The 144,179-nt window shown below is 39.5% G+C and overlaps 1 long non-coding RNA gene across 2 annotated transcripts; it reads left to right on the top strand.

Moving 5' to 3' along the window:
• The first annotated feature begins 47,402 nt into the window (after positions 1–47,402).
• Positions 47,403–118,148, top strand: LOC144365609 (uncharacterized). 2 transcript variants are annotated; one of them, XR_013424267.1, is made up of 3 exons: positions 47,403–47,577; positions 94,356–94,424; positions 117,572–118,148. It is a non-coding gene; the product is annotated as an uncharacterized LOC144365609 (long non-coding RNA). The 2 variants fall into 2 exon arrangements; XR_013424268.1 differs by lacking the exon at positions 47,403–47,577 and adding an exon at positions 91,624–93,147.
• The last annotated feature ends 26,031 nt before the right edge of the window (positions 118,149–144,179 follow it).

Here is a 144,179-nt window from a genome sequence, read left to right as displayed (position 1 = left end):
GCCTGGGCAGAGGCTATGTTGTTTGTTCACCAGGTGTCAGACAGATCACAGAGCGGGGCTGCTCACAGCCTGCCCTCTCTGGTTTGAATAGCAAGCTTATTTACTTCTTTGACTTTTTTTAAAGGGTGCCCAGTCCCTCTTTTTAATTTATGCCTTTACCCGGTGAAAACCAAATCCAACCCCAAATTGTCACATTGGAGGAAGTTGCTTTTGTCTGAGGAGCTGATAGAGCACTAGGCCGTGATTTTATTATTTCCCCAGAAAGCAAGAGCCTGTTCTGCGGTTCGAATGAAAAGCTCTGTGACTAACAGGATTCTTTATTCTTTCCTTTCTTTTTTGGGTTACATTTCTCTCCTCCGCTGCCAGGTCACTTCATGACGGCTCTCGGGCTGAAGTGATTTATCACGTAGAGTGAAGAAGTGGGAACCGTCTGGTTTCCTTTTACCCGCTCGCTAACGGCGGCGGGGCTTCTATTCCTGCCATCAGGGCAGGCGGACAGCCCATTGCTTCGGTTGTGTGAGCTGAGGGAAGGAAACTTGACTCATAACTACTGTGGTTCTGAAGAAGTCCCCCGGCATGTCGGGCAGCGAGCCAGTGGGTACAGTCTGCCTTCTGGTACTCCCGCCTCAAGCAAGGGCTTTGGAAGGCAGGGCTTAGTTTTGCAGCCAAACTAGAGATGGAGGTCCTTCTGCAGTAGTCATGGGGATCTACTCAATATGGATTTTATAGTTAGCCGAAAAGTAAACTGGAACTTGAGCAGACCGGGCATTTTGCCTCTTTCAAGACTCTGCCTGTGTTTCCTCCTCCTCCTCCCAGCTGGTTGGCAGGATCCCTGGGGATACCTACAGGCTGTTGAGAACTTCTCAGGATTGGACCCTCCTTAGTCATAGATGAGCACGTTTTTGAAAAGATGTGGCAGTTTGACAAATCCAATTAGTAGCTTACTGTCAAAACAATAGCTGAAAGAGCAGGTGATAAAGCATCTCTAGACTTGACAGCTTTAGAGGTCCATCTGCAGAATAGGTGAGCCATAGACAATGAATGAGGAGAGTGCAAATTTGCTAATACATCAACAAGCAGGGAACAAATGTCAGTGCAATTCCTGGTATCCTCTTGGAGAAAACTCTGCTTAGGAGTTCTCTGACTTCCAGGCTCTGTGCATCGGCTCCATTTATATGCTTAGAAGAGCCCCAGTTTCTAAGCTGGTCGTAGCAAGTAGGAGTCTGTCAGCATACTAGTAAAGTATGAACAGGAAGAAAGAAGCCATGCTGGGGATTTGAAACAAGAGGGTAGTGAATGCAGAGAACTGGTTATATAGGAGCTAGAAGAACTGAGAAACCAAACAATGGCTGGTGAAATCACCCAAAGCATAACAACAGCAGGAAGCTACAGCTTCTAAACTGGAGGCCAATGGAGGGAGGCACTCTTACTAAAGAGGAGGAGGCACTAGGGTCAGCTGGAGGAAAACTACTGTCTTTGGGTAGCTAAAGCTGGGGAGATACTGAGATAGTATCTTGGAGAGGAAGAGGGCTCTCAAGGTTCTGTTTCTGGGATCCAGAACAGAGCAGGAGCATGCAAGGACAGGCTCCTGTGGGGAGCATCATGCAGTGTGTGTATATGGAAGGGAGCTCAGGATCAAGTCTTACTGGATGTGGACTTAGTGTCTACTGTTGTGGGGGTGACTCCTGGCTAGCATGAAATCTACAGTGACAGCACCTCCAGCCATCACATGATCTGGTACATGTAATACCACATTCTTATAGGAACATGGGTCACATGGGTGTATATGCCTTTATTGAAAACTTGTTGAACCATAATATTTAAATTATACCTTAATAAAATGTATGTTAGCATAAACATACGAGAGTGTTATGCTCCAGCGCCATACTGTGTTTGTTACTTATAAACTATTATGAACTGAACTGTCTCCTTCAAATTCATTTGTGAACCCCCAGCCCCCAGCATGACTGTATTTGGAAATAGTGCCTTTAAGAAGGTAATAATGGTAAACTGAGGTAATAAGGGTAGGGTCCTGTGTTAGTAAGCTTTTTGCTGCTATGAGAGAGTAGCTGAGAAAAACAGTTTAAATGAGAAAAAAATTTGTTTTAGTTTATGGTTTCCGTCCATGGTTGGCTGGCTCCATTGGTATGGGTCTGTGGTGAGACAGAACATCATGATAGAGAGGGTTTGGTAGAGCGGATCTGCTTACCTCATGGTGGCAGAGATGGAATGAGGGGGGAGGGGACAAAATACAGTCCCGAAGAGTATATCCCTAAGGACCCACTCTCTTCAACTAGGTCTCATCTCCTACAGTTTCCATCAATTCCCAATAATGCCATCAAATGGATTAATAAGGTCAGAGCCCTCATGATCCAATCACTCCCCAAACCCTACCTCTGAATACTGTTGTCATTGGGGACCAAGCCTTGAACACATGAGACTTTGAAGTGCATTCCAGATCCAAAATATATTGGGTGCTAATCTGATAGGACAGGGTGTCCTTATAAAAAGAGGAAGAGAAACCAGAAATGTCTCTTTCTTCACAAGCACATAGTGAATAGGTCATGTAAGGACTCAGCAAGATGGTGGCCATCTGCAAGCGAGAGAGACTTCATCAGAGACTAACCATGTTGGCACCTTGATCTTAAATTTGAGCTTCCAAAACTGAAGAAAATAAATTTTTGTTGTTTAAGCCACCCAGTTTGTGGCATTTGAGTTATGGCAGCTGGAACAGACTAATCCACAAGCTATATGACCAAAAAAATCATGTATTTTTTGTCACCTTCATTTATCAATCTCAAGAACAGAAATAATGAAAGTTCCCTTCCTGCAGGATTTTTGGAAAAATTAAATGTAATATGAATTTAAAGTCCATAACATATAGTATGACATGTAGCCTTTACTATTTATAACCTTCAATTTTTGCTTTAGTATCCCTGCTCAGAATTCAGGGTCTTACTTTCAGTTAGATTACTATCTCCTAAGTTCCCAGCCTTGCACAGGATCTCCCTAGACCTCTCCCTTGTTTTCTGCTTTTGACAACCTCTGACCATCATTTAAGGCCCTCCTGGTGCCACTCAGAATTGTTATTTGCTTTACTTTTAGTTGTCTCTACTCCATTTGGTAATGTCATCTCCACCCTGAGAATATCATGTTATTATAAGTAGGTGCTTTGGTCCATCCACCTAGTGGGCCATGTCTGAGCCAACATTTGAATCCATTTCCCATAATCCCATCCCTTCTAGACCTGGCTCCATCCCACAGCATGTGTGCTGAGGTTGGTTGGTCCAGCACATGTCCCTCCTTCTGTAGCACTTAGGCTTCTTACACAGGATCATTGACTTATGGCAGCTCCCAATTTTCTGTCCATAAATGCATTGGGCTAGAAAGAGATACAGATGAGCTTGCTTTGAAGCTGCATTTTGTAGGGCAAGCATTCCCTTTTAGGATGTGTTATTGAAACTTAGGTTGTGAGCTTATTTGGGTTGGATTTTGGGGAAAATTATATGTGCTCATGGGAGGGGCCATGGTCACAGGCCAATCAGATACCGTCTCCTGACATCAGTCTTTCTCTTGACACATTGCTACTGATTTCATGCAGGCATTGGGATCTATGGTTGTCTATCTGAATTTTGTTAGGCCGGTTGCAAACAGTGGTCATCAGGTTTATAGTGACTCCTTTTGCGTACTAGTTTTCTATTGTTGTAATTACAGAATGATGCTACCTGGTTATAACAAGTTAAATACTGAGAAGTTTATAAAGTACAAGGGATACATATGTCTTTCTTACTCTCCTTTGTTCTGACTCTTCACCAGAAATTACTATTGGTGATTGTGTTCAGTTCATCCGTTCAGATTTTTTCCTATGCTTAAATGAATAGACACTTTCACACATGAACCTACTTTTTTCTCTCCACTATTATTAAAAAGAGAGTGAGTGAGGGAGAGAGAATGGCTCATATTTCAATTAGGACTGTTGTTTGCAAGTAATAGAAACCCTATGAGAAATATCTAAAGCAAATAGAGGAATTCCCTGTTAAGAGAATTTAAACCACAGGCTTCAATCTTTTCTCTTGTTTCTGCCTCTCTCGAATCAGCATATTCCACAAGCAGGAACTATGGTCACCAGAAGCTGTCTGGCTCATAGCTTTGGGTTTCCCCATGTAGAGGGCTGGTCCTTCTGTCTCTAGTTCTAAATGAATTGTTTCCAAGAAGGATTTTGATTGGCCTGTTGTATTGTTTACGCTACTTTTGATTAGAAGCAACTGAAAACCCAATTCAGAGTGGCTTAAACAATAGGAACTCATTCTTTTCACAGATCAAGGTGTCTAGAGTTAAGTGGTTGCTTGTGATCCAATGCTGCCATTATGGATCAACTTTTCTGTAGTTCTCTAAGTCATGCCCCCATGTTTGCAGTGGATAAGGTAGCTCTAAACATCACGTCTTCACTTGAACAATGGCTTCTTTAAGTTCTCTCAAAAGCAAAGCCTGAGGCAAAAGCTTGTATATAGTGAGGTGGGTAGGTGATTGCAGGGTGCAGGATCAGGGACCAGGGGAAAGAAACAGGGAAAGAGGACCAGTTAATGAGAGGAGTGACTGTGCTAGGGATGACTGGCACTCATTCCTGCTAGGACCTCCAAAGAGACTCTATGAAATGTATTTTAGAATCATTATCCTGGGGAATCCAAGATTCTCCATCCCTTCTGTCCCCAGTTAGACAATATGACAATGAACACAGCTTCCTGTCAGTAATTACATGTGTACAGCACATACAGTTCAGAGCTACATCATATTTCACTATACAGATGAGTTACCCTTTGGCCACTCTCCTATTAATGGACATTTAAGTCACAGTCCAAGTTTTATCTCAAGTTGCCATAAGCATTGAAAGGGGCATGGCTTTGGTTAGGGTTTTTATTCTAAGACCAAGGGACCCCTCTTTTATCCTATTTCAAAAATTTGGCACATTTAAAAATATAGAAAATTTTATCTTGCCAAAATACAATTATCTCATACTAACCTATTCAGAACGAAAATAGAAAAGAGGTAAAAATAGCTTCTAAGTAGCCAAATAGATGACAGACAGCCAGGAATTCCAGATGGAGTTGGCAGCTCTGTGTGCAATGTCACTCTGGCTTTGTCTTAAACCTCATACTCTTCACTTGTGAAAGGGAGCTTTATTAGGATCCCATTTAACCTCATTTTATTTAAAATTCTAACTGGATTGGTATCCTAGTAACTATTTCCACAGCAAAGAAGAAGAGAAGGAAGCCACATTGGAAAAACCAAAATAAAAAAGTGACCACAGAAAGAAAAAAGAGGAGGCAAAAGACAAACAAACAATACAACATCAAAAACCTTTTTAAAAACGTCATGCACATGCAAAAGAAGATTGGTGTTCTATCTACTCCATGGGAACAGTAAAAAACTAGGGTTCACAGTCAGAAAGAATCGTTAAAATTGCTTCCACAGTGCTCTTTTAGGCAAGGAAATGAATAATTTATTTTAGGCTATTATATCTTTTCATGCCATATTGACTCAGTATAGTTATTCTTTTTGTGTAATATATTTTAGGGAGATTTTTCAGAAGTTTGGTTTAAAAAGTTGAAAAAAAAAGTTGATTCTCGAAGCTCTGGGGAACTTTACTCTCCAAATAACCCTTTTTTTTTTTTTAAATTTTAGTATTTATTTTTTAGTTTACGGCGGACATAACATCTTTGTTTGTATGTGGTGCTGAGGATCAAACCCGGGCCGCATGCATGCCAGGCAAGCGTGCTACTGCTTGAGCCACATCCCCAGCCCTCCAAATAACCCTTTTCTACAGAGTTTTAGCAAGAAATTTCCTCCAGTGAGAGGGATCTAAAGCCACTGATCTTGGGCATTATTAAAGCTTCTTTGAGTCTCAGTTTCCTTTTTCGTAAAATGGGAGTAACAATAGTGACCATCTCATGGGGTCATAGTGGGGATTCAAGTGTCAATCTATATAAATTGGTCAATAAATATGGTTGTGACTATTGGTGGTGATGATGCTTATGATGTTTTAAGACTGAAGATATTTTGGAGTCTAGAGCTGGCACCAAGGAGCAGTTTGGCCTCTTCCTGTGTGTCTTTGAGCAACTCATCTTCTCTTATCTTCAGATTTCTTGTGTACAAATGAGAATGATTATAGTTAACTGGTAGGTTTGTCAGGAGGATTGAACCAGATAGTTTTACAAGTAGTTTGTCAGGAGAATTGAACCAGATAGTTTTACAAGTATAGAGATGGCACACAGAGCATAATAGCTATTATTATGAAAAGCAAAAATTGGAAAACCACTCTTTAGTTTACTTACATGCCACAAATATAATACCAAATAATATTGTCCATTACCATGTTCTTTTTCTCACTTCTGTGCCTTAAGCATTGTTAATATTATTTTTTGAATTATAGGCAAATTCTGAAACCAAGAATTCCAATAAGATAGCCAATATTTTTGTATCCCTATTTTTTAATGCCTAGATTTCAGGGGGGTTCAGATCTGGAAACTTGAAAATCATTTTGTTGCTGTTATACAGATTCTTTTTGCCCATATTAAATTTTAATTCAGAGTCTCTGTTTTTGCTTTTCCTTTTTTTCTTCCTTTTTTCCTCCCCTCACACCTTCCTTCTGATACTCCTGTCTTTGCTTTCTTCCTCTTAATAATCAGGTTGCCTTCAAACTGTTTCAGAAAACTCCATGGCATGATGGACTAGATCTATTTTGTGGAACAGCAATTCTGAGAATGCCATATCAAAGCTAGCACCGACCTCTTGGCTTCCATGAACCCGTGTAAGTGATGATCTGCTCCACGAAGGCTGCCATTGCTCCAGTTATTGCTTTCACTTTCATTTCTGCCTAAATGTTCCATTCTCCAAATGCAATGAATATTAATTACTTTCAGGTTGCAATCATTTTATCCTTTTAAACTCACATTTCTTTCTTAAATGCAACTGTAAACTTGTAGTTTAGATTTTGTTTTGCTTGTTAAGTCCTTAAAGATGATGCTGAACAATTAAAATCCAATTTAGACTGACAAAATACTTCAATAATATAAAGTGGTATTGTTTTATGGTCAAGTCCTGACCATATAGAGAAGTTGTTTCAAACAATTTTTGCTTGGATTCCAAGACTATATCTATTTGGTATTGAGGGAGATTAAATTATCTAGATTGTCTCCAATAAAGAGGATTCTCACTTTCTGAAAATATTAAAGCACATGAACTCTTGAATATATTATTAACAATTTATTTGTAGAGAATAAAGATACAAATGCATATTACCAGTTAGTGCATGGTGCTTATTATTTCTTCTCTGAAGAATGGGGAAGGTCATTGTGAGGTTTGGGGAGGTTGGGGAGAGAATCACTTGTTCAGGCATGTTTAATAAGGCTCTGGGAAGGGCAAGAATGGGAGAAGGGAGTCCCATGAACTTGCAGCTGGGAGAGATTTGTGGTCCACCCCTTGTCTTTTCTAGGGAGCAGGGGCACAGTTTTGCATATCCATTTTCAGGGAATGAGATGGCATAATGGCTAAGAGCACAGGGTCTTCAGGCAGACAAAGCTGGCTTCAAGAGCCAGCTCTATCATTTGCCAGTTGTACGAACTTTCATAAATAATTTCACTGAGCATTGGTTTCTTCATCTGTTAGATAGGGACAATAATGATACCTTTCTTTCAGGGTTCCACTGAAGATCAAGGGAGAGAATATTTGGCACAAGGCCAGGCACAAGTTACACTAAATAAATGTTTAGTATTGTTATGATTCTTTTAGTATTATATTGCTTTATTATTATTATCATCAAATTTTATAATTTAATAATGTAGTTTAGTTGAAGAATAAGAGTTTTATTTCCTCCTCCAAGTAGTCATGTGATCCTTGACTTTACCCTCCACCTTAAGATGGGATGGGCTTAGTTTCTCTTATGCATTTTTTCCACCCTATTTGCTGGAATTTAAGGAGGATAAACCTTTCTGTTCATTCCTTCTCAATCTTTTTTCTCATCCACTTAAATGCAATAAAACTCTGCTTGAGGTAGATTTCATAAGCCATACGACAGCAGAGGAAAGTGGTTGCTTGCTCTTTCCATTTGAAATGTGGATGTGGGCACAGTGGAATCCTGTTGGAAGAGATAGTGTTCTAGAAATCTCAGGAGCCTGACTTCTTAGGATTGAAGGACTCGGTTCTCTGAGTCTTTGCAGGGGTGATTTTTATTTTGAAACCTCGGGTGTTTGATAGGCTGATTTGGTCTGGTGATTGGGGACTCCCAGATGTCTGTGTGACTTGCTGGGTGCTTTTTACTCCGTGGTTACCCAGACTGCTAGAAGGTGAAAGGAACACTATGTCAGTCCTTTCTCGCCTTTGTCAGCTGCAAGGAAGCAGAGAGAAGTGAATGTCAGCTTCTGGCTGACACTGAGAGGTAAGGAGGAAACAGAAGCTTGCCAACAAACCCGGGCAAGGTCAGTACTGGAGCTGCAGGGTTGAAATCAGAGTGTGTCTGTGATCTTTCTGGCTCAAATGATCTGTTATTGTGCCTGCACTTCAATAATCCAAGTTTGTGAATGTATCTTTAATTTACAGAGTTCTTTCTTATATACCAACTAGTGTGGTCCTCATAGCAGCCTCATCTGGGAGGCCAGGGGCGGTCTCAGCCTATTTTACAGAGAAGAAAATGGAAGCTTTCTTTCATAGATTTTCCTAGGCTTTGGGGATGTGTGAACTAGGACGTATTTCCTGACTCCAGGTTCCACCGTTCAGAGTGTTTTGGGCTGTGCTGAACTTTCCTAGGTAAAGACGGTGGTATGGCTTGTGGCCTAGTGAGAGAATCCCTAGGCGCTGAATTACTTCTGCTATTCTGCATGCATTTCTAAAATTCCTTTAGTTTGGATTAATCAACCAGAGGTTGGTACCTCCCTAAGCCCTCTCTTACAAATGCAAAGAAACCTTAGAAGAGGTGGGTCAATTGTAAATGGTAACTCAATTAACATCCCTCTTGGAAACCAGATAAGATCAAGGTAGTTAGGGATGAAGTGTTTGTGGCAGATTGGGAGAGGAAACCTCTGGAATTTAATGGGCTGTCTGAGAAGGTAGGGCCTGGGAGGGTATATTGTTTTTTTCTTGCTGTGTTAAAAATTTCCATGGAGTCAGTTGCTAAAAAAAAACAACACATTATCTCTGTTTCCATGGATCAGGAGTCTGGGTACATGTTATCTGGTTTCTCTGCTCAGGGTCTCATAAAACTGCAGTCTGAATGCTGGCTCTACTCTGTTCCTTTCTGGAACTGGAAATCCTTTTCCAAGCTCACATGGTTATTAGCAGAATTCAGTTCCTTGTGGTTGATGGACTGAGTTCCTCAGCAACTAGATGCCAATTGCAGCTCCCCACCACGTTGTCCTATGGCCATAGGCAGATCACAGCAAAGCAACCAGCTTTTTCAAGGCCAGGTGCCCCTTCTCTCTAGTTCCTGAGATGGATTTGTGTCTTGTGTAATATAATTGTGGAGGTGATATTTTGAGACTTCATCTGGAAATCCAGACCATTAGGAAAAGCTGGGCTTTCATTCTAATTGGAAAGCAGCCAATGGGAACTGAGTAGTAGCTGCCCCCTTGGACCAGGAAGTTTTCTTTAGTTTTTAAAAATCCTTGTCTTCCACTGATGCCATATATGCATTCCTACCTGACTTGCTTTAATTGTTACTGTGCCCATTTGTCTACAGCGGGCATTTGAGTTTGGGACCCAAGATTACATTTTGGAGGAAATGTATGACCCTAGAAAATAGAATAAAAATGCTCTGATTGAGGAAACATGATGAGCTAAGGCAATTATGGCCCATATCCTCCCATATATGTAATTATAACATACGAGAAGGTAGGATTGAAGAGAACTGAGTTCTAATACTCTCTCTGCACTCAAATGCAAGTGATTGGCCCTGGAATTTATTTTCTCTGATCCTCAGTTTCTCAATTGGGATGCTTCCCCTCCCTGACGTTCTGATTCAAATATGTTTGGGTTGGGGGCCTTGGAATCTGTAATTTTGACAAATTCCCAAGGTGATTCTTAGTGACCAGCAAACCTGGACGTTAACCAGCAGCTACGGATATAGACATAAGAACCAGCTCTTGCAAAAGGACAATAACAATTGGAGCTCATCTAAACAATCAAGAATTCAAGGGAATATTTCAGTTTCAGCAGGAATATTCTCAGGGAGTAAATATTATGAAGTTGAGAATCTGAAAACCTGAGTTGGAAACCAAACCATCTAGATTGGATTGTCACAGCAGGGTAGGGGAAGTGTGTATGTAGTACACTGACCCCCTTACCACCACCATCACCTCCTTCCCAGTCACTAGCTCTTGGCTTCCTACAATTCATAAACAGGATGGTTAGGGTCATTCAGGTTCTGAGCAGGCCGTAGCTGCAGGTAGGCTCACTGAAGGGGCTGACAACTTGTGTCTTATATCTCAAAGCAGTTTGTAAGTTGCTGATGGAGTAGGACTATCCTTATACTCGAGTATAATGCAGTTAGTGCTGATTGACTAGGTGAATCAGAAAGAAGTGAGCATGCACTGTCATTATGAACACTTGCCCAAGTTTGGTGCTTGGTGCCACTTGCATGTACTCTCTCACTCTCAGCCTCTCCAGGAACATGGCCAGAAGTCTTCCTGACTCCCCGCAAGCTCTACTGAGCTGAGAGCCATCTTTGGAGAACTGATAGTTAATGAGGGGCCTGATGTGTAGAAAATATTTTATTTCCATGCAAAAGCAAATTAAATGCTTCCAATGTCTTGTTTTAAAATTAAAACTATCATTTTTTTTAATATTTATTTTTTTGTAGTTTTCATTGGGCACAACGTCTTTGTTTGTATGTGGTGCTGAGGAGTATGTGGTGCTGAGGAAGGAACCCAGACCGCACGCATGCCAGGCGAGCGCGCTACCGCTTGAGCCACATCCCCAGACCAAACTATCATTTTTCTTTGAGAAAAAGATCCTTTGGATTTCTGAATTTCGAATTCTGGAGCACATTTTTCTAATCAAGGGGAATTTCTAGTGACTTAGAAGTGCAGAAATCCTCACTGTAGGCAAACTTGAATTTTAACAGTACATTATCCTGTTTGAAAGTTTAAAAAAAATGGTAAGTGGTCTAATAATATATGATGATTTTTCATGATGGTTAAAAAAACAAAATTTATCAAGTGGGTCACATTAATATTGCACAGTCTACTCTTGGTCAATCAGGCCTCAAGAAATCTCTAAAAATAAAAGGACATATCAGACAAAGAAGGACACACAAGTTTTAGAAAGTAGGGCTTAGGATAAGATGTTTCTTTCCCTATAAGGACACTTGCTGAAATATAGTTTGGCAATTAACTCACATATTTTTCGTCCTATATCTTTGTAATACACAACATTGGTTTGGTTTAATGACACAAGAAAGCATTGAAATATTTCAAAGCTGATAGTCCTGGTAAAAACTTAACTTGTACCAAAGTAATTTTTTTAAATTTATGGGCTTCGGGGGCATTTATGGTGCTCTACAAAGCACAGAAAAGACAAATTTATGCTCTGGGCCTTCTGAGAGTGCTTAGCATTTAGATAGCAGTGACAGGTACCAGCTGAGTGACTTTGTGAGTTATTAGGAAAGATGGCCTCCTGGTAGGGATGATGGGCTGCACTGCTTGGGGGAAGAAGATTATACAAGATGTGGTCACCAGTCACTGCATTTGAAGCCACTTTTCTAGAAGTGGTGATGGACCTTTAAGGGACAGAAGGATTGCAGAAGATACAAAAGAGCAAAAAATGGGCTGGGGATGTGGCTCAAGTGGTAGCGCGCTTGCCTGGCATGTGTGCGGCCCCGGGTTCGATCCTCAGCACCACATACAAACAAAGATGTTGTGTCCCTTGAAAACTAAAAATAAATGTCAAAAAAAAAAAAAGAGCAAAAAAGCCATTTGAAATAAGGGAAACAGTAAGACCAAGGCACAGTGGTGCTCTTATCTATTGTGTTCAAGGGACATATTTTGGGGGGCTAGAGGCTGAGTGTTAGGGGGGATCTGGAAGATGAAGAATCTGGGCAGGTAGCCTGGGAATAAAGCAGATAAAAATATAGAGTTTTCTTTTTTTTTTTTATTGGTTGTTCACAACATTACAAAGCTCTTGACATATCATATTTCATACATTAGATTCAAGTGGGTTATGAATTCCCAATTTTTACCCCAAATGCAGATTGCAGAATCACGTCGGTTACACATCCACAATTTTACATAATGCCCTATTAGTAACTGTTGTATTCTGCTACCTTTCCTATCCTCTACTATCCTTCCTCCCCTTCCCTCCCATCTTCTCTCTCTACCCCATCTACTGTAATTCATTTCTCTCCTTGTTTATTTTCCCATTCCCCCCACAACCTCTTATATGTAATTTTGTATAGCAATGAGGGTCTCCCTTCATTTCCATGCAATTTCCCTTTCTCTCCCTTTCCTTCCCATCTCATGTCTCTGTTTAATGTTAATCTTTTCTTCCTGCTCTTCTTCCCTGCTCTGTTTATAGTTGCTCTCATTATAACAAAGAAGACATTTGGTATTTGTTTTTTAGGTATTGGCTAGCTTCACTAAGCATAATCTGCTCTAGTGCCATCCATTTCCCTGCAAATTCCATGATTTTGTCATTTTTTAGTGCTGAGTAATACTCCATGGTGTATAAATGCCACATTTTTTTTATCCATTCATCTATTGAAGGACATCTGGGTTGTTTCCACAGTCTAGCTATTGTGAATTGTGTTGCTATGAACATCAATGTGGCAGTATCCCTGTTTTACGCTCTTTTAAGGTCTTCAGGGAAAATATAGAGTTTTCTATGGAAGTTTCTGAATGAAAGAATGGTGTAGTAGTAATAATTTTTTTGAATAATTACTGTACCAGCTTCTTTATCTCTTGACTCACACCAACTCTGTTTTTATTTTATTTTACTTTTTTAGAGAGAGAAATTTTTTTTAATATTTATTTTTTATTTTTATATTTTATATTATATTTTAAATTTATATTAATTTTTTAAAATATTTATTATTTATTTTTTGGCGGACACAACATCTGTGTTTATGTGTGGTGCTGAGGATCAAACCTGGGCCGCACGCATGCCAGGCGAGTGTGCTACCGCTTGAGCCACATCCCCAGCCCCCAACTCTGTTTTAGTATCTTTTTTTATGAATGTAAAATGATCAAGGTAGGATTTGAACACAGTCTTTTCACCTCTACAGCAAATGCACTTACTCACTAGGTGGGCCAGTACTCCTTAGCATGGTAGATGGTTTTTTAAGGGAGATTAGTCTGGTGATGATACTCTGGGAAGGAAGAAAAGCCTGCTGTTGGGAAATCCAGTTAGGAGGTGATGGCATAATTCTAGACTCCTAGACCCCGTGCTTAGTGTTGCTTCCTGCCTCTCTATCACTGGATTTCATCCATTCTCACAGAGGATGCTAAATCCAGTCTCCATCAACTTTTGCCCCTTACTCTGCTTTCCTCCAGTGCAGCCAGAAAGTCTTTGTAAAGAACAAATCTGATCATGTTACTCTTTTAATTAAACCCTCTGCGTAAAATCCACACCCCTGGGTTACAGAGTTTTTCATGAGCTAGCTCTTGTTTTCATTTCTGGTCTCATGTCCAGATACCTCTTTCCTTCCTTCCTTTCTTCCTCCCAGAGTTGCAAGGCAAAGGCTTTATTTATTTATTTGTTTGTTTGATAAGCCATGCACATGCCACTCTTTCTGCAGGGAGCACCTTTCTTGTGTCCTGTTTTACTTGGTTGACTCCTATGATCTTTGGATTCTGCTTATCACTTTCTTGCTAGTGTCTAGATGGGTGCACATATAGACTCCCAATAGATATTTGTTGGATCATTGAAAAATCTTGGTTAGATGATTAAATAATGCCCTCTCCATCAAGAATACTGATGTCCTAGAATGGAAAGTTATACTTCACATATATATGATATGTCAGGATACATTCTACTGTCATATATAACTAAAAAAGAACAAATTAAAAAAGTAATTTAAAAAACCAACCAAATGTGGCCTTCAACAACAACAACAAAAAAGTCCTAATGTTCTGATCCCCAGAACATGTGAATATGTGGGTTAATGTGGCAAAGGGATATTGCAGATATGTTCAGTTTAAGGATCTAGAGTGGGGACACTATCTTGGATTGTCCAAGCAGTCCCAAAGTAATCACCAGTCTCCCTTTTCATAAAAAAGAGGCAATAGCATTAGAATGAGGAAAATGATGTTAGGACAAAAGCAGTGGTCAGAGAGGTAGTGCTGCACTGCTGGCTTTGAAGCTAAGAGGAGGGAGCCATGAGACAAGGGATGCAGGCAGTCCCCTGGAGCCAGGAAAGGAGAGGAGGACACTGTCCTTTAGAATCTCTGAAGGTATCATTGCCCTGGCAACAATCTTGACTTTGACCCAGTTAACCCTGCTTCAGACTTCTGACCTATATACAGAAAGGTAAGAAAATAAATCTGTAATAAATGAGATTGATTTAAATGATTAAATTTGTGATAATTTCTTAGAGCACAAGAGGAAACTAACACAGATGTCCTGCCTGAGCAACTTTTCCTGATCACTTCTTCTCTGAGGGGCAGGGTCAATTCTTCTCCTGTTGGCATCCATACACTTCAGTGTCACTTTTCTGTGCCTTGGTTCCCCTGTGTGTAAGTACTTCCCTCAATGGGTTTATATAAGGATTAAATTACTTAATGAGTTAATATAAAAAAAGCCTTTAAAACAGTGTCTTTTATTTAGTAAGTGCTTGATAAATGTTAGCTGTTTTTATTACTAAAACACAACTCACTTATCACAACATTATAATTTTTTTCCCCTCTTTTTGTACTGAGATCGAACCCAGGGCCTCATGCTACATCCCAGCCCTTTTAATTTTAATTTTATTTTGAAACAAGTTCTTCCTAATTTGCACAGGCTGACTTTGAACTTGCTATCATCCTGCCTCAGCCTCCCAAGTAGCTGGGAGTATAGGCAAGTGCTACCAGTCCTCCCCCTACCTTTGTATTTGCTGAATGAAGAAAGTGAGTGGGGCTGGGTGAGGTGGCTTTGGAGGCTAAGCCCAGAGGATTTTGAATTGAAAACGAGCCTTAGCAACTTACTGAAGCCCTAAGCCACTTAATGAGAACTTGTCTCAAAATAAAAATATAAAAAGGGGCTGGAGATGTGGCTCAGTGGTTAGGTGCCCCTGGGTTCAAAAGAAAAGTGGAAATAGAGGGAATAGAGATTAAGAGATAGATGTGATTAAGAGATGTTTGATTTTAATACTTCTTCCACACCTATGGGCCTGATCCCAGGACTTCAGCCATCATCCTTTCTGGAGTTGATCTAGTAAACATTTTTCCTCTTAATGCTGTCCTATTTGAAAAAAAAAAAAAAAGGTTTGTTTCCTGGCTTCCATCCTGCAAATTCCCTTGGTTCTCAGCTCTTCTGGGACTTGGTCATGCTTACTGGTAGCTCTCATTTCCAAGAACTCAGTCTCAGAGCCCTGAGCTCCTCTGCTGCCTTGGGAAGGGAATTCAGATCATTTTAAGGAAAAAGGAGAAAGATGATTCAGAGTGTGGTTTCAAGGCCACTGACTCAGTGACTGGCTAAGAGGAACAAACTGGAGAAGGTTCAGAGCCCCTACTGTGGTGGCTTCCCCTTCCCTGGCTGGCCTTACAACCCTAGTGCTCTCCTCAACTGCCCCAAGTCTCAGTGTACCCTCCTGCCAAAGGGGCCATCATAGCACCTGCTTTACAAGAGTATCATGAAGGTAAAAGAAAAAGTGGCCCTCTGGAATCCAGCACAATGCCCCATCCATGGGCAGGACCCTCTAACTGTCTCTGGCATTATTTTGAGCAGGAATGGCAGTGTAAGGGTCTGGCGGAGCGTTGGAGAAAGAGACCACACAAGAGACTGGCTCCATGCAATTGGCAAAAGGGGATTTATTGGGATCCATTCCAGCGCGCTGGGGCCCCATGCTCACTCAAGAAGGGAGAGCAGCCTGGAGCCCAGAGCTGAGGTCAAGCAGAGCTTAAGTACACTTTTTGGAGAGGGCGGTGGGCTTTGCATACATCAGAACAAATCATCATGAGGCGTGGGAAAATTGAACAACAACTCTGAGACGTGATTGGCACATTCATTGGCGAGAACAGGTCGGGCGGGGGTGATTGGTCATTCCTAAGCGGTTGCACATTCAAACTGACTGGTTCAGGCCCTGCACAGGGCCCTAGGCTAAATGGCCAGTAGGGCATTGTTTTAACTATCTCAGGAATCTGAGTGTAACAGAGGAACTTAATAATACCTAATCTTTTACATTCAAGCTTTCCAGCTTAGAAACTTTACCCTTTCAGCAGTAAACAGACATTATATTATATTTACTATAACAGTGACTTTCAAACTTTTGGGTCTCTGCTTATACTCTTAATATTACTGAAGACCTCAGTAAACTTTTATTTATATGTCTATCTAGTGATATTTGCTACATTAGAAATTAAATCTGATAATCATAATGCACCGATGAAAAATGAAAACAAAAACAAAAGCAATAAACACCCACCAACTGGTTTAAAAAAAAAAGAAATTAAAACTCAAATATTTAAAAATATTTATTAAATCGTGCAAATGAAAGACCTAAGCAACCTTATTCTACTTGGGACCTTATTTTGCTCTGAAACTTAACCCCTGACCTACTGCAGTCCTAAAGTCAGGAAAATACCACAGAAAGCTCTGTGGAAACAGTTCTCAAAAGCTGCAGATGGTGATAGCCTAAGATAGGCCAAGATATCAAAATGTCTGAGATTCCAGATGGCCCCCACCTAGGTGTGGTGACCAATATCTAAACTAGAAGCCCCTTGCAACACCCTCTCGGTTTAAACCAATCATTTTAAGTGCATCAACCCCTTGAACTAACCAGTAATCTTTTCCAGATTCTTTCCCGCCACTTGATGCGCTAATCATGTTTTAGAGTTGTTTTATGATTTTCCCGCGGTGTGTGATGATTTGCTAAGACATGCTATGAAGTCCCTGCTTTCCCCAAAGAGTGTATGAAACTGCTGCAAACCGAGCCAGCTCACAATAAACACCTCTTTGCTGCTTACATCGATCTGGGTCTCTGGTGGTCTTTTGGGAATCCCGAATTTGAGCATAACACAAAGAATAAAACTATTATATGTTAATATATCTTTTTTTTTGAGAGAGAGAGAGAGAGAATTTTTTAATATTTTTTAGTTTTCGGTGGACACAACATCTTTTATTTATTTATTTATTTTTGAGAGAGAGGATTTTTTTAATATTTATTTTTCAGTTTTTGGTGGACATAACATCTTTATTTTTTATTTTTATGTGGTACTGAGGATAGAACCCAGCACCCCCTCCCCTCCCCACATGCCAGGTGAGCACACTACCGCTTGAGCCACATCCCTAGCCCCGTTAATATGTCTTTTTAAAAATAAAAAATAGCCTATTTTTTTCCAAAACAAGAATAATTAAAATGGCATTACTTTACACTTTTGCAAATTTATTTTTTTATATATTTAAAAAATTTGTTCTTTTTAGATGCACATGACAGTAGAGTGTATTTTGACTTTAATGTCTGGCTTAATAGAAGGTAACCAGGTGCCTGTCTGCTTCTATGTTAGTCTGATGTGGTACCACATGTCAGGGAGTCTCTGTGAAACTTCACCATACACTGGTGAGAGAATGAAGGTAATAAGACAAATAACATCTTAGTTTCATTACAAAATAGTTGGACCTCAATGACTGCCTGAAGGATACTCAGAGTTCCTAAAAGCCTACACTGGGCTAATCTGCCCCTACTAGAGAAACCTATTGACCTCACAACCAGCCTAACCAAAAGCAAGAGAGCAGCAAGTTTGATAAGTGACTCTTTGGGAAAGTTCCTTCTGGCTTGGAGAGCCAGGGACATACCCATTCCATGGCAACCTATTCCTAATACTCCCTTTGTGTTAGTCAGCTGCTCATCGCTGCTGTGACAAATGCCCAAGAAAACCAACTTAGAGGAGGAAAAGTTTATTTTGGTTCATGCTTTTAGAAGTGTTAGTTCAAGGTCAGTGCCATTGCTTTGGGCCTGAAGTGAGGCAGAACATCATGGCCTGTTGTGTTGTGAAGCTGTAATGCCAGACTCATGGGACCCCACTAGACCTCCAGGAGCTGAATCCGATGCAATCACACAAGAGTCTTTATTGCAAGCTCTAGCCTGGACTCACAACCTTTTTGACTCAGCGGTCCTGAGGAGTGAGTCCTGGTCCTTCGTTCAGTGAGAATTTATAGTTTTTTTTTTTGCAGGATACTCTGTGTATCAAAACATCACACAGCAAATCATTTCATACCACCAGAAAATCAAACAACGACTCTTAACATTGATTAACACATTCACTGGCGGGAACAAGTTGGGTAAGGGTGATTGGACAGTACAAGACGGGGATTTGTTTGAACTGTTTATGGTAGATGATAACAAGTTGGGAAACTTGTTATCAACTACCATAAACTACTGTGGGGTCATCTGACATTCCAGGTATTTTCCCTGTCTCATGCTGATTGGTGGTTGCTAGGGGGTTGCTATGGGTCCTCACCTAGCCTAACTGAGTCAGGGACACCTGGCGCTGCAGATGTCTCAGCAGGGTGCTTATCTGCCTACGGTTTTTCCTGTGGGTTTTTCCAAGGACAGGGGTCACACCGCCTTCCTTCAGACAGGCCTTGCTCTGAGGTAGAGGCTGGTTTCTCAAAAATGGAGTCACATCAGTTTCTCAAAGCAAAGCTGCTCACTTTATAGAAATAGAGAAAAAGAAAGAGGCTGGGAGATCAAACATGGTCCTCAAGTGCATGCTTCCTGAAAGGAAAGCGAGGAAACAGGGGACAGGCGATGGGCAAGAGACCAGGCAGAGATACACAAGAGAATTTATTTATCAGAGATGACAAATAAAATCCATCTCTACATAGACAACACAGGATTGGAGTTTGAGACTTTTATGGAGAAGGCTCAGGGATTAGAGCAGGGTGGGCCCTAACGTGGAGGGTGGGGTTGGTATGAAGGAGTGGTGAGCCTTTCTCTGAAAGGCCCTTGGGCCTTCAGATGGCCATTCATATGCTAAGCAAGTACCTTACACTTCCAATTACCTACTCCCTTATCTAGGCCCTATCTCCTACAGTGCCTGCCACCTCCCAGTAGTCCATTCAGCTGTCAATGAACTAATTCTTTGATAAAGTAAGAGCTGCCCAGAGCCATCCTTGGGCTGTGAGTGTGCTACTGCTCATCAGAGCCTAATGGATAGGAGGATCTGGTGTCTGGAAACTTCCAGTGGATATTTCCTCTGTGTAAGACTGCCCAGACACATTGTAAGCCCTATTCAGCTCTGCCTGGACCCACACAGCACCAGAGATGGGGTGACCAGCTGCATTCACACAGCCCCTCTGAGATGGGTATGACCTGCTAAGATGCCAATCAACCTACTGACTGGAAGACATCAGGAAGCAGCAAGACTCCATCCCTGAAATCTTATCCCTGCCTTTGATGTGTCCAGCTCCAGCTCCTGTGTGGGCTGGATCTATTAGGTGCTCCATCCTTTAAACCTAATTCTGACTTTGTCTTTTGTTTTTCACGAATTATTCTAGATTTTAATTTCTTAGGTGGCTTACACCCTCCTGAGCAGGAAGAAAAACCTCCCTAATCAGGCGCTGGCCACCTCCCCATAATAAAGAGCCTTCCTGATTCAATTACTTCTCAAAATTCCTACCTCTGAACATTGCTACATTGGGGACCAAGCCTTCAACACATGAGTCTTCGGGAACACTTCATATCCAAAGCATAGTATACCTCTTGCTTCCTTTCCAATCAGTTTGTTAAATGGTTTGAATGTGTCCCCCCAAACACATGAGTGTTGAGGTGATCTCCAGTACAACAGTGTTGAGAGGCAGAACTTTTAAGGTGGTTAGGTCATAAATGGATTAATGCTCTTATCATCATGGGAGTGGGTTAATTAGCATAAGAGTGTATAGGATTCTTATAAACTTCTCTCTCTCTATGACGTGTTATGATGCAGCAAGAAGACGCCCATTCTGAGACTTCCCAGCCTCCAGAGGCATGAGACAAACAAACTTCTATATTTTATAAATTCCCAAATCTTAAATATTCTGTTATGGCAACACAAAACAGACCAAGGCAGGGACTGTTACATTTCTGAGCCATTCAAGGTTGGTTAGGGGTAGAATACCTATCTGGTAAGGACAGTCTGGATTTGTGTTTCTGTGGATAGATGGTCTGGGAATTTGGGACCAGGAGATATGGGGCATTAAAACTGCCAGCCCAAATCTCTGAATTGGAACAACTTTTGATACTGAGCTTTAGAGTCATCCCTCACTGATTTTTTGCTAGGCCTACTTTTACTTCTTATTATACAGCTCTACTGTTTCTGACCTGAGTGAGAAAGGCCACTGTCTGGCCAAGCTTCTCAGAGGCTGCTATAGGTACGCAGCTTCTGGTAGCTCTAGCATTTCCTGATAGGCAGGGCTCAGGGGTGCTGATTTATTGGGACAGAAGGATGGCATTTAACTGACACTATACATTTGACATACATTTCTGTAGAACAGGGTGGGACTGAATGAGTGATGGAGGTTAGGGCTATGACTCACCCACCCCCAGTTCCCCTGCCCAACTCACAAGAGTGAATTCCCCTTCTTCCCCTCTCAGTAACTTAGATGAGCACTTAGATGAGATTAACAATTTAGAACAAAAGGAAAGGTAAGAATTTCAAGTATTCTCTAGGAGTCTTTTAAGTATTCACTGAAGTATGTGTTGGTTCTTATACTCATTGGAACATAAGTCCAGAACATTTTAAATTATATTACAAGTTTTTAACAATAATTTATAACATAAAGAAAAAAAACTGCTTATTTAACCCAAGTGCTCTCATTTTTAGACATTTCAGTCCTTATTACATTGATATATAGCTGTAGATTATGGATTATTTTACTATTCTTGCTAATTATATTCACATTTTTTTAGGATCCTACCCAGTAGTCACCCCTCCCCGCCACTTTTTAAAAACTTTATTGGAGAGAGGCTCTTGCTCTATTGTTGAGGCTGACCTTGAACTTTTGGTCTTCCTGCCTCAGCCTCCTGAATGATCAGAATTACATGTATGTGCCACTGTGCTCTGCTGCTCACTTATTTTTAATGCCTTATTATATTCTGTTGAGTGAATGTTAATGGAGAACAGAAAGTGTGTTCTGAGTTCTGATTCGAGGAGAACTTAAAGACATCAGAGGTTTGATTAAAAAAATGAAAGGTGACAGCTGGGGATGGTGATGCTCTCCCATAATCCCAGTGGCTCTTCGAGTTGAGGCAGGAGGACCTCAAGTTCAAAGCCAGCCTCAGCAATTTAGCATGGCCCCAAGCAACATAGTGAGACTGTTTCAAAATAAAAATAAAAAGGGCTGGGGATGTGGCTCAGTGGTTAAGCACCTCTGGGTTCAATCCTTGGTATATTGACAGTAGAATCTAGACAGAATAAAGAGTAACTAAATGATGGTTGTTATTATCTATAACCTTTTCTTCATCTTTCTTCTTCTAAAAGGCCCACCCATTTAATGAAAATCTGGGCTTCTCTAGTGACCCCTGTCATCTGTTTTGCATTTAGAGACAAAGTTGACAGCTGGATCTCAGGCTGACAGAGCTAAGCAGCTTCATTTTCACATTGGGAGAGCAGCTCAGTGAACTTCCTCTGCCTACTTTATCATGTGAGTAACTTCTGGAGTAAGAAAAGTGGGGTGTGGGCCAGAGAAGGGTCTCTGAAATAAGTCACTTGGAGACGTTGCTGGGGCCATTCACTAATGTTACAGCAGGTGATTTTAGAGCACCATTTTTTTCCCCCCTATCAATTCAGCACCAGACACTTAGGGCTGATAGGCCTTAAAGATGCAGATGAATTGATATTTTCTGCTCTGAAGTTCCTGAATGTGCAGAGAAGAAGATGTTAGATTGAGAAAGAGTAAATGGGGAGAATGCTCAATGTTCACTCTGGGAGGTCAGGAAGGAGCCAAACCCACCTTGGACTGATGTTGGAGATAACATAGAGTTTCTTCCAGGAATCACTCAGTGTTTTAGGTAATAACATCAGAAAAGATACCCAGGAACCAGTGAAAAACCAGCCTCTATCTCAGAGCAAAGCCTGTCCAAGGAAGGGACATGCCTTTGTCCTTGGAAAAACCCACAGAGCATTCCTAGGCACATTCCCACCCTGCTAAGTTGTTTATCTACAAATAACAGGAGAGATCTGCTGCGCCAGGTGTCCCTGACTCAGTCAGGCTAGGTGGGGATCCATAGCAGCCCCCTAGCAGCCACCAATCAGCATGAGACAGGGAAATACCTGGGATGCCAGATGACCCTCCCAGTATTTTATAGTGGTTGATAACAAGTTGGGAAACCATGTAGTTCAGCACGTACACCCCTCTTGGCTTAAACCAATCAGTTCAAATGAATACCCCTTTTGTACTGACCAATCATCCCTGATTTGTATAAAACTGCTGCAAACCCTGGGCTTGAGGCCTCTCAAGGCGTCACCAGTTGCTGTGTGCGCGAGCAGGACCGAGCTAGCTCGCAATAAACACCTCTTTGCTGCTTGGGTCTCTGGTGGTATTTGGGGGTCTCGAATTCGAGCATAACACCAGGTCATGGAGGGCATTGTGTGCTGTAGTAAGGTGGATCTCCCTATCCATTGACTCTAACAGGCAGTGCAAGAAGTTGAAGGTTCAAAGGGACAGAAGCAATGGGCAATGAAGGGTCATGCCCTTCCTCCCTCACATTGCCCTTTGTTTCTTTTTTTCCTGCCCCCTAAGATTTTTATCCCTCAACAGCATAAGGTTCTAGTTAGGGAAGAGAAGGAGAAAGAGGCAGGAGAAAGAAATTCCAAATAATGACAGTGGAAAGGAAAATGGTGTTTGGGGAGCCAACTGGCTGATTTGTATTTAAGAGATGGATGCAATTTAGGCATCTGAAAGCCAGAGGTTGTCATAGAAAATAAATTTCCCATGCCACACAGCAATTCATCAGCCCTGAACTTCACCTGCTAGTTATTTATGAGTTTGTAGAACTTGAATAAATGCCAGGCAAGTTTTTTTTAAATGTTTGTTTTTTCAGTTGTAAGTTTATTTTATAATATTTTTTCCTAAGACCAAATTATAAGTTAGATCCTCACAATAAAAGGTGAAGAGTACTGATGTTTTGGGGTAAGTAAGACAGTTGTTCTGATAACCCCCAATCATCAGCCAATTCTTCTTGCAACTATGAGGCAATTAAACAAAGCAGGGTAGTGTTTTTTACTTGTGAAATATCAATGTGTGTAGATTTAACAGATGGCATCTTGACATATCAACTTTGTGAGGCAGTTCAGTGAAGTTAAAAAATATGTAAAGGGGCTGGGGATGTGGCTCAGCGGTAGCGCGCTCGCCCTGGCATGCGTGCGGCCCGGGTTCGATCCTCAGCACCACATACCAACAAAGATGTTGTGTCTGCCGAGAACTAAAAAATAAATATTAAAAATTCTCTCTCTCTCTCTCCCTCCTCTCTCACTCTCTTTAAAAAAAAAAAAATATGTAAAGTTCCAAAAAAAAATTGAGCTTGATTTAAATACTTTTAATTACAGAATATTAGCCAAGGATAAGTACTTTACTCTGTGTATCTGATGACGGTGATTTTGGAACATCTGATAGAACAAATTTATTTCTTTAGCATTTTTTTGATAAGTCATTTGGATATGCCTCTTAAAAGTTATATGAAGACTTCTTAGTGGAACAACTATGATTTAAGAGTGATAAAGATTTCAACTCTAAGAATAAACCACATGGTGTTTCAAATCCAACACTGTATAAAGGATCCTAGATGTCATGGTAGAATTTAGTTTTGGAACAGGAAATGGAAATTAAAATCGACTGGAAAAGTCTAGTGAGAGATCATTCAAAAGCCACGTATTAGAAACTCTTTAAAAAGGAAAATAACATGAACAGTGATTTCATCAAAATGAGGTGTAAAAAATAAACAGATGGGGACCTTGCAGGAAAAAAAAAATTGTTGTAGCGAATCTGTTTCCCTTCCAAATAATTTCCCAAAATAGTCAAACCTGTAAAAATTATGTAATGTGCAATTAGTAATGTTTAATTGAATCTCCTTTAGCCTTTCTTTTTCTTCTTTTTGGATCTGTACCTGTGGCCATTCATTTGGAATTAGACATGTGTTTCTCAAAGCCATAGGGAGAAAGCAGGGATACTCGGGCAACAGCCACTAGCAACTGGGCTTGCGTTCAGATATGTGGAAGGGATACTTGGCTTCTTAGGCTCTGACAGGAAGATGATGTGCTCTTTGGGTGACATGGAGTGGGATGATCCAGAGCAGTTGCTGGTACCAGAGGAAGTCACAGAGGACCTCCTTCCTGCTTCTCCACAGTGGGCTCAGCTGGACAACCAGGCATTATGTTTATGCTCCAGACAAGAAAACATGGGAGATGAGGAGCAAAAGTGAAGGTCAGAGTCCTGCAGACCTGATACCCTTTAAAATGCTTTCCTGGAGGCCGGGTGTAGTGGCACATACCTGTAATCCCAGTGGCTCTGGAGGCTGAGACAGGAGGATCGTGGGTTCAAAGCCAGCCTTAGCAATAGTGAGGCGCTAAGCAACTCAGTGAGACCCTGTCTTTAAATAAAATACAAAATAGGGCTGGGGATGTGGCTTAGTGGTTGAGTGCCCCTGACTTCAATCCTTGGTACACCGCTCTCCCAAACAAACAAACAAACAAACAAACAAACAAACAAATAAATAAATAAAATGCTTTCCTGGAAGAGCCACCTGTGACTTGTGCCTATGTTTTATCAGCCAGCATGAATTTCATGGCTGCCTCTAACCATTGGGAATCCAAGGGAGGGGAGGGGTTGAACTGAAAGCTTTATAATTGCAAATGGAATAGAATTTTCTTGATAAGGAAGAAGGGGAGGATGCTTCTGTTCTTGATTGAAAATATTTTCTTTATCCTGTTTGCCATTAAGTGAAAGTTAGATGTTCATTGCAAGATGATTGTGAGATGCTTACACAGGCCTTCTGCTTCTCATTTTTGTTCTGTAAAGCATGAACCACAGCCATGACATCCAGCATAGGCACTGGGTGGACAAGAGGCTACACAAGACAATGAGGCGCAGAGTGGGTTCCCAAATCACATTGCCTGAGTCCTCTTCCTGGCTGCCATTTATTAGCTATGTAACCAAGGGTATGTGTTCAACTTGTTCTGTCTGTTAAGGGGGTGATTGTACAAACTACAGGCACTGATGTGAAGAGTAATTGAGTTAATATATAAAAAGAGATTAGAAAGAGCTGGGTACATAATAAACACTCCACGGAAGTTAGCTATGATTATATAGTATTTTCCAATTATTTATTTAAAAACAAATGGGATTAGTCCAAAAGTATAGGCTTGCCTTCTACCACACCTAAGTTCATGAGGGTTTTCTTCACTGCCATCTTCTTTTCTTTCTGCTCACTCTCTTCTTTAAAAAACATATTTTGGCTGGGCACTGTGGAACATGCCTGTAATATCCCAGTGGCTCAGAGGCTGAGATAGGATTGCAAGTTCAAACCTAAATAACTTACTGAGAACTTGTTTCTAAATTAAATATAAAGCGTAGTGGCACATGCCTGTGGTTAAACACCCTTGGATTTAATCCCCAGTAGCAAAAACAAACAAATAAACAAATAATACCATATTTCTCCTGAGTCTGCTTTGACATTATTCTCTGGTTCAGAAAAGAACTCCTAAGGGACCAAGGGAACAGCTTAGTGGCTTTGGTGCCTGGGAAAAGGAGCCTAGCAGCTGAATGCCATGAGCCACTGGGATGAGATAGGCTCTTGATGTGGGTGCCAATCACAGCAAAGTGATTGGCAGGATAGATGTTAATTTCAGTGGTCACACATTTCTAATCCTGGACTCTCCCCAAGACTCTTGACTCAACCCTGCAGTGGTTTGAAGTGGATTTTATTAGGCTTTTATTACATCTTTATATCTATTTTTTCTTCTTGGGATCTAAAGTACACAAGACAGTACCACATGCTTGGACAATATTCTGTTCAACACTTCTTCTAATGTTCAGCTCTGTCTCTTGCTCTCTATTGCAGTAAACCCAAGAGTGAGGTCAGGGTTTCAGAGGCCCAACTAGCTTGCTGAGTGATGAAGCATTGAGGCTATTTTGTGTTGTTTCCCTTCTTATATTTCTTCCTGAAGTAGAATTATAAATAGGATCCTCTATAATCTATGGTCAAAAAATAGAATAATCAGGCAAATGATTCTATGATAATGTCAATTATAAACATAAGATATTAATAATACATAGAGCCAAGAATTCAGCTGAAAGATAACAAAAGACAAAGGCACCGTGTGTCTTGTCTCCTCATTTTTCAGTTCTTTTTTCCTGAAGGTCTCTCACTAGAGTGGTAACAGGATTTTAAAAGTGAGTAAAACTTTTGCCCAAAAAATGACTTGCTAATTGTTATTTTGAATAATTTTGTGACTTCCAAAACCCCGTTTTCTCTTATACTTTTTGAAAACATAAAAGAAACAAAAATCCACACTAATAAACACATCAGAATTCTTTAAAGCCTTTTCTTTTCCTAACTGGAGAAATTTCTGGAGTGATAAAGGAAAATAGCTACTGCATTTGTATCTAAATATACTTTCCTGCTTTTGTTCTACTTCAATGAAAGTGTTTCTAAGATTCTTGTGTAGAGTTGATCTTCCTTTGTTAAGGATGCTGTTTTTCAGGATAAGTTTTAAGAAATATTCTTTTTTAAAAAAATCTGTTTTTTCTTTTTAGTTATAAAGAAAAATGCTTTGTAAAATGTTTACTACCTTGAGCTTCCACACTCCTGTTGAGGGTTCCATTCCCTCTGAACTTCCGGTGGGTGATGTGTTGGCAGCCTGTCTGGTGCTGAGGACGTGCGTTTTATTTATTCCAGAAAAGCATTTAGGTCATTCTCTCTCTCCTCTTCCTGCATAGAGAGAAATGTAAACAGTGACAGACTAAGCTCTTCACAAGTCTTTCCCTGATTTTTTTTAACTTTCCACAGAGTTCAAATACATGCAAGAAGAAATGATCTTATTTAATAATAAGCAATAACTATTACGACAAGAACTAGATTTGTGAGATACTAAAATCACCAGGTAAGTGATTTGAACTTTTAAATCTGTTAAAACTTCCCACCCTGTTGGACAGTAGATGAACCTTCATCTCTGTGACTACAGAAAGTCCCTTGTCACCCTTACGATATGTGAACTTAGAGAGCATTTTTCATTTAAGCAAGACTCCTCAACCCAGCACTACCAATTCTTTATGGCAAGGGGCTGTCGTGTGCATTATAGGATGTTCAGTGTCATCCCTAGCCTCTACCTGACAGGTGCCAGTAGCACCCTGCCTCAGTGTGACAACAGAAAACATCCAGAGATGGCCAAATGTCCCTTGGGCAATATGGTCCCCAGCTGGGAACCACAGGCTCACCGTCATGTTCAGTCCAGAAGTATAGCGACAGGTTCTCTACAAAGCACAAAGTGGCTGGAGGACGTCAGGGATTAGAAACCCTAACTGCTGATGTGGCAGTTCAGGGACACTTTATACACACCCAGTCTGTCATAAAGTGGGATCAGGGGTCAGCTTCCCAGAACTGGCCTCAGTCTGCCTAATCGACTGGTCCAGCAAATCCTGGGAAAGGGAAGGAACAAAACCGAACATCTCCCTGACCAGTCCCGGATGCTTGTGATACATTGTGGGCTGTTTCCTGGGGATATTCTAATTGTGTAGGAGAGGGAAAAAATACCTCTTGCTCTACTCATTTGAGGTTCATAGCTGAGGCCCTCATGATTTACAAAAGCAGAGCATACATATTCATCTAATATAAGTTTTAATGTGAAACAAGAGCCTTCGTAAGGAAATTAAGACCTCTAAGTAATGAACAAATCTGAGTGTTTTTATTCTAGGTTTGATGAAGAGTAAAAGGCCATGGGAAAACATCCAAGGGCCCAAAGGCCTGGTGGTGAGAGTCTGGGAAATTAGGTCTGATGGTTCAGACCCTCTTCTGTGGTTCAGGAAGAATGGTGTCCCCTTCCCTCTGGTATAGGGAGGGCTCTTTCCCATGAGGCTCTTGTAATCTACTTCAGAGCAAGGTCAGAGGACCCTTCATGACCTGTTCCGGGGGAAAAAAGGTTGGGGAATGGTGAGAGTGACCTACTTGTTTCTGCCATCTTCCCAAATTCTTTCAATTAAAAACACCTTGGCATAGCCTGTCCTGAACCCCAACATAATACATACATATTCTTAGTATACAAGAAAGAAATTTTAGAAAGGATTTCAGTAGCAATTAGTGATTATTCAAGTGTATTAAAAATGTAAGAGGGTTTATTTCCTTCCTCCAAAATCTTTGTCGTTTCAAAAATTATTATTTGTGATAATTTTTAATCACACAGCTAACACATGTTCACAAATGAGAAAGCGAAAAATAGGTAGAAGCCACTGAGAGGTGGGAAATCACCCTAAAGTGTATTATCTAACAGTAACATTTTGATATGTATTTTCTGAACATGTGATCATATTACAATTCTTTAGCAGGTCCACTTTGAATAGCACTTTAAATAATATGTATTTTATATCTAACAAATGTCCTCTGCCTTATGGTTACTTTTCAAAATCCTGGTGAAGTATGAGGAACAAGTATCATCACATCTTGTTGATGGAGTAGTGAAAGATTTGGAGGGTTTTGAAGGATTACTTAATGTCACTAAGTTTATCAAAGGGAAAGATTTGAATAAGGCCATGGGTTTTTGGCTCCCTAATTCAGTGTGCTTTCCATCAGCCTACTTTAATGATTTAAAATGTAGATTTATGTGAAAACCTTTTTTTTCCCCTGAAACTTTTGGTACTTTAGAGATAACTTATTATTTAAATAATGCCTAAAACCTTTAATGGGAAGTTGTAATGGTGAAGGGAGAAGATGGAGGAAAAGCTTCACTTGAATCTAATGTATGAAATATGATATGTCAAGAGCTTTGTAATGTTTTGAACAACCAATAAAAAAAAAAAGATGGAGGAAAAGGGCAAGAAAAGTGGGAAGGGATAAATGAGAATTCCTGTATGCAAATTTTGCCCCCTGCCCTTTTGCATTTAAATTTGCTGAGTTCTATGGCTGCTAAAGAATAAATATATGCATCACAATTCTCAGACATAGAGCAAAAAGGATTTAACCTAAAGACACTGGGCACAGATAATAGGGAAAATCAGTGAAATGAGCTGGGTGTATGTAAGGGAGTGGTGGGGATTGTGGCAATTGATAGAGGTCATGCTGCATCTCAGGAGGTGGTCACTCCTCAGCTCTGGTGAAAAAATGAGCCCAGTCCTGCCAAATCTTCTGATTTTACTAAGAAATCCAAAATTGGATTTTTATGTAAACGTTTTGTAAAGAAACTCACTGCAGTTCATTTTAGTATGTTTGCAAGTGAAGTGTGCCCTCTAGGCCTCTGCCTATTCTTGGCATATTCGATTTTTGCTTTCCACATATTTTCAGAGTTGGAGTGCCACCAAGGATTGATCTGGTGAGTATAGTTTTTCCTTTCACTTGTACGTATTCCTCATGAGGAGTCTTTCTTACTCGCTAGATACCCCTAACCTTGTTTCTGTAAAAGTCATTTCCTCTTCTCGGGGCTGTTGTCTACACACTGTCCACATCTAGTTCCTGTGCAGGTTGCCCTCTCATGGACAGGGACTTATGAACAGGCAGGGAGGTGTAGACCTCCGAAGTCAGGTGTAAGCAAATTGCCACACAGTGTCTCATGTCTCACGGTCTCCTTTTGGTTGTGATTTCTTTGTCATTTTATGTGATCTGTTCCTGAAGAAAACCAGAAGGCGATTTTACATTCATAACCATAAGCCATTATTTTTTTTTAACCTAAAAAGATATTAATGAACTTGTTTTCTTCAAATAGAACAAACTCTTCCCCCTGGAGGAAGAGGATAGTAGTCTCTCAGATGGTGTTCAGATTAGAAAAACTTCAAAATTTTCTGTTCTAGAGTTCTTCTAAGTTTGCTTTCATGAGAAAAACATTTCTTCCCCAAGGAATTGAATTCTGAAAGTTCAAGGGAACAGTAGCACCATATTATTTTTTATTCATTTCTTCCAGTGCCCTGTAAAACACATGTAAAAAAACTGTACAAACCCAATCCCAAATTAGATATTAATGTGAAAAGGGTGATGTGCTATGAATGTAATATATTTATTTTATGCACACATGCAACGCTAAGTGGATGCACTGTTCTATAAAGCACTTTGGGAGTACAAGGCACATAAAAGAGACCTGATCTTAAACAGAGTCATGCTATTAAGAAATTGACCATGAGAGGGCAGCATTGTCTACACAAATCACAGAATTGCAACTAAATTTGAACCTCAGATATTTTTGTGAGGCCCATCCACCATATTTGGTTTCAGACACAAGGAATAATAATAGAAGCAGTATTATTCATGCTTAAATTCACATTTTTTTCAGTAAAACATTTTTAATCTCTCGGTCTGGGTAGTCATTAGGAATAAGCTAATTATTGTCTAACCATGGCACATATCTTTTATCCTCCTTTTATTTTATTCTTTTTTCCAGTGTATTGTCTTCATATTCTGTACCCAATTTTTGTAGTTTGATTATTTGTTTTAAAAATCAGCCTGTTCTTTAAAGATCCTGGCCATGCGAGTTGATCCCAGTCAGTTGCTCAGTTTCAGTACTATTTATAAAGCTCTTAGGCGATCTAGTGTCGTGGGTAAAAATGGGCCTCAGCTGTGGGCAGGTGTTGGTTCTGCCACTTAGAGATTTGCTCTTCCCCCTCAGTGAATTGAAGGTAATAATAGCCTCTACCTCACAGGGCTTCATAATGGATATATAAAGTGCTGGGTGCACAGAAAGCGCTCAGTAAACATTGCAGGAACAGCAGTGTTTTTTTCTTCTTCTTTTTCTTCCTTTCCTTTTTTAAAAATCGAATGAATTGTGAATATTCAAAAATATGGGAGAGTTTATATAAAAACCACTACTTGATCCAGTTTTATCACACAAGTTACTTGCCTGGCTTCTGGTCCTACAGGTGACTTGCCTGGTGTTTTGTGGCTGCTCAGTTCTTCCATTTCTCATTGTCTCTTCTTGATCTTCATATGATGATAAAAATGGTACCACAGCCAACAGGAATGGCTGTAGGAAAGAAGACGAAAGATATCAGGTTTTTTTTTTCTTTTTTCCTCCAAGTTGTAGATGATTGCTCTGAGTCCTAACAACTCTCTCTAGATTCTTTTATCTGAGCAATCCAAGACCTTTAGCTCTGCGGTGTAATCTAATTTGTTTCTTTTGTCAGATTTCATTGTGAGGTTGAAGGCTTTGGGAGGCTAGGAGAGAGCATATCCTGTGGGAGATTCTGCTTCATTCATCCCTAGGTGGCAGGCTGTAAGGTCAGGATGGTCAAACTGGGGAGGACAGCTGTGGCCTGATGGGAAAACAAAAAGCCACTAAGGGACAGTTCCATGGTGACATATTTTATCCTTTTCCCCATTCATTGCTCAGCCTTCCCACCCTTATGTGTGAAGGATTCCTGATTTTTATTTTTCATCTTGAAAAAAAAAATACATGAACTATTATTTAGAAGGTTATTTCTTCCTCACTGCAGGAATACAGGGAGAAAGCTTTGTGTCCTGAGAGTTCAGGGAGAAATTCAGATCCTCTCCTCTGTCTTGCGGAAGTGTGCTAAATTGCCAAAGGAAACCACTGCTGTGTCCCCTGACTGCCTCGCAGTTCAGTACTGGAGGCAGATGTGCTTGTTGCAATGCTCTCTCTCGGGGTGGCAGCAGACACTCAGAATGGTGTTTCATCTAACTGAGGGCATCGCAACTCATTGAAAAGCAGAGCACATCGAAGGGCCTCTGCGAGAACACTTTGCAGACTATAAATCGGGGCTGGAGGAGATGCTTAATTAAATCAGTCCTGAGGTCACAGGAAGGAAGAGCACACCTCTCCCTCCCAGACTTGACCTGGTTCACGTAACGTGGCAGCTAGAGAACTTGGAAATGTGTTAGTAGGGCTAATGTAAATATACCAGAAGAGGCCACTTCCCTGCCAGACGATGAAGCAAGAAATCCTATCTAGGCAGGCTCTGACCTTCCAGTTTAATTCTTCGAGCCAGAGACACACAGATGAAGATGGCCAGAGAGGCTGAATTGCTGGGTGTCAGATTATAGTACCAAGGACAGAGTTTCTTGAACTCATTTCTAAAGAGTCTTGTTATTTGCCATTGGGGATTTGGGAAGCCCAGATTAGCCTTCTATCAGAACTGAGTGTGCGAATGGGCCGATCACTAACACCTCCCGGTTCATCAATGAGGACACCTAGGGTTAGCATCTGGGATCCTAAAAAAGATGCAGAAGAAGGTAAAAAGGGCAGGCCATCAGTAAGGCATGCCCCATGCAGGAAGGCCCAGCACAACCCCGGGTGTCTCTTTTCTCTCTTAGGCTCATGAGCTTACATGGTCACTGTGTGCGCCATCTCTCCCCACTTTCTTTCCCCACCCCTCCCCAAATTTAAAGGAAGGATCACATGACAGGGATAAAGAGAATAGAACAGCACTCAAAGGTGTGATCTTGGTTAAACTAGAAGAAAAGAGAGCTGAAGAAGTAACTTCTATCCAGTTCAGCCAGTGAGCACAGGGCGCTGAATGCTGGTCATAACTGTATGGTCCAGCCTCGAGCTCTCAGGGTCCAGGGTCATGATATGAAACAAAGGAGTCTGTGGCTCAGGATCATTACTCCATCCCTTGCATCTATAATCATATATTGATCCCACTTATTTTTCATTCATAATTTTCCATGATGCCTTATTTCCCATGATACATCCATATCAACCCCATTAGCCCCTTCGGATCTATTTGTGAGCTGGATCAATTCTTGTTAGGACTTTAGGTTAAGTCAACAGTCCAGGGAGGAGAGAGGGGAGCTCTGGGGTAGGCACAAGCCTCCCCGCTTGCCTGTTATTATTATTTTTAAAGCGCATCCCTCACTCTCTGGCACTTTCTGGTTTTCTACCCTTCCCTTCTTGCTTTCCTGCCCCTTATAAATCCCAAAGAGGGTCTGAAGGACAAGACTAGGGTTTATGGTAGTGGTCAAGTATTTTCTTCCCCCTTGGCGGTTGTCCCTCATCACTGTGCCCTCTCTAATGAACAAAAGAGATGAGAAGTTGAGGTGGGATCAGAAGTGGGGACATCAGGACCACAAAATAAAAAGGTGTGTGGGTGTCAGGCATGGTGGCGCACACCTGCAGTCTCTGCTACTTGGGGGATTGAGGCAGGAGGATCCTAAGTTTGAGGTCAGCCTGGACAACTTAGTGAGACCCTGTCTTAAGACAGAGCACTTGCCTACCATGAGCAAGGCCCTGGTATTGATCACCAGCATCGAAAACAAAGCAAACACCACCACCAAAAAGATTTATGGGAGGCCTGCTGGGCAGGGGGTCTGGAGGCAGGGACTTAGGATCCAGCACTGAGATGAAGGAGGGATTTGACCTGAGCAGTCGTCATCTCTCTGGGCCTCAGTTGTCTCAGCTGTAAAAATCAAGCAACCAGACTGGATGTGCTCTAAGTAAGGCTGGCTCTGGGGTTCTCTGAGTTCATGAACTAGGAAATGGCAGTTGGCAATTTGAAAATCCGGCAGCACGCTTTGAGAGTTAATTTCTGTAAATAAAAACCCCTCCTCTTCCTGTGATCTGTATATTTATATCCCATTACCAATGCCATTATATATGAATAACTTATTAGAGCCAATCACAAAAAGAAAAAAAAAAAGCAGTAAACGGCTGAATGATGAAGAAGGCAATGGTCCTACCCGGCTCATTCTGGTGAGTAATTTGTTTATTTCCTCTGTACTTGGGGTTGCCACTCAAGCTGGGCTGGAGAATCCAGTAAACATTTTTTAATATGACAAGAAATTTCAAAGTTTTCTGTGCATTGCGCACTGTTGTGACTAAGAGATTTATTTCTTTTATTATTATTAATATTATTAGCTATAACCTTTGGGCCTGATCTTGTACAAGAGCCCTGTGCCACCAGGAGATGGGTGAGAGGCCAGGTGGAGCCTCTTCCAGGTGCCAGACCATTTGCTAGTAATTCCCCAGATAGTGGCCAGGGCCTTTCTGGTAGGAAGCACGGAGCTGATTCATCACCCATTTCAAGAATATTTATCTTTATTATGGCATTGTCTTATGTATTTTAGGTTAATCATGTAGGCAGTTTCAAAACCTCTTTGGACCCACACACGTTTTGCAGGATCTGATACCATTGTGCATCTTGTTCTACCCACTAGCAAGTTTATTCTCTTCTCTCAAGTGCATTAAGAAAACCACACACACACACACACACACACACACACACACACACACACACACACACACATCTGTCCATCCTTATGAAAACCTAATAAAAGTAATAGCAAAGAGAGGCAGGGTTTATTCAATTTGCTTTAGATCTGGGCAACATTAATTTCCTTGTCTCAAGACAGCCCATATCATAGAAGGATTTGATAAAACTCAGCAAAGGCAGATGCAGGGCTGGTAAGGGTCACTTAGTGACTCCTACTGGCACAGAGAGAGTTAAACTTAAAAAAAAAAAGTTGAAAGGCAATCTTGGCTCATGTTACCCATTAGCCTGGATATACTATTGACCAAACTTATAGTCAGATAATGCAAACAATAACAAAGTTATTGATTGAGGAGCTGTCAGGCAAATAGGTACTTATCATGATGCTGCTGATAAGCTTGGAATCTCCCTCCTGTGGCAGCGACAGAGGCCTATTGATTTTGCACTTGGTCATCTGTGGCTTCCAGCCGACATGAGATCTGCAGGCTGATTTGATATGCAGGAGCAGAATTTATGGCAGGGGAACACTGCGATCACATAACAGAAGGCCACCAAACTCTGGCTGTGGGGAAGGGAAGGGTTGATGGTACATCCAAAAGAGAAGCTGACAGTGCTGCTGGGTCACAGAACGCTTTGGGGCTGTCTCCTCCTTAGGGTACGTTTCTCTCCCCCATGCCTGGATGCCTCCCACAAGAGCAAGCCCTTAAGCAGCTGGCATTAGTGCTGAGCTTGGCGCTGACCAGTAGGGGTGCGGAAGACAGATGAGACCTGCAGACCCTCCCCACTGAAAACCAAATGCATCACCTCCACGGCACATCTGCTCCCAAACCTGGGCCTTCCAGTTGGCAGGGAAATCTGGCCAGACGTATTATTATTGCTTCTCCCAGCATGTGATCAGCCTGAGGCATTCATGGTTGATTGTCTAAATTTTAGATGTGAACCAGCAAAACGCCATCTCTCTTAGCACTTTTAGTATTAGCCAATTACATGGCTGTGAAGGAAATATAATAATACTCATTATATTTTGGATAGCCTTGCAGGAAAAAGATGCTTGATGTCTGCCAAAGGGACCCGGGTGATTGTTTGACCTTGGAATGTGATAGAGAGTGGGAGAATCGGGTGTGGATGAGAGCAGTGGGGGGTGGGGGCGTTTATTTTCCTACTTTCTCATAGACAATTCTTTAGCTGATTTGCTGGTTTTATACATGAGGGAACAAAACACTTTGCTCATTATTGCCAGTTCTCCTTTATGCAAAATAATATTAAAAGGCATGTGATATTTATGTAAGATCATGTCTAAGAAGGAAGAATTCTCTCCATTCATTCATTCCAGTCACCATTCATTCAGTGGGTAGCTACTGAGGCTTCACCATGGGCCAGACATGGGATGCAGGGTACAGAACGACATGAGGCGGCCAGTTCCTGCCCCAATGCTGGTTTCCATATGGTGAGGGTTGAGTGGGAGCAGGGGATGGTAGTACACAAACATGTGAATCTACTCATTTTCCTATTTTTGGAGATTTAGATTGTTTCCAATTGTCATGCTCTTGTAAATAAGGTCTGGGCCTCTGAGAGGCCCAGGGATTATTCTGTGGGAAAACCACGGTCAGTTTTAAAGGCATTGCTTTCTGAGCCAGGGTGGGTGTCCGCATTACAGATGTTGTTTTTGAGACTTCTTTTTTGGAGTTACCTTTCAAAAACTTATTTTTAATATTCTCAGTTCTTGGAGGGTGAATTGGATTTGACTTTTAGAAATATTCAAACATCATCTGGCCTTACATCTGGTGAATGTGGTGGAGTGAATCATCATCCTCTTTTTTTTTTGTTTGTTTTTGGTAATAATGTGTGACTACAAAGTAATGCCATTGATTTTTTTTCTTTAGAGGGGTGGAAGAATAAGACTCCTAAAGACACTCTGAAAGTGATCAAGACTTCTAAGCATTTGGAACAATGGCAGTGCCTTTGTTCTAGAAAAGCAGGACAGAGGAGGGAACACAGGCTGTGAGGTCAGAGGTTTTTGCCTTGCCTCCTTCACGTCCTCTCTGGGTGAACTTCAGCCAGTTCCTGAGTTCACACTAAGCTTCCAGTTGATCATTTGCACAATGAAGCTAATTTGGCTTCACAGCACAGTTATTGTGAAAACTTAACAGCATAAAATAAGTAACGATAAAGCAACTGCTACAGTGTCTGACACGTGGCCATTGTTATGGATTATATGTGAAGAGTTTCTAAAAAGGAATAATTCAAAGTGAGTCACAGTTCTTTTTTTTTTTTGTTGTTGTTGTTGTTTGTTTGTTTTTAGAACTATAACTGCCAAACCTGTCCACAAAATATCTCCATGCCAACCTTTTTTTCAATGCCATGCTTTGTTGGAGATGATGTTTATTGTTTCAGATCTTCTTTCTACACTTCTCTACCCTACTCTGCACCTGTGAGGATGTATTGGTCAGATCTTGGTTCCCTGGCTTCTGAATGGGTCCAGACAAAGGTGGCACAGACAGGCCATCAGAATATTACTCGCCCCACTTGCTTTACCAAAGGGTGCAGTTCTTCCCTGGGGACCACAGCTCTCAAGTCTCAGCCCTTCCCTGTCAGACTTCCCCTCCCTTTCTGACTTCTCACCTAGGCCAGGTAACTGCTGTGCTGTCATAATCCCTGGGGCACTTTCCCAGCCTAACCCACACCCACAAATGAAGTCTCCACTGAGGTCTGGATCCCCGACTCATTCAGTTACCATATACTTAGTTTTCTAGAATTGATTGAATTCCCTAACGTTAAGATAAAATGATTTCATTGTGTTGATCATGTCTGGAAAGAGAATGGGATCCTAGAAATTGGGGAGCTATGCAAAAAACAGAATTTAACTGAGAAACTGAGAGCAGGCTTCAGACATGCACATGCTGACGTTCAGAGTTTGCTTTCTAGGCAGATTGTCAGAGTTTGCTCTTTCTTTTTCCTCCTGTAGCATTCCGTGTGTCTTCATGTTAAGTGCCTGCATTGTCAGAGGAGCACTTAGAGTAAGTAATGTTGCTCAGTGAGTCACAAATGGAATCCATGTCAGCCAGTGTCGTGAAATGGATCTATAACTGGCTTTTTGTCCCTCAATTTGAGATGATCTAATTCAATTTCTATGATTTATGGCTCGAGAGAAGACACTTTCTATCCCCCTTTCCCACTTTCCTTCTTTTTCTCTCTTATTCCCCAATTTCTCAGGATCTTTTCTGAAGTCTAACTGAAGCCTGTGATCACACCTACTGATAATTGTGATTACATTGTTTTACTATTGCTGTGAATGCAGGAGACATACATCACTGAGATCAACCTGTGTCTTTGGAATTGATGAGATTTCTTTTTTTGTTTTTGCAGTACTGGGGATTGAACTCAGGGCTTGGTGTATGCTGGACAAACCCTCTGCTGCTGATCTATATCCGTAGTCAAGATGCGATTTCTGTTGTTGGAAAGATAAATGAGATATATATGAAGGTTGGCTGTGCAAAATCATGAGGAATGTGTTAAGGCAAATGCCTTGTCTGATGGCCTTCATGAGCTGCTCAATTAAAGATGGAAAAGGCTATAGTGATGGACACTGCCCAGCTTAGATCCCTTTCCCAGGCTAAGGCCCCATCCCAGTTATTGGTAGTGTTGACTGATAACATTACCCAGCTTTTCTTTCTCCAAAGAATTACTCAAGGAAGGCAGAAGCCTCCCTAAAGGAGGTCCTTTTCCTGCTGCTGCCACCAAGCCTGTAAGTGGCTGATATGGAGGTTCACCTCAGCCAAGGCCTCCTATCGTCTACTCAGGACCCCTAAACTTCCCCAGTCAGCTTCCCTCATCTCTTTTTAGCCTCTCCACTTTTTTCTGATGAATGTGTCCTCCATAAATCATATATTCCTGAATCCTCATCTCCAGCTCTTCTTCTAGGGAACCCAGGCCTTCTCTCTGTCGGATTGTGGAAGGAATTTTAGGTGAAAGGTAGACGGAGACAGGTGCAGTTGCCGTATTTGCATTCAGTTCATTTGCCCAAGGCTGCTTCTCAGAATGCTCTTGGAATAGGAACCATTTTGATGGCTGCATCTGAGGAATCTGTGGACATAAATAGTTGAGTTCTGACTTTCACCTGTTGTGAGAAGACTTTGAACATTCTGACCTGAAACCGTCTCAGGATAGACAATATGTACACCATTTTTTTTTTTTTGGTATCAGAAAAAGTCCACCATTTGTTCTGATGAGAGCATTTGTGCCAGCTCTTTTGTCCTTGAGGCTTTTGTTGTAGTTCATGCTATCTTTTTGATGACTTTAAAATAGTATGTAACTATCTGGGAACCTCTTGCTGTTCCTCTGTAGAGAATATCTTCTCTCTTCCAAATTTGCTGCACTCTTCATCATATTGAAACCACACTCCTGGAGCATTCTCTGAGGGACCCTGTCCCTTTCTAGCCACTCCAGTCATTCCCGCATCTCTCTGACCTTCATTCATTATATTTCACACAGCTGTGTTCAATCTGTCAGGGCTCAATACACAATAACCCAAACTATCTCACTTTGTGAGCTGAAAGAGATTGGAAGGCCTCAGAAGAAGCCTCAGAAGCCAGGCACGGTGGCACAATGCTTGTAATCCCAGCTACTCAGGACGCCGAGGCTGACCAGTGCCGGGTCAGCCTGGGCAACATAAAAAGGAAGTCTTGGAAGCAAAGTCCTCAAGACCTGACTTTTGCCTGCCCTCCTGTCTCCTTCTTTCTTTCTTGTCTGAAGTGAGTTATAGAAGTCAGAATTTCTTTTCCTCAAGGCAATTCATAGACACTAGAACTTCTCTTCCCCAAAGCAAGCCATCAAACCTAGAGAGGTCACTGTCTCCCTTCTCTTTTCTCCCTTGAAGACTCTCATTCTAGGGTGGGAGATGTTGCTCTATGGTATAGTGTTTGCTTAGCATGTGCAAGGCCCTGGGTTCGATCCCTAGCAACATACACACACACACACACACACACACACACACACACACACACACACACACACACTGACCAGTCCTGCCCCATATGCAGGAGGAAGTAGGGCGGCACAGAGTTCAAGAAGGACAGACAGACCCCTCAGTCTTTGATTATTAGATTATTATACCTTTTTGTCCCATTACATTTAGTCTCTAAGTATAAAAATATAAAAAAAAAATTTTCCCATGTGTCTGGCTATTTATATATTTATTTGGTACTGGGGATTGAACCAGGGGTTCTTAACTACTGAGCCACATCCCCAGTCCTTTTTGTTTTTTGAGACAGGGTCTTGCTAAGTTGCTTAGCACCTCGCTAAATTGCTGAGGCTGGCCTTGAATTTACCATTCTCCTGTCTCAGCCTCCTGGGATGCTGGGATTATAGGCATGTGCCATGAATCATGCTTGGCTCTGGGTCTTTATTTCTGAAGGTTCCCATGTTATGTAAAAAATTGGATGAAGTGAATGTGTCATGCTTTTCTCTTGTTATCCTATCTTATTATAGGAGTGATGGCTGTGCCCCTGATGATGGGTGAGGAAAGGTATTATACTTTCCTGCCCCTATCACACTTAAGGTATCTATAACCTTTCTTTATTAATTTATAAGTTTTTTTGTGGTACAATATGCACAAATGATATACTTAAGTGAGCATATTGAGGAATTTTTACATATGCATTTGCCCAGGAAACCACCACTTAGATCAAGATCTAGAATATTTCCAGTGCCCTGTGCACTTTATGAGTACATTATCATTTGCCCACCTGTTAGAGGTAAACACTGTCATGGCTTCTAGTAACACAGTTTCATGTGCTTTTGAACTTCATATAAGTGAATCATACAATCTGTATTCCTTTGTATTTGCCTTCCTTCACTCATTGTTATGTGAGATTCACCCACAGTTTTGTTTCTTTTAAATTTATAACATCACTTTTATTTTTTGGTGTTAGGAATACAGCTTTTCTTATCATGTATTTTTGTTTTATTATTATATTTTGCCTTGTCTTCCCTTTTACCTTGAATCCTTGTCAAAGTTCAGGTTATCTTTGAATATTTCACATATTATTATATTCTGCAGGTGACTGCTGACTAAAATCTAGTTCATATTATTACTTAATGAAATGAATTTTTATTTTCTCCCCTGGTTGTATTGCACGCATAGTTGAAATAGTTGAATCTGGGGCTATAGCATGTTTTATTGCAATGATAACAATAGTAATAGATATTAATAGGAACTTTATCCGATGGATTCAGACTGGCTTTCTGTTTCTAGTTCATCTTTTTATTTTCTCTTAGAGCTTGGCAGTAAGGTCTCAAAAGCTTACCCTTTTGCTCATGGGTAAGCTAAGATGCTCTGAGAAGACACTGATCCCAAGTCCTAGAAAACAGAGTGGCAAAACAGAGGAACTGTTTACTTTTATCTTATTCTTTTTCTTGGATCCAATCCCAGGGTGTTCTCATCCCTGGGAAGTGCTTTAGTATTATACCCATGGAAGCAGGTACAATAGTACAACCACAAGTATTAGAAGTTGAAAGTTTTGGAATACTATTATTCTATGAGTTCTTATTATGCCATTCTTTCATTGTGTGTGTGTGTGTGTGTGTGTATGTGTGTGTGTGTGTGTGAGGGTTGATGGCTTGTCTTTACATTTATTTTTTCCTCCAACTTTTGTGATGCTTTTTATAGATATTAATTTTAAACAAATCAAATGGAGGAAGGTTGTAAATGTACAAACATGATAAAGGAGGTGTTAACTGATGCCTTTCCATAGTAAAAGCAGATGATATTTGAAGTTTCTGGGGAGTTCACTATACTGGGGACCATAAGTCTGGAAAGGCCACATTACTGCCTATCTTCTCATCATTTTTATTTTGGGGTACCAAAAGTTCTCTTTCCTATGGGATTATGTTTCTGATTTTTAAATGAAATGAGTTGAAAAACAGGATTCATTTGATAAAAAAGAGTTGAAGCAAACCTGACCACATAATATTTGAAGTCTTCAATAACACACAAATACTTATTATTTGATTCACAAATACATGCACGTGGAAATATTCCATGAAAATATACAATAGGCAAATGGAGAGTTTTAAGACATGACTGCTAGTGAAGAGAATGAATAAGTTTTGAGAGAATTTATAGAACAGTTTAAAATTGAATGCATCTTCTTGCTTGCTCAAAATTTGAATTTTGTTTTGGTTTTTGTTTGATTTGTGGTTTGTTTATTTAATAAAAGCTCTTGACTTTATCAAAATCTAATTGCTTCTTTTTTGGGATGGGTACCAGGGACTGAATTCAGGGCCACTCGGCCACTAAACCACATCCCAGCCCTATTTCATGTTTTATTTAGAGACAGGGTCTCATTGAGTTGCTTAGCACCTCACATAGCTAGCTTTGAACTCATGATCCTCCTGTTTCAGTCTCCTAAGCTGCTGAAATTATAGGTGTGTGCCACTATACCCGGAAAATTCCTTCTTTATAAATAGACTGAAATGAGAATTTCTCCTAATTTCTAGCTTTTAATTTTTTTCTTTGAAATATAATTCAGTTATCATACAATTTATTCATTCAAAGTGTACAATCCATTGGTTCTTTAGTTTGTTCACAAAGTTGTGCAGGCATTGCCACAGTCAATGTTAGAACATTTTCAGTACCTCAGAAAGAAACTCTATAAACATTCATAGTCACTTCCCATTTCTCTTCCCTGATCACCTACCTCTTCCTCTCAACTGTACTCCACATAACAGGCAATCACTTATCTTTCTATCTGTGAAAATAGCGTATTCTAAATATTCTAACAGTATTTCTCCTAATTATAATTTTATATCCTTTGATCAACATCTCCCTATCTTTTCCTCCCTCTTATCCACTAAAGTCTCTGGTAATTATGATTGTACTCTGTGCTTCTATGAGATCTCTCTCTCTTTTTTTTTTTTTTTTGCAGTCTAGGGATTTAACCCAAGGCCTCGCAGGTACATGAGCTACATCTCCAGCCCATGAGATCAGCTTTTATAGATTACATATATATGAAATGATGTGGTACTTGTTTTTCTGAGGCTGACTGAAATGTTTATGCTGAGAAGTCTGTTGCTAGGCATAGTGCAATTCCTTTGTAAGTGATTTGCTTCTTTTCCTTTTCTGCTTTCTGGACCCTATCTTTGATCTTTTTCTTATAATATGCATAAGATAGTCTTATTTGAATACATTCTTATAGGTATTCTTTGTCCTGTATCTGGATATTTATATTTTTCTCCAACTTTGGAAAGTTTTTTTTCTATTATTTCTTTAAACTTCCTACCCACTTTTCTATCACTACTCACTATTGTATGCCAATGACTCATACATCTTCTCCTCCTTTGACATTATCCCAAAAATCCTGCAAGCTTTCTTCATTCCCTTTTATTCTTTTTAATATTTTGACTATGTATTTTCAAATAACCTGTTGTTGAGTTCACAGATTCTTTCTTCTCCTTGATCAATTCTATTATTGATGTGTTTTATAAGCATTTTTTATATTGTTCATTATAATTTTCAGCTCCAGGATTTCTATTTGATTTTTAAAAATTATTTCAATCTCTGTTAAATTTCTCTAATTTTCTGAATTGTTTCTCCGTATTTTATTTTAGTTTGTTGAACTTCCTGAAAACAGCTTTTCTGAATTCTTTGTCTGCAGGTTCATGCATCTTCATCTCTTTAGATTCAGTAATTGGTACCTTGTTTTGTCCATATGATGATATTTTTGACTATTCTTGTCCCTTATGGGCATGTATCAATGTCTGTACATTGAAGATGTAGGTGTTCACTTCAGACTTTTCGGTATGGCTTTATTTGGGGCATTGCTTATCAGTAAGTCTGTCTAGCAGTTTTAGGTAGGTCTTCTGTTGTAGTCCAACTTCTTGTCCTAAGTCCAAGACTGCTAGACTGGTTCTGTGCCAGGCTGGAATCCCAGTCCTGGTTGTTGAAGTCTTCCTGTCACTGTGAGTTATTCTGAGCCCAGTTCCACTGTAGTTGGGCAGCAGTGAGGTGGGTTGTTTTGCTGTGTCTACAGTTTTCCATCTTGTGCCCAAATAGGTGTAGAGATTCAATCCATGGATATTGACCTGGATTCAGGAGATCTGTCTGGTGCTGGGTTTTTAAGTCAAAGTTCTGTGCTCACGTTCCTGTCTTTCCCCAGGCGTGTGGTATTTCTCTTCACACTGTGCTGCCTGGGGTTTGGAGATGGGTGATGTGAGTGTGTCAAACTGTTCTTACACTCTTCAATGCAGCTTTTTTATTATGATAGTATACCAGGTCATGTGATCTCTCACTTAATTTGCTCCACTCAAGCAGAAGTTTTTTTTATGCATGGATACTTGTTCAAATTAATGTTTTTGAGGGAAAATGATTGCTGGAGAGTCCTATTCGACCATGTTTCTCTGCCCTTTCTCCAAAACTCTGTTTTTCTTAACACAAACTCATGGCTTGCATAATTGTAAGATTCTTCTTAACTTCTAGAGTGGTTTAACAAAGTATGTATTAATGGCAATTAGTTACTTAGTTTTGAGATCTAAGTTTATTTTGTTTTTTAGGCTCAAGTCATGAATATGCCGTATTAATGAATAAATAATTATTCTCAGATAAATCCACTCTATAATTAATATTAATAAGGGATCTGGTATTGGTAGGGTTTAGAAACTACTCCTCCCAAATATGATGCCTTGACATATTAAATATTTTAAGCTGAAGGAATTTGAGAAATAGTAGGTGCAAGAAAGTTTTCCCTTTCTCTCCTGAGGCAAGTCACAGTATCTTCATGTGCTGTTCCTTTACCTGGAGGAAAGGAAAACCCTTACTTTCAAAAATGGAGAGATGCTAAGAAGAATCTGAGCACTTTTCTCAGCAGGTTGTGAGATTACCAGTTTATTATTCTTTGTTCACACCCTTAGTGTTATCACATTTTCCCATGACTTTGCATTCTTCTTTGAACTTAGTATAAAAACACACAGGCTTCATCATTTCTTTGGGAATTCATTTTATTATGAAGGGACCTGTGTCACATAAATCTTGTTAAATAAATTTGTCTGTTTTTCTCTTGTTAATCTGCCTCTTATTAGCAAACTAGCAGGGAGTCACCTGGAGAAGATGGGTAGAGAGTGTAGCTTTTTCATTCCCTAAAGCGTGTATTAAAATTTAGTTAATTATGTTATTTTCTGTTTTTAAAAAAGCTCAAAACTTAATAAAACAGGAAGGAAAAGACTTTATAATCTGCTTTTTCTGTGTGAAATGTAAACACACAGAAACAGAACCTCTATTCTGGAAGCATCTGTTAGATCAACTACATGGTAAATTTTCAAGTTGTAGAATGGGTGGATTTGTAATTTGTGAAAATTTTGGTCTTCAAGAGAATATGAGATCTAGAAAGGAGAGCAGTAGTAAGCTGAGAATGTGAGCATGATTTAATAGTGTCTATGTTTTATTGCAAACCTGGAAATTAGACATTTTCACATGTAATTTTTTTTTTTTTACATAACAGTTCCCAAATAAACAGTTAAAGTGGTTTAGGTGATTAAAGCAATATAGAAGATTAGTTTTGTTATGTATAATCACCTTTGCTTCGCCTTTATTGATGAAAAGAGCTTTTCTCAGCAGGTTGTGTTATCTATTTTAGATATTGCCTGATCTTGTTTTTTAAATGTAAATCAGCTTTTTAATCTTTTTTTATGTAAATTTGATAGCCCCGACCAGCAATTATTCTGCTTTGTTGCAGCTCCCTCTTTAGAACTGTCTCTGTTTTATGTTTAATTGTCCTAATTGTCCAAATTTGAATAAACCTGGAGAACAGCAACGGAGATCATTACTTGTTTTTAAATTTACAAAAAGGTTTAAACACTCCTTCCTGAACTTCTCTTTAATTCCTTACACTGTTAATTATGATCTTGGAGATTGGAAAACCTTGTTATTGTCCCTGGAGCTGCTACTCCAAATTATAGGTTTGTTTGTTTTTGTTTTACTACTTTATATCAGATGTCTCTTTGTGAACATGATAAAAAGCTCATCAGAGAAAATTTGTTAAGTTCACTTTTTAATCAGTGCAGGATTTGAGCAAAGGGATAGTTAGGTGAAGAGGTACATTAGGTAGCCTTGGAGGCTGGAACCAACAGATCTAGTCTGGGGAAAAGAGATACACCCATCTTCCCTCCTTCCCTTCCCATTTCTCCTTCCCCTCATCCCCCAACTCCTCCCCATTAACACATTCGCCTCTCTGTTCACCTACTGATCAGATTTTGTAGGGCTTGAACCAGATGACATATCAATTCAATAAGATTTTGTTTTGATTTAATGATGCTTAGAAAATGAGTATATTTTTATCTTAAAACTGAATTTAAAAATTGATCTGGTTCGTAATTTACTTGGAGGTAGACAAACAACAACAACAATAACAACTACAACAACAACAACCAAACAAACAAAAAGAAAACCAAGTAGGTCTGATCTCAGTTTATTGGGATTCTTTGCAGTTTGGGGTTCTATGTTTTGATTAAGATCAGGGTCTTGGTCAAAAAACACCTGATTCAGCAGTTAAGCACAAGGTTTATCTGTATCTGGTACACTATGACCAGTACATCTGTGTCTGGCAACACATCATTGCTGGAACATTTTCTCCTCTATAATCATGCTGAGAATCTACTTTTCATTAATTTGCAGGTTCACTCAGCAGCGAGGGACACTTGGCATAATGAAGGATGTAGGTTAATTTTTGGTCATTCTGCCCTGCTAGGTTGAGTGTGCTCAGATATCCATGAGAAAAATCCTTCATATAATATGGGAAGTCACCTATAGTCAGAGTAGATAATAAGCTTGACAGGTTTGCATGTCCAGACCTCTTCAGGGGTGCCTAAAGACAGAGCCTTGCAGCAACCTTGGCAAGTCACTGAGACCCTCAGAGGTTAATTTCCCCACCTTTGAGGTCAGGGATAGAAATAATTCTCAGAGGTACAATCTAAAGTGAACAGACAAGCGTCAGTGTTTTCAAGAGGCTCCATTATCATACACAAGGTCAGATCAAATGAAAATGAAATGTTCTCTTGGAGCATCTCTGAGTTTCAGCAGGTGAACTCTAATCATGCTTTGTATTCACAGACAGGAAATGTCTATTCAGAAAGAATGAATAATAGATAACTACTTTCTTTGTTTTATACCTAGTTATAATTCTACAACTAACATAATATTAAATGAGTTCCCTTCCTCCTTCCTGGTGATGTTTCATATTCTGGTTACATTCTGTAACCTTAAAACTCAACAGCATGAAAAACCAAACAGCTGGGGAAAAAATGTATCTTAAATTTTTCCACCAATTTACCACCCCCTGCCCTCTTGTTCCAGATTATCTACCCTGTTCCTTGATAAATGATATATTTTAAATCCCTCTACTCTCGTAAAGATGATGGACCTCCGCCAATCTTAGCTGGTTTCTCAGATCCAGCTTTTATTTGCTAGATTTTAAAACCAAGCTTTGCTCTCACAGTGGTGTGTTAAATACTTCATTTGCTGAATCATACCTGAAATAATAAGTTTAACAAACTTGTTTTTGAAATTGCATATATTGTTTATTTTTGGTGTTATATAGCTCATGAGTAGTAATTTATGTTTAGTAAGAAGTAGTCAAAAACTTAGTTGTAAACTATGTTGTTATACATGGTATATTTCTAGTAAGAAGAAAGGCGTCTAGTGTCAAAGGATGACATAATTGTGATCTGGAAGAAATTACAGACATAATTTTATTAACTATTCAATAAAAACATGAAGGGATGACAGTTTCGAGAAACACAGTGACTTGTTCAAGGTCACACAGCTGGTTCGCTCCAGAGTTGGCCCTGAATTTTATGGTTTTTGGCATCTGGTCCAGGACACTTTCCATCACAACGTGCAGCCTCTTAGTTTGTTGGTTTTGGGTCAGAAACATAATCAACACAGGGCAGGAAGCCTAGATTATGAAAAAGTTGGAGGGGAATCTAATGAAAACCAAGCTTTTATGAAAGTTCCGGGCAGTTGACCTGTTCTATGATGTATTCATGGTGTCCAGCTGAAATTGGAATTTGGTGAGTGGCTCTTCATTGCTCATTGACCTTCTGGTTCTCTTCCTAAATTGGTGAATTTAGAGCATACAGAGAGTGTATGAATTCTAGCCCAGTATTAAAAGTAATACGGTAACAAAGAAGAATAAACAAATTAAGAAAAAGTAGAAATAATACAGAATAAAGTAATAAAGTAATAAAAGTAAAATTTTAAGAAGTCTATTGTGAGATGATGGAGCAGCAGATGCAGAGCACCTGTTACAGGAATTTAGCTGTGATGAAGTATTTGAAAGAAAAGTATTTGGTGTCAAATAATAATATAATGGCAGCTCGAAAACCAAGGTGGCAGAATGTCAAAAGGGCAGGGTTTAGAACTTTGGGGTACACCCCCACTGGGCATACAGCTGGCATGTATGCCCAGTGGGTGTACCCCAGAACCTATTTAAATATACACACATATAACATGTGCATATGTGTATATACCTGTGTGTGTGTGTGTGTGTGTGTGTGTGTGTGTGTGTGTGTATGTATAGTTTTCATTCCATAGTGTGGGATCCTTTAGTTGTCTGTGTGATATCCATTCATAAAGAGTGTCTCCAGGAATTATTTGAGATGGCAAATAAATCTTATAAGCAATTATGAGCGAGGCAGGTCAGGTAAATAGAACCTCTTATAGAGTAGCTCAATACCCCTCTCTTCACCCCTACCTACTAGTGTCCTCACACAAGTTCCTGTCCTTCTAATTCTTCTGTCTTGAGTTTTGGAGAAAAGCTCATGTACTTGTATAAAACTATTTTCCAGTATCCACTTTCAATGTTGATCTTGTGGGAAGAGGGACCAGGATGAGAATGCAGTATGCATCTGTTGACTCAAACTTCCAGGGAAATCACCTTTGTTAAAACTACCATATAAATGTCAGGAAGCAAGACATTCAAAGTATTCTTAGTTAAGATCATTGTTTTGGTTATTGAGTCGTATAACTAAATTCAGTTGGTATCAATGTATCAATCAGAATGTGGTCATTTTTATATATTTATCTTAACATATACTCATAATTTGTATTTATATGCTAATTTCATTTTAATTTGTAAGTTAATTGTTACTATTTGAATGTTTATGTTCCTCCAAAATTCACATTGAAATTTAAGCCCCAATACAACAATATTGAGAGGTACGGACTTTGGGAGGTAGTTAGTTAGGTCATGAAAATTCTACTCTCATGAATGGATTAGTGCCTTATAAAAGAACTGGAGGGACTTAGCTAGTCTCTTCTGCCTGTCTGCCTTCTGCCATGTAAGGTCGCATCAAGAAGGCCCTTACTGGATGGCAAATGCCAAAGCCTTGATCTGGGACTTCCCAGGCTCCATAGAACTATGAGAAGAAAATTTATAAACAAACCAATAAAACAACTGAGCTAAGACACTAATCTATACCTATATTTAATATAGTTTAAAATTTCTATTGACCCCTATCCTGGGAAGTTGCTTTCTGATATCGAGTTACCTGGGAGTTGAATTTTAATTGGAGTGTTGATTGTTGAGCTGAGAGTTAAAAATTGCTTTGGAAGGATGTTTTATGGAAACTCTAGGAAAGCCCAGTGAAATATTCTTACTTCACAACTGAATATATTGCTCTAATGACCAGATAAAGGAGTCCCCAAATTTAGTCTCTTTTACTTTCAAAAAACATGAGTTCCTCTGGATGCAAAAATGATAAGTTCTGTGTAATAGAGTGGCCCCCAAAGAAGTCTAAGCCCTTATGTCTGGAACTGGTATGTTACTCTGCATGTTGAAATGGACTTTGTAGATGTAATTAGTGTTATGGAACTGGATTATCCAGGTGAGTCCAACCTAATCATACAAACCCTTTAAAGCGGAGACTCTTCTCTGGTTGGAGGCTGAGAGATAAAATAGAATAGGAGAAATTCCAAGAGTAAGAAGAGTTTGAAGTACTGTTGATTGTTCTGAGCTGTAGGGTCACTTGCAAGTTCTAGAGAGAGGTCTTGGGAAGTTAAGAGCATCCTTCTACTGAAAGCCAGCAAAATCGGAGACCTCAATCCTACAACTGCAAGAAGGAAATCCTGCCAATGACCTGAATGAACTTCCCAGAAAATTGTTTCTTAAAGCCTCCCAAAATAGAAAATAGCTTGCCAAAACCTTGTCTGGGTCTTATAGCCCCTGGAACAGAGAAACTAATTGAGCCACATTCTGCCAAGACTATTGACCCATGAATGTTGTGAGACAATAAATTATCATTATTTTAATCCTTTGAAATTTGTGGTGCCCTGTTATGGATTAGATATAGTGTCCCCCAAAAGCTCATTTGTGAGACAATGCAAGAAGGTTTGGAGGAGAAATGATTGGGTTATAGCCTTAGCCTAAACAGTGAACTAATCTCAGACGGGATTAACTGAGTGGTAACTGGAGGCAAGTGGGTGGGGTGTGGCTGGAGAAAGTGGTTCATTGGGGCCGTGGCTATGGGGTATATATTTTGTATCTGGACAGTGGATTTTCTCTCTATGCTTTCTGATCATTACTTGAGCCACTCCCCTCTGCCACACTCTTCTGCCATGTTGTTCTGCCTCACCCGGAGCCCAAGGAATGGAGCACGCTGTCTATGGATTGAGACCTCTGAAACTGTGAGCTCGCTAATAATTCTTTCCTCCTCTACAATTGTATTGGTTGGGTCTTTTAGTCACAGCAGCAAAAAAGCTGACTAAAACATGCCCTTTTACAGTAGAAATGGAAAATCAAAGCAATATTAGTGTATTTAAGATCAGTCTAAGAACACAATCTAACAAAAATCAAGAAACAAAAGCACGTGCACAGCCTCCCCACCAAACAATTTAAAGGACAAGGACAATGAAATACCAGAAAGGTCATTCAAACACCAACTGTTTTCTGTAAGATATAATGAAAAGTAAACATCTGTTTCTTTGCATAATTTTGATCAAAGGAGCATAATGTGTTTTGCACACATTTGGAGGAAAATCAACTGCATTAGGGTTTTCATCAGGGAAGAAATATACAGGTGTCAAACAGGGAGCCAGGACTCTCTGTGAAGGAGAGGGTGAGCAGTCACAGAGTCATACATTGGGTAGAAACTATGGTGCACTCAAAAGTGGACGGGAAGAAAGAGGGCTTTTCTCTGGGTTGATGTCTTATGCTAATCACTCACCTGTACTTGACAGAATTCTGTTGGCTGCTGCTCAGGTCAATGTTCCTGTAGTGCTTGTCTCTTACTGTGTGTTAATTTTATTTGCACTTCTAAAGAGTTCCTTTCAAAGTTCTAGGAAATCAGTACATATATCTAAAATAAATGTTCAATGTTAAAGGAAGAAGAATATTTTTTTGGAGACACGGGGTCCCAGTATGGTATTCCAGGCTGTCCTTGAACTGGAGCCATCTTCTTGCCTCAGCTTCCCAAGTAGCTGGGATCATGCCATTGAGGCGTGGGAAGATTTCTTTTCTCATCCTTTGTTAGGTTCCTGGTTAACACCCCAATAACAAAAGACAGATTTTTCAGAGAAAGGCATACATATTTAATTAGTATAAGTTTTATGTGACATGGGAGGCTTCAGAGATGAAGACCCAAAGAAAGAGGGACATCTCTGCATTTTTATGCTGTTTGGTGAAAGAGTGACTGTCGTGGGGAGTTATGATTGGATATAGGGGTATAATCTAATGGAAAATAAATGGGGGGAACAGCAAAGCCAGTCGGCTCAACTTCTCTGTGTTCCTGTGTCTTTAGAGATTAGATCATTTTTTTCAATGTAGGGTGGTCCATCTGTAGTGAGGCTTTATGGCCCATTTCAGGGGATAGTCAGCTGGGTTTCATGGCCTACTTCAGGGGAGATGGGGTAAAGGAAGGTGAATGTCATCCTTCTGTTATTTTCTCAAATGCTAAGGTACCATATTTTGGCTATATGTGGCCTGAACTCCATTGCAAGTATTCAACAGAAAATGCAATTTACTGCTTCTAATGGATAAGATTAGGTCCACCTGGATAATCCAGGCCCATAAACTTAATTACATCTCCAAGGTGAATTTTGACATGCAAAGAAGCACACTCATGTTCTAGAGATGAGGGCTTGGACCTCTTAAAGAGACATCTGCCTATCACAAAGAGCTTTTCAATTTTCCTTCTTATCACTCTCTCTGCTCAAGGGAACTGATAGTTGTTAATTTGGGGAACTCATACCTTTGATGGTAAAAAGGCACTGAGTTTAGGGCCCTCCACTACCTGATAATTAGGGCAGTATACTCAATTGTGGGGTGCTTTGCTGGACTTTCCTGGATTTTCTATAAGTCATCTTTTCAAAGCAATTTTCTGCTCAACAAGCAGCATGCTGTTAAAATTCACCTTCCAGGTAACTTGATATCAGGAAGGAACTTCTCAGGATAGGGAATGCAAATAACTGGGTCCATAGAAATTTTAAAATATATTCAATATAATCTACAAATTAAGGTATATACAATGGAAATTATAAATATAAACTTATTATCTATAATTTATAATTATAATATGCATAATGACAATCTATAATTAACAATTGGCCTAATTTGCTGACATTTTGGTTTATTTCACTTAAGTTAGCTTATGTATGTATTCATTTGTTTATTCAATTTTATTTCAATTTATTCTTCTCTGATACAATCAGATCTGGTGGTTGGCTACTTCATTAAAATATTCAGTCAGAAAAAATATTGAAAAAGAATAAATGCATTCTGTCATTCGTTATAGCCTTTCACCTATCTTTGGATATAGCATTGAGGCTTCTTTATGTATGGGTCTATTGCCTGAAGTCTTCATTGTCTCACTTATATTAAATACATCGGTAACAGTCTACAGTATTCCGTTTTAGTCTGCTTAAAGTGGATGAGAACTTGGGGACCTTTGCAAAGCAATTTGAGTGAAGAGTTCTAGAATTTTGTTTATTTCACCTATTCTGTAAGCTATCTTTCCCACATATAAATGATAGTATTTCCCCCATTAACCCACCATTACTAAGTCTTTCTAAGAGTTCGACCAAGTTTTTATAAAAAGACAACTTTCTCCACACTCACATTTCATTAGTTTCTATAACTGATTAAATTATGGGATTACAAAAACAAAGACAAATGTCATTAGCAGGTGTGGGAGAGTAATGGACTTTAGGTAATCTTAAAAGAGTTCAATTTACTGGAGTGAAATCACAGAATCCCACAGGGCAGTCTATAGACACAGGCTAGTCATTCAGTCCTGTATTTATTTAGTGTCTACTATAGGCCAGGCACTGTTTGGGGCCTGAGTATGTGGAAATGAACATGATTGACAGAAACCTTTGTCCTTCTGGAGCTTCCATCTGGTACTGGCAGGCAGTGTGCTGGGACATCAGTCAGCACATATTGCAGAGGGAGTAATACCATCAGTTAATGAAATGAGTTGGTCACTTCAAAGAATCCTTACTGTATTTTCCCTTTTTCTAATCTTCCTGCTTAAACTTAAGTTTATTTGAAACCTTTTTTCCTCCTTTATGTCTTATGTCTTATCTATTGTCAACTTCCCCCAGATTTTTCTCTGTAGAGTCTTCTGGCAAATGACAATCAAGAGTTATCTCATGGCGCTCTCTCTCTCTCTCTCTCTCTCTCTCTCTCTCTCTCTCTCTCTCTTTCTCAAATAGTCTGCTTTTCCAGTGCATCTCATGAGCAGATGCTGTTATCATTGGCCTCTGGAACCATCTTCCTCATCACTTTCTGACAACGAGTTTCACGAGCGCATGACCTGTGCATTTCCACAGGGCCCTGTGCTCAGGGGAGTCACATGCTTGGTTTAATACCCTTCCTGTCATTGTCTTGAAATTCTTCATAATTTTTTTTTAAAAAAACATTTTGTTCTGTAGTTGTAGATGGACAGCATGCCTTTATTTTATTTGTCTATTTATTTTTTATGTGGCACTGAGGATAAAACCCAGTGCCTCACTGCTAGGCAAGTGCTCTGCCACTAAGCTACAGCCTCAGCCCTCTTCATAATTTTTTGAACAAAAGCTCCTTTTTGTTCATTTTCCCCTGGTACCTGCAAATTATGTAGCTGTCCTTCCTAAAGAACCTAGTACTTCCTTATTTTCTGACTCTATCAAATCTGACCTCTGAGGCCTAGCCACCAAGGTGAATGCCCACATTCCCATCTTGATAACCTTTTATTTTAACCTGTCTTTAGATGGAGTCTTTGTTCAAGGCTGGTCAGACCTGCTGCCCTTGCATGAAATTGACCTACTTCTGCCCTGCATCGTGGCTTTAGGCTTCTCCTGATATCAATGGTCCTGTCTTCTCTCTGCTCCAATCTGACCCTCCAAATCTTTATAATCTGACTCAGAACTCATCTCCTTCTAACTTGAGTTTGTTCTTAGTATTTATGTAATTGTGAATTTAAGCTTTTTAATAAATTTGTAAATAGCTACTTCTCACTTAGTGTTTACCTGGGGCCTCTTTGGTATGGAACAATCCGCTTTATAGTCATAAGCTCATCTTATATATAGAATTTTGCATTTTCTTTTCAGTATTGGGCATGCATAATTGGTACAGCCTGACTCTCTGTAGACTTCAGATTGTCTGAACCCATGGGTCATGTCTTCCTTATTCATTTGTATTCTCTCAGCACTATACACATGGTATTTGGTGTAGTGCCAAGGCTCTGTGCCTGTTGCCAAATTGACTGACAAAATATTAATAAAAGCTGAAAGTATAAAGTATTGCACTTCTTTCATCTACTGAATTTTGTAGTTAGCAGCATCCCAGGAAGACTTTGCTGGCCTGAGGACTTTCAAAACTGGTCTGCACCATAACTTGAAGTAATTGTTCTTGTGATTGAAACTAACAACTATATAATGCCTGCTAGGCATAATGCCAAGACATGATTTGATTTCTGGTTAAATTTGCAGCTAAGTTGATTTTTGCAAAATGTGCCCACATGTGCTCAGGCAGTAGGAATGCCCTCCCTACTTCTGTTCACTCTCAAAAGGGCACTCATCCGCAGAGTTGGATATCCTTCACTTGTTGGAATATTTGACCCTATGCATTTAAGGCTGAAGCTTCTAAGGCTAATTAGAAAAAAATTGTTGTTGATAAGCTTCTGCCAAATGTAAAATGCCATTTTCAGATGCCTTTAGGACATCCATTAAAACAGCCAGAAAAAGGGCCATGGTATTTATCAAGTCAAGGGAGACTCATGCCTAATAACAGTGAGTTGTTTTATGCCATTAAGGAATGAGCAGACCTGTCAGGAGAATGTTCAACATAAGGTAACGTCAAACTTGCTGGAATAACTTACTCACTGCGGGGCTCCCATCTGTGAAGTCGCTGGGGAAGTGGCTGCCTCCGTGTGATTCCTCAGATTTGTCAGTTAAATTAGATGCCCAAAGGCAAATCCAGCTGACAGGGGCATTATGGGACACTCCTGGAGGATTCAGAATCCATAATCCCATGAGTGGGTACCATTCACAATTTTGTGCCTGCTAATACTAGGGATCATATCTGATTTGGAAGAAAGTAAGTCATAAGAAAGAAAGCCAGAAGGTCAGTGCCTTTAAAACTGTCAGTATCAATATGCCTAATGTGTATTTTGATGACCGGGGAGAGGGCAGTGGCTTTATTTTTGTTTTCTAGTAGGAAAGTTCTAGAATATTATTTTGAGAAAAGCGGTTGTGGGTTTTTAGGAATCAGACATCTTGGTTCACACCAAGGCAGGCGACTTACTATCCACGAAGTCGTGTTTGTGGGATGCTGGCTGAAGTTTTACTGATATTTCCCCCATGACATAACAACCTGAGGGTGAAAGTAGTTTTTAATAGCAGAAAGACAGGTCTCTGCTCTGACCTCCTTCAGCAGCTATAGAAAGGCAACCATTAATTTATTCTTATTTACTTTGCTCACTCTCTCTTTTTAAAGGCCCTCCTTCCCCTCGCCCCCACCATTCTAACTAGAAGACCTTCAGAATGCTTGGGGGGCTTGGGGATACCTTGAGTAACAGAATGTAGGAGAAGCACCAAGGCATTCATCAGAATTCTCCTTATTACTTCCTTTCCTTTCACCCACACTGATCTAAAGTCCTTGGACAAAGCTGGTAGGTATCAATTCTTTCTTCTCTTAGGGTAAGTGATTTTCCAGAAAATTCTTTGAAACTCATTGAAATACATTATTTTTAAATTTTTTTAAAAGATATACATCATAGTAGAGTGTATTTTGACATATTATACATACATGGAGTGTAATGTGTTCTAATTAGGATTCCATTCTTGTGGTTGAATGTGATGTGGCATTTCACTGGTGCTATAGTCATATATGAACATAGGAAAGTTTTATCTGATTCATTCTACTATTTTTCCTATTCCCATCCTTGCTCCCTTCCCTTCATTCTCTTTTGTCTGAACTATTGAACTTCTATTCTCCTCCCATCTTATTGTATGTTAGCATCTTGATATCAGAGAGAATATTCAGCCTTTTTGGGGATTGGCTTATTTCACTTAGCAGATTCTCCAGATCCATGATTTATGGGCAAATGCCATAATTTAATTCTTTTTTATGACTGAGCAATATTCCATAGTGTATAAATACCACATTTTAAAAGTCCATTCATTTGTTGAAGGGCACTCAGGTTGTTCCATAGCTTAGCTATTGTGAATTGAGCTGCTATAAACATTGATGTGGCTTCTTCACTCTAGTGTGCTGATTTTTAAGTCCTTTTAGTATATACTGAGGAGTGGGATAACTGGGTGTGAACCTTGGTGAAATAGACTTATGGTAAGTCTACTTCATTAAGCCCCAGATCCAACCAGATGTGTTTAGCTCATAAGGTGAATGAACACAGAGTCAGCTGAAAAAATCCCACCCCTCTCCATGTCAGAATAGCTGTTAAATGACCCCAAGACTTGAATGTCAGGTGGTGAAAGATTAATATTGACTGGACTATGGTGAGTATTTCACTTTAGGTTCCTTAGAATAGATCCTGGAACAAGGAATCAAATCCTAGTGGATATTTGGGAGGTGGAATGAAGGACAAGAGAATAAAGACAGGAGGCCAGTGGAGGTTGCATTATCAAACTCTCATCACTTATTCTGCATAATAACTCTGGGAAAGTGTAAAACATACCTCAGAGTTGTCCCATCTGAGAGGTAAGGAAACTTGGGTACTTGGCTACCCAATCACCTCTGGAGACTGCTTCCAAGGACATCAGCATTCCAGCTTCTTTAACTTGCCCTATTACAGAGCTGACATACCATTTTTCAACTGGAAAACATAACAAAGATTGTGGGTATTCACATTTAGCATGCTTTAATGTTTAGATGGAAGTAGTTACGGATGGATCTCTGACTGAGCCTGTTATAGTGAAAGTGGGAAAAGAAGGTAATTAATGATCAGAATTAGTAGAAAAGCCATCTTTGGGTGGTTTACCTATGAATACCTTAACAAAGTACATCTCCTACAAAGAAAACCAGGAGACTGGCAAGTGAAAACTGTGAAACACCTAGAGTTTTATAATTTCTGCAAGGTAACTAGGAAGTCACTTGCTATTGGGTCAGCATGCAAGAAATTTCAGCAAGAGAAAAGAAATTTGATAGACAGATAGGCTCAAAGAAATCTGATTGTACAATACACTTTAAAATTATCCATTGTGGACTTAATCTCCGCGTAAACCCAAGAGTTCTTTAGCTAATTCTTTTCCCAGTGAAGGAGCCAATCAATGTTCTTTCAGGGGAGAAAATTACTGGAGAGTCTAGTATGTGTTTTGATGCCCTAATGAGGCACTATGAATTACCCAACCCAAACCAATTAAGTCTCAGCCTGGATAGAGGGCTACTGAGGAGATGAGGACACAGTATGCATTTAGGGCAGAATTAACTGCTTCCACAGCTTGGAAACATGCTTGGGGGAAAGCCAAACCTTGTAGGAGTGCTGCTGTCCTTAAAGCTGGCAGCCAAAATGTGATCTAGCCCAATGTTAGCTTTTGATGCTTCTGCTTCTTTGGCCTTAAATTTTAAAAATGTCTGTAAAACATAAAATATGTTCGAACATTACATAAGGCTATTAAGAGGGGGTGAATCACAAAAACACGGTATGTCAGAGACAATAAAGTAAGTGAAATGAACTGCTGCTGACTAGCTGCTTGACCTTGGGCCAGTTGCTCAGTCCTTTCTTGTCAATCAAATAGGAAATTATAGCCCAATAATGTGGTTTTGGATTGCAGCTCAATAAGCAAGCTCTAATCTCTTGGTTACGCCTTACTGTACCATGGGAAACCAAGCACTTATTTTCATTTTAATGTGATCTCTTCCAGTGGACTGTGACTTTTTTAAGCACCCAGCACAATGCCTGGTTTGGCTTAGGAACTCAGAAGCTATGTGTTGAATAAATGTGGGATGAATAGTGGAGGAAGTGATTTCACATTCTATGGTGCAACTAGACATATGTGAATAAGCACCCCATCAACACAAATAACTGTGGAAAGAGAATGAAAAAATGTTGAATTTTTATATAGCACAGGTGCATTAGGGGGATAGAGGAAGCATGGCAGGAGAGCTGTCCCTAATGAGAGGGTATGTTGGGTTGGGTGGTGACTAAGACACAGGCTTTGGAATCAGGCAACCCTGGCTAGATAGAATCTTGGCTCTGCTTCATGCTATCTCTGTGTTCTTATGCAAGTTACTTAATCTCTCAGGGCTTCTGTTTCTTATTTTGGACCTTGAAGGCTACAATAAGGATTTTATAACCCTGAAACATCTAAAAAGTCTTGAGAAACATTCTGTAATTTAGAAGAGCTCCGTTTAAGGTAGTCGTCAATATCTTCAATGTGTACAAAGTTCAGAGTAAAATTCGAAACTTCCTCCTAAGTTGCCTTTCAGGTCTGTGTCCGTCTTTGATAAGTATCCGAGACATTTTTTTTTTCTTTTCTACTTCTGATTCCCCCTGTGTCCTAGCTCCATTTTTCTAGAATTAGGATTGCCAAAGTCTGGTGCAACTCTTGCTTATGTGTCTATCTTTAGCAGGCCATCATGGTGGATCTGGGGAACAGAAGGTGAATCATGGGAACAGAGGGTAGATCCTGAAGTTCTCCATAGTATAGGCATGGTTATTCTAGATTCTTCAGAGTACAGCATCCATAGGACAAACTTTTGTTTTTGTTGACTGCTATATTGAAGTTATTTCCTTGGAGGGTAGGTGGGTGGGGAGGAACAAGAGGAGTGGAGAGAACAGATCCATTTTTTTTTCCATACTGAAATAAGACAGTGCAGATCATATATCTTTTTAGCACTAGTCACTCAGTAGGTGCACAAGACAGAGTGGTGTGTAAGTTTTTATGACATTAGTGTTCAAGGGACACTCCTTAGCTCCACTTGCTTCACCTCTTTAAATTTAAATATATGTTTAGATAGCAAAGAAGATGGCTGAAATCCTGTTATTTGGGTCACCCTTGAGTAAGGATTCAATGGACTGAATCCACCTCCAACAATCTCCAAGTGGGGTCCTTTCTGAAGAGAACTTTTATGTGACTATTGGGGTGTGAATGTCTTCTCCTGGGGGATGTCCCCCTGTTTTCCCCTCAATGACCACGGAAATGATCAATATAACGCCTTATCCCAGAAATTCTAGAAATCTGCTCTTAGGTCACTTTGAATAAGGGCTGTCCATGGGAAACATTTTGAAAAAAATGCATTCCATCTTCCATAATGAAATAATTAACTGCTCTGTGTGTGTGTGTGTGTGTGTGTGTGTGTGTGTGTGTGTGTGTGTGATATTTCAAGTATCCTAAAGCACATCTATCTAGTCTAAGTCCACTTTAAAGAAGTGAAAATGTAAACTTTGGTTTGCTATGAATCTTCCCTATCTTTTATTCTTCTTCTTCCAGTATTTCTGGATGCCAAGAGCTTTGTCTAGGGAAGAATAAAAAAAAAATTACATGCTTGTAGACTATTTTGAACAGACTGATGTTTCAAAAGATTCCTTAAGATAAAACAAAATTCACAGCTGAAGTTATGTAGCTGCTTGGTGAGGTGGTGACATGGCATAATGCTTAATACAGCTTATTTTTATTTATTTTTTTACACCCATGTAATAACAAAAAGACACAATGACATGGAGAGTCATAAAGCCAAACAACTCTCCCATTTCATTTTACAGCGGGGAAAGGCACAATTTGGTATCCTGACCATTTTTATAGGGGTTCGGAGACAGGTTAGACACGTCTGAAATATGTCCTTCAATTCTTAGACCTCTTTCAGGCATTCCTGCTGAAGGATGTTCCTTGGAGAAATACTGCTATAAATACAGGATATTTTCATTACTGCATGTGGTTGATTCAGCCTGTTGGCTACATGACATTGAGAAGAAGTGCCTGAGAAACGACTTCATATAGACCGCGTTCAAACAGTCCCTGGAGCTCCCCAGATCAGAATGACTCTAGTGGGAGTGCTTGGAAATGAATGTTCATATATCACCGAGGTCTTTAAAAACAGGTTTAAGGTTCTGTAGGCTGTCTCCCTCAGTGCAGCGAAATGATGGAATGATAGCATGTATGGAGATTAATTTCTGCCTATGAAACTTTTCACTTCTCCTTATTGAGGAAAGCTACAAGATCAATAACTCAGACAGTAGAAACAAAAACAGACCACCACCACAAAAACCCACAGAGACAGAGAAGGAGGATTTACCTGGGGACAAATAGGAAATACGGGGGCCCACAGGGTGGCTTCATCTTGTATGTTTCCATTGGTAGTGTGTTGCCACATGCCCATGGAATAGCAGCTGGGTGTTCTAAAATTTATATGTTTTTAAAATAACAACATCTGGTATTTATGTAGTTCTTTACAATTTACAAATGCTTTACTTCTTTTATTTGAGCCTTAAAATAACCCGAGGATGGGGGGGTGATATTTAATAAATGGTGAACACGGAGCTCAGAAAGATGCAGGGACCTGCCCAAGGTCACACAGCCAACAGGTTTCTAGATCTTCTGACTCCCAACCTAATACTTTTTCCAATGTCCCACACTGACAAATAAAATATTGCTTCTCTGTTCCTGTAATATTGCCAGTGTTGTAAAAACATTACAACTCCCACTTCCCTGATCAAAAATTAACTACTCTTTATTGAATAGAGATTTTATGGCGTGGAAGACAGAGGGATATAGCACTTTTGATGCAGGGCGGGTAAAGAATTGACTGAGAGATGCATCATTTAGGGAGATATTGAATTGGTGATGAAACATGCAATTTTGTGGTGCTTATTGCAAAAATATAGAAAATAATGAGCAGGTTGGAGAAAAGCAGAATACGAATTGAGAAAATTATTTACTATAGTTAGATTAGTCTGTGGGTAGGATAAAAATTTATGAACAAGGGCAACCTTTGCCTGTCAAGGCAAGGATAATGCAATATTGTGTGCAGAATGAAGCTAATTACTACCAGGAAAAACTCTCTCTCTCTGCTTAATATTGCCCTGAATATTTAGAGATTTGAATCAATCATCTTTCTTTCTTTCTTTCTTTTTGCAACACACCAATCAATTTAGGAACAATGGTCACAGAACTTTAAGAAAATACAGATATTAATAAGACTGTGGAAGAACTGGGTTCCAGCTTGATGCAGATAGTTCATCATCCATGAACCATCAAGAGAATGTAGAGTAGACCGGAGAGTGATTTCTTGGGTATGTTACAGCATAAAAACCAACCAACTATTAAAAGAACAATAGCAACGGAACAACCACCCCAACCCTTGATCCCCAACTGATTGTGAACTAGATAACAGATGAGTACAATGCTGGCGTGTCAGGTGATAGGGCTCTAGTCCATGTTTTTTCACTGACTTCCTTTCTCTACTTTAGACCTATATTTTAGCAATGGCTTTTCTTCCTCCAGCCCCACCATCCTAACTGTGGGGTCCAGAACGCCTTTTCACTCAAGTTGGCATCCTAATGTTTCTTCCTCCTATTTTTAATTTAAAAAAAATTAATTTTAATGTTTTGAAGTTTGAAGATTTTTAGATTTGAAAGTTTTTACTTTCACAAGGCTCTGGGTTTGATCCCCATCACTACAAACAAACAGGAGTGGATTTATTGGGTATGAAAGTCTGAGGCGAAGAAAATGCATATAAATCTCAAACTGAAAACCCAAACTGGTTTAACACAGTGAAGTTTCACTAATTCAGATTAGTTCATGGAAAAGACTAAATTAGTGAAAAATCTGAATTATACAACATTTTGTTAAGCAGTACAGATGGAAGTTTAACAACTTACAGAAATAGAATAAGGTCAGCATAATTTTTTTAATAAAGTTGTTTAAAAAGGAAAATGAAAAAAAATTTTTTTGTACAAGGGATTGAACCCAGGGGTGTTAACCACTGAGCTGCACCCCTAGCCCTTTTTATTTTTTATTTAGAGACAGGGTCTCAATGAGTTGCTTAGGGCCTCACTACATTGCTGAGGCTGACTTTGAACTCAGGATCCTCCTGCCTCAGCCTCCTAAGCCACTGGCATTACAGGCAGGGACCACCAAATAAACATTTTTTGATATACACACTAGCTGCTTTTAAGTAAAAGGAATCAGATGTATTCGGAGCATAGCTCTTTGAAATGGCAAGACTGCAGTAAATATTTATTGAATGAACTCTGGGCCCTGCACTAGGCATCTCAGAAATATAAAAATAAGTAAGTTCTGAGCTCTTTATGGACAGGGGCCCTGTCTAGGAGAGGAGATGCATAGATAGGCAGTTACAATGTAACTTTGTAACTGGAGCTATAAAGATAGAGACAAGTTACATTTTCAAAATGTATGATGAGTTTTCATAAACATTTTTCATAAAATTATGTTTACATTATTCATTTACATGATAAATATTTTAGCTCAGATAATGTCTTGCCACAATTATGAATTTCAGATGAATAGAATGTGACTTAAAGATGGTTTGCTATAATACAATAAAGAAGGATGTGAAGGATATATTTGTACATCTTTCTGCATTAAAGTTGTGGAGGGAATCGCATACCCATACAACCAGCAATTAATAAATATTAGACAATACTAAAAGGTAGTAAAAGGCATAAAGTGTTTGGTTTTTAGTAATACAAATATTAGAAACTGATTTTTTTTCTGTGAAATACACTTTAGATCAGAAAATTATATTTCCTCCCTGTTGCCTGCAACCCATGTCACACCCCCTTGCCAAGTTGAGCATTACATACCTTTTTATTTTCCTCCTGATGGTGGTGAAATTGGCTGTTTTAAGTTGAGGGGATATTGGCATCATGTTGCCAGATCAGTGTTTCAAAGTAGTAGTAAATCCTATTTTTATTTTTACCATAACTTTACTGGTTTTAGTGCTGGTAGTAATAATAACTTCTTTCTATCATAAGTCAAGAACTATGCAGGATTGAAAGACATGATCTTTACAACAGCCACCAAACTTAGCTATTATCATCCCGATTTTATCCATGAGGAAAATAAGGTTCAGAGATAAGTAAGTTACCCAAAAGTCACTGAGACAGTAAGAAAGTGGCAGAACTAGGAGTAAAATCCCAGTCTCCTCAATATCAAAATGCTCTTTATTACTTACAAAATAAATTCATATGGCAAGCACTTTGATGTAATTTTCTTACTTCATTTTGATTCTTTATTATTTATTTTTTTTAAGTTGTAGATGGACGCAGTATCTTTATTTATTGTTATGTGATGCTGAGGATTGAACCCAGTGCTTCACATATGCTAGGTGGCACTCTACCACTGAGCCACAACCTCAGCCTCTTAATTCTTTATTCTTTATTTTAAAAATAGAGGTTCAAACAAATTAAGTGACATGCTCAAAGCACCCAGCTATTAAATATCAAAGCCTGCAAGTCCAGGTTCTTTTATTTATTTATTTATTTATTTATTTATTTATTTATTTATTTATTTATTCTCGGCGGACACAACATCTTTGTTTGTATGTGGTGCTGAGGATTGAACCCGGGCCGCTCACATGCCAGACAAGCGTGCTACCACTTGAGCCACATCCCCAGCCCTCCAGGTTCTTTCTATTATACCACAGGCTTTTCTTATGGTACCATCAATATTATCTGCAATGAATCAAATGCCCAGAGTAACACCCTCAGCATTTCCCAAATTTGGAAAATGCTTTCTGATTTATCAAAAGATACTAACACAGCAAGGGGAGAATATTGCTAATGAACAGTGAGGAACTACATTTAGTTTAAAAAACAGATTTTTTTTAACATAACACCTTTACTTAGATATAATTTATATACTACATAGTTCACTTATCTAATGTACAATTCAATGGATTTTAGTGTATTTACAAAGTTGTCCAATCATCACCATCATCAATTTTTGAATATTTTGCATGATAACAAGAAACCTTATATTCAGTAGCAATCACTGCCTGTTTCCCTCTACAAACTCTTCAAGCTTAGGCAACCACTGATCTACTTTGTGTCTATGAATTTGTCTATTCTGAACATTTTGTGTACATGGAATCATATTACCTGTAGTCTTTTGTGACTGGCTTCTTTTACTTAGCATAATGTGTTTAAGGTTCATCTACACCATATAATTTACCAGTATTTAATTCCTTTTTGTGGGGAAGTAATATTCCATGTTATAGATATACCATATTTTTTAAATCTACTCATCAGTTGATGGATATTTGAGTTGTTCCATTTTTGGCTAGGATAAATATGTCACTCTGAGCATTCACATGCCAATTTTCTGTGGACATGTTTCCTTTCTTTTTTTTCTTTTTTTTAAAAGAGAGAATGAGAGAGGAGAGAGGGAGAGAGAGAGAGAATTTTTAATATTTATTTTTTAGTTCTCGGCGGACACAACATCTTTGTTGGTATGTGGTGCTGAGGATCGAACCCGGGCCGCACACATGCCAGGCAAGCGCGCTACCGCTTGAGCCACATCTCCAGCCCCATGTTTCCTTTCTTTGGGTATATAGTTAGAAGTGAAATGGCTAGGATGTATGGTAACTGTATGTTTTTCTTTTGAAGTAACTGCTGGGCTCTTTTTCAAAGCAGCTGTACTACCCTCTCAATGTGTGAATGTTGCAATTTCTCCATATACTCCTCAACATTTGTTATTTTTTTTCATCCCTAGTTGGTGTCAAGTGGTAGCTCATTATAATTTTAATTTGCACTTCCCTGGTGGTGTTGAGTACATTTTAATGTGTTTATTGGGCATTTGTATATGTTCTTTGGAGAAATGCCTATTCAAATCCTTTGTCTATTTAAAAATAAGGTCAATTTTTCTTTTTATTATTGAGTTGCAAGTGTTTTTTCTATATTCTAGATACAAATCCCTTATGAGATATGTGTTTGCAAATATTTTCTCCTATTCTTTGGGCTATCTTTTACCTTACTTGATGGGGTACAAATTGTTAAAATTTTGATGCAGTTCACTTGATCCATTTTTTTTCTTTGCTTTTGCTTGTAGGGTCATATATAAGAGACCTTTCCCTACTTAAATCATGAAGATTTATACATATGTTTTCCTCCAAGAGTTTTATAGTTTTAGATTTTACATTTAGCACTTTCATCCACACTGAGTCAACTTTTGTATATGGTGTGAGGTAAGGGTATGATATTTTTTCTTCTGCATGTTGCTCTCCAGTTGTTGCAGGACTATTTGTTGAAAATGCTGCTCTTTTCCCATTGAATGGTTTTGGCACCCTTGTTGAAATTTATCCATCAAGCTTATGTAGTTTCTTTTCTGAATTCCAACTTTTATTTCATTGATCTGTCCTTATTCCTGTTTTATACTGTCTTGTTGACTGTAGCTTTGTGGTAAGTTTTGAACTTGGCAAGTGTGAAATTGGATTTCTTCTTCAAAATTGTTTCCTGGTCTTTCAAATTTGCCTATGATTTTTAAGATCAGATTGTCAATTTTTTTTTTTTGCAAATAAACCAGCTGGAATTTTGAGAAATAAAAATTTAAATATCAATTTAATTAAAAAATTATTATTTTAATGTATTTTTTAAAAAATAATTCCAAATTCTAAAGGAAACATTTAGAAATATCCTGTGATTTTTTTTTATAGCACTAGAGAACCCATTTATCCACTAATAAACTTTGGTAACATGGACACAAGGTTAAGAAGTACTCCCTAATTAGATATGTATCTAGGAAAGTCATTGGGCTTCTCTGAGTTTATTTATTAATCTATTGAAAAGTAAGATAAATTGGACTACATAAAGAACTAGGCACAATTATAAGAGTGGAAAGTCAAATCATCAAGGGAAAGAAGAATCTGCAAGACATATATCTGACAAGGAATTTGTATTCAGAAAATAATAAAGAAGCCCTAGCAAATCAATAAGACAGATACAGATTACCCAACAGAAAAATGTTTGAAAAACTTGAACATGCCCTTGGTAAGAGGACACACAAATTGTGCTTATTTGTAGCCTGAAAAATTACTATAAAAATATATTCATTTCCTAATTCCTGTGTCTTTTACATTATATGTTAAAAAACTGAACATTACCTTATATGATAAGAGATATGATTAAGTCAAGGAACTTGATAGGAAAAACATCCTGGATTCCCTGCATGATTCCTATATGTGTTAGTCTGCTTCATTTTACTATAATGAAATACCCGAGAAAATGGTTATAAGGAAAAAAAGTTTATTTTGGGTCACATTTCTAGAGGTTCCATGATGGAGTGGCTCCATGGCTTTAGGTCTCTGGAGAGGTACACATCATGGCAGGAGGGCATGACAGAACAAATTGCTTACATCATGAGACAGGAAGCAAAAGAGAGATAGGAAGAGACTGGGGTCCCACAGTCCCCTTTGAGAGCATACTCTCAGTGACCTAAAGACTTTCCACTAGGTCCTACCTCCTAAGTGTTCTACCACTTCCCAAGAAGTGTCATTCTGAGGACCAATCCTTTAACACATTGACCAAACCATATCATGCAATTATATATGCTCGTATAAGGGAGAAATAGAGGAAATTTTGGTAGGGACAGACACAGAAAAGGGGACCAGAAGGCAGATAGAAATTACCAGGGCTGGGGATGTGGCTCAAGCGGTAGCGCGCTCACCTGGCATGCGTGCGGCCCGGGTTCGATCCTCAGCACCACATACAAAGATGTTGTGTCCGCCAATAACTAAAAAATAAATAAAAATACTAAAAAAAAAAAAAAAGAAATTACCATAAGTCAAGGAATGCCAACAGCCACCAGAAGGCTGAAAGAGCTGAGAACTGATTCTCCACAGCACCTCCAGAAGGAGTATAGCCTTGCTGATACCTTGATGTCAGATTGCTGGTCTCCAGAATTGTGGGAGAATAAATTTATGCTGTTTTAAGACACCAACAGTGTGGTAATTTATCATAACAGTCATAGAAAAACTAATAAATCACCTTTGTTAATTACCAGGGACAAGTAAATTAGAAGCACAATGTGATTTCTCTATCTATCATCAGAAACTAAAAAGAAAGATAATTTTTAAAAGAAAAAGGTAATTATAGGCTGTGAAGTCTCTTTTTTTTTTTTTACTTAGTAGAATTTTATTTTATTTTATTTTATTTTTTTTAATTTTTTTATTTTTTTTTATTTTTTTTATTGTTGGTCGTTCAAAACATTACACAGTTCTTAATACATCATCTTTCACAGTTTGATTCAAGTGGGTTATGAACTCCCAACTTTACCCCGTATACAGATTGCTGTTTCACATCAGTTACCCTTCCATTGATTGACATATTGCCTTTCTAGTGTCTGATGTATTCTGCTGTCTGTCCTATTCTCTACTATCCCCCCTCCCCTCCCCTCCCCTCCCCTCCCCTTTTCTCATCCCTGTTTAATGTAAATCTTCTTCTCAAGCTCTTCGTCCTTACCCTGTCCTTGTTTACTCCCCTTATATCAAAGGGGTCATTTGGTATTTGTTTTTTAACGATTGACTAGCTTCACTTAGCATAATCTGCTCTAATGCCATCCATTCTGTGAAGTCTCTTGAAACCTAAATGTTTCTGGTGGGTATACGTTACAACCATCTTGCTAAAACCACTTGGGGATATTTTTTAGAGTTGAGTGTATGCTTTTCCTGATTTTTCATTCATAGGTGACATGCCAAAGAGAAATGCATACTTTCACCCAAAATCATGAACATTAAATGCTTATATGATTATGTTTATATTAGTTCAGCTGAAACTTAGAAACAATTCAAATATTCATCAATAATAGGATGGATTAATAATTGTTCATAATGAAATACTATAATATAAATGAAAAACTGCACTTTTCTATAGCAACATGGGTTCATTTTACATACACAATAGTAACAAAAGTCAGACACAAGAGTATATATTATATGATTCATTTATGTAGAATTTCAGTAACAAAACTGATTTATAGTATTACAAGTCAGCATAGTAATTAATCTTTAATTAATTAACTTTTGCCTTACTGAGAACTGAACCCAGCACCTCCCACATGATAGGTAAGCACTCTCTATCACTGAGCTTCTCCACCAGCCCTTTGTATTACCTTTTAAAAGAGACAATGATGAGGGGTTGTGCATAAGAGGTTAGACTCTAATAAAAGATTTTTTAAAATAAAAGGCAATGAGGTTAATAAAATTTGAATTCATTAGATTATGTTTAGTTCATTTATACATTTATTTAACAAATAAATGTACTGAGCTTCTACTATTTGCCAGAAATTCTTTTAATGCCAAGACAGTACACAAGACAAAATTTCTACTCTCATAGAGGTGACATTGTCATGGTTCTCACTCTAACTACTCGAATACACTGCCACAATGTTCACTCCTAGTGGTTCATGTACAGGATTTTTCAGAATTTTGGGTCCCCTCCCACACTTAGTCTGAGTTTGGCCATGTGACCTTCTTTAGCCAATGAGACATTAGCAGGGGAATGATGTAAGATGTAAGCAGAAGCTAGAACAGTCCTTGCACTTTGGGGCTTTAGTTTTTCTAAGGCTCCCATTTGGAAACCAGCTGCTGTATTGTAAGAAACTTGAACTTGGTGACGGAAGTTAAAAGTCTACGTGGACATAATACCTGGAGAATGAGAGTCCATCTTGGATGTTTCAGCCCCAGCCAAATTCCTAGTTCAGTACGACCAAATGAGTGACTTCAGCTATACTATATACACTTAAATTAGCCCAGTCAACCCACAGACTTACAAGAAATTATCAATTGTCATTTTTTAAACCACAAAGTTTTGGGGTGGTTTGTTGTATCTGTGAGTAAATAAGGAATATAATTTTGGAGCGTGATTTGGGCTATGAAAAAAGTAAACAGAGTAATGGTGTAAAAATGATTTCGAGGGGGCTGGGGTTGTAACTCAGAGATAGAGCACCTTGCCTAGCATGGGTGAGGCACTGGGTTCGATTCTTAGCACCGCATATAAATAATTAAAATAATGTCCATTGACAACTAAAAAAAAACTTTAAAAATGATTTAGAGGAAATTTCAAAGTCTGATGGAAACATATTTTGAAATCTTTAAAGTCACATGTATTTATATTACTAGGGTGTTCAATGCAGAAATTGAGGAATTAACTTTCAGTTTCTATGAGGGATCAACAACAAAAGCAAAAATATCAGAACTGGAGTTAGAAGAGCTGGATTGAAGTTAATATTCTGCTTTTAACCTTTGGGCAAAGCACTGGCCCATTGCAAACCTCAGTTTCCTTGTCTCTAATAGGGGGATAATCATGCTCATCTTACTTACTCTCCAGGATTGCTGGCGAAGTAATACTTGGTAACATAGGATAGAACACTGCAAAGTTTTGAAATGTTATTTAAATGAAAATTGTTTCTATGAAAACAGATATTTTGATCACCCATTTGCTTCCTGAAGTTTCTGCTCTGTTCACAAGATGATACATTTAAAACCAATGAAGTAAATATTATCTGCCATAACCACAGTCTGCCTGCACATCCTACTGATAAGGTCTGTGTTACACATTAGCCTTTTTTTACTTATTTAGCATACACTGGAACTATGATTCTGCAGTTTTAAATAATCCACCAACTTGTCACTGAAAGCTGATATTCTCTATTTCGATAATGAAGAAAAATACCAATGAACAGCTTTATTAGTGTAAAAAGTCACACAATTCAAAGCCTCTATCCCATTAGGAAAAAGCTCAACATATGTCATGTCACATTAATAAATACTGCATGTTCAAAGTATACCTTACATTAACTGTAAATTCCCCTGTGGAAAAATTGATTTTCTTTTAAATTTTAATCTACTTCATTTATTTATTTATTTTTTTGCCTATAGATCCTGATTAGTTTTTCCCTTTCCTTTCTCTTTTACCAAGAATGTTAGTTTGTACAAGAAATGAGTCATTCTCTAAACCAAATAGAAAAAAAAAAAAAAAGAGAGAAACAAAATGCAGGGGAGAAAAAAAAGAGAAGTAAGGAGAAATAAAAGGGGAAAAAAATAACAAATTGGTCATTAAATGGCCAAAGATGCACAAGATAAAAGAGAGGGAGGCAAGACACGCATCTACTATATTAGGCTTCGGTGCAGATGTAAGTATAAAATGCTCCACAAGTCCTGTAATTGAGAAAATCTATCAAATGTCCTGACAGCTGCTCCGGCATTTCCAGAAGCGATAAAATGTGAATTTATTTCACTCCTAGAAAAAGGGGCAGTATCACCTTCTGGCGGCTTTAATGAAATGCCATAAAATTCGAGGAAAAACTGTGTTGTAAAGTCATAAAAAGGTAGTCGGAAGTGGATTGTTGGAAATGCTGCAGGAGGGGTGGATGCATCTGAGGAGTGACCAGCAGAGCAGAGGCTGCTGGGCGTGGTCCCAGCGCCGGGGGCAGGTTTGTGGGGTTCTGACCCAGCATCCTTGGCTCTGGGTGGGTGGAGTGTCCGATGAAACGAGAAAGCGCAGCCTAGGCCACCCGCCCGCCCACCCACTTTCACAAGGTAGCAAATGGCTTCACGGCTCTCTGACTTTTCACGGACCAGACCGGGACTAATAAGTGCTTTTCAGGGCTCACCAACCCTTTTTGTAGTTTGCAGAGGTGGCCTGCGTTTCTTCGTATAGAAGTAATGTAGTAAATTGTGATGGATGGTCCCTGACCATAAGGTCACCTTTCCTAGCTGCAGACCTGAGTAGGAGACTCCCCTAGCTGTGGGTTCTGGGGGTGAGATTTGGAGCAATTGCAACTGGACACCCTCTTCTGCTTTAGATTCCGATTATTCAGAGCAGGGCACACTCTTAGCCTCCCAATCCCTTCTGGCCTGAGTCCTCTCTCTTACTCCATATCTGTGGGTCTGCCTCTTCTCCTGGGTGGTGAGTGACTGTGAGTGCAGGGATTGCTTCCAAGTCCCTTGTTTAGGCCTTTGGGACCTTGCTTCTTGCTTTGCACATAGTAGGAACTCACTAGGTGTTTCCAAGGGGCAATTCAATGCCTTAGGAGGCTCAGGTTGTCAGATAATGCTTTTTCTTTTTCTGCCACTTTTGTGGTCAAATAATTGCCCTTAGCATCATCCTCGGAAGCCTGAGGTGTCCACTTATTTAAAGTTATTTTACAGGGAGCAGTTCCTACATTTACCTTGTTTTCCAAAGTTTGATAATTTAATAGATTCATACAAAGAATTCTATTTCAAAGATAAATGAAGAGAAGCTTTGAACCTAACTGTCAATTTCTTTGGTCAAACTTTTTGTAAATATTATTAACCTGAGTTGTAAGCCCTGAGGACAAGGTGCCTAAAATGAGGGGCTTGTATGTGAAAATAATAAAGACCTGCTAATAGGTAATGATATTCAAAATAGACACTTGAAATAATGTTTTAAATGGAAGCCACTGTAAGAAAAATGGACCCCTTTAGGATGTCTTAATCAAGAATGACTTTTTAAAACAAATGAAATAAAATCTAAGTGATTTTTAAGATGGTGTAAAGATGTGAAAGAATCAATAACATTAATGAAGACAAAGGAAATAAAAATGGATTGGGAACTTTGACAATGGCAATGAGTATTTTTTCCCCCTCAGTGAATTGATAACCTTGAACTGATGGCATAAAGGGAGAATTTCCACAGTACTGGTTTGACCCACACCATAGGTTAAAGGAATATCAGTAAGAATGTCAATCTCTGGAAAATCTTGTGAGCACTCTTATTGAGTTATGACTGTCACTCGAGCAGTGTCTTCAATGGAATAGGATATAAATTTCCCCCAGGCAAGAGGGAGTGCTTGGAAGCCAACAAAGTTTTGTGATCATTCTTTCATTTTTCTACTCTCAAGTCCTTTGTCAGCTTCAGAACTGGGAAGTCAGTTATTAAATTAGAGATGAAATAACACCAGACTCCAGATGTGGCTGCCTCACACTCCTGACTTTATCCAGATGTGCCCAAACCGTTGCATTCATCATGATTACAGTGAAGTGGTGGGAAAGTGTCATTAGACACCCCCCCCCCACTACAGGAATCCTTAGTCCTGGCTCCTTCACACAGGGAAGCTTCCCCTCCCAAGTGGAGAGTCACTGTGCAAGGGGCAGGGAGTGATGGCGAAGGCTCTTCAAAAGTCATGTAAAGGGAGGTACAAATTTTTTTTTTATAGCTAATTGATCCTACTCTTGCTTCCAGTGATCTCCATCACTGCACAGCCCCATATTTAAATAGCCACCCCTCATCTTGCAGCCATCCTGTGCCTTGGGGAAGAATTTATCCCTTGCTTTCTGTTTGGGGTAAAGCATTTCACTTTTCTCCCACCTGCCTCCACCCACTTTGGGTCAGTGGAAAATTAGAATGGGCATCAGTTGGATTGGGAACTCTACTGAACAGCGGGAGGACTCTTGGATTTCAACTAGTGTTTGGAGGCCATTGAGAGGCCAATTAATTGAAGCTCATGGTGACAGTGGTGGAGCCTAGGCAGGCTGAACTAAAGTCTGATCGTAGTTTAAGAGCACTTAGTCACAGTTGTCCTGGTCCAGGCTTGAGCTGGTCTCCAGGGTGATACTGAGAGGGATGATCACTATCCCACTGATTCAAATCTTTAAATCATCTGTTTTGCACAATTGGAGATTAGACTGCAGATAACTGAAGGGTGTGAGCCTGGCAGCTTGTGTGTGGACCTGTATAGTCTGTGTGCTTTCCATCATTTCCGTAGCAGTTTGCAGTCTACATCATTGTAACTGGTTCTGTCAGGTGTGAGTGGAGCCATTGTTAGAATATGATGGGGAAGGAGTATGCCATATCCTGTGTGTAGTTTAAGGATCATATTTATCAGGAATGATTTTATTTCGAGCCACAACATATCCTCTGAGATTTTTTGGCTCTGAGTGTGACATCTTTGCTGAATGAAATGATAACTCCCTGGATTGAATGGTCCCATGTCACATTAGTTAAAATAAAATGAACAATGACAATGGAAAAGGTCACATGTAGGTTCTAGGTGTTTTATGCTCACCAAACATGGTAGGTCATCCAGACAACATGACATTTTTTATTAGGCACAGGTATTAGGATTATTTGAAAAGAATCTTAGAATATTCTAACATTTTAATTGATATTCCATAACTAATACAGAGGACAGATTGTTCCTGAAATGTTTTCCACTTGTGTTTTTCACCTTGATGTGTGGAGAAACTTCCATCTATGGCTCCTTCTAAAAGACAGAGAGAGAGAGAGAGAAGTGGGGGAGGGTGGGGCGCATGCCAGGGAGGGGGATGGCAGTGAGAATCAGGCCCAATTTTAGTTCATTCGGAAGTTGAGGAGACTTATTTTTCAAATGTATTCTCTCAAATCCAGATTCGTCTAACAGATGCTCTCAGCTCCCAAGCTCCTTCCATCTGTAATTCAATTTCCCTCTAAACGTGATGCTGACATCTGTTGCAATGCAGATACATACTCAAGTACCTGCAATTTCTCTGTCAAGCTCAGTGTCATGTTGAAGACTGTGAACTTTGCAGGGGTGAGGACCAGACACTACTGCCACAGGGCTGCAGGCAGAAAGAAATTTAATGTCTCTTTCATGGTTCTGATGCCTCAGCATCTTTTTCTCTGACACGGAGGCTCTTGTTAAAGGTTTTCAAGGGAATGTAAAGTGTTTATTTAATAGTGCAATTAATTGTTTAGCTCCACTTCTAGAGCCACCTCAAATCAGCACACGCTAAGACATAGTAGCGAGGCAGGGATTTGTGTCTTCAGATTCTTTCTGACAGGGTAGATTAGATAAATTACCATGCAATTCTCTAAAGTATCTTAAAAAAAAAAAAAGAAGAAAGAAAGAAAAGCACTGCTTGTTGCATTTAAAGATGTTGATCTTTGTCCTCCCTTCTTTTTGATACCCTTCCCCCAGTATTAGCATAAAGTAAAACCATTTAAGGTGTAGCTTGAGTTCAATCATTCCATCTTAATGAATTCATTAAACAAATATTTGTTGAGTCTCTATTCTATGATGGTATTGTACCAGGTGCTGGGAATAGAAAGGTTGATAGGACATAGGCTCTGTCTTCAGGGAATTTTAGTAGGATTTTGTTTTAGAAAATGTACTGAGACTTAACCAGGCTTTAAGGGGGTGAAGGAAAACAGTTTTATGCCAAAGAAAAATTTACAAGCACTGATAAGAATGCAAATCTATTATTGGGTTAAAGAGTCTCTGCTTTACCAGGGCATGTTTTAATGCTTCATAAGGAAGTGAGAATCTTCACCATGTACCAATTAATTTCGAGCTGATGGGCATGGGGAAAATAGATATTCCTTCTGACCCTTCTTGACTCTCCCATGGCAGACATTCAGCTGACATCTGAAGCATGACACTTGATTATCCATGTTATTTCTTTAGTTAGCTTTGCTGAGGCTACAAGAGAATCATGAAATCATCTGGACCTTTAAAAATAGGTTTGTCACAACATTTAACCTGGACAGTGTTTCTACCAATTACCGTCATTTCAGTTCTGTACTAAAAGGGCTTAGTGGGTTGTGTGACTCTGGTGTGTGCCATTTAACTCTCACAGAGACCCAGGATGAGTATCCCTATGAAAGTCAGCCTAACTGTGACTGTTAATAGACAACAGGATTGCTGGCTAATGTTACAGATCTATGTGAAAGTGGTTGCGATGTTTTGAATATATGTCTCCTCCCAAACTTAGGTTGGAAATTTAAATGCCATTGTGATAGTACTGGGAAGTGGGACCTTTAAGAGATGTTTAGGTCATAGAGCTCTACTCTCATGAATGGACTAATGCTATTATCTCAGGAGCTGCTTTTCCCTCTTGCTTTCTCTTGCTCTTTCGCCCCTTCTGAATTATGATCCCTTCTGAATTATGATGCCTTCTGCATGTTCTCATGCAGATGTTGGCACCTTGATACTGGACTTCCCAGCTTCTGGCACTGTGAGCCAACAAATATCTTTTTTTTTCACTTTTTATTATTATTTTTAAATTGGTGCATTGTTGTTATACATAAAAGTGGAACCCATTGTGATATATTCATACATGCACAAAGCATAATTTGTTCAATTTCATCCCACTCTCCCATCTCTCCTCCCTCTTCATTATAAATTGCCCAGTGTCAGACATTCTGTTATAACAGCACAAAATAAATTGAGACCATGGGTCTGGTATAAAAGACAGATAAAAGAGAGTTTGAATTACTCATCTAATTTGTTCAGGAAGTTTCTTCTAAGATATTGTGAGCTGTTGGTCGTGGGCTGAACCTGATATATTATATTAGGTCTGCATTGACTTAAAACTTAAAAGCTGAAATATTTCACAATAAAACAAATCTATATTCTATTTAAAAATTGAAATTTCTAACAACACAGAGCTTACATGGTCTCATAGCAAGAGTGAGTTGGAGCCAAGTTCCAGTTACCTCTTTAGATGGGCCATGCATCTTTCATATAACAGCAGTTCCTGCTACTCCATAATGTCTGATACTCTGCTCCCTTCATTATTTAGTTACTGCCTGGTCCCCTGATCAATTAATGGATCAATTAATCAAAAAGTATTTTTAGTCAATCAGTTAACCAAAAAGATTTTACTGGGTCATTGCTCTATTTCTGTGAGCTTGATATGTACTGGGGGAGAAGCCAAACTGTTCCTGCCTGCAAGAGGAGGAGACAGTAACTTGAGATGGCTAGAGATGTGGTCTAGAAGAGAACACAAACTATCCTGAGAATTCAGAGAAAGGAATGTCCTTGAAGTTCTTAGTCACCAGCCTTCTGAATTTTACTAATTTTTATTGCTCAGGAAAAAAGGAAAAAAAAAACATTTCTTTTAGGAAAGGAAAGTTCTTAGGAAACTAAGGGTACAGGTTTTTAATACATCTAAATGCATAAGTCACTTGTACTCTAATCAGATTTTCAAGAAAATTTTTGTTATGCAGAAGAAGAACCCAATTCCAGGCAACAAGAATTGCCTACACCTGGGAGAATATAAAAAGCAATGATGCTGAATAGGCCACAGAGATTTGAAAGGAGGATAAACAACATTGCTTCTATTCTGCAAATTGTTGGGAGCCCGCACAAAGTCTATGCGTAAAGATGATTGTAATTGTTGAGAAAGACCTGGGCAATGTTTTAAAATTCTAGGTTTAATTTAATATTGACTCTCTGGCTAGACTTGTGCACTGGGTTTGCTTTATGAGGGAAAGGCTGACATAGAAAGTAGGAAAAGTCAGTCTTATTGGTATTAAATAAGAAAGAGTTGGCTACTGTCCCTAGAAGCAAACTCATAGTCCATTACACCACCATTTTGAAAATAAGAACTAGTCTCTAATAGCTAGACAATTTAAAGCCACTGCTATGGCTGGGGGACTCTAGTCTTTGACATGATTTGGCACATACAGGTATATGCATGAGATACCACGTTTCTCATAGTGAATGCTCATCACTGAAGACATTGAGCAACTGGAAGCATCTGTGAAGTCCTTGCTTGACCAGTTATTATGTCTCAGACGCTGTGATAACTGCTCTATATATTTTATTTACTTCATACAGCATCCTTACGATTTAAGTCCAAGTAATACATTCTTACAGATTAAAAACAAACAAACAAAAAACCCGAACAGAGAGGTTAAGTAACTTGTCAAAGTCCCCAGGTAGCAAGAAGCACCAATGGGAGCTGAACCCAAGCAGCTTGGTGTCAGTGTTCATGCCGTTAACCACCAGGTTACACACATGTTCAGTGTGCCTTGGTCTTTCACTGTGTGGATTACCAGCCTCCAAACTTTTTCATTTAAGAAGCAGTTGGATAATATAAACACTCTGGGATATCCATGAGTTTACAGGTAGTCTCCAGCACTGAGCAAAGGACTCCAGTCATTTTCTTTGTTCCTATCACGTACTTGTAGCCATTGCTGAAGAAATCGCAAAATCAGGGTTCGTGGGTTTACTACAACAATGACATATGCTTAGAAAGGGTCTCAAGAGCTGCTGAGCAATGCTTGCATTCACTTAGAGAAGAGTCCAGGACCACAGCTATTTTAGACATGCCAAGGTCTTAAGCTTGAAGTCCAACCAACTTGCTCCAGGATTAGAGAGACCTTAGCAGATGACTTGTGCTCTGATGACCTGAGAAAGGAGGCCTATTTAGCAGAAGCTAAATTCTTTCTTGCTAGGACAACGTTCTGTGTACGTGCCATCTTTTATTTTTCCCTCTGATTTCAGGGGAAGAAAAACTCCAGTCTTTCTTTTTGAAACCGACTCTACACTTAGGTCCACCAATCTCTTCCTTTTTGCTCCCAAGCCCCAGTTACTTTTGGTGCTTCCTGGTCCTGGAATCTCTTTTCTCTCTGCCAATTCTTGCATGGAGGCATGAAAGTAGCGTTGTCCAGACGAGGAGCTCAGCCTCTGGATCAGGCTACCTGTCACGTGCCCACGTATTAAGGGCTGCCGCTTACCCATTGTGTGACCTTGGTCAATTTACTTAACTTTCCCAAGATTCCATTGAAAATGAATGTGAAGCCTAATGTGGTCAGGAGGATTAAGTGAGATACTCTTGGTTGTGGGACACTAAAGCCCTTGATCGCTCTACTTTGTTTTGATGCCAACTTTCCTCACCTCCTCCCCCTTCCAGCTTACATCAATCATTACTTCAACCACTGATGTGACTCCCTGCCTAGTGTCCTATGGTCTTAACCAGCTGTCTTCCCCCACATTGTGAAGTGGGCTGCTAGATTAGAGCTAGTAAATATTTATGGTCTCTACCCCACTGAATCATCCTAACTGTCTCCTGTTCCTTCCAGGTCTCCAGGAAGAGTCAATGGCTTTTGTTCCCATTTCACAGATTGTTATCTACCATGGTCCTTAAAAAAAACAAAACAAAACATTTCTTAGTAAACTCTGGCTATACTTTCAATTTTCTTTAAGAAGAGGAAACCTCAGTAATTCCAAAGACTAGCAGAGCGGCTCCAGAGTCAGAATACTTGGGTTTAAATCCCAGTTTGCCTTTCACTGTCTGTGTGACCTTCTGCACAACCCTTGCCGGGTTGTCCTGAAATTTACGATGAGTTACTATGAGAAAAATGCTTAAGAGAATGCCTCGGGTAGCTTACTGATTTAAGAAGTGGCACTGGGTTCTTCTCTCTTGTTCTGTATCACTAGATCAAGTAAATATGTGGAATTATATGGATCTTTAAATCTCGATCAGAGTCAGAGGAGGCAGAGATAATTACCAACAGGCCCTAGTTAATAGATAAGGAAACATGGGGTGGGTTATGGTAGTGTTAAATTCAGAATAATAAAGGGCTGGGACATTGTGTTATTGCTAGCAGCGATGACCTGGGAATCTTGATAAAGTCTAAGAATACTTCCTTGTTTGATTCACAGTCCTCCTGCCCTCCCGGCTTGATTGGTTCTGATATAACTCTGATTAGGGCAATCTGCCTCTAATGGAAATTGGGAGCGCAAGCACACAGAGCATACTAAAGCTGAAAGGGCCCTTGGGGATCCCTCATCTCGCTCCTTCGTTTCCACAGGCGAGAAAGGCACGCTGTAATGCCTGAGAGCTGGCCTCCTCCGTTCAGGAAACAGCAGAGTTCTAGACCCACTGGGGAGTCCCACTTCCGGGAGTTCAGAGGCGAGGTGCAGAGACCCATGTGCTGTGTGTTGACTCATTTTGTGTGTTTCCTGTGTGGTTCTTGTGCCTTTCATCTGAGTTACTGACTCAGCTTAACCCTGCTTAGCTTGCAAGACCTTTCAGGGAAATCAGAGCACGAGATGCAGTCACTGCAAGTTGTCACACATGATTAAGTAGCTGGAGGGAGTGATTTATGTGGAAAGATTAAAATCCCTAAATATGTATGACCATGTGCTGCTCTGATTGAGTGGGGCTTCAGGTATTTGAAAACTGCCCTGTGGGATATCTGCAGACTTCCACAGGGGTAAGATGACTTTCCAGGGGCTGAAGGGCCAGGTAGGTGGCAGAAATGTGATGATATTATAACAGGGTACTACTTCCTGCTGGAGCTGAAAAAGATTCCATTCAGACAGGAAATTCTTCTGCAGCACATTTATTTTGTCAGGGCACTGATTATCTTGGGAATTTTCTACATGCGGAACTGGATGTCATGTGCGATCAGATACCATGGTTCTTGGTAGCTTTTATCCCCTTGCTTTGCAGGGTCTCCCATTCCTAGGGCTCTTTTTGCTTCCTCCTGCTGTCCCTCCAACAAAGTCCCCCCTTTTCTCCTGCTACCCCGTTATCTCCTCCACTCCCTCTTTGACCCTCTTCCACAGCTCCCTGTCAAACAGAACCTCTGGAAGCCTTGATTTTAAGTTAGGACTGTGAAGCTAGAGTTAATTGGACAAACCATTTCCTATTAAACTATCTGACAGATAATTAACTGAATCTCCAAGATAACATTGAGCAAGCCTTTAGTAGGCGCTGAGACTTTTCCTCTCTCTGTTTACATTTGATGTTATAGAATAGAGGAAAGGTGAGTGTGCCTTTCAGAAGCCTCAGATGACCCCATTGCAGGCCACGGCCAGCTGTCAACATGGCTAAGCATGGATATGGGATCAGAAACTAACTGGCGTGGTCCAGGAAGGCTTCATATTCAACAAATTCAAATATTGAATGAGTGAACGAATGGTGGTATTCCTGTGCACATTCTAAAATTACAGCGGCTATGCATAAACATTCATGGATAAATGATAAACCAGAGCTTAGATAGTAGAACATTCTGAAATAGCTGCTTTATTCAGCAATTGAAAAACATGCAGCCATTTAATCACTCAGCCCAAGTAGCACAACTGCTTTTTTTTTTTTTTAAATGGGTAAATTGCAGGTGTCTCTCTTTAAAAATAATTTCCTTAAATGTGATAAGATTTATTTTTTGGTTCATATTTGTTAGGTTATTATAGTGTTTTAAAATATCTGGCTCAGATCGCTTAAAATTCTTAAATTATACTTTAAGCAGCTATTAGCATAATGATATTATCTATTAATAGAGATTCCTACAGGAGTAAAGGTACCTGCAATTTACATGAGTCAGAAAACTTGGTCTGATTAGTAGCATCACAACAAACCCAGCATGACTATTGTAACGACTCCACTTCCCGTCACTGCAATTATCTCCTAAAACTTTTATTGGAGCATTGATTGCCATTTGCTCACTCATTCCCTTTGAGAAAGTGGAAAGATGAACGAGTGCCAGGAGTGAAATGGTGTCTCTGCAGGTCCTGTGCATGGCTTCAAAAGGAGCCCTTTGCATTGGCCGGGAGAACTGTGTGATCTTTCTGTTGTGGGTTCAACAGAAACGTTAGATTCCAGCTTTCCTCCACTTACTAAGAATTTCAGTGAAGATGAAAGAGACGTGGCGAAATTTAAGGGAGAAAATATGGAACGAGATTGTTTACATGAAGAACATTAGGCTGAACGTCTCGCTCTTCCCCTCCCTCCCCAGTGCCTCATTCATATCACACAATTGAAGGGAGGTGGGGAGGGAGGGATTTTGCTTCCTCTTATCTCTTGAATCCATCCACCTCTCTCCATTACCACTGCCAAGTCTGTAAGCCAGGCCAGGCTACTAACTGGACTTCTCTCTCGTTCATTCTGTCTCCTGTAGCCAAAGGGTCATTGTGCACATCTGCTGTGTCACTCCCCAGCTAAAAGAAAGGACTCCCCAAATCTTTATTGTTGCTAAGCATGGGTGGCTGGATAACAAAGGCCTTATATAACTCATAATCATGCCATCCTGAAATTGATTTTTTTTTTTGGTACCAGGGATTGAACCCATTGATGTTAAACCACTGAGCCACATCTCCAGCCATTTTTAATTTTTATTTTGAGACAGGATATTGCTAGGTTGTTGAGGGCCTCAACTAAGTTGCTGAGGCTGGCTTTGAACTTGCAATCCTCCTACCCTTAGCCACCTGAGCCACTGGGATTACAGGAGTTTGCCACCATTCCTGGCTCTTTTATCTTTTTTATTAAGATGTATTTATTGTATGTATTAAATGGGTTCCATGTGATATTTCCATACAGGCATACAGCATTGGTCATATCCAACTACCCTTCTCTTGCCCTCTCTCTGGCTCCACTTCCTTCCGCTTCTCTAGTAATCACTATTCTACTTTCAGGTCAATGTGTTTAGTTTCCATTTATGAAATTGCCTTTTGGCTTTTCTGTATTTGCCACCTTTCTGTAAATCCAGTGAGTGCAGAGCTGAGTTTTTCCAGTTTATTCTTAGCACTTAACATGGAGAGGCGGCAGCTAGAGACGGTGAAGACAGGGGACCATTCTACCTTCCAATTTTGTTTGTTGTTGTCTTTGCTTTAAGCTGAAGGCAAAGTGTTTATTTAACCCCAGCATCTATTTCTAGCCATTGTTCCCCACTTCCCCTCTTCAGATGGACTTCCTTTCTGGAAGATATCTCAAAGATATCTCAAAGTGAAACCATGGATCTTGGGCTGGGGATGTGGCTCAAGCGGTAACGCGCTTGCCTGGCATGCGTGCCACCCGGGTTCGATCCTCAGCACCACATACCAACAAAGATGTTGTGTCCGCCAAGAACTGAAAAATAAATGTTAAAAATTCTCTCTCTCTCTCTCACTCTCTCTCTCCTCTCTCACTTTCTCTTAAAAAAAAAAAAAAAGAAACCATGGATCTAATTGGATTGTTCTGAGTACAGAAAATTTAAGTGTAGGCAATGTGACTTAAGAGGTTCAGTCTGCTTCTCCCAAAGCCCGTCAGGAAGGAGTGGAGGCTGCTAGAGTAGAACTGTGTCCACATGTGTACACATGTGCACTCACACATGCTTCTGCATAAGTGTGCCCATTTGGGTGTCTGGATGTATTTGCTGCCAAATCCTATGATGGGTTAGCTTTGGCTTCTTCCGGTCAAGCAGATGCTGAGCTGTATTTTCTTCTTCTTCTTCTTCTTCTTTTTTTTTTTTTTTGTCAGAGAATGACCTATGTGTGTCAAAAAGGTATTTTTTTTCAAAAGAAAAAAGTAGCAAATCTTAGAAGGTTACACTTAGATGTCTGATCACCAGTAACCTGGATTTTATGGCTAAGAAAGATTTTTCAGCCTTATCGAATGTGACTAAATGTGGGTGCATACGTGATTGGCATTGGACCAAAGCAATTTCAAAGAAAGTAGCTTAGATCAAGAAAGTGAAATTGCAGAATATGAAAAGGCAACCCAGGATATACAGTTACAGATAGTTGCAGATATCTTCATGGTTTTTATTTATTTTTTGTATTTGTGAAAATTCTTTTGTATATTGTATCCCCCACCCCCCTCCTTTTTTCCTTCAATCTCCCTACATCTCCCAGTGAGACTTCTTTGGAGAGATGCTACACAAACTTTGCTGGCTCCTTTATTTCTATCATAGACTAAATGATAATTGTAGAAATGTTCTCCTATTATTGCTTAACCCTGTGCAGTGCCATAGGCATCTGGAGCAGCTTGGCTCCCTTTGTCTAACAAATGGGTAATGCGTTTAAACAAGCCTGGTGGGTTCCTGCCAGGATGCAGACAGAGAAACAAGCAAAGAGTCTGAAGGATGCCTCTTTCAACTTCCTCCCTGCCCTTCCCAGTGCTGGGTCCACATAGTCAAATGCAGAGGCTTAGCAAGCACCTAGCAAGCTGACTTCCTGATAAATCATGGATCAAATAGATGTGTCCTTTGCATTTCTTCTTGAAAACTATTCAGGCGGTGAAGTCCTGCCTTGGGTCATTGGCAAGAACTTCAGTGATTGCCTAGCCACTCCAACAATTTCTTCTTTTCTTAGTTGTCTGGGGCTTTATCTTGTATCTTGTTCCTTTAAATAAAAGAGCTGACTTGACTTGTCTGTGACCTCTGGAAATAATTTAATTCTTACAGTGGGGACAAGTAGCCAGATTGCAGCAAATGAAAATTCCTCTCTGAAACACCCCCACACTCACACGCGCAGACATGTGGTTTCCTCAGTGCTCTCTGCGGCTTAGAGAGAGAGTTTGGGGGGATATTCGCGTACTATTTGTTCTTTTTATATTCCAACCATCTTAGAGATCAAAGCTATAAATCTCAACAAGAGATGTGGGGAAGCCAACCTTTGTATAGTCAAGAGTGTATGTGGATTTTCGAGAGTTGTGATATCCTGTGGCAGAGAGAAGTAAGTCCATGCAGTGATCTATCCAGCCTGCACTTTTAGGGAAGTCAGAAAGAGAAAGAAACTAACATTAATTGAATGCTCAATTAGTGCAGTGCACTTGGAGGCAATTCACATGTTTAATTCTCACAAAAAGCTGCTATACATCTATTTTACAGGTGAAGAAGATGAGGATTGGAGAGATTTTTAGAAATGTGCTTAAATTCACACGCATGATAAAAGACAGAAGCTCAGCACAGGTTTCTCCCACGTCAACCAGCACACCAATTACACAACTTTAAACAATTTGGAGGAAAATGCCTAGCAAGTAACCCTTTTACCATGGATGATGGAGAAGCCTTTCTGCTTTACCCCAGCAGGGCCTTTCTCTGGTTCCTTTGCCTGCCTGCCTTCCCTGCTTTCAAGTGTCTCATCCTTGCAGAGAGTCTCAAGTCCTGCAGGCCTTGCTTCCCTTTGGAATTGTTCATGACACCAGGATAGACACAGAATCAGGAAGGAAGCTCTTTTTACAACTGGAAGGGTAAGGGTGGGGGCGTGATTTCTCAAGCTCACCATTACTTTCCCATCCATTCGGAGTTGGCTGAAATATTTACATGGAGTCATCAAGCAACACGCCTTCATGGGGAACCTCTCTGTAAGCAGTGAGCAAACCATAGTAGTTATTTACCTGGGAGGTAAAATGTTAGGGACTGCATTGTTACCCCCACCCCAAGATGTATATGTTGAAGTCCTAACCCTAGTACCTCAGAATGTGACTGTATTTGGCTGTTAAAGAGGTAGTTAGGGTAAAATGAGATCATAAGGGTGGACTGTGATCCAACATGACTGGTGTCCTTATTAAAAGAGGAGATTAGGACACAGACACATGCACACAGAGGAAAGATCATGGTGAGACATCTACCAACCAAGGAAAGATACCTCAGAAGAAACCAAACCTGCCAACACTTGGATCTTGGACTTCCAGCCTCTAAAACTGTGATAAAAATAAGTTTCTGTGGTTGAGGACATCTGGTTTTAGTATTTTATGATCAAGCAAACCAATTCATACAGGAAGACACTGGCTGCTGTTGGGATCCCTGAGCAGCTTAACAATCTAGTTGGTGAGATAGACGCCATGTTTTTCTATCTCTAGATATCCATATCATTGACTATAAAATCAGGGCAACAGGAAAAATTTTCAGGGTTTTAATACTCCTAACTGTAAGTGCCATTGGTAGGGTTTTAGAAGATTTGAAATTGAGTATGTTCTTTTTAGAACCTGATAATACCTGCTTATTGGCCTTTCATGAGGACCAATAAAGGTTATTCTTTAAAAAATAGCCAGAACTTGGCAAGGCCTTTTTGATGTTTATTAGAGAAGCCATGGACATAATTTTGTACCTTAGGTTTTGTGATTTATTTCCATTATGAATAAATTTGGGATTTATTTTGAGGCTTTCAAAAGTGGGAGTGCTATGGTCTCAGGATTATTTTGTATTAAACATTGTCTCCCTCACTGTTGGCTGCATTCCAGGGGCTGGCTGAATTCTGCACAGTTGGCTGTGTCAGCATCAGAAATGCTGTTCAATGATAATAATTATAATAATTACATATATGAAAAGGATGGAATCAGATTGCAATTCTATGTGGCTGAACTTGATATCTGACTTCACTGACTCAGTTTAGGCATCTTGAAAATGAAGATAATTTTGATAAGTACCTTTTTATGTCTGAAGACTGGGAACAATCATGGTTGAATCCAGGAGTGAAGGTGCTTTGAATGCAAATTATTATTTTTATCATCAATATGTTTTACAGGTTCACGTTTTGGACAGGAAGAAAATCTGTCAGTTTAAGACTTACTTCCAAATCAAATGGATTAAACATGGTAGTCAAGAAGGCTGGGAAGATCTGACTCTCTCCAGAAGCAGCATGTCCACCATGCTGCCCCCATGAACTAGAATTGCCACCTCTTGCTAGCAGATTTTTTTATTTGAAAGACAAGTTACATTTCTTATTCTCAACTTATAGCCATATATCCTAGCTTCTATCCTGCCTTCTACTTATTCTTCCAAAGTTAATTCTCTATTTCAATGGGAACTTGCAAGAGAAATGGAGTAAACCATTGAACAAGGAAAAAAACAACCATTTACCAACTTCTACACTGATATAGAACCCATTTTAATGATGTGGCCACATCAATGTTTATAGCAGCTCAATTCACAATAGCTAAGCTATGGAACTAACCTAGGTGCCCTTCAACAGATGAATGGATAAAAAAATGTGGTATATACAATGGAATATTACTCAGCCATAAAGAAGAACAAAATTATAGTATTTTTTGATAAATGGATGGAAGTGGAGGCAATCATGTTAAGTGAAATAAGCCCAAACCCTCAAACCAAAGGCCAAATGTTCTCTCTGATATGTGGATGCTGACTTGCAATGGGAAGGAAGGAAGGAGTGGAGGTTCACAGGATTGGACAGTGGAACATGGGGAAAAGAGAGGGAGGATGGGAATGGGAAAGACAGTAGAATGAATCAGACATAACTTTCCTATGTTCTTATATGAATATATGACCAGTGTAGCTCTACATGTACAACCACAAAAATGAGAAGTTGGTCTGGGGTTGTGGCTCAGTGGCAGAGCACTTGCTTAGCATTTGTGCGGCACTGGGTTTGATTCTCAGCACCACATATAAATAAAATAAAGATCCACAGACAAGTTAAAAATATTTTTAAAAAATAGACTATTATTTCTTAGCAAATATCGAGCACTTCTTTGTGCCTGATACTGATTTAAAAAAAATGGGAAGTAATACTCTATGTATGTCTGATATGTCAAAATACATTCTACTATCATGTATAACTAAAAAGAACATATTAAAGTTTTTTTTTTTAAAGAACCCATTTGATACAATTAAAACTCTGTCTAAACAATAAACAAAAGAGAGAAGATGGAGAGAAATGTTGTTCATCCAGTGAAGCCCGTGGAAACAAACAGAACCTGAGGGCAATATAAAAAATATAAAATACAACTAGCTTTTAGCTTCTAGGAGCTCTGAGTCTGTTGAGGAGACAAGATGTTCTAACAGTTTATGAAACATAATGGAAAATTTATGGTTGTCACCAAAGCATTGCTTCCCTTCCATCTCCAGGATAGGGAGCTGTTCTTTCTGTCTCCCAGGGGGCCTGGAAGTCCATCGGCAGTTTCTTTTAGTGTCTATAGTAGGGTTCCGGTGGCAGAGGGAAACCTTGACTGGGTGAGGAGAGCCATCGTCCTGTGGGCGCCATATCTGGTAGCAAGACCCACTGTCTGGACACTTCCCTATTCAATTCATAGCTACTTCTAGAGCCACAAGTAAGTCCCTAAGGCTTGGCCATGATGGACTTAGTTTCTTGATCTTGGAGTCTTGATTTCTTTTCCTTCACTTTTCCCCCAAATGTTTCCTTCTTGTGATCTGAAAATATCTTCTCATAGATTCTTAAAATTCACCATTTATGACAACCTTTTTTTTCCTGGAAAAACAGAACCATCTTTCTGTTCTTAGGGCAATTACTTTGGTGCTTATTACTATCCCAAGACCACCAAGGTAAGTTTGTTACATTTTCTTGTTAAAGGGAAGAAAACAATGAAATTTGAAAACAAAAACACAAGAATGGTTAATTATCAAGTAAGCAGAGGAATATAGTCTGAGCATAAAAAAAAAAGAGAGTCTTATATACCTCATTCTATAGAATCGCCACAGTAAAACCCATAAAATAGTAGTTGTTTTCCCATTTTATTGAACAGAAAGCTGACACAGGACTTAAACACCTGGCTTAAAGTTACACATTGAATAGAGCCAAAATTGCATCTATTTTCTGTTTCTCTGGACAATGTTCCTTCTAATGTACCACAAGGGTTCCTGGATCAAAAGAGGATGCACTTCCTGTGAATTTGAATGTCGTGGAGGAAAGTTTATGAGGATGAATTATTTGAACCTGTTCTTGACTGAATTATGGGCTTTGGCTAGACAGTGAAAGAAGGCAAGGCTATTCCTGAACTGGATAGATTAACATGACTAAAACCTCAGGCTGGGAAAGTGCCAGGTGTATTTGGAAGACTGTGTGTAGAGGAAGGTTCACTCATATAATAAAATGGCACCCAGCCAATGAGAGGAGAACTATGAAGACTCCTTCTGCCATTGTTGTGATTTGGGAGTTTTAGGCACTTCAGTTAAGTGAGTGAAAACAGTGCTGACCTTCCCTCACAGGTGGGCTGGGCTTCTGTATCACCGTGACAACGGTGGCACGCTCCATTATCTGAGGCTCGATATTATATATACCAGCTATTTTGTGCAGTTGGATTTTTGTTTCATTGAAACGGTTCTCTCAGTGTGAGCTCAATAACAAGGGGCATGATGGTGGTTTTTCTACGTTGCCAGAAACTGGGTCTGAATTTCTTCCAGGGCCTCCTGCTCTAAAGCACCTTTTATGATTAATTAACCTTTTGTGGAGTAACTAGGACATGGGTGTGGGATGAGATGTACTTTGGTCAGACTTCAGTTTTCAGTTGTTCAGCAAGAGGATAATTAATTATAAAGAGCTGGATATGAACAGAAGATTGTTGGAGGAAATCCAAATGAAGCAAAACATCTAATTATCAATGAGCAGGATGCTTTTTTTTTATTGTTGTTGTTGTAGGAGTGAATAAAATGTTTAATTCAATATAATAAGAGGTAGTAACAATTTAAGATGCCTAGTTTGACTGTATACTTAATGTAAAATTTGGGATATTTGTTTCTTGGAGATAAGGTATGATGTACTAACCATAACTAGATAAATTGGAAACAGAGGTCAAGTTAGTGTCTAAAATGATTATGTATCCTCCTTTCAGATAATTGTTGTGTTGACTTTAACAAGAGTATATCTAGAATCGTCTGACCATTATTACTAGTGACAAATAACAATAAACATTTTTTTTTGTCTAGAGGAAAAGGTTGGATTAAGATGCAAAGTAAGAGATAAAATGCAGGATGCTGAAAACAGTGCAAAATCGATTTCTTTAACATAAATGGTTACTGTGATGGAGAGGCTTTCCAAGTTGCTTTGCTTTCTGAGGTGAATCATCTCCAGTATTTAGCCCATTTCTGTATGATACCAAGCTCGAACAAAACCCATAGGCCAGAGAGTCCAGCTTGATTTCTTGACTGTAGTGATAGAGGGTGGGTTAGTGGATAATGGGAGAAATTTCCACTCTCAAACAAAATGATCCCACTTTCTTGGAACTTCTTTATAAAGCCTGCACCAGCTATTTTGATGGGTGAATATGATTCTAGTTCGTGTTTAGAAATATACTTCCATTGGCATGAAGATTCATGTCCTGTCTTGCTTTTCTCTCCTGGTGCTATGAAATAGCTTTCATTCTCTACTGTGTGGCTTTTGCTGCTTCTTGTTACACTAGATGCCTACTCTGTATGTCTCTTAGTTTCTACAACTTGCTATTTCTGTTATTGTTGGAAGATGATTCTCTGTGGGTCTTTTGCATTTTGTGCTCAGAGGCATTGACAGGTTATGTTCTGTATTATTTGTTCATGGGTATTTTCATAGTGAACAGCCTTAGAAGATAATAATAGTGTTACCATCCAGAGCAGAGGGTATCTACACTTGCTAATTTGTATAATAAAGGTTGTTTTGGGAAAAGATAGGGCAGGTTTGTGAGAAATCCATTATAAAGGATGCAAGTTTATTAGGTTCAGTTTTATTCAGGTGGGATGCAAACCTATTATATGAAACGACTGTTCTTTATTGCCTCTTTTGAGATATAGAGGGATAGAGAAAAGGAAAACTGAGGCAAATATGAAGCTGATGCTTGCTAAGTTATAGTAAGTCCTTTGTTTCTGACTCAGGTGTCTTGTGTCTTCTACTAGTTTCCATTAAAGTGGGACAAGATACGTTGCTAGCTTGCAAAGGTTAGATCCCTTCACTGTTCTTCAATGGTGTGTCTTACATTTCAACTCCCCAAGGGGATCTGACAGGGTCAGTCAGTCACCGTCCAGTGTAGGGGACCTCTATAACACTGAGCTCTTATGTCAGATCAGCCAATAGATTGCTGGTTTTGGATCAGGTGTTCTTTCTTGGACTACTCATTTGTGGCCACATTTTAAGGTCACTTTGTTTAAATACTGGAGCCTGTAAATGAGGAGCTCATCAAAAGGGGCTTGTGAGAGAACCTTTGAGGTTCTTAGAGGCAGACATTAACACCTGCATTTTTCATAGACTGCTTAGGGAAATTGTATTGAGAAATAGTTGTCCCTTTAATCATCATGAGTACTCTGAGATTTTTGTAAGCAGAGATGAGCGTATGCCTTCTGCAAATTATCAGTTCTCTGCCTAAAATGGAAGTGTTTGGTAAGTCTTGAATTTCTGAAACTGGATATGTGAGATGAATTCTGTAATAATTCTCCCTTAGCATTTATTCCTCCACTGGAAGAGCAGTCAGGGTGTGACTCAGGTATAATTCACTGCTCTTTTCTCAGCAGCTGGCACATGGTACGTGCTCCTAAACATTTGTGGAATGAACATTTGTGACTTTTGCACCCAGAATTTATCTGTTACTTCCTGATTCTTGTCACACCTTCTTAATTTCCTTGAATGGACTTTGGTTGCAAGATTTGTAGGATTAGTTACTAAAGAGTTAAAATGACAAAAAAATATTATGCTACTTCTACAAATAGTGGCTACCATTTTGGGCTCCACATTGTTCAGGAATGGGTTCTCACACTGGAGACTCAGCATCATTTTCCACAGACTGGCCATATTACTTAATCAGAAGTTATAATTTTGGTTTGAATTGTTGGTCCATTATAATCCACAGCTTACATATTGTGGTAAAAGAAAAGACTAATTGGTTTTGCTGAAGTATAGGGTTATTTTCTTCAGAAAATAATCAGACCTAGAACAATGTTTCAGAATACAACTCTATCTCTTGTAAATGCAAAACAAAACAAAATGAAGAAAGATTTTAATAATTGAATGTTTCTGGATTAAAAAAAAGACAGAGAAGGCCTTATTCCATGTATAGGTTTCCCTTCTCTCTGTTATAAGTGGAGGACTAAGAGGAGTCACACCCGAAGAGAGAGAATAGTGCAACTTTGCTAACCACAGCTAAGGCCATGTTAAAATGATGAAAAATCCTGGTGGGACCACAGGTTAATACTCCCAGCTCGCCAGGCCACATGCTTGCTGATATCAGTATTTTCTAGTACATGAGGAAAACAGTTGAAATTGGAATATCTGGGTCAGCATAATGTAATATGCACTAACTGACAAAAATCTAACCTGAACTGCCTTCCCCAATATTCAAAGTGTTCTCTTTCAGGAGCTTTGGTAAATCTAAAATGTGGACAACTTCTTCTTCTTATTGGACAGCAAATCCACAAGTTGCAACATGGAGGTAGATGGGTTATTATGTAATGATCTACCCTCTGGGAGTAAGGCAGAAAAGCTTTTTTTCCCAGAGTTGCATCACTTACACCACTAAAACCATCATTAATACTACTAAATCCAGGCAACTTGGAATGTCTTCCTAGAATTTCCAAGTTGCTTTCACAAAGAAACTCAGATCAAGGGATTGACTTACCGGTACACTTAAAACCAAGGCCATGTGTTGCTGTGGAGAGCAAAGAGCCTGCTGGAGTTTTGGACAAAAGATTCTTTGTCCTGGTCTAATTTGAATTCAAAGAAACACCTAACTAAATTCTCTATAGTTTCTCTGACTGGTTACCCTTCAGTCTTCATTATTTCATTAATGTAAATTTAGGCACAGTTATTAAAGTCCAGGCTATCTCCATTGATTTCTTTCAGTGTTTAGAAGTCCTAAATACCACTTTCAGTGAAGCATTCTGATGGTTAAGATTGTCAACTCATTTTCCTTTTCTAGTTAGGAAAAAAAAAAAAAAACACCTGTTAACTATTTCCCCCATGGTATCCTTCCCTTAGTAAAATTCTCAGCAAGGCTACTTAGGTGCTTGAGTTTTCCATAATGAGACTACCAACAGATGCCCATATAATGGAAATCTCTATTGACTATAGTGGATCATCTCTCTTCAAGCTTTGTAATCTGCCTCAGGAAAGCATTTTCAAAATCCTGTCTTTCTGGATGGTCTGTTTCCCCTTTTGTCATTATACAAATCCTCTTCACTGTGCTTCCACCTTCTTGCCTGTGCATTTCCGTATAGGACTATCTCCTCTCACCCTCTTACAGCACTTGATTATACTTACTTTCTCTATTATTCTTTTCCCTAGTGTGTCTTTTTTTTTTCTTTTAAGAATGGATTTATTTTATCCAGCTGGTTCCAAGAATAGGAACCATATTTTCTAATTCTTTTCATGCCTCTAAATACCACTTAGCACATTGAAGATATCTAGTAAATATGCTTCACTGGTAACACCAGCTTCCTGATCTTAGCCTCATATGAATTAGTTTGCTTTTTCTTAAAAAATTCCTTAAATTTATTTTTTATAACTCATATGTAAATTGTTTAGACATCACTTTCAGTCTTCTTAAAAACTCATTTTACTTGGTTATAGATATGTTGAAATTACATTTGACTAGAAAGGACTCTTGGATGTGTGGGCTATAACCTTGCTATATTCCTTAAGTGTAACTCAACATCTTGTTAGTGGCTTTTTCATCATTTTAACTGTAGCTGGTTTATTAAAAGGTGTTAGGCTTGACAGGGCTTAACCAAGAAACAACTTTCATTTTTCTTCCACAACTGCTCCTCATTATATTTGATCAGATTTCTCTTCTCTGCCTCCTTGGTGGCAACCTGGGTAGATTTCATAGCTTTTTAGGCAATTTCCAAGTTATTATTAACAAACAAGCTCATTTTCAAGTGTTAAATAGGACGGCACAGTCTAATCTAATGTAAAATTCCAATTTCTCATCAGATTGAAGCTCCTGCTCCAATGTGCTCCTCATTACTGACAGGACCTGATTCCTCAGGGCTGTAGACAGGCCATGAGACTCTGTCTCCATTCTGGATTCATGCAGAGTGGGACTGACAAGGATGGAGGTCAGGCAGAGAGTGACAGAGCTTCTAACTTGACTGGTACTCATATAATTGGGCACCAGTGTTCTTTGTGTGGCAGGTGACCCAGTGCTTTATATCTCACAGGGGTGTGTTTTGTGGGTAATTTGGAATTCTTCTCATCAACTACTCACACACTCAGAGGACTCTGTTCTGCACTGGATAATGTCTGTCCTGGCTCACCTCTTGTGACACTCTCCTAGTTCTTTGCTCTGGCAGTATACCCCACTAAGTTCTCTTTTGCTAGGGTCCCCAAGCTATGCATGCAGAACCTTTTCAAAATGGCTTCCCTGTTATATTCACATGGCCCAGGGAATCATGTCTTCTCTGCTTGCTTATTCTCCAGGGACATTTCCTATCTTGCAGGATAGCCCAGGTTCTCTGAAGAATTCTTTCTTGCCCCCTTCCCTAAGATCATTATATCATGGACTAAGATGTTACAAGTGGTATCAGATCCTCTCCTACTTGGCTGAGGGTCTTTGCATGGAGTTGGGGCAGTCACACTATCTCAATATCCTTTTCAATGGGAACAGGGACTGAAATAAACCACTTCCATAAACTCCCCTAATGTGCTGTCTCTCTGTTATGCCAGCAGACTATAAATGATGGGATAAAATCCCCAGGACTAATTATGACCGCTTCTTTGTCCTGTAGGAAGGGTCTTTGAAATATGGGATGTATAATTCCTTGTTCTCAACTTGGTTTTTAGTCTTGGAGACATCAGAGGAAGTTTCAATTAATGGCACAGAATAGTTTGTGGCACTAAAGTTCTCATGTTTCTCTTTCTTTTCTTTTTTTTTGCAGTGGGGGAGTTGAACCCAGGACTTTACACATGTTAGACAACTGCTCTACCATTGAGCTACATCCTCATCTCTCTTCCCCCTTTTCTTGAGACAGGTCTCACTAAGCTGCCAGGCTGGCCTCAAACGTGTGATCCTCCTGCTTCAATCTTCCCAGTAGCTGTGATTACAGGTGTGTGCTGATGCACCTGGCTCAATCTCATGTTTCTTTAATGAAAAATAAAGTATGAGTGCATGTATTTTTTATGTATTTATTCCAGATTATTCTACAGGGTTCTTTTTAAAAAAATATTTATTTTTTTTAGTTGGACACAGTATCTTTATTTTATTTATTTTTATTTTTATGTGGTGCTGAGGACCAAACCTAGGGCTTTGCATGTGCTAGATGAATGCTCTACCACTAAGCCACAATCCCAGCCCCTATTCTACATGGTTCTTAGAGGTGAAGCAAGATATTTTGAAAGCCCAGATATCTTGTTCTCTTCTTATTCAAACATGAAACCTATTATTACCAAATAAAGGCATAAATTTATGGAAACAGGAATTAGATAGATTAAAATAATGGAAAGATGGAACAATACTTAATTTCTGTATTCTTCATGTTGACTCCTCCCTTGGTTGAATAGTCTGCATGACTCTGTGGTCTGGAATCTTCTGTGTTTGTTTGCCCAGTCATTGGATTCTCTTCAGTACCCTATCCATCTGTGTAATATAAATTCCATGTTTGATTATCTTGTTCATCACTGTATATTATTTAAAGCACATAGAACATGGCTGGCCCACCTAAGTCCCTCAGTACATATTTTTAAATGGATAGAATCTTATAGTTCTGGAGGTTCAAAAACCTATAAATAAGAGTTGGTATGGGAAGGCTAGTACCGCTCCAAATTTTTGAACACTAAGATTCAGTTGTGCTAATCAATCATTTGCACTGTAAAATTAGCCATCTGTCCTGTATTAAATTCTCCTTGTACCATCCTGGAAGAACCTGGTGTGAGGTATCTTAATCCAACTGTTATGGTTTGAATGTTTGCATCCCAACAAATTTACGTTCTGGAAACTTATCCCTGACGCCACGGTGTTGGAAGGTGGGGCCTAATGGAAATTGTTTAAGTCATGAGGGTTCTTCCCTCATAAATGGAGTAAAGCCTCAATAAAAAAGCTCTCTCCAGTGTGTTGATCATCTTTACTCTTCCTCCATTGAGGAACAGCACTTCCCTCCCTCTGGACGTAGCATTCAAGGTATCATCTTTGACGCAGAGACGTGACCCTCAACAGACATCAAATCTGCTAGTGCCTTTATCTTCCCAGCCTTCAGAGTTGTGAGCTAATAAATTTCTGTTCTTTATAAATTATCCAGCCCATCTTATTATGTTATAGATGCACAACGTGGACAAAGACACAAATCAAGCATCCAACCAAGCCATACCCTGTTAGAATCCTTTTCTGGTAAGTTTTTAGAAATGTATGTTTATTGAGATTTTCCGAGTAAATGTGAATCTGCATTAAAAGTGGTGCATTTTGTTTGTAAGTAATTCTTATTGCTACTAATAACACTACTGGGAAATACAAAGGAACTAACACAAAGCCATTCTGAGGGCTGTTTCACCAGCCAGTTTTAATGCTGCTAATAGAACTTTAGGCATCCGAGTTTTGTGCATACTTGGAATTTTAGAATAACTATTTAATTTCTGTTCTTATTATTTCCAGAGTGAAAACATAAAGTTTTTTGAATTGTGTTTGGTGAAATAACTTGCAAGTATGTAGAGTTTTATTAAGATACATTTTATTCTACTGAAAGGCAACATAGATGGTAGAAAAATATATCTTTCAAAGCCCCAAATCTTGAGTTTGAATATTTTGCCACTTGCTGGCTAAATGGCTTGAGTAGGTTCTTAATTTTTTTCTGGGCATTAGCTTCTCAGTTTGTAAAAAGAAAATAATATTTTTGTCACAGGCCTTTTGTGAAGACTAAATATGAGTGTTTAGCCTAAAGCCAGCATTTAGTAGGTACCTAAAGAATGCTAGTTTTTCTTCATTTATGGTAATAAGTATTTACTTACTCAGTTTAACCCAAAGTTCTTTAGAAGACTATTGGGCCTCTTGGAGAAGTAGTTCAAAAAATTTTGGAATGCTTTCACACAAAATTTCTTATGCACAGGGTGAGAAATCAAGGTCAAATTAGAAATGTTGAGATCATCTCTTTACTTTTTTGCTCACATATTTAGTAAGTTATGTCACAATAATTCTGCTGAATCATCCCCGGAGGGCCCTTCAGTTTTGTCTGGATGGCTCAGCTCTTACCTTTTCACTTGGGCAATTCTCAACTGGTCTAAGAGTTCTCTTTTTTAAAAAAATCTATCCTCTATGTCAGTGCCTGGTTTCTAAAATACAGATAAAATTATATTAGAGTTGGCCCTTTGTTATCTGCAGGTTCTGCATTTGTGGATTCAACCTAATGAAGACTGAAAATATATTTCAAGAGGTAGTCTGCTTCATGCACCTGGGAGTGTACTTCCATTGAATTAAATAGCCCTATATACTTTTTCTAAAAAGAAGAAGAAAGAAAAAGAAAATTTAAAAAAGTGACTGTACTGACCATATGCAGACTTTTTTTTCATGATTCCCTCAATAAGACAGTAAAACAACTATTTACACAGTATTTACATTGTATGAGGTAGTATAAGCAATCTAGAGATGATTTAAAGTATGTGTGGAGGATGTGTTATCAGTTATATTCACATATTTATGCCAATTGACACGGCAGATGTGGATATAAGAGGCTTTGGGTATCTGCTAGAGTTTCTTGGGGGATACCATGGGACATGGAGGTCAAGAAAAGACTGTGCTCTTCTTCTCATGCTTTATAGCCCCCATTTGTCCATGAGTTAAAACTCATCTATGCAAATTCTTGGCATAGATTAATGCTAAACAACCTTACTATTTGATTTTTCTTCCTTTCTACCTTACATTTTTCTTACATTGGTCCTCTGTCTTCTGACAGCCTTTCTGCCTCGAAAAGTAGTTCTATCTAGAAAATTCTCCCTCTTTTCTGTTCTTGGTGATCTGCTGCTCATCTTTCAGGACCCAAGTCACATATCACTTCTTATGATCTGTTGAGCATGTGGACATTGACAGGAGTCTGGTGTTGTGTTTACTGTTGTAGTATAGCCATGTCCAGGTTGGGTAGGGGTGTGTAGTCCCCTGTGTTGACAGTTCAAGTGATGACACATACACATTTCATAAAATTCACTTTATATTATATCAATAAAGCAAATTATATATTGGCTCTCTGAAAATAGAATTCAAAACAAAATGTATAGTATTAAAAGATGTTTAAGAAAAGCCACATTTTGAAATAAGAAGTCTACAAATTTCGGTCAAGGAAAACTATCATAAACAAACTTCAAGAGCAACTTAACAATAAAATTTGATCAAGAATACAACATTAAAATCAAGATACTGTTGTGTGTGCTAATTTTAAAATATAAGAAATTTTATCTGCAATGAAAACCTCCAGTGAAATGCGAATAAAAGGATAATGCTTAAGTTGATGACATTGCAGTTTCTGATAATAAAACTATAGCATCTTATGAATGTGGTCTGAAAACCTTAAAAAAAAATGAGTCATTAATTGATCTGCATGTGGAGAATGTTGCTTCTCACTGTTTCAGTCTACCTGCCAAAGCTCAGTCAATGAAAAGTTTCAGAGAGTTCTCCATGCCCTGGACACTGTGGTAGGCATTGTGGAAATGATAAAGAAGTACAAAAAAAGTGCTTCTTAGCATCAAGGGGCTTTCAATCTGTCTCCTTCTCAGCTCAGCTTCACCTTGGACTCTCTCTTCTGTCCTAACACTCAAGGCTCTGGGTGTCATTCTTTATCTACGCTGGTCTTCTGAATTCAATTTTGGGACTGAAGTTCTGTTTTCATGCTAGCTCATCAAATCCAACACTCCAGTTAGGACAACCATGGTCTGCATCTATTTCTCTCCCAAGAAGGGTATGATTAACTGGTTATTGTAACCCTGTTGTGTCCCCTCATTTGCATTCAATTACTTTCAACCTCTGTTACTAGATTCTTTCTCAGCACAGTCATGTTTCTGGAAAGGACTAGTTCTTACATTCATTTTCAATCTCCATTTAGGGAGATTTCTGCTTCCCCCATCCCACCCACAGGAGATTCTGGAACTCCAAACTGACTCAGGGGAGGTGTCACTTTCCAACTTTTCCACCTGAGTTTTCACTAATGTCTCATCAGCAGGGAGAGAGAATGAAGCCAAGGGTAAGTAGAGGGAGTGATTTGAAGAAACAGTTGGGTGGAGACTCCTGAAGTCAGGACTTTTCTGTGGTCTGGTCCTGGGTATTGAAATGGCTCTTCTATTCAGGGTCTAGTTTCATGAACTCTGCTGCTAGACATTTTTTTTTCCTAGTGAATATTTATTACCCTAACTGTAATCCTTCATTTAACATAATATAAAAATTGTGGAAAAAGGGAGTAATTAGTAATAAATCATCATCTCATCCATTAGCAGTAAATAATGCCACTTTGTCAAAGTCATAATCATCAAGCAGTCAGCTAGAGGTGATTATGTGTGCTACCCAATTGGAATCGGTCCAAAAACAAACCACAGCTCCCGTTTATTATCCTAATTATGCCTTAATATGATGCCATCTTTTTCTCTCATAAACTTGATGACAATAAAAGGGTAACAATGAAAATTGACAGGATAAGTGAGCAAGGAAGGTAGTTCGAGAAACCTCCCAGCCCTGCCATCCACCAGCCTCTTTAGTTTCTGATGTCGAAAAAGGCTATAGGACTCCAGGAGGAAATTGAACAGAATAGGGGAACTCTTGGGCTGGTAGATGCAAGACTATGTAGGATAATCTTTGGCCTGTTAGTCCATTAATCAAATTATATCTTCATTTTACACTGTTCAGTGGTAACCCGAGAGTGTTACCTTGGAATTGTGCAAAAGAGAGGACATGGTTCTGACATGCACACAGCTTAGCTAACACAGAAATGAGCACAGTGAGAACTGCCTACCGTGTGCTGAAAAATAAACTTTCACCCCAAATTATTATTAACTTGAGATTTTCCAGACCATTTAAGAATAGTGGAATTGATAGTTAAATGAATGCAAAAGGTTTTTATGTAATAGGTTGTCCTGAACTTTTACCTAGGATTATCATTTACCTGGTTTGGGTGGATCCATGATAGGAGGATGGGACTTCTGTGTTGAGGAAGGTGAGTGAAGGACAGTGGAGGCTCAAAACCTAATTTAAAGATCACAGTTAGGTGAAGAAATCAGGATGAAGGACAGAGAAAGAATATTGATGTGGTAATTGTATGGGAGGCCCAACTCAGGAAAATTAGGACATTCCCTAAGATCAGGTCAGTAGAGGACCTGGTGACGGATTTGGGAGCTCCTCCCTGAATTAGTTGCTCAGGTGATGATATGTTGGGACTGTGGTCTGTTGTGAATATCTCCTTGAGAATTTGTCCATATGGGAATGAACCTCTTCACAGGCCCAGTTGGTCACAGTGACTGGCCCCACGGTATCATTTCTAACAGGGTGTCTCTGCTTTCTAGTCACATGGATTGGTTCAAGGGTATTCCCGAAATCCAAACTTCACCTAGTCCCTTCCCTACAGATTTGAAATTGAGAATGTCAGAAAAACGATCAGATGTTTTTCTAGGGAGTGGGACCTTTGAAAGCTGCCTTGTTGTGGGGTGGGCATTTCATTTCTGCCATGTGCACCAAAGATGCCGAGCATGTCTGTTTAGCTTCACTATTTGGTCTCTATGACATTCAGACAGAGGCAGAGATAAGAGGTGAAACATACTTTTAGGTGTTTTCTGGCTCCTGGGATCCACTCTCTTTTGTATGCATTTCCATCTTGAATTTCCATAAGGTGTTCCTATACCCTAATGATAAACTCAATTTTTTTGTTTTTTTACTTGTCTGAATAGGTTTCTGTTACAACTAATATAGGAGTCTAAGGGCATAGGAGAGAGGATGAGAATGGATAAAATATTGATGAGGAGGAAAAGCAAGTTAGATGAATAAGAAACGTGGTGATCCTCATTACAATTGCTGAATCTGAGGATGTGGCTTGTGCCCAAAGAGTTCACAAAAACCTTCATTGATCGGGTAAAGTCTAATGCTCCAAGCTTAAATCACATTAAGAGATGTGAAATTTACTTGTGATGGGCCTCCACTCTGCATGTTGGTGCCCTGTAATTAAAAACCTCTGTAACAAGGCAATCGTCTTTGGTCCTTAGGCTTAAGCTTCATCCCCAGCCATCTGCTACCTCACATCCTATGTACCAGCTGACCTTTAAGAGAACCTCTTTCAGTTCCTGTAGTGGATCATGTCATTCCTAGCTCCTGTGCCTTCTAAACAGTCTCTCTTCTGGTTGCAATCCCTGTTTTTTTATTTTTATTTTTTATATTGTCCATCTGAGCATCCCTTAGCTGTCCTTCCAGGCATCTCTTTTCCTTAAACCTTCCCTCAACCCTGTAAGCAGAGTAAGCGCTTCCTCCATTATCCTATAATTGTCATTACCTACTCGTTTATGTCTTCCTTGCAAACTCAGTTTCTTCATGGCAGAAAGCACATGGTCATCATCTTTATATCCTACATGTGAGCACAATTTCTGGACCATATTATGTGCTCAATAAATATCTAGTGACCCAATTTAATGAACCCCCTCAAGCTAGAATACAGTTGAAGGTCAGGCATGAGTAGTGGGAGTGTGCTGCTGCGGGCTTGCTGACGAGGGTATACTTCTAGCAACCAGGAGATGAAAAACAGTGGCAACTGAAGAGGCGTGGTTGTTTTGAAGAGAATGGCTACCTCTCCCATAACTTTTGTACCTTTTACAGATTATGGGCAGAGAAAAACACTTGGGTAGTCAGAAGACCATAGGCTGAAGGAACCTTCTTTTGGGGGAGGACTATAATCACGCAGATGCACAGTCTAAGATTTGGAAGAAACAGGATTCTTCTGATCCCCCATTAAATTGCAGTGTCTAAATCTGAATCTTGTTCATGATTTCTGAGTATCGTTTCCCCATTTTCATCTGCCTAAGGGACATTGCCAACTTGAATGTTTCCATAATTTTAAACTTAATGAGTGTAAAACTAACTCATCAGAATACCTCCCACCCCAGCTCCTCCTCCAGTTTCCTTTAGAATCATCTCTCCTTCTCAGTCACACACTCTCAAATGTTGGAATTCTCTCCTCCTAGCAACTGAATAACCTGCGTCTTCCCATCTCTCTCCTCAGAATGTCCATTCTTCATTCCCAATTTCATTGTCATCATCTTACTTCATTCCTGGATTATTACAGTAATTCTAAGGTTTCCCAACCTTAAGATATTTCACTCTACAGTGTGTCTAACATGCCAACACAACTAAATTAGCCTTCCCTTCTCATCATGCCAGTTTCCTGATAAAAATATTCAGAAGCATCCAGCATAGTGCCATACAAAAACTCTGTGCGTTAATTAAAATCACAAACTTTATTGCAAGTGGGAATTTGGACCATAATATTGAGCTTATGAATTGCTTCAATACCGGTATTATTATAGACAGAAACATTATTTTATAGATTGCTAGATACTTGGTATTTTTCTCAAACCAGGGATTAAACCCAGGGCAGCTGAACCACTAAGCCACATCCCCAGTGTATTTCATTTTTTATTTTGAGGCAGATTCTTGCTAAGTTACTTAGGACTTTTCTAAATTGCTAAGGCTGCCCTCAGACTTGAGATCCTCCTGCCTCAGCCTCTGAGTTGCTGGGATTATAGGCATATGCTATCACGTCCAGTGATACTTGGAATTTTTCCAAAAAAAATTTTTTAGTAATTTATTTCTTTTTGTTAAAAAAGCTTTATAAAGAGAAAAACAGTTATCATTCATATTGAATGGAGCAAGTGAAAGACTTAAAATGTAATTTGCTCATTTATCAATGCCACACACATTAAAGAGTATTTACAGTATGGATGGTAATAAGGCTCTTGGATGCATTGGAAAGAAAAGAATTTGGACGAGGGGAGATACAGGAGAATGTGACCTAGGCCCTGCCTTCCTATGGCTTATTGTTTTCTGGTCTTATCTTTCCTATTGGATCAAGAGCTATAGGACAGATTGAAGTCAGGAATGACTGGCAGTTTGACAGATGGATAGACAGGCTGCAGAGTGTGGGGTGGGGCCAGGTTGGAGTAGGTAGATTGGAGGTGGGGGTGACATAGAAATCAGGCTGAGTAGAACTGTGGCATGAACATAGGAGTATTTGTCCTCCAATATCTAAAGGAAAGGTAGACACTATTAAAGTGGTCCTTGGGCTTTCTATGTCTACCAACTGCAGTAGTGACTTTGCACAAGGAGCTGTCACTTGGCTGTCATGTCACTGACAGTTTTGTGGGGGAGATTTCTAAACTTACGTAATCCCACTGCTTTAAAGGCTCAAATGACACAAAGAACAGATACCTATTGGCTTTTGGGGGGCTTTCCTGCAACTAAGAGGTGAGCATAAGTAATTTACTTGGGCAATAATCTCAGGAAACAGAAGCAAGGGCATGGAGACCAAAACAAATATGGAGGAAAAGCCAAATTAAAGAGCATTCCTGAGCTGTTGCACACTGTGGGCAACTGGGGCTCAATCTCTCTGGAACCTTCTGATGAAGCTTGGGGGCTGTGTCTCAGACTTGTGTCACGGAGGGGTCATTTGTTCACCAAAACTGCCCTCCTTTGGAAGAGAGTGAATTACTCTGCAATTTCGTTCTCTATCCTTTTTGGACAGAGAGTTCTGTTGGCCAAGGCAGAAAATTGGAGCCCCCCTTGGGACCTGAAGGGCTGACCCAGGTCCTGTCCACTTCACCTGCAGCTGACCCTGGAGCACATGTAGCTAAGGCACAGAAATTGTCTGCTCGGTCTGTACTTCTTACTCAGAATACCTGTAGTCCTTTGGGGATGAGGGAGTGTCAGAAGTAATTAAAGAGACCTGGAGAACATGGGTTACCTTCCTAAAACACTACTTTTATCCCCCAAAGTTTTGAAGGGTAAAAAGTCCTTCATATTACTTATATATAAAACCAATATAGATAAAGAATAGACTAAAATGTTAACTATGCAATTTTTTAAAGATAAAAACCAAGACTTCAGAAAAAAAATGCTGCTTCAAACTGGACTCAAAGATGCTCCTGTCTCATGTAAACTCCCTGAGATGGTTAGTCAGCCTGGAAAAACAATGGTACCCAGTTATTCAATTAGACGAAAATCTAGGTGTTACTGTGAAGATCTTTGGTAGATGTTGTTAATACAGTAACTTTCTTCTTATCCATAATTGTTTTCCATGGTTTTAGCTCCCTGTGGTCAGCTGAGTTCTGAAATTATTAAGTGGAAAATTCCAGAACTAAACAATTCGTAAGTTTTCAATCAAGCACTATTCCGAATAGCATGATAAAATCTTGTGCCACCTCACTCTGTTCTGTCCTGGACATGCATCACACCTTTGTCCAGCTTATTGATGTTGTGTATCTACCTGCCACCTGAAAATTGAAAGCGGGAGGGAGAGAGAGAGAGAGAGAGAGAGAGAGAGAGAGAGAGAGAGAGAGAGAGAGAGAGCGCACAAGCGCAAGAGCGCATGTGCACTTGTGAGTACAAATGAGAGTGTTCATATAATTATTATTATAGTATGTTATAATTGTTCTATTTTATTATTGTTATTGCTCCTCTCTTATGGTGTCTAATTTATAAAGAAAATTTTTATTATGATTATGTATTTATAGGGGAAAAAAGAGTATATAGGGTTCAGTACTACCTGCAGTTTCACATATGCACTGGAGGTCTTGCAACAAACATTTTCCTGAAGGTTGGGTTGAGGTTATTGTATCTACAATCAGTTGACTTTAAGTAAAAGAGATTATCCTGTATAATTGGTGGGCTCCATCTAATCAGCTGAAGGATCTAAAAGGCAAAACAGGTTTCATGAGAAAGAAGAAATGCTGTCTTGAGATCACAATGGCAGTTCCTTTCTGAGAGTTGCAACCTGCTGGCTTGCCCTATAAAGCTCAGACTTATCAAGCCCCGCAACCATGTAAACCAATTTGTTGAAATAAATTGCTCTCTCTGTGTATTTATATCTGTGTGCTACAATTGGTATATATGTCTGTATACATGTGATATATATATATATATATATATACATATACACTCATATGTGTATACTTGTATAAATGAGTGTGTGTGTATGTGTAATCTTTATATATTGGTTCTGTCTTTGATAGATGTTGGCTGATATATTTACCTTGTATTACTAGGAGCTGTTGAGTTGAAATGTTTTGAGAAGGTTAAGGAATGCTTTTCTTTTTTTTCCCCTCAAAACATTGCCGAGAAGGGAGGTGCAGAGTATCTCTAGCATTGGTCTGCCCTGTACCCTTTTTCTAGCAATAGTTTCCCTTGGTCTTATGGGGATTTTTGGCTTTATATTGTAAATGGAACCAAATGTCTTTCCACCCCTGGGGATGGCACTTGACCCATCCTAGCCAATTAGAACAAGTAATGCATTTTGTTGTCCACAGTGATTGGTTTAGGGATGAGCATGTGACTTGAGCTGGGACAGTTGAGATTCTCCTTGAGACTTTCAGTCAACTCTCAAGGAAAGCAGCCGTTTATTATGGAATTTGCTAGCAGAAAGGATACTGTAAGGCTAGGGCCATGCATGGGGCCATCGCTCTTTGTTACAGAGCATGCTTCAAAATAAAATCAACAAAGACAAAAGGAGGCAGGTTTCCAATGACATCATCTCAACCCCCAGATTTAGCTATGCCCTGAATTGATCAGTTGTATGTCCCAGGAAATCTTTTTTTGGTTTACATGTTTAAGATGTTTGATGTTTGATGTCAGCAAGTGCTGACACTTGCAGATGAGTTTTGACTAACAGAAAGATTGAGCCAATGAAGAGGTGGAAAAAGGTTATGATTATGGATAGTGCCAGAAGCAAGACAAAAACTGTTGAGACAGGAGGTATCATTTAGGGCACTTTAGCATGAAACACAGGGCATAGAAATAATTCCTTCATAGGGTGGTGTTTTGCCCTTGATTACGGTGTTCAAGTCCCAAGACAACAGCTAAAGTCAGCTTATTAGACAAGTTGTGACTTAAAGAAGGCATGTTGGAAATTTCGCTAAAATATAAAAAGACATTAAAATAATTTTACATGTACATGATTTAATTAAATAATGTGAGATTTTTAGGTGCAAACAATATGATAAATTGATAAACAATATGATAAACCTATATTAAGAATATAGGTTAAGCAACCCTAATTAGAAAAATGCAAAACCCCAAATGCTCCAGAGTCTACTGTGCTTCAAAATCTGAAACTTTTTGAGCACAGACACGATGCCACAAGCAGAAAATTCTACACCTGTCCTCATGAGATGGGTGCAGTCAAAACGTAGGTACTCTAGACATATTGCAAAAAATTACTTTTTATATATTTGTTTAGGGTTATATGAAACAATAAATGAATTTTATGGGGTTCCAGTCCCAGGATATCTCATTGTGTATAATGTGAAAATTTCAAAATCCAAACCACTCCTAACTAAAGCATTTCAGAAAAAGGATACCCAGTCTGTACTGACAAATGTGACATTGAATCTCAGTCAGGTTGGCCATCCTCATTTTAGATACTAGGTGGCCACAGTGGCCATTTCTTCAGTACTTAGATTTGAATTGGCAAAAAGTTATGCTTTTATTGAAGAGTGAGAGAAGGTGCTCTGAACTAGCATGGCAGAGAGATGAGCGTATTAGCAGGTACTGCATGCACCTTATGAGTAGTCTTTTAGAGATGGGCACAGGCAGTTGAAAGCAAGGAGCAGGGATATTTTGGTCAGAATCAGAGCTCCAAAATGATACCTGAAAGATAAGGCTTGGACTGGTTGATGCTGGAGAAGGAGGAATAGTTGTCTGGGTGATGAGGGATGGTGAGGGCATATCAGCCATCATGAATGCAGAGGCATAGGAAATACCAAGCTGCTCGGTATGGTGGAAATAAAATGTTCATGTGGAAGAGGCAGGAGATGATGGTGGGAAGGTGGGCAGAAGTCAGCCACTAGAAACTTTGTGTATCAAGCTTCAGGATTTGAACTCTGAGCTGAACTTATGGGGTATTATTGGAGGATTTTAAAACAGAATAGTGACCATTTATTTAAATCTCCCAAGATCCATTTTTTTTTTAAAAAAGCACAGCCACACTTGAGCTTAGTCATAATTGCATGGCAAATAAGGAAATGAGCAATTACTCTGATCTATAGGGTGTTATAGGGAAAGCCTTAACTGTCTATGAGGCTCTGATCAACAGGGCTTCCAAGAAGTGACTGGGTCATTGTTCTCATGGGGCTTAACCAAGCCCTCGAGCGGAAAGACAGCAGCACTTTGAGAGAAGGAGGCTTTGTACCAGAGGGCAGTTACTGATTCAAATTCATGTATGTTGAGTCTCAGCTGGGGCCTTGACATTGATCTTCAGTAGTCCTGGATCTGAAATAAATTTAAAAAATACAGTCCTTTGGAATGAAAGCAAAAATAAGAGTGGGAAAGAAAGGCGAAATACAGAAAAGAATTAGCCTTACTTTAGTGAGAAATACCCAGCAGGGTATTCTTTTAAGTAGCATGTATTCTGTTCTATTCCATTAATTTTAAAAGGAGGACCACTGGAAATAACTTATCTGAGTAACCCAAAAGATTCAGATCAGCTAGTCAACTAATGGGACCCAGGTCACCTTTTACATGAATGATGCATGAAGTAGATGATAGATACAAAGAGCTTTGCTAAGTCTGCTGATGGTTAGTGTCTAAGAAATCGAGGGGTTTCAAGTAAAATTGATAAGGATGCTTCCAATATCGTGATTTCCTGCATTTTAGGAGATTAACTAGTGTATGCTTTTGCTAGCAGATTTTTTTTTTTGCTTTGATAAAGATAAAGAATTAAAGAAAATAAAAGTTAGTATGTATACATGGTAGAAAGATGTGGATTTATAGAATTGCACTATTTTACTGTTTCTGAATGACCCTTTTTTAATGGAAAAGAGACCTGTGACCTCATTTGCATTTCAAATATTCCTGGAGTGGAATGGTGAAGATCAATGAATTGATTGTCAGAGAAACAGCATGAGTGACAAATTTCTTAGTAAAGAAGAAAGAATACAAAGGAGGCGGATAGTGTGGTCTTCCTTATTCAGGAGTAATGGAACAAAAAGGTCTCAGTTCTATTCTTGGTTTCATTTTTCTAAAATTCAAATGATCAGTGAGGATAAGAAGAAAAACGCTGACATGAAAGTGTGGCTAAATGTTTTCTCAGTGCATTATTATGTGGCATTTAAATGTGGCCCTATATATATTTTTATAGTGGGCTCCATTTCCCTTTGTCTGAAGATATTTCAAGAGGCAATGCTATATAATAGAAAATGTGTGCTATATGGAAACAGAAAGCCATTCTTCCAGGAACCCCAAGGCCAGAGGATGGATGGATGGGCTTCTTTTCACAATTATTAATAGTGGAAACCTTTATTGTATTGTATTTAGAGGATGTCCATTTAGCTTTATGTCTCTAGAAAAAATAATGACTTCAGCATAATTGTCCCAAATATAAATACTCTAGAAGCATTAATATTTAGCAATCATCAATTGGGCTAGGATGTCCTCAGTAACATAATATTTGGGATACCAGTTGTCTATTTTTGTGGAGCTGCAGGGAGGTTACTTCAGCTCCTTTTTATGGTCCTTCTCCAATTCAAGGTGAAGATCTATACCGTACACCTTTCCTTCAATTCATTACCTCTTATTGATCACTTCATGTGGCTAGAGAGAGTCTGAGGAAAGGATCTACCCTGATTTCATGGGCAGGGTAAGTGGTTTGGCAGGTTGGATGGGGATGGCAAGAACAAGAACGGGAGATTGTTGACTTGGAGGTTTGGGGACAAGGTATATGATCACAAATCACAGAATGAGCTCAGAGTTAGAGAGTTTGTATACTCCATGTGGGTGTTCACTGTAGTAGGCTGAATTGCAACCCCTCTCCCAAGATATGTCTAAATCGGAACCCCTGGTATCTAGGAATGTGAACTTATTTGGAATTAGGGTTATTTTCAGATTTTGAGGTGAAATCATTCCCAGTATAGAGCAAATCCAATGACTGGGTTCCTTCTACGAGTAAAGAGAAGAAGACTTGCGACACCCTGGGGAGAAGACCACATGAAGACAGGCAGAAATTGGAGTTATGTGTTTTAAGTCAAGCATCACCTGGAACTACTAAAAGCTGCAAGAGTCAAGGAAGGGTCAAGAAAGATATTGCCTTAGAATTTGTGGAGAGAGCCTTGTCCTGTGAACACATTGATTTCAGACTTCTCTAGAGAAATCCTCCATAGTCTCCAGCATGATGGGAGAATACAATTCTTTTGTTTTAAAGCCACCAAGTTTGTGGTACTTTGCTATAGCACTCTAGAAAACTAATATACTCTTGAAAACAATCCCACTCTGGAGACTCCCATTACTACCTCATGTGAACATGTGAAGAGACAAAAAGGGGGGCTATGGTATTATTATTTGGATTTAGAATGTCCTCTAAGGTTCATGTGTTGAAACCTTGGTTCCCAGTGTAGCAGTGTTTAGAGGTGAGGCTTTTGGGAAGTGAGGGTGCTGATCTCATTAACAGATTAATCTACTGATGAGTTCTTGACTGAATGGGCTTGTAGGAGGTGAGCCAAGTGGAGGAAGTAAGTCACTGAGAGTATGCCTTTGAAGGGTATATTTTTGTCTCAGATCCCTACCCCCCCCCCCAGCACTTTCCAGCCGCCATGAGGTTAGCAACTTTGTTCCACCTCTCCATTCTACCATGATGTGTCATTCACTAAAGGCCCAGAAATAATGGAGTCAGCTGACAATGTACCAAAACCTCTGAAACCTGAGCCAAAATAAATCTTTTCTCCCTTTAAGTTTTATTTCTCAGGTATTTTGTCACAGTGGTGAAAATATGACTAACACATTGGATTGACTGATCCTGATTCTGAAAGAGAAATAGGATCCTTGCTCTAAATTGAGATGGAGGAGGATGGATGGTCAGTGGTAAGAGCTGAAGGGAGATTCATTTATTCTTAGGACTACCAACAACTCAAATCTCTCAGGAGTAAAATTCTGGGTCACCAATTGAGGTTCTGGCTGAAGGCAATGGGACCTTCGAATGGGTTAGGGGACCTATTGACTAGAGTATTTTTGGTTGGATTAAACATACTTTCAAACTTCAATTTTATTTTTCTTTTCTTCTTCCTTTTCCATTATTTTCATAGTATGAATTGGTGGGGTTAACTTAACACATTGGTTTAGCAGCTTCAGAATATCAGAAGAAAATTTTGATGGAACCAGTATAAGAATGAACACTCAGAGCTCTTGCATGTGGAGCTCAGTGTGGGTCCTGAAGAGATCTTGGGTCTTTGGGTGCCCTCCTCCATTTTGGGGATGAGATAAACACTTTATTGATTATAGAGCAATAGTTACATTGCATTAAGCAGCACAAGATTTCAAAAAGAATATTCATGGGAAGAAGGATGTACATTGATGTTGAACAGTGGACATTTGCAAACCACATCAAAAGTGGTTTGCAGTGGATATTTGTCAAAATGTTGACACCTGGCATTTGAAGTCTCTGTATATGTGGGGGTTCACCAGCTTATGAATTGTGCAGGAGGGAAAACCTGTTTCCTAAGCACATGACCTGGGCTCCACCAATCAGATTCATCCACACAGAGCTAGAAGTGTGGAGAAACAGAAGCCATGAGTACATCTCACCCCAGCAGCCAGCCCCCCACCAGTTCTGAGAGGCCATATGGCAAGGTCCAAGTGTTGGTGGCTTTGGAGATGTAAGTGGTAGTATTTGTGTTCAGTGATGTCTTCCTAGGGCCAGTTCTGCTTCCTGAGGTCTTGGCTGAGCCATAGTGTAGTTGTCTGCTTCCTTCTGGGTATCCTGTGAGCCACCCAAAATCTTATGAATCTTTTTCCCTTTCTGTAATCGAAAGTTGGTCTTTTTGCCTGCAGAAGTCTAATTGATATAATACTCTAATTAGGTTTTTATTATCTTTCAAAATGCATATTTTTATTTGATACTAAAGAAAATATATTTGTAAGTTAAATAATTTAATACTCATCTAAGGCAAGACTAGAGCTTTACCCCACCTTACCTCTTCTCTAGCCCAGGGGAGAAACATTCCTGAATTTTGTGTTCACTGCTTCCTTGCTTTTTTAAAGAATAGTTTTGTGACAGATCCAAGTTTGTCTAAATAATATAATCCATAGTTTTGAACTTTATTCAAATAGTACCAGTTTTGTCTATTGTCTGTTGGAACTGCCAATTTCATAAATGTAAAAATAGCTCATATGTAAGAAGAAAATGAAATAAATCTACTTTGACTTTTAAGATATTTATCATATATTGAGCCAGAGAATTTTATCTATTACAAACTGCCTACTAGAATTTTATCTATTACAAACTGCCTACTAGAATTTTATCTATTACTAATTTTCCACTACAAATTTTATCTACTACAATTTTTTTTAAAGATTTATGTTTTAGTTGTAGTTGGACACACAATACCTTTATTTTATTTATTTATTTTTATGTGGTGCTGAGGATCAAACCCAGGGCATCGCATGTGCTAGGCAAGCGCTCTACCGCTGAGCCACAACCCCAGCCGCCACCGCCCCCCCATTTTTAAAAATTAGAATATTTGACAGACCTGGAGAACTGCATAATTCCAGGAGTCTGTCATGTTTCTATGGACATCAGGTGAAGGAAAGGGAGATGGAAATACTGGGTCACCCTAGGTGTTCTAAAAGGACTGAGTGGTGGTTAAAGATGACACTTGTCAAGGAGGGCTTGGCACCTGGCAGTGTATCATCAGGGGTAATGAGACTAAACATATATATATATATATATATATATATATATATAATGTTTTCTCTGTGTTGGGCAGTGTTGTGAAAGTAATATGTGTGTATGTGCATGTATGACTATATGTGCAAATGTGTGTGTGGACATTTAGAGAACGAGAGGCTCTGGAGAAGTTACAACTTATATAATACCTGGAGGAAAGATGAAAGAGTCATTTAAAAAGTGTTTTTGTGAGCCACACACTTAATTTTCTCTAATAATCTCTTTTCCTTTCTGGAGGGGGTTCTGGGGATTGAACCCAGGGGGACTTTACTGTTGAGCTACATCCCCAGACCTTTTATTTTCATTTTTGAGACAGGGTATGGAATTTACAATCCTCCTGCCTCAGTCTCCCAAGTCTCTGAGATTACATGTGTATGCCTCAATGCCTAGCATCCTCTGCTGCTCTTCTAAAGAAGAAAAAAGGGAACTCTGGGTGTTCTTTGATTTTTGAAAAATGGACTTTATGTTTTAGAACAGTTTTAGACCTAAAGAATAATTGAGAAGATGTTCAGAGCATACCCACACTCCTGTACCCTAAATAATATAATATGATTATAATATAATATAATCCATATATTATATATAAAGGGGAAAGTACCCACTTTCCCCTTTGCTAATATCTTAGATTAACATGGGACATTTGTTAAAATTAATGAACCAATATGGACCCATTATTATTAACTCAAGTATGCAATTTATTCTAATTTCCTTTGTTTTAGATAGATAGTGCCTTCTTTTCTATTCTAGCATCCCAGTTAGGGTACCCTATGACATGTGGACCTCATGACACCTCAACCTTCTGTGGGCTGTGGCAGTTTCTCAGGTTTTGCTTTTGAGGACTTTGACAGTTTTGAGGAGGACTGGTCAGGTATTTTGTAGGGTATGCCCCTATTGGAGTTTGATGCTTTTCTTGCAATTAATCTGAGATTATGGGTTTGGGAGAGGAATGCCACAGGAAGTGCTATTTTTGTCACATAATATCAAGGAATTGCCTTTTAAAGTTATTTGGTTTTTAGATCCTTTTTTCATTTAACAAAGCTCTTTGCAACAACTGAGCCACGGGTTTTATTCTAGCCACAATGAAGATAAAAGAAATACTTGCTTATTTTTTTAAAAATAAGCATTTTAGAAATATTATATTTTGCTGTCAATGAAGACTGTCACAGCGTGGAAACTACTCTTGAGTCTCTGCCTGCTTTTCCTGGCCCAGACCCACTTTTCCTTGGCTCTGCTAGAGTTTGGAAAGTGCTTTTGTATATGTAAAGTTTTAATTCCCATAATAAATTTGCAATGTAGATAAGCTGTGTATTATTATCCTGGTTTTATATGAAATGGGGAATCAAGAAGTTTAAGTAACTTGCCCAAGATGAAGAGGCTACAACTCCAGATAAGGCCTGCTGGGTGCAAGTTATTACCTCAATGCATGAGTTTGCTAGGCTGTCATGACAAAGTACCATAAACAGAATTGTTTAAACCAAAGGAAGTTATTATCTGTTAGGTCTAGAGGCCAAGAGTCCAAGACCAAGTGTCACAGGGCCATGCTGTCTCTGAGGGCACTAGAGAAGACTCTGTTGCAGACCATTGTCCTAACTTCTGGTGGTTCCCTGGCTTGTGTTTGTATCCACTTTCATATAGCATTCTCTCACTTCCCACGTCTCTCTGGTGTTCCTGATTTTAACTGATTAGCCACATCACCTCTCAGAATGCCCCTGATTTCTCTGCTCTGTGCCTCACTGTTGGGTTTCTATCAGAGGTCCAGCACAGAGTTTCAGGAATCTCTAATTTCAGGATCTCAAGCCCATACCCCTCTGCATCCAGTGTTCTGCATAGTTGCAGGTGTTCCAAACAGCCCTGTGACTGACTTCCTTTTGAAATGCCAGAGCCATTAACTACAGTAAATTTGTTCTACCGGAGAAGGGTGGGCTGCAGTCAGCAGGAGTAAAAGCCATGCCACTTATTGGTCTAAAAAGGTGTTTAGCAGCTACAAATAACCCCCTGGATTAATGGAATCAACAGCCTTTAGGTCTCCAGAAGTAAAGGGGCCATTTATTCGACATCCATTCATTTATTCAACAAGCCGTGGTGCCGGCTGGGGTTGAGCTAATTCTGAATTGAGGCCGCTGTCCTTCCTCTTCAGACTTCCTTCAATAATTATTCTGTTATTGACACATCACTGACCCAGGCATGACTAATGGTTTAGTGTTACTGAGAGATGCAGCTAAAGGTTACCTGGGAGGGGACATAAGGGAGCTGAGCTGACATTTCCTCTGTGCAATGGTGGAGCGAATAGAGATTTCAAGGGGGCAGACCCCACTCTGCAGTAGACACCAGTGCCATTGCAATGCTGTGTAATCAAATTTCCTCCTCTTCAAAAATCTTTGTTCTGCTTATTAATTAAGTGAAATGACACAACAGGGTGAGCGGCGGAGGTCTGGGCACACCTAGGAGCATTGTTAGAACGGCAGCGCAGGCTGCCTTACAGTCAGCGTGCACAGTGGCAGGTTACTTATTGGGTAATAAGACAGACCCAGGAGTGTCTTTGTGAGAGTTGAAAGAGGAATTTTCTGATAAAAAAAGAAAAAAGTGTTTTTAATGAAATTTAGAAAATGGGGTCAGAGTATAATTTATGGAGTAAATCTTGCCCTCCAGCATCTGTAAAGATAGAAAGAAGACAGGAAGGGGAAACAATTCAAAGCTCCAGGATATTTCTCCATTAGCCACATCTCTCCATTTCTGTCCATCTTGAACCCATGTCAGTGGATTGTCTGTATTTCTATGCAAGGTTTACTATTATTTCCTCAGGATGCCTTTTCTTTCTTAAATACAGGAGGGCTTACCTATGAAAGGTTTGGGCTCCTTGATTTTCATAATTGTTAGTTTTCCTTTATGCAAAACGGGTAGCTTAGTTCTTGAGATACTATTGCTTCACAAAAAAACTGAAGAAAGGCAAGGGGTGTAGAGTTCTCCCTGAGATGGACATGGAGATGTGGCGCTTAGATTCTTGCAGTGCCTTGAGTGTGGTTTGTCCACTCTGAAACTCACGTTGAAATTTGATTGCCATGGTGGCGGGGTTGGGAGATGGGGCCTTTAAGAAGTAATTAAATTGATAAAAAGGATTCATGTGTTTCTTGTGGGAGTAGAGAGTAGGTTGTGATAAAGAGAACTCACCCCTCAGGTTTTGTCTCTTCTACATACCTGCTTGCCCTCTGTTGTTCTGCCATGTTAGGACATCTGGCCCTTGGCAGATGGGGCTGTCTGATCTTGAACTTTCAGCCTGCAGAATTATGGGTCAAGTTAACTTCTTTATGCATTATCCAGCCTCTAGAATTCTGTTCTAGCAGTGGAGAATGGAATAAGACAATCTTCCATCAGGTCTGGCTCTTCCAGCCATAGAGCTGCCACCGACAGATGGCCCTCAGCTGTGAGTCCCTACTAGGGTTGTCTCAGCCTCCAATAAGACCCTACTTTCTCTCAACCTTTCTGAGCTACCCTGTGCATTATCCCTCTTTGTTTTCTTCTTGGGAAAGCTGCAACCATGGACTGTCTGTTGAAGGGATAGACAGACCTTGCCCTCTCACCTCTGTTGGGACAGCCCTGAGAAGTCATCCTATCTTCAGAACTCCCCAGAGGGTCAGCTGAAATGTGTACTGAAAATTGCGTTGTGTTTCAACTCCTCCCTTTGCCCAGTTTTGCGTCTTTTCCTAAGCTTTCCAGTGTCGAATCCCAAGAGCATTTCATAAAAATGTCCTACACACTAATCTCTGTCTCTGTGTTGTTTTCCTGGAGAGCCCCAAACTACAACATTCACAAAATATGTAGATATCATGTACTATGCCCCCCAATATAAAAGAGCTTTGGGCACTGATTAGAAAGGGTGACAAAGATAGCGTGGGACTCATTGACTGATGAGAGAACTCTTATGGGTGACTAGAACCTTTTTTTGTGGAATTTGCAAGCTGGAACACAGCAGTCTGCCAGCAGTCACACCCCACCTCCTCTGCTTTAATCTGGGATCTAATGGCCACAGTTCTGTTGGAGCAAAACTCTTTTTGATTCTCTTTTTCTTAAGGCTGGAACATGCTGGGCCTGATTTACTGGAAACACGGCTATATTATGCAGCAGATGTTAATGAATGGGCACATGAGGTTAATAGTACTTTCTGATTGGCTAGTACATTTTGAAGAGAACATTGAAGCTATTAAAATGTGCAATTGGGAAACACAGCCCACAATGCCATCTACATATTTTTTGTGACCCTTGTTTAAAGGGTTTCATTCAATTCTCTAATAAGCGAGGGGAACCATTCCAACAGTGCCTTCTATTTATTTTCTTCCTTTTTTTTTTTTCCTTTTCCAGGGCAGAGGAAATAATGCAGACCTGCTCTGCATCCTAGATCTGTTTATTTGCTTCTGCCACTTGCTTGGCTGTAGTGTTAAGGGAAGAGAATGTGGGAGAAGAAAAGTTATGCTCCTTAGAGGCTTTTCTAATTAACTGTTTGAAAGAGACTTTTAAAAAATGCCTAAGTGTGAGGTTATTTGTATGCCTAATTTCGTTTTTATGTTACACTTACTTTTAAGTGTAATTTATCAAGGCTTAACACTTGTATTCTTTCAGGGGCATTACAAAGAGCATTGCACATTTATTACAGCCCTTTAAATGGCTATGTTTTATTTCCATATGCTTTTAAACGGTTATTGAGTGGATTTGGTGCTCTTCCTGTAGTTAAAGTGCATATTTTTCTTGTACATAAATGGTAAATAATTGATACCTGCCATATGCTTCTCTCTCCCTTCCTGAGCCCCCCTTTCCCTTTCCCCTCTTCACTCTCCTCTCTTCTCTCTTCCTATTGGTTATTCCCTTATCTTCTTCTCCATCCTTTCCTCTCCTCTCTCTGCAGGTTTCCACTGCTTTTAGCACCATTTCTATTGCCTCTCAATGTGCTCATTTGAGAGGGGATTTTATTAGGGTTCCTGAGACCATTGCATTACCCAGTGGGGGTGAAGGGAGGGAGAGAAGGGAGCCCAACCTTTTATTAGGTGATGCCTGGATCAAGGATTTTAAGTAAGAATGGTTTCCGAGAACATTTAAATTTTTTTTTTCAAATTGCTGAATTGATATTATATTTGTTTGTTGCCCCTGCTTCTCTGATTAACCAGAGACAACCTCTAGAAGTCTAAAGTAAAGGAAGATGTGGTCAAATGTCTGAAGCCATTCTTAGCAGGCAAAGCTTCCTAAACTGAACAGTTTTAAAGAATTTCTCATTAGGAAAAAGAGAGGATAAATAGTGTGAAAAGAAATTTAAAGAATGTTCTGTCTTTGATAAACTTGTTTTTAGGAAATTCCTACTATATCAAGGATGCCAAACCATAAACATTTTAGACTGGTTTGCTTTTAAATCCCAAGAAGGCAAAAATCAAAAGCCATTTAAAGATGTTACAACCCCAAAACACTAGAATTATTTTCCTTTTTGAGATAAAAAGGAGATGGAAATTAAAATGAAAATGCCAAGGACCCAGAATAATTAAAAGTATTTTGAAAAGGAAGAACAAAGTTGGAGGACTCTCACTCCCAATTCAATGCTTCCTACAAAGCAGTAATAATCTAGACCATGTGGTACTGGACAAGGATAGATATATTGCTCATAGAAATAGAAGTGGAAGTCCAGAATAGACCTATGTATGTAAGGTCAATTGATTTTAAACAAAGTTACTAATATAATTAAAGTGGAGAAAGAATAATCTTTTCAACAACTGGTGCTGGAACAACTGGATAGCCACCTACAAAAGAATGAAGTTGGATCCCTACCTCGCACCATATACAAAAATCAACTCAAAATGGATTGAAGACCTAAATCTAAGAGCTAAGAATATATAACAGAAATAACTCATTGTGACCTCGAATTTGGCAATGAATTCTTAGATAAGAAGCACAAACGAAGAGAAAAACAAATTGGATTTCTCTAACATTAAAAACTTTAGTTCTTCAAAGGACATAAGAAAGTGAAAACATTAACAGAACTGGAGAAAAAATTTCCAAATCATTTCTAAGGGATTTATACTTAGGATATTTAAAGAACTCTTATAGCTCAATGATAGTCAGATTTTCTCTCTCCAAAAGAGACAAAAGGCCAACAAGTACAAAAAAAAAAAAATATGCTAGAGATCATTAGCTACTGGAGCAATGCAAATCAAAACCAAAATGAGATAACACTTTGGATCCACAATAATAAAATGATAGACAATAAAATGTGTTGGCAAAGATATGGGAAAATTGGACTCCTCCTACACTGCTGGTGGGAATGTAAAATGGCATAGCCATTTGGAAAACAGTCTGTTCCTTAAATGACTAAACATTGAATTCCAAACAATCTAGCAGTTCCACCCCAAGATACATACTCAAGAGACAGGAAAACATATCTGCACAAAAATTTGTATATAAAATGTTCATATCAGCTTTATTTATAATACAACAAGGTGTAAACAAACCAAATGTTTATCAACTCATGGATGGATAAAGGAATGAATGACCTAAAAAGGAATGAATGGATGAACTTTGAGAGCATTAAACTAAGTAAAAGAAGTCAGTCTTAAATGTCCACGTATTGTATGATTCTATTTATGTGATATATCCAGAATAGGCAGAATGTAGACATAGGAAGTAAATTAGTAATGCTAGGAAACACCGAGGAGACTGGAGAGGGATAGGTAGGGATATACAGTTTCTTTCAGGGATGACAAAATGTCCTAAAATTGCTTATGGTGTTGACTACACAACTCTATGAATATACTAAAAGCCGTTGAGTAGCCTACTTTAAATGGCTAAATTGTGTGATATAAATAAAACCAAAATCAATAAAACCATCACCCTCCAAAATAATCCCAATAATATCCTTCTCCCAATCAAACTTTGATTTCTTCAAAGCTCAAGACACTTGGCACAAGTAAACAATTATTCCTGCTTTCCAGGTGAAAAACCGAGACTCTGACTTTCCCAAAGTTGTACAAATAATTGCCAGTAGTGGCGGGGAGCCTAGATTTCTACCTCAGCTTCTTTTTGCAGGGTTCTTCTTGGTATTTCTTTCAGAAAGGTTTTTTAGAGGAAGCAGAAATATGAAAGAAAGCTGTCTTTGGGTTTCTTTTTTTTTCTGTTTTTGCAGTACAGGGAATTGAACCCAGGAGTGCTCTACCTCTGGGTCACATCTCAGCTCTTTTTATTTTTTTATTTTAAGACAGGGTTTCTAAGTTTCCCAGGCTGACCTCGAACTTGCAATCCTCCTGCCTCAGTTCCCTGAGTAGCTGGGATTACAGGTATGAGCCATGGTGCCAGGCTCATTTAAAAAATATCATTGTTGGGCTGGGGTTGTGGCTCAGTGGTAGAACACTTGCTTAACATGTGTGAGGCACTGGGTTCCATTTTCAGCACCACATAAAAATAAATAAAATAAAGGTCATTGACAAGTAAGTGTTTTAAAAAATATATTGTTGTTATAATCTTGCCTATAGCCAATTGTTAATGCACAAGGCTTGAGTCCTCTTTTAGGAGATTAACAGGAGAAGTTTGTGGTGAGTGAGGGGTTGATATTTCTTCATCACCTTCCTACCAGGTCATCATGAAAGCAGATCTTGGGCCCAATTCCTCTCTGCACGTGAGCATTCACTGAAGAGTCATGTAAGAAGACACAAGACTGCTCAATCTGCTCTGTGCAAATGATGGCATCCCAGGTCTCTGCCCTTTGGATCGCGTCCATCCCAACTTGCATAAAATCTCCCCTTGAGGCAGGTGTGGAGATCCTTCACCCGCTGGATTCTGTTCTTCTACAATCCAGGCAACTGGAAATATTCCTGGCTGAGTGTTGGACTCGGGAGCATTTAGAGGTCAAGCTCAGGGCATCATCTCAAAAGAGATGGACTATAGGTCTTGCTGGATTCTGAAAATCTTGTTTGAGCAGGGGTCCAGGGTCTCTTCAATATTTTATCTACCTAATATCACCAACACATTTACTTTCACCATTCAATCCCATTTATAACCTTTTAGAAATGTATTTATAACCCTTTGCCATTAAAGCCCATTTATAATCTCAGATCTACTGCTGTAAAATGATACATCTGAGGAGGGGTATAAGTCTGTGGAAAAACTCTGTGATATGCCAATTAAAAAGCATGAATTTGTTTAAGTAGTCACTTTTGATATTTTTGAAATTCACTATGCTGGGGCTGGGGATGTGGCTCAAGCAGTAGCGCGCTCGCCTGGCATGCGTGCGGCCCGGGTTCGATCCTCAGCACCACATACCAACAAAGATGTTGTGTCCACTGAAAACTAAAAAATAAATATTAAAATTCTCTCTCTCCTCTCTCCCTCTCTCTCTCTCTCTTTAAAAAAAAAAGAAATTCACTATGCTAATAAGTAAAACTTTTAGAGCTGATTGAGATATAGAAAACAGAAGCAATTGTAATAGATCTTTGTAAGTTTATTTCTTCTTCTTTTTTTTTTTTTCTTGATAGAAGGCTTATCGAGTGCCCCAGGACCATGGATTTTCCATGAAGCAGCTGATTACTCCTGAAGTAGAAGCCTCAACTAGAATATGCAGAATATCTCACAGCCTGGGCTGAAATATTTCAAATAGACATATTAATAAATATGCAACAAAACTTCAAGCAATACATTTTACATATTTTAATTACATATTGTGATGCTTGTATCCTCAGGCTTGGAAGCAAATGGTACAATTTTTCAAATCAAATAAAGAGAGAAAATGGGCAGAAGAGAAAGACAGAGAAAAAAAAAATGGAGAGTGTAGAGAAAGCAGAAACCAGAGACAGAAAAAGCAAAGAGGAAACAGAGGTAAAGTGGCAGATGTGAGAATCAGGCCCAAGAGACATGCAGAGGGAACCAGAGATTGACATCCAAGGCAGTCATTTATCTTCAAATTGCACATTTTTCTAATTACTGTGCAGTCCCTCAAAGACCTTCTTCCCACCAGCCAAGAGTAGTAGGTCCTTATCATCAAAACTGTCTCTGGCCAAGCTGTGGGGATCAACAGTTCAACAGAAGCTTCTCCTGAGAGAATAAATCCAAGAAACCTTCCTGGGTCTGTCAGGGCCCTGCTGTGTGTTAGGGACAGGATCCTTCCTAGGCAGGCTAGGAGGGTTGCTGCTGCTCCCTAACTAGGAGCAAATTCCAAGCCCTGGGGCAAACAGTTGGCTGTGGGCCATGATATGAGGTCCAGGCAAGTCTCTCCTTATCTTACTATTTCTTGTCATTGCCTGGCTTGGCTTTGCTTGGTGGAGTTATTTGATATTAGGCAAATTACTAAACCTTCCTGGACCTTGGATTCTACCTTTATTTAAAATGAGGTGGATTGGAGCACTAGTCCCCTACATACAACAAGACTCCTATAAAACCATGCTTTTTTTTCTTTTTAAAACTTTTTTCTTAATTCATTCTCTTTCTTGTTAACAGACATTCCTCCCCCCACCTGATTAAAGTATCTTGTTAAAATGTTGGTTGTTCTGAGAGAAGTATATTAGCATAGTTTTTCTCAAATATCATCAGGGTGCTGCTAATGGAGGAGGAAACAAAACTTGGACCCCTGAAATCTGTGCTTGGAGTTATAAGCTCTTGCCTCCAGCTTAAAATGTATTTGCAGTTTTAGGTTTTATAAATTCCATGAATGGTGCATTTTATTCCAAGATCTTGTTTTACTCTATTTTGTAATGCTCTAAACATAATGATATTTCCTCTGTTACTCACACTCCAGGAAAAGGTACCATGTTTATCATTGACTTCTTGTCCGCCTAGCATATGCCCTATTTTAGTCAGCTATTTTGCTGATGTGACCAAAAAGACTTGACAAGAACAATTTGAAAGAAGGAAAAGTTTATTTGGGCCTCAGAGTTTCACAGGTCTCAGTCCATAGATAGCGGACTCCATTGCTCTAGTCCCAAGATGAGACAGAACAACATGGCAGAAGGCCTGGAGCAGGAAAGTAGCTCAGGATATGGCACTAGGAGGCAGAGAGAGAGAAAGAGAGAAGGTGGGGATGCTCCACTCACCAGAGACAAAATATATATCCCAAAGACACACCTCCAGTGATCTACTTCCAGCCATACCCCTACCTGCCTACAGTTACCACCCAGTTAATCCATTCAAGTGGATTAACACACTGACTAGGTAAGGCTCTCATAACTCAAGTCATTTCACCTCTGAACATTATGATATTGTCCCACACATGAGCTTTTGGGGGATTCCTCTTATCTAAACCATAACATGGCCTTATACTCTTTAGGGTCCATAATCCCTGCTCCAGCAGGGTGGCCTTACCTTATTATCTTTTATGTCAGCAAATATAGCTATAAGGGAAATGGGAACCCAAAAATGGCTCTAGGTTTGTCTTGGACCCATTGGGTCTGGTAATCGTACCCACACTATCTGAGTCTCTGGCAAAATATTGCTGATTTCATTTCCAGACCAAGGCAAAAAGATGATAAGAGAAGTGGTTGGAGAGTTACTGTAGGGGTTTTCTGACGTTCTCAGTCTCCTGAGAATTTGACCTTAGATTTGAGATATTCTTGGCCATGTAAAGAAATGCCAAGGGATTCCAGTTTTTTCAAAGAGCATCTTTATTAAACTCAAATCATCTTGGCCTATCAAAGAGGGTCAGACTTGGAAATGGCACTTGAACTTGAAGCATGCTTTCCAGTCATATTTATGGTCTTAGGCATCTGAAGTTCTCAAGGACCTCTTGTTCCAAGAAGCAAGTGTTACTTTAAAATGACCATGCCAAATGAGAAGGCATCATCTAGTCTACTGGGGACATTAAATTTGAGATCCAGCTGTCATGAAAAAGTACGGTGAGTTTAAACATTTCGCAGAAGAGGGTCTTTTTAGAGTCATCTCTCAACAAGTTGTCTTGTGCTGCACAGATTGTCTCAATCATTACTAACAGATGCATCTGCAGCAAAAGACAATTTTGCAAGCCCAGGCAGAAAAGAACTCGTGTTTTTCTGAAATGTCTCCCCTGGCTCATATTAAAACTAGCCAGGAGAAGAGACATAGCAAAGTTTATTAGGGACAGTTCCCTGGAGGGGAAAATAATGGGGATAATGAGACAAATATTCCTAAGGCATCGAGGGGCTTCTGAAATAAGCAGACTCTGGTCCGCTGAAATAGCTGGTGAAGAAATGGTTTTGTTGTGCATAGTTCTACAAAATGTATTCTGCTAAACCCAATACATTTGAAATTACCTGAAGGGACTCTGATCACTTTTAAAAGCATCAACATCAGAAGTAGTCGGTTGAGTAATAACCAACATAGCCTTACTGATATAGATAGTAACATAGTGGTAGTGGTTTTGTGTGGGGATCTGGGGGATAAAATTCACTTGGATTTTAAGGATGGTCTGATTGAGCACTGTTTGTGTTTGGCAAGGATAGGGATTTGGGGGAGGCTGAGAAGGGAAGCTACCATTTTCTCTTCAAGTTTGGTTCTTTTTAAGAACTAAGAAGGAAGACTTGGGGACAGGTTGTTGGGACAGCGAGGTGTTTGGAAAATTTGGAAACTGCACCTTTGCATCAATTTGAATTAAGAAGGGTGCAGATGAAGAGTGTGGGGGTGGGGAGCACAGGGAGAGGGAGAGAGAGAGACAGAACTGTGTGATGGTGTGCATGTGGACTTCCTGGTCAGCAGGGAGAGAAATTCTAAAGGTGTTGAACCCATACAAACAAATTCTGCCACTGATTCAATCACATGCTTTGTGAAAACAGCTTCTATAGTTCTTATTGTTCAACTGATGAATTCAGATCAGCACCCAGAGTGGAATAGGGAGGCCCTATTAGACCACAACTGCCTGGATTTTGTGAGCTCTATAGATGCCCATTTCTCTGAGGCAAGTGTGTGTTTTCTGCCTGATTTTGAGTGAATATAATTGGATACTTTTTCATATCCCTGACATGGAAGTGTAGGCCAAGTTCAATAGAAAGTGGAGATCCACATCCAGCTGGCCTTCAGTGCACTCACCCTTTTCTTCTGCATGATTTTTTCCCTTCTGCTGAGAGCATCTCCTTAAAAGGTTCAACACCCTTTCTTGTCTTTGCCCCCTCCTCCATCAATTTCTGCTTCAGCAAAAGATTTGACATGATTCATTTATATTTCATAGCGAATTTAAGCCAACACATTGCTTCTCCCAGAAGTAATTTCCCCCTTAGCCTCAAATATGTGTGGCAGTTGAACTCATCCTGTGTCTGGCTTTGACTTGGTTCCTGTGTTTGTTGCAGCGTGAAAACAACTACAGGGGAATCATTGTAGGTTTTCGTGTGGCGCAGCACGCAACTGTGGCAGCAGAAAGAGTTTTCATGCACGGATCATGTTTTGATCAGAAAAAAATTATTATCTGTAACGGGAAAAAACAATGCTTGTATGCAAACCAGGAAAGACCTTCTATACCAAATTGAATTTAAAAACCAAGAAGGAGGAGGAGGAGAAAGAGGAGGAGGAAAGTGGAGAGGTGAAGGAAAAATAAAAGGAGAGGAAAAGAAACAGGGAAACCATCCCCACCCTGTCCTGGGAGCTAAGAACAAAGAACCCAAATGACAATGTAGAGACAAAGGGACTGTGAAGGTCAGAGCTTGCTGGTATAAACAGGTGCCAGGGAACCAGGATGTTCACAGTTCTTTTCTTCTTTTCTATGCTGACAAATTTGTCTGATGGGAAGACTTCAAAAGTGACTCCCAAAACACTTTTCTCATTTTCTTTCATTTTTGTTTACTTACTCAAAATTTGCTTGCTTACATCACACATACAAACAATAACACACACACACACACACACACACACACACACACTACATTTTAGGACTTTTAAAAAATAGCTTTCCAGTCTTATTTGCTTTTTTATCCATTTTTCTTTTTGCCTAGAACTTTCTTTTACTAATTTATTTATTTGAAGATACTGCAGGTCAAAGTTGAGTTTATTATTACCTTTAAAAATGTATACTAAAAAAATAGAAGAAAGGATATTCTGAGGAGCTAGCTAGGTACTGTGTAAAACCCAGAAGTTGTTCCAATTTCTACTTACAGGATTTAAAAGTTTGCTTTTGAACAGAGATAAAGCTAGGAGGAGAAAAGAAAAAAAGAACATCATCAAAGCAAAGCAAAAGAAGTCTGAAGGTCCAAAAGTACCATGTTAGCTTAAAAAAAAACAGATTAAAATAATCCAAAGAACCTCTGAAGACAGCAACTTTGTACACAGGGTGTATTGAAAATGATGTATCAGCTTAAAAAGATTTCTTCTTAAAGAAATATCTCTTTTTTACTTATAATGTCAACCCAATGATATTGTCAATGAGTGAGAATGTGTTGCTTGAGGAAACTTTGTGCCTGACTTACAAGTTTAAAATTAAATATTTATGAAATAATGGCTTGCATGTGCCTCATTTAGCTTAGGGCATGATGGCAACGGGTACTAGCAATGCAAGTTACACTTGTAGTCGACTTTATGCAGTGAATGATTTTACTTTTTGCTATGTCCCACCTCATTTAAAAAAAATATTTTGGGGGATACTGGGGATTGAACTCGGGAGCACTCAACCACTGAGCCACATCCCCAGCCCTATTTTGTATTTTATTTAGAGACAGAGTCTCACTGAGTTGCTTAGCACCTTGGTTTTGTTGAGGCTGGCTTGGAACTTATGACCCTCCTGTCTCAGCCTCCCGAGCTGCTGGGATTACAGGCATGTACCACTGTGCCCAGCTATGTCCACTTCTTTAAGGGAGAAATAGGATTTCTTCTAGCAAAATCTGGGTCCCCCAGGCTCCATCTGGCTGCCACCCTCTCAGACTACATTTGTGGTAACCTTTTCTCCTGAGCATGAGAGCCCAACCCAGAGAGTTTTAAAGATGTCTATCTAAACTTTGTTACGGAGGGTGTGAAATTAAAAACTGTGAAACAACAATAGCCTTTTAAAAAATTTATTTTGGCCTATTTCATATATGCCAAGCATATCTGGGGCTTTCTATAAGTTCTTCCTTATCCCTAAACCTCGAAAGCCAACCATCATCTTCAGCTCCACCTCCAATCTGTGGAAGAGAAGGCTTCCTGTTTGGCCTCTGGGTCCATCCCTTCCCTATTGGTGGGCCTCTTTCATGTGTCCGTGAGGCATTTGCTCATGTGCAAGCTGACAGCGGGGTAGGTAGGGTGGGAGATGAGCTGGAGCTCTACAGAGCCCCCGTGTTAGAATCCTGCAGAACAGTGGTGGAGGCATGTCTGTGTCACATGACTAACTTCCACCTGCTGCCCACACTACCAGGCAGCTTCTGTCTCAGAGTTAAGCCCAACTGCCATATATTTGAGCTTCCTGTCTGGAAAACAAATGAAGAACATGAAAAATCATACTGTTTTTTTTTTCCCCAGGTTTTGAGTGACTTGTGAATGAATATTCTAACTCACTTCTTCATCCTGGGCTGTGTGCCACTTGTTGGTCACTTGTGAGGAGAACATCAAGGTGGTGCCTGGAATGATGGTGGGTGTGAGGCTGAAGTTAGAAGGCCAACCTTATCTTGAACCTTATCTTGATCACTTATCAACTGGGTGACCTTGGGTAGATCACTTAACTTCTCTGAGTCTTAGATATCGCCTCTGCAAAATAAGGATTCATGAAACACATAATATAGGCAAAACATTCATTGGGGTGCCTAGCACTTGGCAAGCATTCTGGAAGTAACTCATAATTGTGATTCTGATTATCAGTCTTAGAGCCTGTATAAAGTCTTTGGTACTTGGACTACATACTTCTGAATGCAAATGATAAGCTTTATCAATCATGTTGGGAAAATACTGTGGGTGTTTTTGCTGCTGTGACCAAAGACCTGACAAGAACGATATCAAAGGAGGAAAAGTTTATTTTGTTGCTCACTGTTTCAGAGATCTCAGTCCACAGACAGCTGGCTCTGTTCTTTGGGGCTGGAGCTGAGGCAGAACATCATGGCAGAGGAGTGTGGTAAAGGAAAGTGGTTCAGTACAGAGAAATTAAGCTCAGATCACAAAATATATACCCCAAAGTCATGTTCCTAGGGACCCACTTCTTCTAGCCACGCCCCACTTACCTATAGTTGCCACTTAGTTAATCCCTATCAGGGGATTAATGCACCGATTGGTTAAGGCTCTCACAACCCAATAGTTTCTCCTCTAAACCTTCTTGCTTTGTCTCACACATGAGCTTTTGGGGGACATCTAATATTTAAACTATAACAGTGGATGGTTTATAATGGTGGGGTTTTATGTTTTCTCCTTCTAGATACACAGTTGTAACATTCTTACCTTTTGTTTATTTTTCCTTTTTAATACTACTTAATGTCCTCTTAAGGGATAGGCTATTGGGCAATTTTAGGTATAGATGAAAAATTTAAAATAAATAGAAAACAAATAACTATCCACTATACTTGGTAAAATGTTGTATTCTAATATCATATATTTGATCACACTGAGTATACTTCTTTGTAGAAATTATATATGTATTAGCATCTTTTTTGGGGGCACAAATGTGGCACACAATGTGATACTGGGGCCAGGAAAACACTACCTCAACGTACTTTGAACTGAAAGAGATTTGGAAGGTCACAGGAAGGTCACTCTGACTGTAGCCCGCCTTTCTGTGTGAAGCATGCTCATAAAGGAATTGTTTGACCTACCTTGCCTCAAAGTAGATCATGTAACACTCAGTTCAGTAGGGTCCTGCCTCATACCCAGGGGGCAGGAATGCTACATAGGTAGGCCAAGAAGAATCTGAACAAACAGGCCTTGCCGGGCTCCCCCTAAATTTATTGCCATCAAATCACACCCTTTTTGTTCATCCTCATCTCTCCACAGCTACCCACTTATTTCATCAGAGTTGGCATAAATGCATACAGTTTTGGTCTTTGAATCTCTTTCTAAAGGCTCTTGTGTCATGTAAAATTTTGTTAAATAAATTTGCTATGCTTTTATCTTGCCTGTCTTTTGTTAGAGAAGACCATGACCCTTATGATGAATGAAGAAGTATTACCTTTTCTGCCCTATAGTGGTAAACAAAGTAACTAATCTGCATTGAGAAGCCATCTACCATGCTGGCTGTATATGTGTAGGCATGCATACAAGCTGAGAAACTAAAATATTTGCCTGAAATTCCTTTGACAAAAATAAGTTGATTATTTGTTTTTGGTATCATTGTAGATTACCTATTTGCCAGTTCATGAAGTTAGTAAAATGATTTCAGAGGTCTCTCTATATCTAGAAGAGTGGCTGATGAAAATTTGCTATGTTGGCCTCTGAGTACTTAGATTCCATTAATGGTGAGGACTCTGTCTTTTGATGAGGAAATTTAAATACAGATTTGTTGTCATGGAAGGAAGAACTTTTGTGCTTTGGACATGGTATTACTTTCTTTGAGGTACTGTTTCCTGATAAAGAAGATTTTGTTTTCCACAAATACCCTCTACATTTGTTAAACATTTTAATAATTTATTTCATTTCTTGTGTTAAATAGTAGTTAGAACATAAGTTTTGGATATCATCATCTATGGGCCACCAGCTCCAATGGATTGAGTATTGAATGGCAAGACGTGTGGCTTGGGTTCTCACTCATTGGTAGTAGGGTTTTGTGCCCATTTGAATTTCTGGAAATCAGCAAAATAGATAAAAGTTTTAAAATTGACAAATGACCAGCTTGTTAATGACAGTCCATGTGACCTCACACCTTGCATTAGAGAATAAAACCTTTATCAAGTGTGTTCATTATTTTGTTGAAACCATCCAACAAACCTCCTTTCAGAAGTTGTAAGCTGGTTGGCACTTTTTTTCTTTTTCTTTTCTCTTTTTTGCACAAAAGTGAAGTCTTCTGCCTTGTGGGCCCAAATGAAGGGCTGAGCATGGCTACTCAAATGCATGTTATGTACAGACAATGCATCATGATGTTTATCCTGCTTCGTGTCAAAATTTCAGAAGGCGTTAGAAATGGCAGCCTCTTGGTTCTCAGAGTGTCCTGTTCTTCTCCCAATGTTTTATCTTAAAAAATGTGGAGCCTACAAAAAAGTTGAAATAATAATATAATCCTGACACTGTTTACTCCATTCAATGATGGTTTTAACATTTTGCCTCTATCGAGTTCCATTGCCTGTTCTGCCCCCCACCTATCCATGTCCCACCATCTGGATTCGTCTAAAGTTTTCCCTCATGCGAAGATGCAGGCTGAACCTTTTTGCAAAGAGGTAACACAGCAGAGGAGGAGAAGCTTGCAGAGTAGATAGGAATATGAACAATTGCTCTCTCTTGTAAAAGTGAAGAAGTTGGGTAAAGTCATCCCTTGGGTCAAGTGACAGGGGTGACAGCTGTACATTAGGGCAGGGGCTTACAGAGTTAGGGACTTAAGGAGTTAGTGGATGAGAAAGGGGAGTTAGAGACAGGGTGGCTCCTCTTTGCATTTAAATGTTTGAAGACCCTGAGTCAAATACACATCTATTATTAACTCATGGGACTTCTCCTTCCTACATGTCTGAGGCAAAACCTGTGATGATGCCCTTATGAGATCTACTCATGACTCCTAGGCTAACCTCCCCAAAGTTTGTTTTTCCTTTGAGGATATGTTTTGATAGTCATTTATACTAGGTGTGACAAATAAAAAGACTTGAGGCTGGGAATCTCAGGATGATTGGCTCCAGGCATTGTAAAGGCAGCTCAAAATTTTATTTCTCATTTTAAAACCATGATTCTCTAGGGTGGAGGGCGCAGAGGAATATTTGGGAAGACAAGAATTGAGAAATGTTCCTGAAATTGGCGTCTGAAGAAATCACAACTGAAATCCTGTGAGAGGGGAGGAAACAGAAGAGTAGGCCGAGTGCCCACGCCCTGGAGTCCTCAATTAAGGCTGAAAATGATAGACTGTCCTTCCCCAAATAACACTAAAAAAGTAAATGGCAGAAAAATAAATGATACACTTCATACTATTTTCCAGAATTATCCAGCTTTTACTTTTTTCTTTAAACTTCTGTTCCTGGCATATATTGCCTCTGTGGCAAAGATGTTGGAAATTGATTAAAAAAAAAATACTGTTAGCCCTCCATGTCCATGGGCTCTATCTACATAGATTTAATAAACCACTCATTGAAAATATTTGGAAAAATAGGCATCTGTACTGGATAGGGACAGCCCTTTTGGCTAGTCCTTATTCTCTGAGCAACACAGCATAAAAACTATTTACATAGCATTTACATTGTGTTAGGCATTATATGTAAAATAGAAATGGGTTTCAGGTATACAGGAGGATGAGCGTATTTTATATGCAAACACCATGTTATTTTATATAAGGAGGTAAGCATTAGTGGATATTGATATCCGGGGGTACTAGAACCAATCCCCTGAAGATACCAGAGAGATGACTATATGAGCCAAACCCTGAAACAGCAGTAGCAGACAGCTGTCACAGAAGGTCAGGGAGGATGGAGATCCTGTCCTGGCTCACTCTCATGCTCCGGTTCAGGTCCCTGAGCCAGATCATGGGACGAACTTGGAGCTCTTGTGTGTTTTTTTTTTTTCCACCCAGCTGGTTCTATAAGCCTCAGAATCTCCACTATAGAAGTAGGAGTGGGGAGGAGCCATACCACAGTGGGCTCCCTGCTTCTTGTAGGTAAGGACAGTTCACAGAACAAGTGTCACCATGGCTGTGAATTAATTACTGATAACATTTCCAATCCCATCTTCCTTTAGCCTCCACCAGTAGGTGGCTCATGCATAAGTGCCCAAATAGCTCAGCCTCATGATGCCCAGGCAGGCTTGCCATAATATGAGATGAGGTAGGCACCCCCTAACACCGTCCTTATCAGTAGCTGCGATAAAGAAACATCTGTCCCCACAAAAAGTCAAGGGCAAAGGTCATCTGGCATTCCATGGGAACTCTCCAGCAGGGAGCCTTCTAATTGGCTGGTATTGATCGGTAAATTGTGTCCCTGCTGTGATTAATTCTAGACCCCTCAAACTCTCCACAGCATGAGCGTGATAGGTCAAGGTTTGGGGCCTCTAAGCATCATTTACAAATGGACCTCAGGTCCTTAAAGGTGCCAGTGAAGGATCGCAGCTTGTTAACTCTCCCCTGGCTGCTAGAGCTAACCTAGGAAGCCGGTTTCACTCGGTTTCTTGCTATTACTAATAGCAGCTTAATGGGATGCTAATGTGAGGAACAGACGTTATCAGATGGCTTGTGTGATTTATGATGGATTTATTACCACTCTGAGTTCCCTTGGTGATCAGTGCATCTTTTCCCCATCCATCCCTGTTATTGGCCTTAGCAAATGGTTTCATAATTAATTAATTTTTTTTCCTGAAGGGGGTTAAATTATTTTTGCCCTGCTGCTTTTCCTCCATATTTAATTCTCAGTGGACACTTCCTCTCTGTGAGCCTACCAAAGATGGAATATACGAGCACACAGATGTTCTCTCCTCCCTATACTTCCTGCCAGCTAATGCTGGCTCATCTTTCTAGATTAGTGGTCCTCAAGCTAGGCTGTTTACTGGAGTTCCCTGGAAGAGCTTTTAAAATACTTATGCCTCAGTCCCAGGCCCAGAGAGTCTGATTTAATTGATATGGGGGTGCTGCCTGGATATTGGGGAGCTTGAAAAGCTCCTGGAGGTGATCCTAACATGCTGTCAAGGATGAGAACCACTGGAGTAGAATAAAATCTAGACCACACTAAACACTACCTTCTCTGCGATGCTTTTTCCATGTCTCCCAAAAGACATGACCTCTCAGTCCTTGGAATCCATGTAACACTTTGTACTTGTCCTTGGAACCTGTATAGTCCTTTACATATTTTCTTCGATAGCCACCTTTGGTTTGTGTGTTTGTAATCTCATCTTAACTGCCTCTATCAGACTGCAAGCTCTTTGTCGCAGGGATAGCTCTTGAGCCACCCTGGTGCTGTTGCGGGGACTTGTATATTGCAGGAACGTTCAGTAAATATTTTTTGACCTGAATTTCACCAGTGACCATGCTTCTTGAGAAGTGGGCTCCCAGCCCCCAATCCTGTATACATCTCAGGCAACGTGAGTGGATTCTATTTCAGGGTCTGAAGAGATTTTGCCTGCCAGTGGGTTCCTGCTGTTCTTTCCCGTCACTTCTCACCAGGTGACCACATGTCCTGGTTTGTTGGGGACAGTCACTGTTTATGGCTTTGGTCCGAGCATCTTTATGAATAGCACATTCATTTTTTATCCCCTCTCAAAGGTGTCCCAGTTTGGATGACAAATTATATGGTTCTTCTACTTCTCTCCCTCCTCCTCCAGTTCTCTTTCTCTAGGCAGCCTAGAAAATTCAGACTTCTTCAGGTCTCAGACCTTCTTTATGTGGTAGGGCCAAGCGAGCTTCAGAAAGGTCTCTACTAATGTTGTATAAGTCTATAATTCCCCATATAAACAAGTATAAAAACAGGCAAGAGTAATCCACAGTGTCAGAATTCTGTCAGGATTGTGGTTTCTTTGGAGGGAGTGGGCCTGGATCAGGGAACTTGGAGAGGGGGATTGTGTGATGCTGGAGATACTGTCTTTTTGTCTGAGTGGATTACTTAGGGATGTTCATTTTGTGAAAATTTATCATGCTGTAATGTTTATCCCTTTTTTCAATATGTGCATTATACTTCCAATTTTTTTTAAAAGAAGCAAAACCATAATCAGCTTAGAAGTGCAAAAGTCAATACTTATTAAGGAATATACTGGGTCTGATTGATCAACACTTATCAACACTAATGAGATGCCGTAATCCACAGAGATCCCAAAAAATCTAGTGTTAATCACCCCGGAGACATATGTTTTATTGTTTTATTAAGTAAACATATGTTGCCAATCACAAAATACATTAGTCTTGTTTACTGTATATTTCTTCCAATGATCCTGTGAATGAGGGTGGAGTGTTTTCTCATATAATGATGGGAAAGCACTCAAGGAGTTATTGCAAAGGCGGCCAAGTTTACATATGGGTTGAACTTACTCATAGTAGATTGAAAAATCACTGAGGTTTTGGCTAATTTGATGACAGAATCAGATTAAATGTATGGCTGATCATATCGACTGGGCAGGAAATCAAGTAAGAGAGCTTAAAACAAAACAAGATTAAACTACAACTAGAAAATAAACACTCATTTCTGTTTAAAAGAATTCTATTTAAAAGACAAGACCAGAATGTCAATAATGTCTTAATCTCTGAATTGAGATCAAGACCAAATAGTTTCTGAATTTCCAGAAAGCATTATCAAATTCCAGGCACCGTGAGAAATGCAGTGTCTGAACTGAGCGAATTCGCTGAGGTTCCACGTGAACCCTGCCATATTTGAGTTCAGTTCTCCAAGCCCAGAGCAGAAGCTCACCAGGATAGAACCCTCCAGAGAATCCTCAATGTCTGTCCCCATCTCCTTCCCATTCTACCCCATGTAAGCGTGACCAAGAGAGAAATGTCTTCCCTTTTAAATTGTAGTTAACATGGGCAAAAGGAGCGAATTCGTTTTCCTTACTACAGATAATAAATAAGTATTGTGGTGAAAAAATAATGTATGAAATAATGGACTAAAAGGAACAGATGAAATCACCCTAAACTGGACAAAAAAATCAGAAAACCATCCAAAGTAAAGAAAGTCAGAGCAACCTATTCAATCAAAAATAAAGCACCACATCCTAGGGTCTTGTGTACTGTGCTAAAGCGAGTTTTAGCTACCCCTGCTGTGCTAACTGTTGATGAAATGTCATTGAACTTAATAAAATAAGTTTGTAGTCCTAGATAACACTCTACAAGATCAAATAATATTAGGCCACTATCCACCAACATATGAAGAAATAACTCATAGCAATGTACCAATATGTCAAGATTTTTCAAAGGAGGCAATGTGAAAACTAGCTGGATGGTGTCAGGCTCGTTTAAAAGCTCATTTGCTCCCCTTAGTCACTGTCCTTTCACCTTTACATGTCATATATCTAGGTCTCTTGTCGAGGTGGTTGTCAAAGCACTGGCTTAATAGTGCTGGTCCCTCAACAGGGATGTGTTAAATGTAAAGATGGCAATGTTCCCTGCTGAAAGGGAAATGCAAAGAACTGGAGTCAGCTGAAGTCATGGGGTATCAGGTGACAATAAGGCTGTGTCATTTGGTGACATGTTTCCCTGAGGTACACAATGAACTTTTACACAGAGGTTTTTTTTTTTTTCTTCCTATTTTATTATTCTGATATCCTGAGCAAAACAAAACAGAACAAAGGATGAGGAAAGACATTTCCATCCTACACAAAGGGAAGCTTGGATTCAAAGAAGCTCAATGAATTGCTCTAGATTAGTTTTATTCTGGGGGATTTCCTGGTTTCAGTAAACATCCACCAATCTGCCTGTCACACACACACACACACACACACACACACACACACACACTTCCCCCGTAACTTCACTATTCCCTGCTAGGAGGAGGAGGGGCAGATTGAAAGTCTGGGAGGGGAGCAAAAGGGTGTGCATGAGATGAACAGGAAAGTTCATCTTCCTGCCTTGTGAAATCATCCCAGGGTCCAGTCCTGACTCAACACAGGAGATGTTTATTCCACTGGATTCAGCCTATTCAGGGTTCCTCTCTTCTGCTGGTTGAGATTTCACAACCATAAAAATTCAGCTATCACCATGAGTCCCAGTAGGCTGCTCGATAGGAAGACTGAACTTTCAAGCTTTAGAATCCCAAGACTTGGGTTCAATTCCAGCTCTGCCACTTACTGAGGGAGATATCTTTATGTCAGCTGCTCAAGCACAGCAATCTCTGATTTCTTATCTAGAGTAATTTTGGATAATCTCCTGGGACAACAAATTTGAGCTTCCTAACATAGAGGTCATCAAAGTACAGCCTGCCTGCTGCCTGCTTGGGCAAATAAAGTTTTATTGAAACACAGCCCAACTATTCACTTAGGCTATCATTCATGTTCATTGTCTCTGGCTTCTTTTTTTCCTACAGTGTCAGAGTTGAGTAGTGTAATAGGCACACACTGCTTATTATTTGCCAACTCCTGGTTGTCCTTTTAAAAAATGTATTCTTTCTCTTAAATACGGGCTCCTAATTGGTTAATCTCTAATCATCTCATCCCTCCTCAGAAGCAGATTGACTGATCTTATTTTCCTTGGATGGTTATTTACCAGAGGGTTTCAATTTCACTTTGGGGACTGCTATGTCTTTGTGATAATGGGAAATTCATCAGGGAGGATGGGGATGGCTGTGATGGGGCATGGAGTAAATAAGAAGCATTGTCACTTCCACTCAGAGAGTGGACTCAAGGACAATCTAGCAGTCGTAGTTACTCTATTGCATCTCTCTCTCTCTCTCTCTCGTTTTTTGGCCAGGGATCCTATAATTAGATTTTCAGTACTGATATTCTTTAAAGAGCTATAGGATCTTGTTTGGTTAGTGTAAGTAGGGCTACATGATGTAAGGGGAAAGTCTAAATATTTTTTTTTTCCCTAAAATTTCAGCAGTTGAAAAAAAAAATCTATTCACTGTTGTTTTGTGAGAACAATAGAGTGGAAAGAGGCCAGTCATGGGAAGTCAGAAAGCCCAGATTTAAGCCTGGGTCTATTTAGTTTTATTTTATTGGGTAAGTCACTGAACTTCTAAGTATTATTTTCTTCATAAAAAAAGAATGGAGATAATTCTACTACTTGTTTTACAGCATGATTCTGACACATAAAAGACATTGCAGGTAGAAAGGTTTATAAACTATAAAGCCATCTATAAAATATGACATAGATGCATAATACAGTTTGTTCCAGGGCACTTGATTATTTTTTCTTTCGTTTATATTTTACATTTGCCAAGCTCACTGTTTCAGTTTTTACAAAACGTTCTGATATCTGATAAGGCTGATCCCTAAGAATTTATTTTTTTTGCTAGTTCTTCCTGTTTATACTTTTGAGCCCTTGTTATAAGATAAGAATGGAGCTTAGCAATTAGTCAATGCTAATTCTAATGACTTCCAAGAAAAGCCCTGTAAAATCTTTGGAATTATTTTAATAAGTTTGAGAAGTCTTTCCACCATTAAATTTTTCCATCTAATAAAAATACAGCTATTTCTCTTAACTGTTATTATAACTTTCAATAAAGGTTTACGTTTTAAAATACATTTTTAATAGAGTTTGTAAGTATATTAATTTGTTGCTATTTGAATAGCTTTTCTTTTTCATTATGTTTTCTATCTGGGATTGTCATGATATAAGACTATTATTGCTTTTTATGTAAATATTTTATTTCAAGCCACTTTATAACTCTTTATTAATAATGAAAGCTTTTAGCTAATTCTTCTAGTTTTTCCAGATGTATTCCTGTGTGATTTTCAAGTACTTCAGTGTTTTGGTTCACCAAATTTATTCCTTTCATTTCATAATTTATTGCATTAGCTAGAGAATCTAAAGTGATAATGATACTAAAAGACCTTTTTGCGTGTGTTTATTTCTGCTTTTGAATGTTTACCTGTGAGGGATAATCTCGATTTCATAACTAGGAAAAGGTGTTGATCTCATCAGCTGTGGAATGTGAAATTACCACGTAGGCTAGTCTTTGAATCAATGATTACTCAGAGGATTGTTTTCTCCTTCTAAGTCAAATGCTGTGGTCCGCTGACTGGCTCTGCTGACAGTGACACCTGTGTACATGGTAGGTACCTTTATGAGTTTGAACATCTCAGGGCCAAACTCGATGCACCAGAAAGTGACCTAATGCAGAAACAAAGGCTGTAGGAATATGAGTCCTCCCGAGTTTCCTCCGGCATGGACTCCAAAGTGGGTAGCTTTGCACAGTTCTTTAAGGTCATGACAGTTTTGCATAATTCTTTAAGGTCATGATGATTGACATCACAGTTGTGAACACTATGAAGAAAAGACATTGATTCAGGCAACATGGAATATAGGAATAGAAATCAGTGGCCTGATGATGAAATGGGAAGTGAGAAAGTTACCAAAGGCGGAGTCCTTGTCTGTGCACCTCCCCCTCCCTCAGCTGCCACCCCCACTGGCTCCCACGGAAGACTAAGAGTGGAATTTCAGTCATGGAACTTTCATTTTTTTAAATGTCAAGCCCCAAACTCTCCTCTAAAGTGTAGACAAATGAACTGTCGGTATCAGTGTCTATACCGGGGTCTCGTTGCCACACTGGCCACTTGGGTGACCTTTCAGCATGGTATTTTAAAAAATGAGCAGTGCTTTCCTCTTCCCCTGGCAGCTCAGAATAGCTCTGTTTCCTTTCCTATAAACAAGTCATATCTCTGGGAATTTCTAAAGCTGAATACTGTCTGCTCAGAAGCCATGACTCACTCTGTTTCCTGGCAGTCTTCAAAATTCAAGAACACCTCTTGAGGAAAGAATCCCAGACCAGAGTGGTCACAGAAGGCCTCAGATTCCTTCATTTTAAACACAGGAAGCTGGGAGACAAAGGAAAACACCAGCAGTCATCTCAGGCCACAGCATTCCCCTCTTCTTGGTGCCGTTCATCCTTGTGGCTGTCAAGGCAGGAAGGAGAAGCCCACCTAGAAATGTGCCCAGGCCTGAGTGGGGCCTTCAGTCACCCACCTGCCCTCTATTTAGGAATTTACCTAGCTTCACGTCACATCCCCCTCATTCTGGGGGTAAAGGTTCTCTGAGGCGGGACTCCCCAGGGGAATTACCAGGAGGTCACACACCCTGGGACTGTGGGACTTCCTAGCTGCTTTAGCAGGAACTTTGAAGCAAAAAAACTCATGTATGCACATTCTTTTCCCTGTACTTCCTCCTGTTCTCAACCCATAGCCCCATCTAATTACACTCTTTTAGTGCCACATCATTTTTCTCATGTTTCCTAAATATGTCAAGAAACAAAGGAAAAGAAAAAAGGTTTGTCTTCTCTCTGTTCAGTAGCAGAGAAACGTGTGTGTGTGTGTGTGTGTGTGTGTGTGTGTGAGTGATATATAAGTGAACAGTAATGCAAAGACCTTGATTGGAAACAGTTGTGGGGAAACAGGACATTGCTTCAGTTACACCCATTTCTTGTCCTTCATACTAACAAAAGGACAAAGGATTGATGTGCTCATGGCTCTGTGAATGAACTGGGTCTTAATCCCCACTGGTCTACAGCAGAGCTACGTATCAGTCTCCTGAGAACCAGAACCTTGAACTCTAAAGTCTCTGCAGTGGAGTGATCCTAGAGACAGTAGCGCTTAGCATGTGTAAAGTGTGGCGTGTAAATACTTCTCCTGTATTTCTCCATCATCACGACCTGACCCTTCTCAGCATTTCAGCATTTCATGAGTAAGGAAGCAGAATTGGGGAAGTTAAGTCAGTTGTTAAAAATTAAAAACAAACAAACAAAAAAAAGAGACTGCAAAGCTGGAAAGTAGACCCATATCTGTTTGGAAACAACCATCTGGTTCCTAGTCACTGTTCCATACAGCTGCCCTGGGAGAGTAAAATGGGATGGGAGGGGACAGAGGAAGACAGGGAGAGTGCAGAGAATGAGTATGTATTTATTATACGGATAGGATTTACTGATTTCGCTTCTCTTTCAAATCTCCATGGTGATCAACTTGTCCAGATTTTCCTGAGACCTTCTCGAGTCTCACATTAAAAATCTCACATCCCAAGAGCTCTTTTATCTTGGGTGAACCTGACAGTTGGTTATTTCATTGGTCATCATCTGGGAAATCTCTGCTATAGATCATGTGGACTATAAGAAGATAAAGGCAATACATCTAGGACCCAAAGGACCCTGGATATCTGCAATACACTTGAAATCCCTGTTACAGGGTTGCTATGGGTTATGCATACCTTGTCTGTATACCTCTCACAGAGCGTGTACAATTTTGGGCATATAAAAAGTCACATAATAGTTGGTGACTTCATTTATAAAGAGCAAGATAATTTATGTGTCAACATCTGCGGGATGAGCAGAATTTTAAATAATACGATTTTAGATAAAACCTAATCCATAAACGATAAAGTTTTTTTTTTATATATGGTTATTTTCTGTATGAATGTGCAACTTCTTTGAAAAACATTATATTGTATATTTTGACTAGTTTTTTTATGCCTGAGTCCAAGAGTATGACTGTCTTTATAATAATTGTGCTTCTGAAAGTTTCTGTGAAAAAATGAATTTTTATAAATGATATTTTCAGTTCCTTAGGGAAATGAACTCTTTTGTAGTGTCAATGTAGTCCCTTGTCTGTTTAGTTTTGCAAATGTTAGTTTTGGATAGACAGATACTATGCAAGCTGAAAGTGGAAAATACCTATGCCAGAACACTTGAGGAACAATAAACTTAGAGTAATACCAGACTGGTGGACCTGGGTTTGCACTGGTATGGGCTTAATATTTAATTAAGCAATTTCCCTTTTCTGGAAATAGAAAGAACTGACTTCCTTTTTTTCCCTATGACTGTCCCAATCTAAAACTCCCCTATTCAGACACCTGCTTCCTCTTAAGCTTACAGCATTGTTTTTGTGCTTCATCTTTCTGATGTGAGGGAACTGTGTTTCATTTTCTCTTATAGCTTTCAAAGAACTCCAGGAAGTGGTTATGAACTAAAGTAGGATCTTGAAACCGGGAAGAGGTTTGTCCAGCAGTCATGGTCTGGGTGGGGGGAGCAAACTGTTATCAGCTCCAAGCAAACCCTGAAATGTGATCTACTAGCAGCTCTGCTCAGCTCAGCTTAATTCTGTCCAATTACTTGATAGAAGTTTTGTTCTTCCATCTGAAGGGAGTAATTAAGACCTCAGATGCCCTCTAAAAGAGAACAAAACTTATCCAGCAGCATCAATTAAAAAGAAAAAGCTAGGGACAATCCCTCTCCTTTTATCACCTGTCAAAAGCAAAGTAGAGACCTTGGGACATGTTGAGTGCAGCAGATACGGCTTGAGTCTGAGCATCTGATCTTCTTAAAGGTCCTTCCTTGCCTCTCTGCCCCCAAATGTTCTCATATTTTTTAAAAACTCTCCCTCAGTTTAGATCACGTTGATCCAGGTTGATCCAGGGATGACATAATTCTGGATTTCTTTTACTTCTTTGATGAATGATTCCCTGGGATTTGATTCCAGGAGAAAGAGGCTTTAAGGGCTAATGTCTCACAGCCGGGGGTGACTGGGCAGAATTATCCCTCGTGATGCAGGATGCTCAACATTAGGTGTTCCTGGGAGACTAGAGGTTATCAGAGAAGTGCCCCTGTTGAATCTGCCCACTGAGGGGTTTATGTGTGGGTAAAATGCCTTCATGCACATTGACAGTACTCAAGGATGACGAGAGGAACACTTCTCCTCTCCACTGTGCATGCTGGTGTTTGTTGTCTCAAATGGATGGACAAGCAGTACAGAACGGTGCTGGAGAGCTTGTCAGGCTTCTTTGAGAATCTGAAATACTCTTTTGTAGAACAATTCCTTCCATGCCCCTTCAAGATACTGTCTCTTGAAGAGACAGGAAATAACAACTGAGTACTTTGTGGGCTGTTGGAGGAGGAAGGAATCTTCCTGAGATGGTAATATAATTTCCTCATTTCTAGAGATGAGGAAACTGAGGTCCAGAGAAGCAAAGGAAGTCACCCTAGATCCCACAGTAAGTTTTCATGTATGGCCCAGGGCAAAGCTCAGTTTCCCTTTCTGGCACCCTATAATGACCCGGAACAACCTCAGGATGAGTAAGTAGTTCTAAGCCCTGGGAACAGCATGCATGGGCTCCTCCTCCTCCTCCCTTGCTCTCTAGCTCATGGCTCACCTAGGCTTTGTTCTGGGAGGGCCCTCATGTGGCGGGTTTGTCAAGCTGCCCCTGGGCTCCTCAGGGACCATTAGTCACAGGCTCTTGCCTCAAGGGCCCTGATTCATTTCTAGCCAGGATTGCGTCAGGGTACAGGTGTGTCTCTTTGTGAGAGATACAGCTCTGTGTCACCGTGTGGATGTTTGCTAGAGCTACAATCTCTCTCCTCCCCTCCAGCTATGGCTGAAGAATAAAGGACAAAGAGAGATGTCCACTTGGGGCTTCTAAGAGACTAGAGGCCCTGTCCTTTTAAAGATGATAAATGCTGCTGTAGGAAACATTAAGAATTAAAATCATGATTACATTAGGCCTTTGCTCTGCTTTCCACTCATCCTTACTAGCATTTTGAGCCAGTGAACAAAGGGAAGGCAGCATTTTAACTGGCCCCTTGCAAAAGTGGTCAGGCGGGGTGCTCATGTTTGTTAGGAAGTGCATTGAGATCTTGAGATAAAAGGCTTTATATGAGGGAAAGCTTTGTTGTTATTATTTTGAACTTTCAGAGTGGTTTTCTTTTTGCATATTTATGATATTAATATAATCTTAATAGAAGGCTTAATGTGCAAGTTGCTAAGCACATTGCCCAGTGGAAAAAATAAATCATACAACTTCTGCAATGATAAGGCAGTTTTCTGTTACATTTAATTATTTCTTTCTTAAATGGAAGGATTGAAGAAATTTTAAAGGTAAGCTGGAAAAGTTTCAAGAAAGAAATAGTTTAATTTTGAGATTTATGTTTCAAGACTGAATAATATTAGCCTTTAAAAAATAAACTAACATAAGGTGAGATGAAAGTTTTTCACTATTGTGTGATAGCCATTACTACTAGAGAAAGTGGATATTGAAATGGACAAGACTGAAAACCGAAGTAGATTTATTCTTAAAAACAGTGTGTGAGGAGACAGAGGATTTGGTGGTCTCCAGTGAAATAAAACTGCAGTTGACCTCAATCTATTTTAGCATTAGTTGATACTCATTGCTTCCTCTTCCTTATCTTTTATTACCCCGTTAAGTTTAGCCTTTGGTGGAGTTTGTGCATTTCCTGTATCTTGAATGCAAAAGGTTGGGCCCACTCCTTCTTAAATATTTGGAACTGTCTTTGGCTCATAGATCATGTTTTATCAGTCAATAAGAAACAAAGATGAGACCCATGGTGTCACTGGACTGAAAATATATCAGATAAACTGTTTTTTTTTTTTTTTTGCTATACCTCTGTTTCACCCAATCATTTGAGTTGGTTCAGACATATTTGTGATCTCCAACTTTTGCTGAATCCTCACTGCAGCCCATAATCCTATGCCCCTTTCTCCCAAGAGAATATAAAAAATTCCTCCCATTCTCACTCTGAACCACCTCACACTTGGCTTATGATATTACAGTAGTATATATTACTACTTCTACCACTAGTACGAATAAACAATATTTATTGTGTACTTTGTATATGCCAAGAATTGTATTAAATGCTTACATGGCTTATGTAAATCTCACAACGCTATGGGTTAGGCATTATTATTGAATTTTGCAACTTAGGAAACGGAGGTTTAGAAAGTTTAAGTAATTTGTCTATGGCTATTAGGTTCTAACACAAGCAATCTAACTCCATATTTTCACAGCACAAATCTGACAATACCACCTAACTGTACCATAACTAGGTATTTCTGGAACTATGTCTTTGACCCTATAGATCCTGCTTTATCAGTTCATAAAAACAAGGAAGGATGAGAGAACGAGGAACCAATACAGAAAGAGCAACTGAAAGTAAGTGGGATAGGGAGTGGTGATCAAGTGAACCTCCTAAAGAGAGGTTGGGCATTTCCTAATTGGCACAATTTCAGTAATAATGCCTGCCCTGTAGTGCTATTTGAGGATTAAATAAGCCAGGTAAGCATTTAGCACAAGGCTTGATATAAAGTAAGTGCACGATAAACATGAGCAGTAGCAGTCACATTCTTCTAACTCATGGAAGTATAGCCTATCCAGCAAGACCTCGCTCAGCTTTTTGATCCGCCCAGGAAACAGCAGCCTCCACACTTTGCCTTCCTCCCATCCCTCCCAAATCCCCCTTTGTTCTGACCCAGGCCCTCCCCTGTGTCCTCTGGGCTTTGGGCTGCAGCCACGCCCACTCCTATCTTTTCTGGAAGTTCATCCACTTGGTCACCCCTCTCTGTCCTAGGGCTTTCAATCCCTCTTTCTCTGTTGGTTACTGGTTCTCGGCACATAAACATTCTTGATTCTCTTTCATCTTAAAAATATGTTGACACATCCTTTCCTTGACCTGCAGTGTCCTAGCTACCACTAAGAGAAGTTGATACTCATTGCTTCCTTTTCCTTATCTTTTATTACCCAGTTAAGTTTAGCCTTCGTTCCACCCCCCACCTCTTCCCAGGAGATGCTCTCACTAAGATCATGTAGCATCTTTTAGACTCTAACGACAGTCGCTTTTTTTTGTCAGGGCTCATGTTACTCAACATCAGGATAAATGCTTCCACCATCCTTGACTCCTCTTGCTCTCACATTCCACATCTGGTCCCACAGCAAATTTCATCAGCTCTACTTTCCAAGGCTATTCAGAGTTTAACTACTTCTCTCCATCCCATTGCCACCTTGTCCAAGTTACTGTGGCATCTTGTCTGGATTATTGCAATGGTTTCTGAGCCACTTGTCCTACCCTTTCCTTTTCCCTCCTGTACCCCACAGCCAAATTTTCATGCCTAAATTAGATCATGGTGTTTCTCTCCTTAACACCCTTCAGTGACTTCCCGTCTTGCTCAGAGTCAAAGCCAAAACTCTTAGGACAACACACAAGACCCTTGATCTTCCTCTTGTGCCTGTCTGTTCCTGTCTTCTATTATCCCTCCACCTCCCCAGAGCCAAGACTATCTTGAGACAATAGAGGCACCTCAGGTGCAAGATTTAAGAAGAAACTTGCTCTCAGGGTCACATGGCAGTTAATAATGTCTTAAACTCCCTCTCCTCGATGCTCTGCTTTCCTTGTTCATTATGTTGCTTCCTTTTTCTTTACCTTCTTTGACCTGCACTTTAATTCTGCACTCCATACCCACCTAAGTTATGGTAGTAAAGTCATATTTTTGTTGTGCAAATGTGGAGTTGGATTGCTTGAGTTCATTTCCTTTTTCAAAGAACCACATGGCCATAAACAAGTTACTTGAACTTTCTGGGCCTCAATTTCCTAAGTTACAAAGTTTCAATAAGGATACCTACCCCATGGTGTTGTTGTAAGATTTAAATAAGCCATTTAAGGCAGTTAACACAATGTTTGGCATGTAGGTAAGTGCACAAGTATGTACCCCCTTAAAGCCCATCATTGTCTTCGTTCAACCATTCCAGAATAACTACAAAATAATAATAATTCCTGGTGCAAAAATGAATAATTTTGTCTCTATAGGTAAAGAAGAAAGTGGCATATTTCTCTCTTCAAGGAAAAAAGTTACAGGTCACACTTTGGCCAAGAAGCATGAAAATCAGTTAATGAAAACATCCTGTATAAAAGAGAAACAGGGCACTAACAGAATTCTTTTATCAAATCCCATGTTGAATTCACAGAAGTCAATGATATATAAAATGGAAGAGGAATTACAATCCCATGTGTGAAGACTAGCAGAATTGTTTTCTTTGCACATCAATGGGTTGTATCTTAGCAAATGTGTGGTATATACACATAAGACTTCAGTGTTTGATTGCTTTGTTATGTTTATCTAAAACTCCATGCTAGTGGGAAAGAAAGTTTTATTCAGTTAACAATTATTTCTTAAGCCATACTGTGAGGTGGAGTGTTGGGATGGATACTGATAGAGTACTAGCCTCGGGCTCAGCAAGGAACTCCTTCTTGCAATGTCCTCAGATTTTGTCATAACATTCTCTGTCTTGACACTCAGGTTCTAGCTCCCTAACCACTCAAACCAGAACTCCAAATCATTTTCTGTCTTAGTCAGCTTATGTTTAGTATAACAAATATACCTGAGGTCATCAGTTTATAAAGAGAAATGGTTTATTTTGGCTCACAGTTTTGGACACCTTAGTCCACGATTAGTTGGCCAAAGCAACAGCTTTGGGTCTGTGGTAAGTCAACTCGAGGTGGAGTGCAAGGTGGAACAAGCTGCTTAGCTTGTGTCAGCCTGGAAGCCAAAGAGGGAAAAAAGAGACTTGCATTACACAATCCCGCTTGAGGACATGCCCCTGGCACCCAATGACCTGAAACCTCCCACTAGGTCTCCATCACCTTCCAATAGCATCAATTGAGGAACAAGTTTTAGACACATAGGCCTTAGGGGGACATTCCAGATCTAAGCAACTGCACCACCTCCTTACCCTGTTTTATATTTTCACAGATGGAATTGCCCTGACACTGTAATTGACTTTTTGTTTCATGTTTATCATCTGTCCTCTTTCTCTACAATATAAATTCCAGGAGAACAGAGAACATGGGTCTTTGTCCCAAGAAACTTTAATATTATTGGGTGTTTTCTGAATAAAATAAGTTGCACCTGTATGCCAAACCACAGGTAACTATTCCCAGAGAACACCTGCCGATTCAGCAGTATGGTCCCTTCCCTTGCTTTTGTATGAAGGTAATAGTTAAAAATTTGTGAGATCATTAGAGGAAAGGGATCAGGAGGTAGGAGGGAGGAGGGAAGTGCTAGGGAGTGATATTGGCTAAGTTATAATATTATATAGAACGCATGGATGAATTTCTAACAGCAAATCTCACAATTACGTACAACTACAATGCAGCCATAAAAAATTTGTGGGTGGGAAAAATGTGTGATTATGATATAGTCTAGTCATGGACAGAATGCTGTGATTTCAGAATGCTATGGAAAAAAAAAAAAGATTTGTTTTCTCTACAAGATCTCCTGGCTATCAAGTACAGAGTATTCAAACAAGTGTGAAAACAAAAAAATGAAATCAGTTTTTAAAAATTTGATGAAATAATACAAACCCACACATAGAGCCATGCAAAGACCATCCTTAGATTCACTATTCAACTTCATCAAAAGTTTATTACCATAGTAGTTTCAGGTTTTTAAACAGTGTTGAAATAATTTAGAATCATGGTCCCCCATAAATTCTTCCCAGATCCTGTTAGCTTCCCCCTCTTTCACTGTGTCAGAGAGTCCGTGCTCACTGAGTATCTATTAAGTTGGGGTGATGTGAAGTTTTGTTTAATGACTGTGAATAAGATCACTTCTGCATCAAGGATAAGAGCAAGTGTCTCCTTCTCCACTTCTCTGCCGGGTACACCCTAGAGCCAAACTCACATTAGATCAACAAGGAATATTTCTTTACTTTATAAGCCTCTGGGACTTTGGGATGTGCTTATTGACACACCCTCTACTTTCTCTCCTGAAAAATATAGAAATCACTGTACTTAATGTGCTATACATTATTATTCTCT

Source organism: Ictidomys tridecemlineatus, chromosome 7 (genome assembly GCF_052094955.1).
Source record: "Ictidomys tridecemlineatus isolate mIctTri1 chromosome 7, mIctTri1.hap1, whole genome shotgun sequence".
Lineage (NCBI taxonomy): Eukaryota > Metazoa > Chordata > Mammalia > Rodentia > Sciuridae > Ictidomys > Ictidomys tridecemlineatus.
The sequence above is the reverse complement of the archived record's forward strand: the minus strand, read 5'-3'. Positions and strand labels throughout refer to the sequence as shown.